Source organism: Cynocephalus volans, chromosome 5 (assembly GCF_027409185.1).
Source record: "Cynocephalus volans isolate mCynVol1 chromosome 5, mCynVol1.pri, whole genome shotgun sequence".
In the NCBI taxonomy this organism is placed as follows: domain Eukaryota; kingdom Metazoa; phylum Chordata; class Mammalia; order Dermoptera; family Cynocephalidae; genus Cynocephalus; species Cynocephalus volans.
The window spans coordinates 148,387,886-148,532,064 of NC_084464.1; the positions used below are offsets into that span (position 1 = coordinate 148,387,886).

The window sequence follows — 144,179 nt, forward strand, 5'->3', positions numbered from 1 at the left end:
GGAAAGGGAGGATTCTGACTCAGTTACTCAAAAGTATTAGATGTATCTTGGCAAAAATGAACCTATGGGCAAATTGAAATTGCTGTATCAGACACTACACCATTCAGGGCTTGGGGAGTTTTGCTATGGGACAACCCAGGTACAGTGTGGACAATGACAAGAAGCCATCTTTTTCTCACCCTTGGAATCCACAGAGGTCCACCCTAGGGTTGGCTGGAGCCACATCTCTGTAGGGGCTCTTGGCATAGTGGTCAACAACCACAGAATTTCACCAGTGGCAAATTAGCGGGTAATTCTATGTTTAGACTCATTTGTGATTTTTATCCTCTTTCAGTTTATTTTCCAGTTTTTCCAAAATGGCCATGTATTATTTGTGAAATAGTAATATTTATTAAAATACTATATATTTCTATCTTAGTCCATTCCTGCTGCTATAGCCCTGTGATTTAATCAGCTCCCAAAAGGCCCCAGCTCTTAACACCACCATAACAGGGATTAAATTTCAACATGAATTTTGGAGGTATACAGACATTTAAATTGCAGTAATATATTTCATGGCTTGGAAAGATGTTCCGTGGCTATTTGGTAGCACACCTTCAGCTACAAGGAGTATAACTACTGAGGGCCTCAGCTACTGTTCTCTGAAACTTCATCCGTGTTTGTGCCAAGGCCACACTCCCTATGGGAGCTCCCAGCCAGTGATCGAGCCTGTGGACAGGGTAACTAATGCAGTCTCCTTGCTGGGAGATGCAGACTCCTCTGATGGCCAATTTTTACCAGAAGACTCTCCCAGGGCCTTGCTGAATTTTCCCCAGACTACATGGCAGTCTAGGATGCTACTACCCAACCTCCTATCCCTCTCTGTTTCACCTGGGGTCAGACATTTATCACCATCTGATGCCTCTCCCAGCCTCTCCCATTTTCTGTCACAGGCATTTTCCTAATGAAATTCATATACACTTAATCTTGTCTTTCTGTCTACTTCTACAAGAACTGAAATAACACAGACTACAAAGCAGTATAGCATATTATTATATTTTGGTTGGAAAAAAATATGTGTTTACATTATATATATGTATGTTTACAAATGGATGAAAACACAGAAGAGTGGCTCTCTCTGAACAGAGTGACTGTAGGTAACTTTTGGCTTGTCTATATTTTCTTAAATTTCCACAATAAATATGTATGATTCTGTAATAAGAAAAAAGGTAAATTTTTACATGTTACTAATTTAGTTCAATCTGTGCCAGGTTTAAAGAATATACTCATTCATTCATTTCTTCACGGAAACATTTGCCATGCCTATTACGGTCAAGACCCTCTGCTGGGGACCACGGTGATGCAAAGAAAGGTAAAGAGCAGTCAGTGAAGCTCAGGAAGCAGGGATTTAAATGCAGATGGGCAGACTGTGTAAGTGCCTTGAGAGAGGCATCAAGCAGGAGCTGTGAAGGCCCAAAAGATGGAAAAAAACATCCGTCTGGAGAACTGGAGAAAGTGGGTGCAGAGGTAGCATTTCAGCTGGACACTGAAGGAACTGGTAACTTGTTTTTTTTTAAACTTTAGAATTTTGTTTAAACAACCTCAGCAGTTTGGATCACAGTTTGAAAATGCTTGAGAGATAGAGACAGAGTTTGTTGATACTCTCACATAAGTCTGAGCTCAGGTGACATTGCTCAGAGCCTTTTCCACCCCCTTTTCCCATCCACCAACTCTCTCTTCATGGTGGTCCCCTTGCCATCCCAGCCCTGATCCTCAATCAGGGAATCAATATCTAAGGTCACCAGGTTCCTGGTTTCATGGCCACCTAGTGTGGTCTCCTCAAATTCTCCTCTCGGTTAAAAGGAGATCTCATTATCCTTAAAAATGCTTTGGGCTTTTGTAGTGATCACATCTCCATTTTTACTGGTGGTCACAGTGGGTTTTGCCAGACAGCCCAGCTTCCTGTTGGCTCTTCCTATTCCTTCGGTAACAAAACTCCGGGAATTCAATCTGAAAGTATCTGTTTTAGTCAGATCAACCCTTTTTCTGCAGCTTCAGAAGTGGGGCATATTCAGACTCACCAGAGGAAGACATATTATGGAGCAGGTCACATTCTGATAGGTAAAAACAGAAGAAATGGCAGGCACAACAGCAAAAAGCTGGGTCCTGATACTCTGCTTTCAGTTCACAAAGCAGTTGGCTTTACAGATATGTAACACTCACTTGATTTGCCTATGGAAATCAGCTCAGGTGTATGTAACCAGGATCCCCTAGAATCTCCCATCATTTTACCTAAAGGACTAGACACATTTGATTAAAAGTAGCTTAGTACTCTCAAATTTGGAAACATCACTTCAAAAATGTTGAAAATTATTTTGACATGAATAGAATGCCTTTCATCTTGTTCAAATATCTTTCTGAAAAGTTGATTGATTATTAGTGTAAGGGGGATAGAGGTGGGTCGAGAGTGTGCATTATTAATGTAATCTGATGTCAAGTTCTGCTACATGAGCCCATAATGTTACCTAGCTCACCACAGCTTAAAATTCAAATATTGCAATAGCTAGTCACTTGAATGTATTTCCTTTTTCTAAGGGCCCTATTCAACTCTCAAAAGACTGTTCAGACTCAGGAACCATTAAACATATAAGAGCACCTCCTAATCATTTCCTTATCTCAAACGCCCCGCCTGTTCTCTGCTGTTAATGGATGAGTTGTAAGAAACTAAAAATTCTGACATTATCATGTAGAAAGAATAGTTCAAAGAAAAAAAAACAATAGAACACAAAGTTCTTCAGTGAAATGCTGACTTTGAGTTTAACATAGACAAAGCAGTTATTCATAAACTTGAGGTAACACTCTTTTTAAACTTTATTTAAAGAAATGCTATAGTAGCTGAAACTGGAGTCTGCAAGTGTTTCCTTAACATGTCATTTTTTCCTCCAGTTCAGATACATAGACTTATTATTATAAAATTCTTCAGAATTCATAAGGTTTTCCATTTTACAATAGCAAGCATTTCAACATTTATTTTGGAAAAAAAGTTTCAAGAATTTTGTGAATTTTTATAGTAAGAAACCCAATAATTAGGTCTAGGGACATGAAGATTATCCAATGCCTCTCCTTATCCCCACTTCCAAGCACCCAATGATCAAAGTATGTTTTCATTTTTTTTTTAATTCATATGGGAGTTTTGTTCTAAGAGAAGTAGGAGGAAAGGAAAGGAAAGAAATATGTGGGGGCGGAGGGCTGTTCTACAGGTCTATAACGTTTGGACTGAACAGTCTTATTGAAAACGTACTGTGTGCTGGGCATCGTGCTCCTGCAGGGTTCTCCAGGGCAAGAAAGTGAGAGTGGAGATGGGAAGAGGAAATAGTGTACACAGAGCTATGAAGGCAGGAAAGACCATCCGAAGTTTATTATCTTAGTTTTCTAGTTAGTAAGCTTTTGGACATGAAGAACTCCTTTTTAACCTAAGTGTTTTAAAATGTGGGTCCATACACAACTGTAATTGTACTTTTGCCTATTTTGTTTTCAGGTCCCTTGCTTGGGACCTATATGAAATCATGGATTCCTTACAATCACTCCTTAGTCCCCAAAGCCTGCTTCCTCCTCCAGCTCCAAGATACGAGGCTGAGCCCTGGTTGTTTTCTGTTCATGGAAGGGTAACACTGTGAGTCACAGAGCAATTTTGTTGCATATGTAATAAGGATTAGGCCCCTGAGTCCCACAGAAGATTGGGTTGAAGTAGGGGATTTTCAGCCATGGTTTCAGAGCCAAGAGGACTTAGTGTCCAGATACAGGGCAAATAAGATAAGATTCAACAAGGATGTAAGAAGAGTGACAGGAACAAAGGGGTAGCTCTCTTGCACCCTAAAGCCTAATATATGTGGAAATTTACAACATATTGGGAACAGTAAGGCCAATGGCAAACCAAGGAAGTGGCAAGCTCCTAATTTCTTGTCCCTTCTACCATATCCCAACTCCTGCCAAAGAACCTACTTCAAAGAGGCCAACACTGCTCAGATTTCTTGTTTGCTGCCCTGTTAAGGTTGCTTTTTCTTCAGTTCTTTTAACTGTCGTGGAAATGAGGTCAGTACTCTGTGATTGTCATTTTGTTCCAAATTCTTGAAATATTTTATATTATTTACAAAGGTTTCCCTACTGACTTAGGACAGGAAAAAATATGAATGTGCAAATCCTGACAGTCCTAACAATAAAAATTTCAGTTATGGATTTGGTTAAACAAAGGTTATTCCCACAGATTTGGGGGAAAAATACTTAAACAACTTTTGAATAGTTCTATTTTGTTTATTGATATTTAAGTAATATATTCATTACTTAAAAATTAGAAAATACTATACAAAAAAAGAATGAAACAAAGATCAACCCAATGTCACTACCCTAAGACAATCTGTTATGTTTTGGAATCTATCTTTCCAGCCTTTTTTCTATACATACCCACATTCAGACATATACCCACATTTTCATATGGAATCATAGCATTTTTTTGCAATCTGTCATGAAATTTACCTAGCTTCTTCACTTAATATCATATCATGACATCTTTTCATATCGATGTATATAGATCCACATTATCCCTTTTAATCACTGCATCATACTCTATTATATCAATGCCCATAATTTAACTCATTGCCTACTGAGATATATTAGGGTTGTTTTCTATTTTCTTACTATTATAAGAAATGTTGAGAGATAAAAACCCTTAGACATACATCTTCAAATATATGTTCAATTATTTCTTCCTAGGAGTGGATTTTCTAGGTCAAACAGTCTGCATATTTAAAACTCCAATACATGTTGTCAGACAGCTTTGCAGGAAGCTTATACCAATTATAATCCCACTCCCAGGAGATAAGATGCCTCTGTCTCCACCATGCCAACATTGCAGTTTGTCTTTTTTTTTAATTTTTACCATTAATAAACAAACAAATAAATCTGATTGGTTTCGTCTGAGTGAAATTGATTACTAAGATTAAATCTGGTTTTTTATATTTATTGATCATTAACAGTACTTTTCTTTCTAATCCTCTCTTTTGCCCATCTCCTGTTGGCCTGGGGGGGGGGTTCTTATGATTTTTAATAATCCTTTGTATATGAGGGATATTAACTCTTAATCTCTGTAGTCTGTAAATTCCATGAGGGCCAGCACCACCTTCTTATCACAATAGAGCCAGCTTCTAGTGTAATGCCTGACCCAGAGCAGAGGCTCAAAAAATGTACATGGAATGACTAACCTTGCCCATTTTATATGTTCTAAGTATACAGTATTTTTCCAGTTTGTTATGTATCTTTTCATCTTATTTTTTTATTTTTTACTATCCAAAAGATTTTTAACTTTATGTAGTAAAATCTATTAATATATTCCTGCATGATAGATGACATTTGAGTCGTGTGGTTTTCATATCAAGATTATAAAAATAATAACAATTACTTATGTAACACTTCATCTGCCAAACACTTTACAAAGACTTCATGTTGCAAACATTTTACATGTATTCATTCATTTAATCCTTGTCACAAGCCTCTTGCTTGGTAGTGTAAGTCACGCCAATCTCACTCCACCCCCACCACCAATTATTCCTCCTTTAAAAAAAATGTTCTAGCTCTTCCTCTCAATTGATTTCATTAGTGTAATATATACTGTGTTCACATTTTCAAGATCAGAAAGAGGACAGGGGATAAAATGAGATGTCTTTCTCTCTCCCCTTTGTTACACTTCTTACTGTGTAATGGAGATGCAAAAAAGATTACTCAAAGCAACATAAACGCAATGAGAAGCCCAAAGGGACTGCACCTCAGCAATTCCTCTGTTAGAAGGAGAAACTGGGTACAGCCCCAATTCAAAGTTAGCTTCTGTTTTTATTGTAAAGACAAGGAAGTTTCACGAGAAAAATCAGTTGATGAGCTTTTGATTGTGATTGATTTAAATGGATAAACTTGGGGGCAATTTTTATCTTTAAAATGTGAAATCTTCCCACTTAAGCATATGCTATTTCCCTCTATTTTTTTTCTAGCTTTCTTTGTGTCCTTCAGTAGAGTTTTTAGTTTTCTTCTAATAAATTCTATATATTTCTAAAGTTTACTTCTGAATGGTTTGTCTTTTCAATCTTTATGTGATAGGCTGGAAAATAGTATCTCACTTTACTTTTCTTTTCTTAACATGAGTTTGCATTATTACCAATGTGATTGAAGTCTTTTTATACATTTATTGAACATTTGTATTCTCTGTAATTTCAGCCTCTCATCCTTATACATCTGAATGACAGAGAAGGCTGGAGAAGGTCCCCAGGACAGCTAAGACATTTTTCAACATATATCATTCCCATCAAAAACAATTTCTCTATCTTACTTCACTGTCTCTGTTAATAGGATAACAATTCTCTGTTATTCAAGCTCAGAATCAAATAGTCCTCTGTGATACTTTTTCTCACTCACCCCCTACTTTCTTTCATTTGCCTAAAGTGATTAAAAAAGAAAAATCTACCGTGGAAATTTCTCTTCTCTTTTCATTGCCGCAGGTTTGTTCAGATTCTCTATACCTTAATCAACTTTATGGTCTCCCATCTCCTCTCTCTCCCTTCTCTACCTGAACAGAGAATAGATTAAGTGTATATAGATTACATTCCATTGTTCATAAAATTTGAATGGTACACCACCACCTACCAAATTTAATTCATATTGCTGTGTTTTTCTGTCTTGTCTCCCACCACTACCCTACATTTTTCCTACAGTTCAGCGAAACCAAACTACTTAATGCTCTCAAAATATGCCCTGTGCTTTCTGACTCTATGCTTTTTCTCCTGCTATCACATACACCTGGAATGTCCTCCCACTCTTTCTCTTTTGAAATCCCAACCCTTTCCAAGGCTCATCTGGAATCCAATCTCCAAGAAAACTTTCCTGTGATCTCCCCCACTTCTAAACTTCCAGAATAACTTAATTTCTCTTAAACTGCCCACCCATTTTATTATCACCATTAATAGTAGTTTGTAGATTGTTTAAGCACAGAGCATATGTCTTACATGATGGTATAGTGAAAAGGACCTAACATATGTGATCAGAAAATCTGTTCAAAGCCCCACCATTTACTTACTAGTTGGGTAAGTCACATAAGTTCTTGAACCTCAGGATCTTTGGTTGTAAATTGGTAATAGTAGTAATTGGTTTACAATCAGTAAATTTTCTATGCCATAAGTTCCTATCACATTTGTGCATCACACCAATGTATCAGTATGCCATATTCTACACCAGAGAGTAGATATATTTTCTAAGACCTTGCATTTTAATCTAGTCTCAAAATGGATACCATCATTATGAGTCAGTCGAGAAGATAATTTTTTTAAACAACTGTTTTATAGTTATTTAAAGGTGAAGAAGAGCTTTAAATGTATTGGGCACCTAAGTTCAGCTTTAAAGATACATGACATTGTTATAGATTGTAAATGATTGCTAATTATGCTGACAGAAACCATTCTAAATGAAACTTATTTTTATTAAAGAGGCTAAGATATAGGGTGAAAGGAGGGACAAAGATGAGAAGATTAGCCATTCTAATTCCTTCTGTTTTCAAGTCTAGTCCTGAGGCAAATGGTAACTGGGTAGGAGAAGAGGACTGTTGATTTCTCATGGACCTCACTGTTGTTATTCTCTGAAATAAGTTTTTAAGTCATTTTTAGCTTCCAGTGCTTCTCCTCACAGTGTCACCACACTACACATACCATATTTTGTACACATCAGAGCACGTGCACAGAAATCACCTTACCTACCCTAGAGAGAAATAAGACAAGAATGAATGACTCTCTTCCTTCACATCACTGTCTTCCTTCCATACACTTATAATCTCCTTCCTAAGACTCTGACTCCGATCAAAAGACCTTGCTTTCCATACATCTGAAATGATGGGTGCCACCTCTACTGTCCCTCTTTTTCTAAGGCTGAATTTCTTTATATTGTCATCCATTCTTTCTCCTTCCTTTTTTTCCCTACATTTTTATTAAAGTACAAAATATATTCAGGAAAGTGCCTAAATCACACTTGATTTTAGTGTGTAACTCAATATATTTTGCATTTGTATAAATCCAAATAACCACCACCCAGATCAAGACATAGAACATTCCTGGTATCCCAGTTGTCGCCCTGATAATCCCTCACAATCAAAACTCTTCATCTAATGCCCCCAACAGAGGAAACCACTATTCTGACTTGTTGACGATATGCAATTATATAATGTGTAATCTTTTCTATCTGGCTTTTTCTCTTCTCAGAATGTCTAAAAAAAAGATTTATGTATTTTGTTAAGCATGTTACTAATTCATTTTTTAAAAATAATTAACAGCTTAAGATGTAATTTACATACCATAAAATTTACCCTTTTACAGTATGAAATTCAGTGGTTTTTAGTATATTCACAGACTTGTGAAACAATCACCAGTATATAATTTTAGAACATTTCGTCACCCCAAAAAGAAACCTCATACCAATTAGCAGTCACTCCATATTCCCCGCCTCCCTCCTGCCCCTGGCCACTGCTAATCTACTTTCTGTCTCAATGAATTTGCCTATTCTGGATAGCTCATATAAATGGAATCATAGAGTATATGGTCTTTTGTGACTAGCTTCTTTTAGTTAGCATAATGTGTTCAAAGTTCATCTATGTTGTAGCATGTGTCAGTACCTTATTTCTTCTTATTGCCGCATAATGTTCCATTGATGGATATAATAAATTTTTTAATCCATTCATCAGCTGATAGATATATGGGTTGTTTCTACTTTTGGGCTATGATGAATAATGTTGCTATAAACATTTGTGTTCAAGTTTTCATATGCCTAAGTTTTTAATTTTGATAAAATCCAATTTACCTTTTTTTTTTTTAGCTTATGCTTTTAATGTCATATCTAAGAAACCATTGCCTCACCTAGGTAGTGAAGATTTACTTTTCTTCAAAGAATTTTATGTTTTTAGATCTTACATTTAGGTCTATGGTCCATTTTTAGTTAACTTTTGTATATGGTGTGAGGCAGGGTTTCAACTTTATTCTTTTGTGTATCCAATTGTTCCAGCCACTTGTTGAAACAACTATTGTCCCCCACTCCCTTGAATTGTCTTGGCAATCTTGCTGAAAATCAATTGACCATAAATAGAAAGCTTAGTTCATTCTTTTTATTGCTAAGCAATATTCCATTATATGAGTACACCACAATTTATTCATTCTTCTCTTGACAGACATTTGGGTTGTTCACAGTTCGGAGCTATTAAGAATAAGGCTGCTATGAACATCGCTTTTGGCTATGATGAATAAATATGCTGTGAATATTTATGTACATTTGTTTGATGGACACATACACTTATTTCTCCTGGGTAGTATATACCCAGGAGTATTAAAATTCTCCAGAGAAACAGAACCATTAGGAGATATACATAATATGACATATACATATTAATATATAATATATATATGACTTACTATAAGAATTGACTCAAATAATTATGGAGACTGGTAAGTCCAAAATCTGCACAGCAGACTGGCAACTGGGAGACCAAGGGAAAGCTGATGCTGCAGTTTCGGTCTGAAAGTTATTAGGCTGAAGAACCAGGTAGAACGGATGTTCCAGTTCAAGTCCAAAAGCCACATACTGGAGAATTTCTTCTGCTCAGGGGAGGGATGATCGTTTTGCTCTATTTAGGTCTTCAACTGATTGGGTAAGACCCACCCACATTATGGAGGGCAATCTATTCAAATTCCACCAATCTAAATGTTAATGTCATCTAGAAACATGCTCACAGAACATTCAGAACAATGTTTGACTAACTACTAGGCACTGTGGCCCAACCAGGTTAATACAAAAAATTAACCATCACAGTTGGGTCATGGAGAAGGCATATGTTTAGCTTTAGCAAATACTACCAAAAAGCATTCTGATGTGGTAGAACTATTTACACTCCCATCTGCAGTATATGAGAATTCAGGTTACTCTATATTTTTCTTTACCAACACTTGGCACTGTCAGTCTTTTTAACTTGAGCCGTTCAGCTGGGTAAGTAGCAATGTCATTTTGATTGTAATTTTCCTTTCCCTGTTAAGGAATTATGTTGAACATTTTTCCATGCACTTATTGGCCATTTGGAAATCATCTTCGTGTAGTACTTGTTCGAGAGTTTTTCCCACTTTAAAAATTGGGTTGTTTGGTTTTCCTTATTGATTTATAGATTTTTTAAAATAGTCTGGATATGAATCTGTTACCTGATACATGTATCAAAACATATTCTCTCTTCCCTACCTACTCTCCTGATAGTGTCTTTTGATTAAGAGAAGCTTTTAAAAAAATTTTCCCATTTAGGTCTAGGATCCTTCTTAAATCAACTATTGTAGATGGAGTGAGGTAGAAATCAAGTATCTTTTTTTTTCCGTGAGTAGCCAATTGCTCCAGCACCATTTGTTCAAGATATTATCCGTTCCTCACTGAACTGCAGCAGTGACTTTGTGGTAAATCAAATTCTTTTTCTGGATTCTCTATTATGCTCCTTTGGTGTATGCATCTGCCCTTGCACCAATATCACACTGTCCTAATTACTGAGCCTTATAATAAGTTTTGAAATTTGGTAGGGTCTTTCAACTTTGTTCTTCAAAACTGTCTTGGTTATTCTAGTGCCTTACATTTCCATATAAATCTTAGAACCAGCTTTCATTTTGCACACACACATGCACACACACACACATTTTGAGATTTTCTCCCTATCTCTTTTAATTTTGTCTCAGAAAATGTCCCTTCTCCTAAAAAGTTAAACTCTCCTCTAGTGCCTTCAATGTTACCATGTATGCTTTTCTTAGATCATCATATTTTTTCTCCTCCTAATTTATTTTTTAATTGACAAATAAAATTGTATATATTTATCCTGTACAACATGATATTTTGAAATATGTGTACATTGTAGAATGGCTAAACTAAGCTTAACACATCCATCTTCCCATATACTTTTTTGTGTGTGTGGTGAGAACACTTAATATCTACTTACAGCAATTTTCAAGAACAGAATACATTCTTAACTATAGCCCTCATATTGTGCATTCAATCTCTCCTCGCATCTGAAATTTTGTATCCATCATCTCATTCTTACACCTTCAATCTTTCATTCTATTTAAAATTTTCCCCACAGCCTATAAACATGGCCAAGTGTCCCTTAATCCCTGCCTAAGCAAAACAATTAAACAAAACACGTTTTTCAACCCTACAGTTCCTTCAGATTACCATCTCCATCTTTGCCAACTAATATTTTTAAATATATGCATATGCATTTCAATTATAAAATTTCTGTAATATTATACAAAATTGGAAAATAGCAGAAAAACAACCTATTTCCAACCCCTCAAAGACAATTATGTTTTTCCTTATAGCATGTTTATATGAACATGCATATACTTTTTGGTGTTGTAATCCATGAGTTTTGGGGGTTTTAAAGGTTTCTATTTTCTTCATTCACTTAATATTATACAGTAACATCTTTCTATATCTCTACATAACCTTCATAATTATTTTTAATGGCTGCATCACATACAGTTAAGTACATATACAATAAATTTTTAAAACAATAATATATTCAGAAATGTCAGTTGCTCCCAGTTTTTGTCTTATAAATGCTGCTATAAATATCCTCATCTATATAGCTTTCCCTTTCATAACTCCCAAACTTTTTGAAAGAATAGTCTCTATTTTATGCTTCTACCTACCCATCTACTCACACCTTAACTCCTGAAATGTACCTGTTCCTACCCTGCTAATACAACTCTCTTAAAGGCCACAATGACCTTCTAGTTGCCAACCCAGTGTTTCTAAGACAGCATGATTCTGAATCTCTCCATAACACTTAACACTCACTGGCAGCATTCTTAAAATTGCGTCCCATTGCCCTTAATTTCTGTATAAGACGAGGTCCAGGTTTGCCTCCCTATCTGACCATACATTTCCTGTTTCCACCTCTTCTTCCAAGGTTGTGTCACGGACCCACCCCATCCCTCCTCTCCTTTGGCAATCTCACGGCCTTACCTATTATCTTTCTGCTACTGACTTCCAATGCATATCCCCAGCTGTGATCTTCATTCTGAGCTCTAGCCTCATATTTCACCTGCTGGTCATCTCCAGCTGGATGTCACTTTGACATCTCAAACTCAGAAGGACTATTACAAAAATCATCATCTTTCCTCCTATAACTTCTCCTCTTATGTTCCTTACTCATTTGGCTCAAACCTTCAGAATCATCTTTTACTCTTATTTTTCCATCTTTGATTCCTCAGCACTTGTTTCACCATCTAGATCAGGAAATGGTTCAGGAATGGGCATGTGATTCAACTATGGCCTAGAAGATGGGTAGAGAAGTCTGTTGGGGGATGGGGAGAGTGGTTCTGGGAAACATTTTTCCTCTCTTAAGACCATCTCTCTTCTTTCTCTGGACATTATGGTTTGGGATGCCTGGAACTACCACTACCATCTTGCTGTTAGCCAGAGAATGATGCAACACCCAAGATAGCAGAGCAGAAATGGAAAGAATCCGACCATTGATGATATTATGCAGCTTCTGAATCTTTCGGTCTTGAAGTCTGTTCTACTTTGGAATTTCCAAATACGAGAGATATAAATTTCTTTATTACTTAAGCCATTTTAAATTGGGATTTGTTACATGCCATTGAAAATATTCTTATCAATAGACCACACTTTATCAACTCCTCATTATCTCTCATTTGGGCTACTGCAATGCTATCTGGTCTTGATGCCTTCAAACCTAATCCATATTCCTGCTGCTAGATTATTCTTCTTAAAGAACTATTTAATCATGTCTTTAGTCTCGTCCAAAGACCTTTAGTGACTTCCTGTTGCTTAGAGAATAGTTCAGGCTCAGCAGCTCAGCACTAGTTTATACAACCCTACCCTCCTTCGCATACTTCGTGTTACAGAAACACATCACTAAATGCTATCCCTCCTGTATACCTCTCCCTTTTCTGCTTTGTTCATGTTTTTTCTGCCTAGAATACTCGTGCTCCACTTCCACCCTTATGCAATATTCTTGAAACTTTCCCTGATGCTTCTCCCACTCCCACCCCATGCAAAGTAATCTCCCCTCCCTAAGCTTCTATGGTGTTTATCATTGTCCACCCTGTATCAATGTTCAATAGAACTGTCTGTGAAGACAGAACACACGCTTTATTGAGCACTTGAAATGTGGCTAGTGCAATTGAGGGCCTGAATTATAATTTTGTTTAATTCAAATTTAAATAGCTACAGGTAGCTAGTGGCTACAGTATCAGATAGCACAGTACTACAGCAAAGTAAAAGGCTCTTGAATGTAGTACAGGGATTATATCTTTTTTTTTCTTTCTGTAACCACTACAGAGAGCACCTGAAAGGCAGTCTGTTTTATTCCTTCTTATTTCCTTCACAAACTCTTGAAGATAATAGACACAATATTTACAGAATCAATAAATACAGAAATCACACTTACCAAATAATGTAAGTAAGGATTCCTATTTTTGTACCATATCCAAGTAGATTAAAGAAGAAAAAGAAAAAGCTGAATGACCAAAATTCCAGTGGTACTGAGGAACAGATGGCTGGTTCCACTGTGAAAGGATCTATCATCTATTTATCTCTCATCTCCTAACATTACTCCCCTTAGTGAGATAAAGGAACTCTCTGCAGTCTGAAGCTCTTTGTTTTTTAAAACTATTTATTTTGCAATAATTTCAAACTCACCAAAAAATTGCAATAGTAAGAAATGTTCAGATTCACCTAATTTTTTCTAAATTTCAAAATAACCCAGATTCACCAAGTTTAAAATTTTATCATTCTCTTTCTCTTTCTGTATATGTGTGTGACAGTTGTGACAGATGTGAATGTGTGTGTATATAAAATTTATTTTTACTGAACCATTTTGGAGAAAATCACATACATCATATCCTTTTACCCCTTAATATTTCACTGTGTTTTCTTATGAGCAAGGATATGCACATTCATACATATTCATGAAATTTAACATTGATGCAATACTTTAATCTGCAGTCCATATTTCTATTTCATCAATATCCCAATAGTATACTTTATAACACTTTCCCCCTCCAGTAAAGAATCCAGTTCAGGTTCACACATTGCGTTTAGTTGCAATGTCTCTTCAGTTTCCTTTAATCAGCAGTCTTTTATTGTCTTTTATGACATTGACAGTGTTTTAAGAATACCTGCTGGTTATTTTATAGAATTTTCCTCTCCTTGGGTCTGTCTGATGATTCCTCATGATTAGATGTAGGTTAAAGCTCCTCAGTATTGGGGCAAGGATGTATTCTTGCATATACCTTCTCTGCCCCCCCACTGGTTCTTAGACTTGATCTACTCACACCTATATATTCACAAATTTATAATGAATTATTTTTCTATTAAAATACGTAAATGCAAATTTCATAAATTTATAAAATATTTTTCCATAAATTACATATTCTATCATTTCAAAAGAAATTGTTGGTTCTGTGCTTTATAGCGATTTTAGAGACAAACGAAATTTACTTCATAATGGATTCAATTTATCTGAAATCATTTCATTAATTATCTTACCACTGAGTAGGGAAATAATTTCTCAGAGAGAACTGATGCAAAGTGTCAAGGTTCAAAGATCTCTTATTCCCAGTGAATAAATTAAAACTATAGAATCTTTCCACTTTTATATCCTAATTTTCTCTTCCTTCTCTTCATGATATCGATAGCCAAACGAGAGGAAGTACTTAAATTCTGGTATTGTAAATAAATCATAAGCACTTTTGGCTTTTTAAAGAAGTGGTAAATGTTTTGAATTGGTGCTACATTCCAAGGTTTCAGGTATTTTTAAATCATGAGTGAGGCAAAAACAAGTGGGGAAAGAACATTAACTCTAGGAAAAGCTATACTTCTTAAAAGATGCTTTAAAATAATAATAATAACAACAAACTCACTGTAGCTAGAGCGCTCATACTGGAAATAAAGAATAAAAACGGTCTTTCAGGATTTTTCTAGGGAGTAAGAGTTGTTTCAAGTAAGAAACTGGCAGGGATACCGACATCTTGGACAGGGACAGAAAAATGCCGTAGTGTTTTGGACATTGTGAAAGCGCTAGAATTTTTAAATAAATACTTTACATTGTAAGAAATGTCTGCGTGTTAAACACGTTTTCCAGAGCGAAATTAAATAAATATTTCTTAAAGAAGATAGAAACTTGCAGTCTCCCCATCTCCCCTCAAAGCTAAAGTGTCTTTGGCTCTGCTTCTAGGACTTCTAGGAACGTGCAATTAAAATAAAATCGAAACAACAAAGCTCTTGCAGCATGTAGATTTTTTCCCCCCGCTACTGCTCAAGAAAAGTCACAGCCCGGCACGACACTCGAAGCTGCGAGTTCTGAGGCTTCCAGGACAGCCTGGGGACGACTCTGGTCTCCTGCGCGGGTCACTCCAGTGAGCCGGCGGCCTCCGGGCGGCCGGGCTCCAAGGGGGTGTGTCGCCGCCCGCCGCGCCCGGACACCCGCCTCTGCTGCGGGCCCACCTGCTGCCCTCAGCGGCCGCAGCGCCGCGGGGTCCGGCCCGACCCCCGGTCCCCACTCGAGCGCGCCGCCCGCAGCCCGGCAGGTCCCGCCACCCGCTTCCGGACCCGGCGAGCGCCTCCGCGACGTGCGGCTGACACGGGAGCTTGAGTTCCTTTCTCCCTTTAGCCCCAACGGCTATCGGCCCCCGTGGAGGGGAAAAGCCTGCACCTCCCTCCCCGCCCCCAGTAGGGGCGGCCCGGCTAAAAAAGTGGGGTCCTGGGTCCTCTCCAGCCGCAGGCCAGCGTTCTGCCGCGGGCCTCAGCACGACTGGCGTGGCGACCGCGAGAGTCCGGGGAGGGGTGCGGGGCGGAGAAAGAGCATCCCCGCGCCGCTCCCCCGCCGCCCGGCTGGGGGAGGCCTCGTCACAGCCGCCGCCTCAGCAGGGCCGCAGATCTCGCGGTGTTTGCCGGCCGCCGCGCCGCCATATTGTGTGACAGTATTTTGATTTGGACTGGGCTGGCCGAGCCGCGGCGAGAGCGAGCGAGAGCTGGGGGGGTGGGGGGAGGGCAGGCGAGCGCGAGGGGGGTGGGGGCAGAGGGAGGTAGGGAGGCCGAGCGAGCCGCAGCCGGGAACCGGGGAGCCGGGACGCCGCCCAGCCGTCGTTTTTGATCTGCAGCAGCCGCCGGCGGGGCGACCCAGCCCGACCCCCTCCCCTCCCCCTCAGCCACAAGCGGCGGCGGCGGCGGCCGGAGGGAGTTGGCGGCGGCGGCCGATCGGAGGGGGCTGAGCGGGGAGGGAGGGAGGGCTGAGGTGTCCCCCCTGCCGGGTGGAATCGGAGGCGGCGGCGGCGCTGGCGGCGGCCGTGGTGGCGGAGGCGGCAGCGGCGACGGTGGAGACGGCTGCCCTAGTGGGAGAGGCGGCGGCGGCGGCCGAGGAGGAGGAGGGGGAAGCGGCGGCGACGAAGGGTAAGCGGACAGCGCTGCCGGGCCTCGGCGGGATCCCCAGCCCGGCTCTCCCCTCCACTCCCCGCACCCCCCTTCGTCTGGAAGCGGCTCTGCCTCCTCGCGAGGCCCTTGCGGGGTGTCCGCTTATTCCACGCGCTGTTCCTCCCCCCGCCTCTCCCCTTCCCCTAGTGGCGAGGCAGAGAGGGAGGCCCCCCAAGTTCTCCAGCCGGGTGGGGGTGGGGAGCATCGGGCCGGGCCTGGGCTCCGGGAGGTCCGGGGGGGTGGGGGAGGGGGAGGTTCATTGGAGTCGAGCGCCTGGGAGAGCCCCGGGTGGGGTGGGGAGGGCCCCTGCCTGCACCGGTGCCCCCCTACCCGCCCCTAGGCATGTGTGAGGTGGGGGTGCGGGAGGGAAAACACCTTTGGGGGAGCAGAGGTCTGGATAAAGATGGCTCAGGGGCGGAGGTGCTGGGGGACAAACAAGGGAGTAATGTGGGGGTCGGTCCGGGGGAGAACATCGTTCCCTCTCCGATCTTGGTTCTGCAGTCTTCTTTGAAGTGGGGAGCAAGCCCCACGATGAATATGTGGCCCCTTAGAGTTCACAGGATAATTCTAGTTTTCTCTCCGATCAGTCTCAAACCCTAAGGTCGTGGTTGAGGTAGGGAGGTTGCAAGGGTCTCTTGGCATGGCTGAATAGGTGACAGGTGGATCTTTCTGTTGCTGATGCTGTGGGATGTTCAGTCAGAGTTGTGTATCAGTGTCAGAGACCGTGTGAGTTTGTATTTATGTTTTTGGCCCTGTTTCATTCCATATATAGTATATTTGAGATGTTAGGTTTCCATTCTTCAAGTCAGCTTAATTGTTGTGGAGAAATTCTTCAAATGTTTCTGATAAGAGGGGTTTCCAGGAGAGTGGAGGGAATTTGCAGCTTCACAGGGCATTTCTCCGTAGTTCGTGAAATTCAGGTTCCCAATGCGAAAGGCTGTTCCGTGCCTTTATTCATTGGAAAGTTCTTGAACACTAAGGTCGTTTTCAAGGCAACAGTGGGGCAGTGTTTTTTGCAACCATTTTGTGTGTTTTAGGTAAGTTTGTAAAGTATCAGATTTTAGGGTCAGGTTGATTCATATTTTATAAAAGGAATTCGTTTTTGCTTTAGCATACTCAAAAGAATATGCTGCTTATCATGCAGTTTCACATTTGGCCGGGAATTTTGGTGGTCATGGAATAGAATTTTTGCTTTCAGTTTTTACACTACTACTGCTTACCACACTCTTCGTACAGTAGCAGACTATTGACACTTTCTCAAAAAAAATACCTTTAAATTCTTTGTAACAGTGAAATCGCGAGTGATTTTAAATCTTGACAATCTGGAACTTTAAATTTTGCTTTTGATTTTATTGTACACTTTGAGCACTCTAATTAGACGCATTGGGGAGAATTGTCAGATAAATGAGCTGTACACTAAACTAGGGCCCAGTCAGCTTAAGAAGGATCCTATAGCTTTTAAAAAACGTGAATGGAACGAATATGTTGATTGATGGTACTATCTATCAGTGTGTTAACAGGAAATAGAACAAAAATTCCAGTGATTCAGAACTTCTGTTTGGGTTTTCCCCCCTTAAGTCTAATCAGTTTCTAATAGAAGGTGCTTAACGTTTTAAATCTTTAAAGAATCAAACTGAAAGTTAAGTATGTTAATTAATAAGTAAATTAGCCACTGAATATACTCGATTATTTCTGTTTTCTCTTGACTGAATGGAATAACTTTTTCCGAGTTTAAAAGTATTCTGCAAAGGACGCTGACGAAATGCCGCCATTGGAACCCTCTTTAGTGAACTGTCTCATAGTAAAACCTGTAAGACATTAAGAAGTGGGTAAAATGATCAGAGTCTCATCTGATCAGCGGTTCCTGAAAAATAAATTTTAACTTAAACCAATACCATTTGATTAAAATAGCTCCTCACTTGGTCCTCTCTCTAGTGGAAAGAAGCACTTGCCTTCATCTAAGGATATTGTAAGAAGTGCGTACAGTTATCACATCTAATGAAATAAGGAGGTTTTTAAACTGAGTAGTTAAATAGGCACTACCCAGATCCCTGATTATGTCAGTATTGCTTCTTTAATATTAGTAACACATTACACTTGGGTAAGTGTCTTAACATCATTGGTCTTGTGTCTTGACAGAAATAAAAGTTTATTCTACTTCCATAATTATTCCTGTAAGGAAAATTCTCTTCATAAAGTACTGTTTAGAATGAAATGTATATATGTTGAACCTAGTGCATTGTGAAAAATAGGCATAATGTTGGCTCTTTTACTCTGAGTACTCTTAAGAGTTGCCAGGTACTGTACTTTTTACATTGTTTAGTTAATCACTAAACTTGAATGTGATCTCGATAACTAAAGAGTCATCAAGATAAGATTCAGGGGGGAAAGGCTGTCTTTTTTTGTCTGATTTCCAAGTGTCTCATCCCTTAGAAGAGCCTGTTTATTAGTAAGTGATGCTTTACCTACTTTTGGCCTTCTAGTAAAAAAAAAAAAAAAAAGGAAGTGCCAGAATAATGGTCACAAAGCTCCTGCAATTGAAGCTATACATTTCACTTAGATGTTCACTCAGATTTTTATTCAGTCATTTTATAGAAAATGTTTACTTTCTACTTTCCTAATCCTTAGGAAAGGAGTGAGCACAGTGAGAAGTGTCAGTTGACAAATTGATATTTCACAAGGAGATCCAAGTCAGAGTTGCTGCAAAGTAAAATTGTGGATGTTAATATCAATAAAAGATCTCTATGAAAATTGATTGAAGTTTTGACTCTTAAAAGTACATTTGTTCAAAATTTAATTTACATAGACCCCCTTCTTTCCTGATGATGGTTGATACATGAAGTTTTGCTGAATGTGGTTTTTTTATTTCACTCATTCATTTTTAATGTAAAACTTTAATAAGGAATTCTATTATATTTCTAATCATGGATTCCAGTTCAGAATTTGGCATCAAGGAAACGGTATCCTGCATAGTAAAGAGAAAGGAACTAATATTGAATGCCTACTGCATGCCAGGCTTTCATTCGTTTCACAAATATTTATTGAGCACTTACTATGTGCTAGTGACTCTTCCAGATGCTGGAGGTGCAGTAGTGAATAATAGACAAAAATTCATTTTAGTGGTAGAGGACATAACAAATGAATAAAATATAATGTGTCTTGGAGAAAAAAAATACTGTAGAGAAAAATGAAACAGAAAAGGGGGATAGGGAATAAATATTGCTTATTTGATCTTTTAAAAACTACATAATGGATATTATCCTTAATTTTAAAAAGCAAAAACTATGCCATACATTAATTTTTTTACTTGATTAAGAATACTTTATAACTTCAGAACACAATTACATTTATACTTCAAAGTTACAGAGTTTGAATTAGTAGCGATTTCCTATTGTTAGTATTTCAGAAAGCTTTGTGGCTCTGTAGAAAATTTTGGAATTTACTCTCCTGGTTTGAATCCTGGTTTTGCTGCTTACTAGCTTTGCTGCTAGATTTGGAGCCAGTTACAATTTCTTACTTTCTCTTAGCTTGTTTTCTTTTCCATAAAATGAATATAATATCTATAAGGTTGTTGTGATGATTAAATTATATTTTTCATGTAAATTATCTTATATATAGTAGGGGCTCAATAAATTGCAACTTTTTAGTTTACTGCACATCTGGAGTTGTATAAAACAGACTTGGCTGAAGTTGGTGACCCTCCAAGAAGCTCTCATAGCATTGTGTGGGCATTGTTTAATATATATTTCATTTGAAAAACTAACAGTCTTGTCTAATAGCATAAGGTTAATTAAAACACAAATGTAACTTACGGTCACTAGTACTTTCTGGAGAATTTTTGCATGTTATCCAGTCAATGTAATATCAGGAGTAAACCTACGATCTTCCTTTTTCTGGTGAAGGAACACTGTGCTGTATCTTGTCATATAGGTTGATGAGCTGGATCTCAGCATTTTGACAAGCAGACAACAAATATTGTATATCACTTCAATTCATGTAAATACTTGTAAAACATTTAGTACAGTGCCTGGCACATTGTAAGTATTCAGTAAATGTTTGCTTTTGTCATTATTTTACTTCTTTACTGTTTGAAGAGGGATGATTCAAAGAATTTACAAAGTATTAAGGAAAATTTTTACAAAAATAAAAGAAAATAATGCAAATTGTGAATGAGTTTTTTGAGGGAAGAGTGCAATAGCCATTCAAATTGCAATGCTTTTCATTTTTAGACTGGGAGATCCCTAAACTCAGTTTCACAAGGACAGTATTCAGTATTTACTTCACAGTATCTTCAGTGGTTGGCCTGTAGTGAGGAGCTCAAGAAATACTGTGCATTAAATGTGGAATAGTTGTTAGTGATAGTTTTTCTGTATATCACAACTCTTTTTGGTAGAAAACTCCTGAGTGTGAAAGGTGGCTGCACGGGACTTAAGTCTTTGAAACTCTGGTTTTGAGTAGAGACTAAGATGTTATACTAAGTCTTCTAAATTGTGTTTTTTGAATCTAGCCAAAAATTTGAAAAATATCCTTGAAATTGAAAGGAAGAAATCAATTATTTGCAGCTAGTTTAGTGTTCATTAACCCATTCCTATGGTGTTGTTGACATCAGAGTGAAAAAATGATATACCAATTTTTAAAAGCAGAGTAGAAAAGTAATTCATGCATAATTATATGCTCTTAATTAACTGTTAAAGGACAAGTTTATCTTGTCTTTTGAAGGCAATTTCAATGAAACTGTAGATTTGTACTGGCTTTATGAATTAATAGCACAGTCATTTACTTACATTCCTATGTAAGAAATATTGGTGTTTTCACAAAAAAGGGAAACATCCCACTACACTCCACCCCTCACTTTAACAGTAACCATTCATCAGATGTTTACGTCTTAGCACCAGTTGGCTTTTTCCTGTTCCATTGCAAGTTATCCTCTACCTAGAGAATAATAAATTGAACTTTACTAAAATTTAAGACTTCTGTCAAGTTCTAAGACTTTTAGTCAATTTATACAAAATGTTTTTTGGATTTAAAAAAACTCTCCACAAAGCATATATAGGATGCTTTATTTTCAAATTTGGTATGCCACAATACTATTTTGAAATGAGATACGTATAATTCAGTATCTTGATACTCTTGTGGTTTTTTGTTTGTTTGCATGTTTTTAACAATAACAATATACCACTGGAAAGAAATACTGCTGCAAGGTGTCAGTTTGAGTGGCTTCAGAAAGGAAGTCAGATTTACCCACAAATGAGTACAATAGACGAGGACAGTATAAGAATTTGTTGTGTATTTTAACTGCCTTTTTAAAGAAAATGGTGTTCTTGTTTCATTTCAGAAGAAAAACAAAAATGGGCCTAGTACCAGAGCTCCTAGTGCAAGTCACAAAAGCCGAATAATAAAGTAGAGGTTGGAAAGGTCCTGCAGAGAAAGAGAGAGAAACAACAGAAAGAGTAAGGAAATGTGGGTTTTAAAGAAATGTGGAAATATGTGAATACTGATTGTTATTAATAGAATTGTTCAGAAGAATTAATCCATTAAAGAAAGTGTTGTGTGAAACAGTAGTTTTTGATTAATAAATTCCTATTCCCTGGCTTATTAACTATACTTTCAGCTGAGTCATTAAATAATATATTATTTTGAGTTTCAGCTTAAAGTTTTACTCTGACATTTGTTTATGTTGAGGAGAGTTTCTTTCTTTTTTTTTTTTTTGGCAGCTGACCCATATAAGGATCTCAACCCTTGACCCTGGTGTTATCAACACCATGCTCTAACCAACTGAGCTAACTGGACAGCCCCAAGGAAAGTTTCTTTTGACCTTTAATATCTTAATGTTAATCTTTTTAGTGTTAGCAAAATTGAGCACATCACAACTTTGCTTCCTGTCAGTTTGCCAGACAGCCTAGCCAAAGATATTGCTTGTTTCATCAGTATAGAGCAATTCAGTGGAATAATTTTCCATTTTTCATTAGTGAGAGAAAAATACTTGCTAATACAAATGAAAACTTGAACTCGGCAACTTGACCTTGCAGAACATTGTTCTCACCCCAGGCAAGTTCAGAGAAATCAACAAAAGTAATAATTCTGATATGAACTAAGAAGAGAAGGGTAGAAGGGAGTTTACCTGGTTTCAACTCTCTAAGGAACTGAGGAAAATATTACTTTTGATTTTGAGTTGATCTCTTTGTTGTCAGCTTGTCAACCTCCCCCCTTTAACTAAATATCTTAATTTATCGTGTTGGGAGTCAGCAAAGTGTATAAAAGACCTGGGCTTTTAAGTCATATTAGCCCAAGTTCTATTGCTAACTATAGCTATGTGGTCTTAGGCGTCACTGAAACTCTTTAAACCAAGGACTTTTCAATAGAAAAGTGCATGTGGTAATACCTACCTTGCCATGGTAGTTTTAACTACACATTTTCTGTACTTCTTATGTTATCTAGTACCTACCTGCAACCTAGTAGGTGTCAATCAGTAGCATTCAAAATGTAAACTATATCCTATGATAACCCTGTGCTTCTTCAAGCAGCTTTTCTCCCCTGCAACTTTCTCATATTAGCTTTACTTTGATCACCTTCTATTTAGCAAAGTTTAATTATAGAAAGTATTAATCTTTCAAATAGAACAAGGTGAATTCTTATTCTAGTTACATGAGCTATGTAGCTTAAATAATGGGAAGTAAATTTACACTGGAATTTTGCTATGTTAGCTTCAGGGCATCTATTCACTTCATTTTTCCTCAACAGATAGAATGAAAAAAATAATTTGAAGGATGAAATAAACATCACCTTTATTTTCTTTATTCACAGAATAAACATGCAGATTATTAAGTCTTTGCAGTTTTCTTGCCTGCTCCTGTGTAAAAACCTTGCATTTTCAATTTGAAATTAGTCCACAAATCCATAATTTAGTTCTTTTGTAGGAAAAGCATTAGAAAATTGACATGGATCAGATTTTGAAAACACCTCAAATACGAGGTTAAATATAATACTATAAAAATTGTGCCACTTTATCTGTATAAAATGATCCTTGTACTTTTTCTGTTTTCAATTGCTAGGTAAGTTTTTCAGTTATTTCAGTAATACTCTTTTCTGTGTCTGTATTTCACATTCAAAAGAGAAATAATGCTGTCTTTCCCTATGTTTATTACTTGATTAACTGATTGTTTTTTGCTTTGATTTTTTTCTAAAACATTTTTGTCTTAATCCATTGAGTGAACTGGTGTGATTGTTGTAGAATATTTTGCTGTACTAGGTAGTATTAAATGCTGTTTTTATAAATAATATTTTAACATATTAATAATATCATTTGTCTGTTGATTATTTACTGAACTTCAGAACTCTTCCTGGTCCTATAGTAATGCAAATAACTTATTACTGAAATGTAAATTTAGTTGCTGTAGTTGCTAATGAAACAGTTAAAAAAACTGACTGCCTTTTATTACGTGTTTAGAACATTCTGTAGTGTATGTCTATGAAACCTCTTATCCTAGAGGTAGTAAATATTTTTTAGTCTTACACATGTGCAGTTTTTGTGCAATCTGTAATATAAAGCCAAAAGCACAAATAGTGATGGGGATCCAGCCATTAATCATCGGATGAATGACATATTATTGCAGAAGGAACTATGAGGCACATATTGGTCTTTTCAGTCCTGTTTTTATAGCTGAATAATTTTGCTGTTACCAATAGTCAACATATAGTGTGAAGGATTATTTGTATGTATATGCACAAAATTTACATTTTTGTTTTGATTAAATACCATCATTTTGAAAACCTATGTATTTTAAAATCCTTTAAGATGGGTTACTTAATACCAGTAACAATTAGGTCAGCAAACTAATTTTGCTTTTTTGCCGTTTGCAACAGAGTTTAACTTATATGCAGCAAAGCTACTAATAGATTGCATAAAAATTTAAATTGAAGAAACCCCTCTTTAAAAATTAATAATATTCAAATCTATGGTATAAAGCTTATTATATAGATACTTGCTTTCCTATTTTTGACATTCTGTGGATTATTTTGTTTTTTATGCTTTTCTTTTATACTAAAATTTTCTGATTATAGGTTTTTATTGATGCTAAGTCATCACTAGAAAATAATTATAGAGAAGATAGCAATATAGACAAGAAAATTGTTGCTTTTTTAAAAGAATTCAGAACAGGTTGTATGTTTTATATTAATCCATTGAGCATAAATAATGGTATAGACACTTGGTAAATTATTAAAAGGTAATTAGTGAACTGATAAACATGGGCTTCTACTATTCAGAATTTAAGCATATGTACATAGGTACTATAGTTAAGAAGTTATTAGAATTGAAAAAATTCTATCTAAGGGATCCATGTCAAATAAAAGTTGCTGGAAATAAGGTACTGTATATTTGCAATGAGGGTAACTGTTGCTGTTTACCGTGTGACTAGCGTGTACCTGAATTGCATTGGAGTAAAGTACTGTTTGCCACTTTTATAATGATTTTCTAGGAAATGGAAATGGGGATTTCAAAAGAAAATTCCCACGTATGGTGATTCTACTTTTTTATATATAAAAGTGCATTGGCACATATTGGTTGGGCTTGCGTGCTCTTTGAGATTTTTCTAGCTGAGGTGATTGGTTGGCCTGAGTGAGACATCCTCATTCTCTTCATGAGATTTTCCTCTCATGAACAAAGGCATACATTTACAGGATGACTGTCCAGAGCCATTGCTATAGTTCTGCAAGTAGAACAAGAAGTACTCTTTTGGGGAAGGTAACTGTCTCATAGGAAAATTGAACTGGCGATCTTAGCCAAACCAAGCTACTGATCAGTACTTCAACATTTAGGATATCACATGATCAAAAGAATACAAAGTAGCTCTATAGTGTCTATTTTATATGCCTTCCATGACATACTTGTGCAGAGTATTGGGCTAACCCAGGAAATCTTGCCTTGCTCATTCTTCAGTTTTGTCTCATCGCTACATTCTTTATTCAAACTAACTCACTTATCCAGTAGTTTTGAGTTCCTGCTGTGTGTCAGGTACTTTGCTAGGTGAAAGGGATGGACAGATAAGTAAGGTATGGTTCTTGTCCTTAAGAGACATGTATACAGACATGTATGATGTACCGTGACAAATGCTGTGACAGGGTTAAACATAAAATACTTCAGGAATCTACAGGAGGGAGCATCTAATTCAGTAAGGGATGAAAGAATATGACAGGGAAATCTTCTTAGGAAAGGTGCCCATCTAAGTCTGTGTCAGATAGGCAAGGAAGAGAGATACACATTGGGTGGTAGAGAGGTCCTTTCAGACATGCAGAAACAGCATGCATAAAGGATGTAGGTAGGTAAGTCCAGATGTGTTCAGAAACTGTGAGTAGTTCCGCTGTGCATTAGGCACTAAAGGTAGGTTAATAAGAGGTGAAGTGGAAAATTAGAAGACAGAACGTGAAGATACTTGTGTTCTCTGTAAAGGAGATTTGACTTTATGCTGTAAATGATGGAAGGCAAGTTCTTAAATTAATGTTCTAGAGAGACTCTCTGGCTGCCTTGTAAAGAATACTTTAGAAAAGAGCCAGGCTTAGGGAGAGGCAGGTTTTATATCATCTATTTGAGTGTTAATAAGGACCTGAATTAAGGCTGTGGTTCCTGGGGTAATTAGTAAGAGTAGGTGATGGATTTGAGAAGGGAATACTGAGTGTGATAAAGCAAGGTAAGGATCACATATACCCTGGAATCCGTTCCTGGGTGCATAGTGGTGACATTCACCAATACAGAACAGAGCGGGGAATAACAGGAAGATGTTTGAGTTCTGTTTGTTGGTTTTAATGTTCCTATAGAAGGAGAAAGAGAAAAAAGACATCATTTTACATAGGGAGAGGAGACAGGGAAGTTCTCCCTGATTAGATGATCTTTGAGCAGGTATTTGAATGAAGTGATAAAGGGAAGGAGCTTTCCAAATAGAGGCAGTAGCAAATGCAGAGGCCTTTAGGTAGAAGCATGCTTACTGTCTTGGAACAACAGGAAGGCCAGTATACTTGGAGCTGAGTGCATGAGGAGAAGGGAAGATGAGATCCAAGTGGGTTTGTGCTTTTCTTGTTGGGTCTTTAAATTGCAGTGAAGGCTTTATTTTATTTTATTCAGGATGAGATGGGAAGCCCACTGAAGAGTTTTAAGATAGAATCCAATTAGCCCTTTTTCTCTTCACTTTTTTGAACATGATTAATTTATTGTTTGTGTGTGTATATTCTATAACATTTATCATGTGTATATATTTATGTAACCATCACAGTCGGGATATGCTTCATTATAACAAAGAGACTCCTTTTTTCTTTTATCCCTTTATAATCTTACCTTTATCTCTAACCTTAACCCCTGGCAACCACCAGTTTGTTCCCTATCACTATAATTTTGTCACTTCAAGAATGTTGTGTAAATGAGATCATACATAATACCACCTTTTGAGTACGGCTTTTTTCCACTCAGCATAATGCCCTTGAGATCGATCAGTGTTAGTGCATGTACTGATAGTTCATTCCTTTTTAGTGCTGAGAAATGTGCCATCATATGGATGTACCAATTTGTTTAACCATTCACTAATTTGAAAGACTTTGGGGTTTTCAGTTTTAGGCTATATTAGATCTAATTTCTCCACATTCTTGCTAGCACTTGGTATTGCTAGTATTTATTTCAGCCAGTCTAATAGGTGTGTAGTGACATCTCATCATAGCATTAATTTGCATTTCCATACTGGCTAGTGATTTTGAACATATTTTTATGTGCTGCTTTGCTCTCTGTATATCCTGTGTGATGAAGTGTCCGTGGAAGTCTTTTGCCCTTATTCTAATGGGATTGTTTGTGTTCTTGTTGAGTTTAGAGAGTTCTTCACACATTCTGGATCCACATGCTTTGTTGAGTATGTGATTTACAAATATTTTTTCCTGATATGTGGCTTATATCCTCTTAACAGGGTCTTTTGCAGAGCAAAAAAACTTAATTTTGATAAAGTCCAGTTTTTGCATTATTTTTTGACTGTGCCTTTCTTGTTAAGTCTCAGGATTCTTTGGCCAACTTTAGGTCCCAGAGATTTTCTCCTGTTCTAAAAGTATCCTAAAAGCTTTACGTCCTACATATATAGATGTATGGTCCATTTTGATTTAATTTTTATGTAAGGTGTGAAGTTTAGGTTGAGGTTCATTTTTTTTGCATGTGGATGACCAGTTTTCCAAAATCATTTGTTGAAAAGACTATCCTTTCTCCATTGAATTGCTTTTGCACCTTTGTCAAAAATCAGATGGCCATAATTATAATCTATTTCTGGATTTTCTGTTCTATTTCATTGATCTTTGTGTCTGTCCTCCACCAGTACCATACTGTTTCATTAACGTAGCTATATAGTAAGTCCTAAAATCAGGGAGTGAAATTCCACCAAGTTTATTCTCCTTTTTCAGAATTGTTTGAGCTGTTTTAGTTTATTTCCATGTAAAATTTACAGTCTACACAAATGTCCTGCTGGGATTTTGGTAAGAATTGCATTAAACGTGTAGATCAGTTTTGGGAAAATCAACATTTTTATTTTATTGAGTCTTGAAGTCCATGAACATGGTATGTCTCTCCATTTGTTTAGGTCTCTGATTTCTTTCATCAGCATTTCATAGTTTCCAACATACAAATCCTGACCATGTTTGATTAGACTTATAACTAGATATGTACTTTTTGGAGTGATTGTTTGTGGTATTATGTTTTTATTTGATTTCCAGTTGTTCATTGTTAGTATATGACAATATGGTTGATTTCTGTAGGTGGACATTGTATCCTGAGACCTAACTAAATTAACTTATCAGTTCTAAGAGTTCTTTTGTACGTTCAGTGGGTTTTCTAATGTGTCTGTGAATAGAGACAGTTTTATTTCTTTTTTTATTCGTTTGGCAGTTGGCTGGTATGGGGATCTGAAGCCTTGACCTTGGTGTTATCAACACTGCACTCTAACCAAGTGAGCTAACCTGCCAGCCTAAGATAGTTTTACTTCTTCCTTTCCAATCTGTATACCTTTTATTTCCTTTTCTTGCCTTACTGCTCTGGCTAGCACTTTCAGTACTATGTTTAATAGGAGTGGTGAGTGCAGACAAACTGTTCTTTATAGGGGGAGAGCATTCAGTCTTTCACCATTAAGTATATGTTAGCTGTAGGTTTTTTTGTAGGTGCTATTTATCAGATTGTGAAAGTTTCCTTTCTATTCCTAGCTTGTTAAGAGTTTTTGTCATGACTGTGTCTTGAATTTTGTCAAATGCTTTTTCTGTATCAATTGATATGATCCTATTGCTTTTCTTCTGGTAACTTGCCTTTTTAAAGATTCACTCTGACTGCTCTGTGTGGAGTGGACTATGGGGATGGAGCAGAAATGTAAACAGGGAGACTGTATTGGAAATTATTGCAGTAAATTATTGCAGTAATCCAGATGAGAGATAATGGTGGTTGGGACCAGAGTGGTAATAAGAAAGGGTGAGAAGAGGTCAGATTTTGGATATGTTTCAGACTCTATATGGGAAGTAATTGCTGATGAATTAGATTTGAGGAAAAGAGAATTCAAGGATGACTCCAAAATGTTTGGCCCAAGCAATTGGAAGTATGGAGTTGCTGTTGACTGAGTTGGGGAAGAGGTGAAGAAGCAAGGTTAGACTGGGCTAGGCAATGAGGAGCTTGTTTTTGGACATGTTAACTTTGAAATGCCTTTTAGACATATAACTGGTGATATCACTTACGTGATTCATTCTATATATGGATGGAATTCAGGCAAGAGATTCATGCTAGAAATGTAAATTTGGAGAGTCATCAGTTGAGTTGATATATAAGAAATTATAGTGGTATTTGTTAAAAACTATACCTGTACCTGCTCTCTGTTTACTGTACTGTTATTTATGGTTTGTTAACAAAAAGCCAGATTCTCTTAGCATGTGAAGAAGAACTTTGTGAAAATTTGAATTGGTTCTGTTTACCAACAGACTTGTATGTCAGACATTAAGCATACCAGAAATTATGTGATTGAGAGACAGTTTGGGGGATGGATATTTAGTATGTATTTAATTATACTTATTTGATTGGTAGATTGCTATAATAGTAGTCATCTAATAGTCTTACCAATTTTCAAAGCTTTGTCCTAAATCTTTATAAAATGAAATAGCTCTATGAGTATTGTGAAAAGGGTTTGACACTATTATTAAGTGCCTGAATGGCTTTCTGTTACATTTCTCTTATAGATAAAAACTGCCAGAGAGCTAGATCAAAAACAAAAATTAAAAACAGGAATGCAAAATACCTAGCAAAGAGAGACTTAAATTCAGAAATAAATCAGTGAAGAGAGAGAGCGAGCCTCGGTCATAGAGAATTGGTAAAAAGACGTGTCTTCTAAGTCCCACTCAGATATATTTACTTTGTATTGAAGTATTCAGGAAAATATTTTTAAAACGATTTTTTTCTGTTGTAACTGATTATTAGCTATAATGGTATTTTCTTATAGATAATTTATATATTTTTAGCACTTTATTTACCCCCATTGCAGTATTTATCATATTGTGTTATAATGGTCTGTTTACTTTTCAGTTTCTCCCACTAAAATGTTTTTTACAGCATTAGTGCAATGCCTTGGCACTTGAGCACCCAATAAATATTTGCAAATGAATGAAGGAGTGAATGAACTACCCAAATTTAAAGCTAGTAGACTTGCTTGTTTTTGAAAGTTAATGAGTTTTTGAGATTCCAGAGTACAGGTTATGGTTGAATGTCCTTTCTGAGTAGTACCTTTGAGTAGTACCTCTAAGTAGTTGAGGAATGCTTTCAAATAAGCATTCCACTTCTAGAGAATGTACCCATCCACTGCAGCATCACTAACTCAGGGTCACAGAGGCACATATTCTTCTGCCTTTTGCTGTTTGTTCTTTTTACCCTAGTGGTAATGGATTTCTGTAAATTCATCTAAACTTTGGCCCAGACTTCTTGTGTTGAATGGAGTTACGCATTGCAAATGGTAGGCTGGGCTTAGAGTTGAATCCATAGTAGCATGTCTCATAGCAAATTTATTGTGCACTTTTTAAAAGAAAGGGTGTTCATCTGTCTACCTTCTTTCTAGTCTTTCTCCACATCTCCAGGTGCATGGTAGAGGTATAGCACAAGTTTCTTGTCAGTAATAATTATACTTACAAAAGCATTTTCATATACCTTTTCACTCTTGAGCTTTATAAAATAAAAATACCCTGAACCTTTACTATTCCAATGTAGGTTTAAATACCAGGAGAATGGGTATTTTTTAAAGCCATATTATTTTATTTCCAGATCCATAATGTGTGTGTGTATTTATATGTGTGTACACATCTGTATATACATATGTACAGATATATATCGTGTTAGTCCATGACAAATTAATAAAGTTTATGGGAAGAATGGCTTTCTCTGGTATTGTTGACACCAATGTAGTAAGAATGTTGAGTGCTCTGTTATAAGCATCATGGGGAATAAGGAAAGGCAGCTGTATAAAATAATCCTTTTTCTAGTGGAAGAGAACAGTGTGTAATCAACTGAGTCTGATATTCAGGTACCTACCTCACAAGATTATTGAGAGCATTAAATGAGTGAATGCATTATAAATCATTGGGTCCAAGGCCTAGCACTTAATAAATGTAAGCTATTAATAGAAATTTTATTGTTATAATATTATTATAAAAATAACAAACTTAAAATTTTATGTAATCATTTTTGTTAAAACTATTTGGCTTTCTTGATAACTGTTCTTTCCTACATTTTATCTAATTAACTTTTCTGAATCTTTTATTGTAAGTTGTAGGTAAGGTACTCAAGTCTCTTCTCTTCTTGCCTCTTATCCATTATTCCCTAGGTCAGCGTCAGCACCTTCTACTGAAATTCAGTACAGTATAACTTTACAAAATCTCTTGCCTCTCTTGGGGAGAAAAGGGACATGATCCAACCTGGATTTTAGGAAGCTAGTAAATTTGTTACCGCTGTGAAATACAGCTTAGAAAGGTTTCGGAGTAGAATAAGCTATGGGATAAAAGGTTATTTTGTTACTGTGATTGTCCAGGTAACAGATACCTGAACAAGGACATTGTGGTGGGAATAGAGAAGGGGATGAATGCAAGATGTTTTTGTGGGAATACTCAGTGAAATTTTGCCATTGATTGTATGTGGAGAGGAGAAGAATTAAAGACATGAATGACTCTGAGGTCTCTAGCTTCAGAATCATGCTATTTATAATTAACAGAGAAATACATTATTGGGTGGGAGGCAGTGAGTTGAATTTTGGACAAGATGACTTTAGGTTGTTAGCATGGTATTGTGAGGCTGTTAATTTACTTGTTCCATTCCCACCCCTCCCTTCCCCCTCATTCACTCACTCACTCTCTGAATTCCATTACTATTAGCCTAAGAACTTCCCTTTAGGAAAAGCAACTTTTTTTTAGTCATGATCAACAGTAGAACTTGAAATGTGTGGAGAGCAAGTCCTAGTTTCCTACCCACACTCGTATTATCCTCTTTTGGCCCCTTCTTCCCAATCAAAAGATTACTTGGAGCACTATTTACCACCATCATCACTACCACCCCACCCCACCTCCAAGATACTGGTAGATACATTTTATTTTATACAAAATAAATGAGGCAACTTGGTAGAGCTCTCTGAAGAAAAACAAAACTTAATAGTGTTTGTGATTAAAATATTAATCAATGAGTACAGTAAAACTGCATCCATCTCATATTATTAGTTAATAAATACTCTACATTAGATCGTTGAAACTTACCCTAAAATCTATTTTTTATAGATTTTATATAGATATTTTAAAATATATGTATATAGATATAAGTATATAGATATTTATAGCACCAAATCTTTTTCTTTATTTTATATTCTTTGCTGCCTTCTGAAATAGGGATACCTCACCTCCCCACTCCCGCTGTATACCCCCTCTATCAGCCCCCCATTCCACATACTAAGCCTTTTATGGAAGATAGAAACAGTCTGTTGTTTCAGAGCTTCATAATGAATAGGAAGCCTGGGTTCTAGTCCATGGCCTGGCACAAAGTTGCTGTATGAGAATTGATCCATGGACTCTGGAACAGTGCCTGGCATATAGTACATGTTTAGCAGAATTTTTTTGAATGAATCATCGTTTTCTGCTTATTTTAGCACTAGTTCCCTTATTTATTACTTGGGATTCTTTGCTGCCTAGTAAATAAGCATCTGGGTTTTTGACATAATAGGAGTGTCCAGTTTCCAGCAGATGTGAACTATATAGCTTAATCTCTTTTAGCTGCTTATTGGAAATTGTGGCCTTTTCTTGATATGTTTTCTGGTACTTGAAGTTGCCAAACAAATGATCTTCTAATACTTGATGTATTGAGAGCACTTTATTTACTGAGTGCATTTTATGTGCCTATGTTATATATAGACAGTGTCCTATATTTAAGCACATAGCCTATATCCCCAGGGATCTTATAACTTTGATGATGAGACACAGAAGTAGAACTGTAAGAGAATAATTAAATGTTGAATCATGAAGCATTGGCCCACAGGTACATAAGTAGTTCTAGGAATAGAAATCCATGTGGGCTGAAGGAGGAGAAAAAGGATTCAAGAAGAAGGTAAACTGGAATCAGTTTTGAAGAGGTAATTAGGATTTTGATAAGCATCAAGGTGGAGAAATGGCATTCTAAGCAAGGGCAGTATCTAGTAAGGAAAGAAAGGGGGGTTAAACATGCTAAGACAAGTCTGACTGGATTCCTAAGGGTGTATGGACTGATGGGAAATAAGGTAGATTCAGTAGAGGGGTTTTAATTTAGAGTACATGACCCTGAAGGGAGGGGCCTGAGGATAGAATTTAGAGGAGTTCATGCATTTGGGTAAGAAAAAAAATGGCATCTTTATACTTTTATTAACTTCTTACTGAAGTTTAGCGTTTCCTTCTATTACAACTTTAAGCAGCAGACCACAGTCATATTAGCATTACCTGTGTCTTTATTACTAATGGAAAAGCACAGATATTTTCATGTTACTGTGCAATTGTGGGTATCTCTAGGTATAATTTATGCATATGACTACTTCACAATTGTGGTTGTTAACTGTAAATAAACTAAAGTTTAATAGGTAACAAAAAGCATCTATAATTCCACAATCTCTATCCTTACCCTCTTATTATGTATCTGTTTCAGTTTATTAAGTTCTTGTGTGAGAAGTTTAAGTGAAGTATTTAAAGTAGTTATATAGGAACATTTTTTAATATGTTATACTGTACTTATAGGTCAGGTAGGAATACCTTGGTGGCGGGGAGGTAAGCTATAAGTCTGGTCCTTTAGATGTTGGATGATAGGGATAGTGTGGTACAGCAGGGGTACAGTAGAATTCCAGGAGATATTTGGAAAGAAAAAATTATAGACTTTGGTGGTATGGGGGCTGAAATGCATGGGTATACAGTAGAGTATCAGGAAGAAAGTTAAGAATAGGGTACCTAAATTGGGATTCTTGGAATAATATTGTATAGGTTCACAATACCTTATGAAACCCTGGGACCAACTGTTTCAGAATTTAAAATTTTTTGTATTTTGGAAAGGTAACGTGTATATTGTATATTCTATAACTCCCCCAACAAGTTCTGAAGCATCACCCTGTAATTAAACACTAATCTTTCTGCAGTGAAATGTGGAAATATTCACAATAAGTGGGCTAAATCAAACCTATAAATAGCCTTACATCAGTTCAAATCAGATTTTTGCCACCACTAAGTCAGGTCCCATATGAAATTTCATGAAAAAATCTTTCACGAACTTTTTGGATTTTAGAACTATGGAAGTGATAGTGGACTGTACTGAATGTCTAGAGAAGAGAGTCTCAGGAATTGTGTTTTGAGGAATGTTAATTATAAGATGGATGAGATTTGAAGGAGTTGGGTAAAGGTAAAGAAAGACAAGAGAAGACAAGGTAACTTCAGTTTTCGGGCTGAAAAGAAAATTGCTGCTTCTGACAAATATGGGAAGTAGAGGAGAGAGGCTAGTTTGGGAAGAGTTTGTTTAAAACCTAAGCACAATTAAGAAGAAAAAACATGTTTTTGGTTCACATGAGATTCCTTTTTATTTTTCAGGTATTCTGTATTATGGGTAAATCAGCTTAAAAGATTGGAAGTATTGGAGTGTAAAATTTCCTTTTAAAATGAGCTCTTAATTTTCAGCAACCTACAAGGAGCCTAACACTCTCTCTCATGTTGAGATCTTACAGTGTTTCTGGGTGGGGAGTGGTTGGAAAGATGTTCCTAGATAAGTGGGGGGTGTGACCCTACTCACTGGAACAAAACCTGGAAAATAGACTAAAAGGAGTGGAGTGAAGTATTTGTCTCCTAACAGGATTTTTTTCTGTATGGTTGAATTATTCCTATGGCCATATTTATAATTAATATGAGTATATTTAGAAGTAGTCACTGTTCAGCAGCAGTTGTAGCTGACATGTGCCAGGCACTGTTCTAAGTTCTGTAACAAGCAGTCTATGTATGTTGTCTGTTTCTGCCTTGTAGACTGAGTCATGCTATCAAACTCAGGTGGAAAGCATTGGCATAGGTTGTGGTATGATTTTGTTCAAAACTCTGGAATATAGATAATTAATGGGTGAATATATAGGGTTGAGTAGGTTTTAACTTTATGGCCATTGGATAATTTTTTAAAAATCCACTTTGATAAATGGATTCATACATTGATATTGTCATATAAGTAAAAATCTCTTAGAAATAGGGACAAGTCTTTCTTTAACGAAAATGAAGCAAGGCCCAATAATTACTCTTAAAATTTGTTTACTTTATTTAAATTTACTGTATATAAATATGCATTTATTTTATGATTCATAAGTAATAAGGCAGATTTAATCTTTATTAACTAAACTTTTATTCAGATTCTGCTGACATATATAATTTGAACTTTGTTTTTCTTCTAAAAATTCCTTTCAGCATTGTATTCTTTGATTCCAAGTGTTTGTTTCAAGTAGAATAGAAAGCTTAAACTACAATGTAAAGTAAATTCTCCTTAGATGATGCTGTGAGATGGTGTGAGATGGTGTGCCAGAGAAACAAGTGAGGGAATGAATATCATAACTTTATGCCTACATCCTTTTGGCAAACATTAAAAAGAGGCATAGAATAGGATACTAAAGAATGCATAATATTAACCAGAAAAGGAGTTCTCAGGAAGAAATTAGAAGTAATGTCAAGTTAGTACAATAAAGAGCAAGGAACCCTGGACCTGGAATTAGAAAGCCATGAATATGTTTGTGGCCTTACCTCTGCTACTTATTGGAGTTTTCATAATCAGTAAAAAAATACTTAATATAGTTATAATTATTGAAAGGGAGGAGGCAAATTCATTATTACTTGTAGATGACATTGTATACCTGGAAAAGTCAAGAGAATCAATTGAAATATTACTATGAGATTTCAGTATGGTGGCTAGGTATAAAAATACAAAAAGTAATTATTTATCTAAAGTGGTTTTTTTCCTTGATGGCCTTTAGACTGAAAGCTTATCCATATGGGTTAGCGAATGGGAATCCTTATACTCAAATGCTCTTTGTTCCTGTTTTTGTTTTTGCTTTTTTGCTTTCTGAGAAATACACTAATTTAATCTTATCATCTCTGAGTAAGTAGTGATCCATTTTGAGTAAGACACTTCCATGTTAACTTTTAAAAAATATTTTGAAATAAAGTTGTAGTGAATGCGTTTAGAGTGACTATAAGGAAATCTTTTTTTTTTTTTTTTTTTTTTTAAATTTCTTGTGGCTTGTTATACTTGCTGTATTACTCGGTAACATTAGAGAAGTTGTAACCTGATCTTTCAGCCATATTTGGTAAATAATAGTTTTGTGTGGAACCCACTGTTCTATCAGTAAGAAGAAAATTATTGCCCTTATACAAGGCTTTTCTTTGCCCCTAAAGCATTTCCTTATATATACACGTTATATTATGTATTGGTTGCTTTTATGTTTTTTAAAAAGCACTGTATTCCAAATCGATAGCCTTTTAACAGGAGGTATGTTGACAGAAGTATTTTCTGCTTTATTTGGATGGAGAATTACATGTCTTTTATAATTCTCTTTATATCTTAAATATAAACTGTTGTATTTTTTTTATCACCAGTGCTCAGAATTGAGCTTTCTCACATATTCACTTGGTAGCTGTTCTGAAGTCAACGTTGATAAATTGGTTATATCTCTTAGAATGGAATTCAGTTGAATTATTTAAACCTAAAGCTTGTTACATAGCTGTTGCTTTAGCATTTATGGAAATGAAAACTTAAGTCTCCCCACGTTTAGAACAACAACAACAAAATGTTTCATTCTTTAGTAATGCAGAAAAATGTATTGAATATCTAATACGTGCCAGGCCTTTAGGTGCTTTATATACTTTAGCTAAATCTCATGACAATCCAGTGAGGTGTGGGTAGTGGTATCCTATTTAATAGAAGGGAAACTTCCTAAGAGAGTTTTAATTCAAGGCCCTACTGAAATCATATTTGACTAGTTTTCTCTCCTCCAGAATTCTTTTCCTTACAATATTGCCTTCACGAAAGATGGAAAATTTACTTTTTCACAAAAACTACTTTTATTCTATTATTTTGTTGTGTTGCTAGCTACTAGAACTATGCAGGGAATTAAGTTCTTTGAATCCTTGTTTTCCCTATTTTTTTTGTACTCATAATTCTCACAATATCTGCCATCATTTGACAGCATCAGAATTAAATTTATTTTGACTGCTGTGGGTTTAATTTCTTAGAGAAATTCGTATGAGTACCAGCCTACCAAGCATAAGGACATCATTTCCAGGCTCTAGTCATCTAATTAAATACAACATTCTACTATTTTTAATATCTTATCATTTCCGTAACCTTTGTAGTTGCAAGTTTGTTTTTGGTGTTTTTGTTTTGTTTTGTTTTGTTTAATATGGGCCTAAGAAATTTTTTTTAAAAATCACTGAATCTATTTAAATGGAAAAAAGAATTTGCAGTGTGGTTAAGAACCACATGACCTGTGTTTTGTCTCCCTCTTTAAGAATTACCAAGTATTTTTAAAAATTGGAATTTGAAATCCAGTTTATTGCTTGGATGTATCTAAAGCATTTCTTAAGAAACCCCTGAAAATTGATTTAGGAAATTAGGGGAGCAGTTAGAAGATGATTGGAAATATGATAGTGAAAGGGAAGAGCAAAATGACTTAAAAATGAGGACTTTTACAATTCCAATTTACCAATGAATATGAATTTTGTTGTTTTTCTCTCTCTGTTAACAATTACTCTGTGGTCCCCTGTTGGACAATCTGTTGCTAAAAGCCGTTAGAGATTTCATAAAAGTTACTCTTCCAATTTCTAGAATTGGAAGTCTAGAATAGAGTTGGGTAGGTAAGAGAATGACATAATGAAAGTAAATAGCATCCTCTGGTAACTTGTAACTTAAGATACCTTATTTCCCCTTCAGAGTATCTTATATGAAAGACTTTTGGGGACTACCTCATAATAACTATTAGATCTCATAATATTGTCTGGTCACGTTTCTTGTTCTGCCTACCTCTAGTTTACTCTATTTTGTCTTCTGCTTTCAAGGATCCAGACCCAGTTCCTGGACCTGCCCTGGAAAAGAAGTATCCAGTAGAGATGAGCTCACTGCAGTTACTTAATTAAAATTTGTAAGCTGCAAAAATGGCAATGGGCCAACCAAGAACAGCTACAATTTGAATTTTTCTATTTCCAGGTATGCTAAAGTCCATGGCACCAGTCAAGCTTAGCCTGTGTAACTGCCTTACTCTGAAATCTATAATAACCAAACCTTTACTTTCAAAACTTGTAAGTCATCTTGCTTTGAAATGTAGTAACATCCCTAACATCAAGGTAACACTGGCTAGTATTGACTTTAACATAACTTTTGCCTATTTCTAATTTAACTTATTTGTTAGTAAAAAACAGTACAAAAAAAGTTAAAGAAAAATAAATTTGAAATTCTGTTGAGTTAAGCCCTGTAAATGAACAAAAAGTACTCTGGTCTTCATTGAAAAGTAAACATTAACAACAAAACTGTCTTCCTTTAAGAAGTTCACATATAGTACGAGTAGTATAGGTTGACCATCCATTATCCAAAATACTTGAGACCAGAAGTGTTTCAGATTTCAGATTTTTTCAGATTTTGGAATATTTGCAGAGTACATACTGATTGAGCATCTGTAATCCAGAAATCCAAAATGCTCCAGTGCACATTTCCTTTGAGCATCATGTTGGCGATCAAAAATTTTCTGATTTTGAAGAATTGGGGATTTTTGATTTTTGGATTAGGGATGCTCAATGTGTATAGGGTATTAGATGAATGAAACTAGTTTTCTTTCCTGAGATCCTCAACTATTCTGCACTACTATTGCCTTTATTAACAAAGAGTTAATATATTCTTCAGTAATTGGAAATCGTAAGTAATATTTCTGGATAGAACCAAATAATATAGTACTTTTGCTTGAAGAATTTAATTGTATTTTAAATGTAAGTATATAACAAGTATTTGCTAATTTTTTTACTTGATTTCTCAAAATAAGCCCGGTAAGAAAGTCATAAATAGTTCAGATTGTCCTGGAATGTAACAACAAAACTAAAAACTGAGGTTTCCTAATGCCTTAGATTTTAACTGAGAGAAAACTACTCATGTAGCTAGAGGTTAGAGGGCTGAAGTCAGTTCACTTTGTTGTTTTTTGGTTGGGTTATTTGGTGACTGGCCAGTATAGGCATCTGAACCCTTGACCTTGGTGTTAGCATCACGCTTTACTCAGTTCAGTTTGAAGGACATTTATTGTTTTTACCAATTTGTATGGATTTTAGAAACAATTTATCCATAAAAGGTGACTTTATTTACTAAATGGGTAAATAACTATACATATCTTTTGATTTTTAAAGTTCAGTTCATCTAGCTTAAAGTTTACCCAAAAATTGTATGGAAGAATTTTGTATCCCAGTTGTGAATTTAAAAGATGATCCTAATATTCTAGCATGTTTCTACCTCCCTTCTTATTTTCCTCCTTAAGTGTTAGTAAACAAGGAATTCAATGTCAGCTATCTAGTCAGCATTAGGTCACCGATTATGTGCCACATTATTTGTTTGGTTTTGAAAGAATTATGTCTCACTGAGGGATGAGTTAGGACTGGAAAAGGAGCTACTAGCAGAGTTATTATAGGATTATTATCAGTTATCACTGTTAAGTGAATTAAGGGGAAATTGAAGAGGAAATTACATGTGAATATCAAGTCTTAATAGTTATTTTAGTGGTACAATTAGTAATGGTGAAATTTTTCTACATTATTGGATGTAAATTATGTGTAAAACACTGCTAGGCACAGTGGGGATATAGAAATGAACAAGCCTTGCTTTCAGTGAGCTTACAGACAGGTAATACAAAAGGAACCGTAATAGAGATGCACACAATATATTTGAGAGCAGTAGAGAGAATCAACTTTGTGGAGAAGGTAATATTTCTACTGAGCCTTGAAGAATAGGTAGATTTATTTAGAGAGAATGGCAAGAGTATTTCTAAGCTATGGAAGTGAAAGTATATAATATGTTCTAGAAATTGTGAGCAGTCCAGTGTGTTTAGAGAATAGTGAGGTGCTGAAGGATATAATGGGAGATGAAGCTGTGTCATACATGTTTTTGAATGTCAGGTGAAAAAGTTTGGACTTAATTTAGTAGGCAATGGGAATCAGTTCAACATTTCTTAGCACTGGTGCTTTTTTTTTTTTTTTTTTTTTTTTTGAATGAGAATGTTTTAAAAATAAACATGGGAGTTGGGGAGGTCTTCCTCAGAAAGACAAGAAACCAGGAAACCATAAATGAAAAAAAAAGGTCAAATCTACATAAAAATTAAATCTCTGTACAACCAAAGGGGGAAAAAAGTAGAAACAACAAACTGGGAGACCAAAACATACGATACATACCTCAGAGCTAACATAATTTACAAAGAGCTCCTCCAAATTAATGAGAAAAGGACAATCCAGTGGAAAAAAACGAGCAATAGATATATACAAGCCAATTCACAAAAGAAATAAAGGTGGCCAATAAACAAAAGATGCTATAATTAACAATAATAAAATCACTAACAATGGGGGATATGCAAATTAAAAAGACGACATGTCGTCTACCTGCTTTAAACCCTTCAGTGGCTTCTCCTACATCTCTAAGGATAAAGACCACTCAGGCCAGCCCATATGTATTTTGCACCCTCTCACTCTCTCTACTTCAGGCACAGTGACCTTTCTTCAGTTCTCTTTCTCATCCTGCTTCCTCCAGGAAAGGGACTCCTGCTTCTCCATCAGATCTCAGCTCCTTTACCACTTCCTCAGAAACCTTTCCTGCCTTCCCTAAGTGGGTTATACACCTCAATTATAGGCATTCATAGCATTGAGTACCTCTCACATTTGCTCAGGCCAAAAACCTTTGAATAATCCTTGACTCCTCTCTTTGTCTTGCATCCTATAGCCAATCCATCAGCACATCCTGTTGGCCATACCTTCAAAATATAACCTCCACTGATACAGCCTGGTCCAAGCCCTATCATCTTTTTCCTGGATTTGTGCTTTTCTTGCCTCCTTATTACTCTGTTGCCAATCCAGCGGTGATTTTTTTAAAACATAAGTCAGATCACATCACTCCACTGCTCAAACCTTTTCATTGGTTCCCCACAGTGAAAGCCAATCCTTACTATGCCTCTAGGGCCCTACAAGATCTGCCTCCCCACCCCATTACCTCTCTGACCTCATAACCTACTACTCTCCTCCCCCTGACCCCATGACATCATTCCAGTCATACTAACCTTCATGCCATCCCTCAAGCAAACCAGACATGCCCCCTTGAGACATTTGCAAAAATTAATCCCTCTATCTGGAACACTTTTCCTCCAGATATCCTCATGGCTTACCCCATCTCCTTTGAGTCTTTGTACAAATGTCATCTTCTCAATAATGCTGCCCTGACCACCCTATTTAAAATCAGCCCCACCCCTTCCTTTTCCTTTGCTCCACTTTTTCTTTTTGCCACAACATCTATCACCTAACAATCCATACCATTTGCTTATGTTTGTTGTTTAGTATCTGTTTCTCCCACACCAGGGCAGGGTTATTTATTATGTGTTGCCCACTGATGTATTCCAAATGCCTAGAATTAGCACTAGTGCATATATTATCAAGTCTTTTGAAAAGCTGACTGCTGTAGGGTGAGGGTTGAATTGATGAAGTTAGATACTAGGAAGACTACTACCTAATAGTGGACAACATTTATTATTCTATTTGTCAGGCATTGTGTGAAGAGTTGTAGCTGCGGTTTCGCATTTAATCTTCACTACAGGAATATCATGAGAAGTACCAAATAATACATGTTAAGCAAACAATACATGTTAGCACAGGACCTGGTCCATAGTAAGTGGTGAATCAGAGCGACTATACTATAAGCACAAAGAAAACTGTGTCTTGTCCACCTTTGGATATGATAACTTTCCATAAGGGTATTGTGTTTATTGGGGGACTCGTAAGCTTAATAGTAACAATAAACCTACTTCTTTTTCTACTGCTTCCTACGTCTTTCTTTTAATCAATTAAACCATCTCATTGGTGCATGAGTACTACTTACCCAGTTTGAGGGCTTGAGTAATAATTCACTTTAAATTAGCCTTTGGGTGAAAAAAAGTGACTTGGCTTTTTTTTACTTTACTGTGGGTTTTAAATTAGGAGACTATGCTTAGAGATGGTTAGTCATGGACCTAAACATATAAACCTATATGTAACATTTAAATTAAAATGTAACTGCACATATCTTTCAAGCATCCTGATAATTGTTCATTATTGCAGCTGTTAACTGTACATCAGTAACAGTTATTTGAAAGTATCAGTGATTAGCTAAATATAGGTACTTTCAAATAACTCATTCTAGGGTTGGCCAGTTAGCTCAGTTGGTTAGAGTGCTGTGTTATAACACCAAGGTCAAGGATTGGGATTCTGTACTGGCCAACCGCCAGAAAACAAAACAAACCAAAAAAACCCAAATAACTCATTCTATTCTTCTCTTACTCTCCTATCCACATATGAGAATACAAGTAATGTTAGGGCAAAATATATAGGGAATAATTTTATCAGAAAAATATTTATTATCTTCTAATTATCTCAGTGTTTATAGTTAATGTTATAAGTAATATAGGAATATATATTCTTGTAAAAATTTGAAACATAATAGAGATGATTAAATCTTCTTGGACTACCTTCCATCCATGTGTCTCTTCACCCAACGCGCTCTCCAAATAATTAGTATCTTTTCAGAATCTTCCCTATGCATTCATATAAAAATATCTGTTTATGTCTTTTTGTGTGTCTTTTTTTTTTTTTTACACAAAGAGTATCATACATGGATTTTTATATTATTTATATTTATATAAATTATAATTATATTGTCATTAGTTACTAATATTATATAATTATTTTTTAGATTATATCATATACTTTCTTTTTCAATCAATAATATCTTATAGGTCTTTCCATATAATTATTGAGATATCTTACCCCACTTAAAAAAAAATGAAACAGCCGCAATGTGTTCCATAATATGGCTGTGCTATAATTTATTTATTTATTTCTCCTTGATGGACATAGAGGTTGTTTTTAGTAATAGACACTGGGGTATGACCATCCTTGTATGTCTTTTTCTCTAGATTAGATGCTTTTTTTATATATAGATATAATAGATGGAACTCTGGTACTTTAGTATTACTAACAAATTTTCTTTGACTCACCTCACAGCAGTGTGTGTGATGCTACAGTTGAGCCCTGATGGCTTAGAATGGTGATCTGCTACTGACTTATTTAGAACTGTGGATGTATCTCTTAATATGTCTCTTCATGGATTCTCTTCAGTTAAAAAATGATATAACATTTGTCCTCCCTGCTTCACACATGGAGAGCATAGAATGAGATCATAGATGTGTGCTATAGGAAGTCCAACCTGAATTCTGCTAGATTAGAATCTTCTCCGAAGCAGGGACTATAGTTTATTCATCTTTGCATGATTAGAACACAAATGTCTGGCACATAGTAGGCAATGTCTGTGGAATAGATCCAAAAAGTGAAGGCAAACCAAAAAGTGGATCGTATCTCTGAGAAAGTTCCAGGCCAGTAGAATTTTCTTAGATATACCTTTTACATCATCCAGAATCTGTATATTTTACCCTGAAAATTTTTCCTTTTCATCCTTATGTTCTGTCACGTCCCTGCTGCGCTGCAGCCATAATTCTTTAAATTTATTGCCTTTCCCCCAATTCAAACACTTGTCAGTGATATCCTGTAAGACTTATTCTTCTTCTCTAATGGCTAAGCTGAAGCACTACATCCTTTGTGCTGTTTCTTCTGCCTTTCCTGACTTCCTGTGTTTTAGGCACTTCTTGACCTCCACTGTCACATACACACCTCTAAATGGCACAGAGTGAATGTTGCTGAATGAATGCATGCCTACCTCTAGGACTTGGTAGAATGTCACAGCACCATTTTCTGCAGTTCTGTTTTGTTTATACAATACAAATCGCTGGATTTCTCAACAGAGAGATATTATTTCTGTTCTAAATAATTTAATCATGCTCTGGGATTATGGCCCAGGTATTTTGGTTTGTGTCTTTGTTTTGTTTAAGACTGAGTTTTCACATTCCTCCTAATATCAAAGGAACTGCCAACATCTTCAATTGCTCATGTGGGTTTCTAGAATCTTATTTTACTTTTTGTCTAATTTCCTTCTCTCATTTGATAGGTCTTAGTTTTTTTTAAGATTTATTTATTTATTTATTTTGTTTATTTTTTTGGCAGCTGGCCAGTGCAGGGAATCAAATGCTGGACTTTGGTGGTATTAGCATAGTTTTTCTAAGATTTAATTGCCTCTTCCTTGTCTTAGCTTATTGCCGTAAGTCACACAGCTATGTGTAAAGTACTCACAGGAAGCTGAAGGAGTTTTCAAACTTGAATCACGCACTGATTTTCCTCAAAGTAATCTAGATATGACAATATATAAAAAGACTTGAAAAAAATTAAGTTGCAAGTTCCTTCACAGGCTCCGCTAATAACCAGTCTAGCCAGCATTTCCATTCTCCTCTCTTTTAAAATGTTTTTAGTTTTCTTATTGCTGCAAAATTAGGAAAATAAAAGCTCTCATTTATTAGAGGCTTCAGATGACACAGGACTACAGATAATGTTAAATTATATTAGCAAACATTCTTTAATTGTTACTACACAAGTTAGCTGTAACTAGTATAGAAATCATGGTAAGGCTCTTCTTTCTTACTTCAGACCTAATAGTTTATTTTAAACCGCCAAATATCAACCAAAAATAATTTTAAAATACCCGACACACTGTTGCCTGGCAGGGCCCAGAACTTCAGAGATAAATGACTTGAATAAATAAAGGGGCATGATGTTTTTGCTGACTTGTGGGATGCAACTTGTATGGTGCAGAGGAGGGCAATCAGGATCTTTTATGATGTGCCCCTGCCTACCCCCATTCCTTAGCCTCATCTTTCGTTACACTTTCTCCGTGTCGGTCTTACTCCCTGCCCTTCAACATTAGCTAGCTACTTGTGGTTTCCCAAACTTGCCATGATGTTTTATTCCTTAAGTCTTTCTCGAGGCATCCACTTCCATCTGAAATATTTCTTTCCTCTCATCTGTCTGCCTAGTGAACACATTCTCATCTTCTTAGACCCAGCTTAAGTGTCACTTTATTTTTTAATGAATCCTTTCCTTAAATCCTTCCCTTCCCACAGAATTGACTGGTCTCCACTTTGTTTCCCCTCTGTACTACACATTATATCTGTAACAATTCAGTTGCATTTATTTGTTGATATGTTAATTATTTTAATATTTTCAGCACCCATTATAGTATAGAGTAAGTAGTAGGTACTCAGCAAGTATTTATTGAGTAAGCAAAAACAAAACAAAAAATATAGTAAATATAAGAATATATATTATATATTAAGATATACCATTAGAATATATGTCCTTTCTTAAATCAAAATGTTAAATAGTTGATCACTTTCATCTATTTTTTACAGTTTAGATTTTATAAGGAAAGTCTTTCTGGATTTAGGGATAAGTCCTTAGGATGAGATTTCTGGTTGTTTATTCAATTGTATTATACAATTCTTTGATAATTTTGTTTAAAATGTTATTAAATTGAATATTCTCTTAAGAATGTCTGTAATCATTTGGAGAACTCTTAAATAAGTTTATATATAACCTGCTGAGGCAGAAGGTTCTGTACAGTTCTAAGATTATTCTTTTTTAAAAATTTTTAATTGTACATGTTTATGGAGTACAATGTGTTGTTTCAAGACATGCATATATTGTATAGTGATCCCCTGCAGGTAGTTAGCATATCCATCACCTAAACACTTAGTTCTAAGATTATTCTTGACCTTCCAATATAATATTTATTTACCGTAACTATAATAAGATTAATAACAAACTATACAGTGGTTTCACAGTGATAGATTTGAAAGACTGGCACATACTTAACAAAATTATTGTGTTTTAGGGATTTAATTTAATAGTGAGTTCTACCAGTTTTAACTTTGCTCATTTTAAATTCTTTATAATTTCTTTTTAAGACTCTGAAGACTACTATAGTAATGAAATGTTTGGTTTAAATGTTTTTCTTGTACATAGTTTTTTAGTTTTTTATATTTTTTCTTCTTTAGCAGGCTTAGCAGTCTCATTATTCACCGCAGTTGTCAAATTACCAATCAAATGTATTTGTATAATTTTTAAATTGCCAATTTCATCGATTATTAGTTATTAAAGATTTTAAGAGAACAATAACAAATAATATCCACTTATGCTATGTGTAATGAACTTAATCATCACATCCCAGTGCTGTAACACACACACGTCTGTAGTATCTATAACCCACCTCTCTAGTATCTGGCCAGCAGTTCACTCTGGGAAAAAGTCAGAAGGCCATGACATTAGAAATAAGATGGACAGAGTTATATAATATGAACAGAAAAAAAATGGAGCCAAGTAAGGGATTGAAACTACATGGGGGATCAGTTGGTAAAACTTTTCATAACTTTCTCTGAATCTTCATTTTAAGGTGCCATTTAAAATTACTGTTTAACCAAATTATTATAATTTCCCATATCATTGAGTTAATTCGTTCATTGTAAGTATTTATGGTTGGTGTAAGATGAAAACTGGTTCTTTCAAGCACTTTCATTTTCTTTTTTCCTTTTCCTTTCCCTTTTACTCATAAATAGGAACTTATTATACTAAGCTCCTCTTTTCTTTTAAAGATGACATTTATGTGCAGGATGGATTATCCAAAATTTACAGTGAAAAAGGAAGGGCATTGAAAGATAACTTTGTTTTCATCTTAAAGCTGTAATGTATTAGAAAATAACAGTGAAATATGAATTGGGAAATACACACAAGGTAGTCAGTTATATAACATGTTTTGATGAAGTATAACCATTCTGTCTCAGATTTATTGCACTTTCTCGATCGTTAGAAAATGGTAGCACCCACCACAAAACCACAATACGTAATTGCCAAGTGTGGCTGATTTGCACATTCCTTTTAGAAGAAACTTATAACTAGTAAGCTTTTTAAACATAAGAAATGGTCAGCATTCATGGCCTTGAGGCAATGCATTAAATGAGAAAATTGGGAAATTTTCTCTTTAAGAGGAGGTAGTGTGGATCATTATATTACTTCAGCATGTTACTTTAGCTATTAATGTTTTTCCATAGAAAGTAAATTATTGTAGGCTTATAAAGTTAAGAAAAATGATTTTTGGTAATATAATTCTTTGCTCTGTTCAAGCTTTTAAATAACATTAGATCTGAACAAAATGGCTAACTTAAAGTAAGTAGCTTTCAAAAAAATAAATAAATAAATAAGTAGCTTTCAGATCACTAATTTTGGTATATTTCTGTTATTTTATTTTTGCATATAACATTATCTATGGAAAATGATTCAATATTGTAACTTTTATGGTAAAGTTTATCCTAAAGATTGATTATAATTATCTTATTTTTATCTTAAATGGCAATGGTATTTGAATTTTAGATTTTTAATTGCATAGCAGTATTTTTTTAACTTACACATTGTAATTGTACATACTTATGAGATACAATCTGGTATTTTGAAATATATATGTTGTATAATAACTGAGTCAGGGTAGTTAATGTATCAATCACTTCTTATATTTATCATTTCTTTGTGGCAAAAATATTCAAAAGCCTCTCCTCTAGCTATTATGTAATATACAAAACTTAACTGTTAATCATAGTCACCCTACTGTAAATTGCATAACTATAATTCATGCATTTTATCTCTTAGAAAAATCTTTTAGAAAAATAACTTGGCATTACAGATTTTTTTTGAAAGTTTGCTTTGCCCTGATAGAATTGTATCTTTATGCTCCAAGAAATATAATTCCAATAATTTTCCATTTAAAATAATATTGAAATTTGTTTAAGTTAAATTAATCCATTTGTACATTGAAAGTTAAGTCAAATGTAAGCACACCAAGTCACATCTAACTGATGTATGATGTGATACTCACATAATATATGAATAATTGAAAAGGTATTTAAAATAATATATATACTTATACAGGTAATGATTCTTATTTTAGGTTTAATTTTGAAATCTTTGTGGTCAACAGTTTTTGAAACTTGCTTTAATTTTAAAAATTATAGCATCATTCACTTATCTTGACTACATTTCAGTGCTCCTTTCTATGGTGAACATACTATTTAAGAATAACAGTGCAGTCTGATAATGTCAGTCAGTCCACAGAAGAGACAAAGATTGTAATTAGTATTAAGAAACTGATGGGCTGGCCTGTTAGCTCACCTGGAAGAGGGTAGTGCTAATAATGCCAAGGTGAGGAGTTCAAATTCTCACCAAAAAAAAGAAAGAAAAGAAAAAGAAGCTGTTAGCATTATATTGACAGCCAAATAGGTAAGTTGAAACATTCTGCCTTCCCATTGGGCATCCTGTAGAAGTTAATGTTAACAGATATTGAGGTCAGAGGAGTTTTACATATAGGCAGTTCTGTTAAAATTTGACATATGTGTTCCTAAAAAATCACCATCCTGTGCAAAATCACACAAAAAATAAAACATGGCTTATAGGAAAAAAATGAGATTAGGGGTACAACTCTCAAAAACTTTATCAGTGAACTTTTTTTTAAAAAAGACATGAACCTTAAAAAAAAAGGTAGCATGGTTTTACTCGTATGAAATGGTTAAGACATATGTAAATATTACAGTAAATACTGTAGTTAACCTTGAACAAGACCTGAAGTTTGCTTATGGAAGTGAGCATAGGAAGGGTTGCAGCTTGTCAGTTATTGACAACGGCTGAAAAAGGGTTTTCTGAAATCAGAAGGAAAGTTGTGACACAAGATGTGGCCGAGTATGATTCATAGCATGCAGATGCTGATGAGGTAGCTGGTAGATGTTTGAGGTGTGTTCACATTTTCTTTTTGTGTATTCATATACAGCTTGTTTCAGCTAGGTATGGTTTTCTGTGTTCACCTAGCGTTTCTCTTAAATAAAATTGGAACAAATTCACTTAATGCTCAAGTTGTTCCCTAATATATCAATTGCATTGGAACCAATTTACAGTTTCTAAACAAATATTATAGCAGCACTGACTTACAGCTGAGGATAAGGGAAATGCTTGAGTTTGGGGGGATAGATATCACTTTTTATAGTAGTATTTTAGAACTAGGTGCATTTTGATTTTTTTTTTTAAGAGATTTATTGCAACAAATATTTCCTGAAGTTCTACTTGCCATACATTTCCTAAGACTTAGGATACAGCAGTGAACAAAATAGTCTGTCCACTTCAGAACTAATATTACTTATATACTAACATTACTTATGTAAAGAATTTTGTGATCAGGGGTTGGTTTTAAGAGAAAATTGGATAGATGGTTGGATAAGAACATCCAGAAAGGAGTCTACTGGGCAAAAAAATGGGTTTTTTTTCCTAATCTCTTAAATGTATGCTTTTATAAGATAACTTCCTTGGATCCTTTTCAACTCAGGAGTTCATGTTTACAGAAAAAAAAAGAAAAAGTCACCTCTAGTAGTTACAGTGGAAGCCAGAATTTAATTTTAGAATATGTTAAAATGGAAAATTGTCTCCTCCTTGTCCATAGCTGTGGGAAAATCCTAATGCAGTTGGGAAGTGAATTTTACATATTTCTTCCTATTATTTTTTGGTATTCAACATGAACTGTATTTTTCTATATTAAAATAATTAAATTTGTTTCAGTAAAACAATCATGGAAGAATGGGACAAAGATAAAATGATATGCATATAGATTTACATAATAATAAGAAAGCTTTGGTGTTGGTGTATCTCAAGGCCTTCTGTAATAAAAACCTCTATACACTTGAAGGCTTCATTGGCCTTTCTTCTTCTGTAACTACTCCCTACCCCAAATGCCTTCTTCATAATCCACTTCTTTTTTTTTTTTTTTTTTTTTTAAATGACCGGTAAGGGGATCTTAACCCTTGACTTGGTGTTGTCAGCACCACGCTCAGCCAGTGAGCGAACCGGCCATCCGTATATGGGATCCGAACCCGGGGCCGAGTGAGCCACGGGCCGGCCCATAATCCACTTCTTTTGTTTTGTGTCTCCTTTCTTATTCTAGCCAGACAGATGACCCGCTATTTCCAGAATCTGCCTACTATTTCATTGCCTTGCTTCATACTTTAACCTTCTCTTTTAAGTACCTGTGCTTCAAGACTCTCCCACACCCTCCCTCAGCCCAAAGAGATCCTTTTAAATACCTGTAGCTCAACTTACGCCATTTATCAAGCATTTATGCACAACCAGGTATTATTGGGTTTTTCAGATAGTTTTGTCAGAGTTCCCCAATTAAGCAAGTTATTTGTCCCATATAAACTGAAAAGGAAGGCCTCAAAGGGTCAATCAATTCCTTCAGTATTCTGCAGTCAGGATAGCATGCAGCCCTGTTTGCTAAGGTTTTGTTTCTAAATTTTTCTTATACATGATGCTGTAATAAACACGTTTTCATATACATCTTTGCATAATTGTCTGTTTCCTCAAGTAGATTCCTAGAAGTGGAATTGCTGGGTCAGTGTGTCTGTACATTAAATTAGATCCACAGTTACAGTCCCTCAAAATGTATACATATTGTTTTATTATCTTTTGGCATGTACTGTGGCTAATTATAAGTTCATCAACTTAGTCATTATTTCTTTGTAGGTAATGGGTCTTTTCTCTCTGGTTGTTTTAAAGATGGAATCTTTGTCTTTGGTATTTGTTTCACTACAGTGTATCTAAGTACAGATTTGATTGTATTTTTTCTCTTTAGAATTTAGCAGGTTCCCCCCGCCCCCGCAATATGAAGACAAATGCCTTCAATGCTAGATCATTCTCAACCATTATCTCTTTGAATTTTGCCTTTTCCCCATTCCTTCAAATCTTTCCTTCTGGGTATCCTCTGTTAAAGATACATATTTTCATTCTGTCTAGCATGTTTCTTAATTTCTCTTTCATGTATTTCATTGTAAGCTTTCTGCTTTCTGGTTGCTATTCTGATATCTTCTAGTTTACTTGTCTCTGTTTTTAAGTATCTTTTGCACTTTAACCTGTTCATTGATTTTTGCATTTCAGTATGATTTTATACTTTATGGAAGCTCTTGTATTCTTCAAATTGTATTCTTCAAATATGCTTTTTTGCTTTGTATCTTATCCTTATGGTTTCTTTTTCTTCGTTTATCTCTACAATCATTTTATATATTTATTATTTATTTATCTATTTATTTACGGCCATAAAACAAATCTTATTACATTTAAAAAGGATAAGATCATAGAAAATATGTTCTCTGAGCACAAAAACAGGAGGAAATTTAGAAAATTCACAAATGTGTGGAAATTAAATAACACTCTCCCAAATAAACAATGGGTAAAGAGGAAAATCACAGGAAATTAGACAGTACTTTGAAATAAAAATCAAAGCACAACATTTCAAAATTTATAGGATGCAGAGCTCATCCATTACTTAGAGGAAAATTTATACTTAAACACCTGTATTAAAAATAAGAAAAATCTCACATCAGTAATGTAAACTTCTACCTTAAGAAAATAGAAAAAGAGCAGACTAAACCAAAAGCAAATAAAAATAGGAAATAACAAAGATTACAACAGAAATATATGAAATAGAGAAGGAAAAAACAGTAGAGAAAATCAACAAAGCCAGAAGTCGATTCTTTAAAACGATCAACAAAATTTGCAAACCTTTATCTAGATTGACCAAGAACAAAAGAGAGAAGACCCAAATTACTAAAATCAGAAATAAAGCAGGGTTATTACATTGTCGTTATGGTTTTTTGTGATGGTAAGATTTAGTTTCTCTTTCTCATTTGCATTTTTGTTCTACCAGTGGTTTTGTTCTTTTGTATTTGTGGTAGTGATTATTGTTTTTCAGACTCCAGATGCAGGACTTTCTTGAGGATTTCTTGTAGGGCTAGTCATGTAGGTGGTGAAGTCCTACAGTTTTTGTTTGTCTGGAAAATACATTATTTTTCCCTCATTTCTGAAGGTTAGCCTTGCTGGGTACAGTATGCTTGGCTGGCAGTTTTTTTCTTCTAGTATTTTGAATGTTTCATCCCATTTTCTTCTGGCCTATAGAGTTTCTGTTGAGAAGTCTGCTGTTAGTCTGATAGGGGTCCCTTATAGGTGACTTGATGCTTTTCTCTTGCTTCTTTTAAGATTCTCTTTGTCTTTGAGTTTTGCCTGTTTGGCTATAATACATCTTGGAGAGGATCTCTTTGGGTTGAATCTGTTTGGAGATCTTTGAACCTCTTGGATCTGAAGGTCTGTGTCTCTCCCTATACCTGGGAAATTTTCTGTTATTTCATTGAATAGGTTTTCCATGCCTTTTCCTTTCTCTTCCCCTTCTGAAACACCCATGATTCAAAAACTTGTGTGCTTAAGGTTGTCTGCTAGCTCTCTTTGGTTTTCTTCATTTAAAAAAAATTTTTTTTTACTTTTTTTTTTTTTGTCCACCTGGATTATTTTTAAAAGACTATCTTCAAGATCAGAAATTATTTTTTCTGTTTTTTCTAGCCTGCTGCTTAAGCTCTCAGTTGTGTTTTTTATTTCATTGAATGAATCCTTCAGTTACATGAGTTCTGCTCCATTCTTTTAACATATTAATCTCTTTGTAAATTTCCTCCTTCATATCTTGGATTTTTTTTTTTTTCTCATTTCATTATGTTATCTACTGAGTCTTCTTGTATGTCAGTGAGTTTCCTTTAAATTGTTGCTCAGAATTCCTTTTCAGTCATTTCTAGGGTTTCCTGCTCTGTAGGATCTCATATTTGAGAATTACTGTACTGTTTGGGTGGTGTCATATTTTCTTGGGTTTTCTTATTTCTAGTATCTCTGTGTTGATGTCTGGTCATCTGGTAGAGCAGTTGCTTCTTGTATTACTCAAGTGGGCTTTGAGGAGAGAGATATCTTCTTTTTCTGGTCTCCGCTGGTGACTCTCCTTGTGTCAGTGCAGTTGAATGTCTGGTGAGCCACCTGCACAGCAGCTGTGGCTTCTGCTGTGATGTCAAGTTGCATTTGCAGCAGCCGTGGCTGTGGCAGTGGCTATGGTGGGCCACCTGTGCAGAATTGGTGTTTTAGGTGTGCTCCTTGCCTGCTTCTGGGGATGCTGCCCTCAGCTCCTGTCTAGGACACCAGGCATGCTCTGCTTCTTGCCTGCTTCCAGGCTCTGCAGTCACTTTAAATATTTTTATAGCTTCTTTGAGGTTATTCTATTCTCTTACATTCTTAGATTCTAAGCATCTAATTTGGTGCTTCTGATTCTCACTCATGGTAGGTTATTTCTTTGTGTTTTTATTTCTTATTTACCATGAGCTCATCTTCAACATGAATTTTTTATTTTAACTCTGGGAGTCTTTTGCTGTCTGGGTTAAAGGATTAGTCTTCCATAGTGGTGTTGCATTTGTTTCTGCCAAAACCCCATGTTATCACCAGCCCAAGATGAACTTTTAACATCCGTTTCTTTTTGGAGTTTTTTTTGCACCTGCAGTGTAAATTTGGATTCCACACCTGTCATGGTGCAGGCTTGCAACTTTAATTTTTTATGGGATATGTTCCCTTCCCACCAAATGGCTTTAGTGAATTTCACCTGCCCTTGTGATTTCTCTGTGGCAATGGGTACAGGTTTAGTTGTTTTTTCACTGGTAAGGGAAGACCTAGAATCTGGGCTTCATACAAGTACCTCACTTAAGTAAAGATGTCTTCCTCATATAGACCTATAATTTGTCTCCTTTCCACATAAAATTAAAATCCTAGTTCTCGTACGTCCAATTGTGGTAACTACTATCCCTCTCCTTCCCAACTCTCCCCCAAACTTCCCACCCATATCACCAGATTTTAACTTGTGCTCTTACTATACTGGCTTTTGATTTTGTCTTTGTTTTTAGGGAATTTTTCTTGCAAGCTCTGCTATGCATTGAAAGAAATTTGTTTTTTCAGTAGTTCTGATCATAACAGAAGAGGTTCTGAATTAGCTCAGTACACCATCATGATAGAACTGAAGTGGAGTTTTTTCCTCCCCAAGGCAAGCATGAATTTTCCTAAATATGCTTCAGACCCATATATTCCAGCTCCCTGTATATATCTCTATTTGGATGTTTTAAAGGTATCCTAGAGTCAACATGTTCAAGACCAAACCTATAATCTTCCCTTTTTTTTGTACTCTTAGGCCATTTCCATTGTTTCCTAGTTCAGAGATGGGATCACTATCCAGTTGGGCAAATCAGATATCAACGTTGACACCTCCTTCTCCTTCACCCCAGTGTCTAGTCCATCACCAAATTCTATGAAGTTTTACTTTGTAAATATCCCTTAAGGTTTTCCACTTCTCTCTATCCATTCTCCATTGCTGTCTCTACAATATAAGCTATTACCATTTCCTGGCTAGACTACAGCAGTAGTTTTCAACTGGTCTTATATATTCTTTTGCCCTTTTCTCCATTCTATAGACTTTCTTCATACATACGATTTCTTGATTATGTCACCTTCCTTACTTCTTGGCTTTAAACCCTTCAGTGGCTTCCCATTACTCTTAAGATAATACCCGCCAACTTTAATAGCCTATAAGGCACTTTATGATTTGGGCCCTCCTATTTTTCTTGCTGTCTGTTCTTTACAATTTTTTCTAATGTACCATGCTCCCTTCAATCTCTGTTTTTGAATTATGCAAAAGAGATGAGAACAATGTCTATGATAACAACAAGAGAAACGGCAGGCAGTAAATTCAATAGCAGGAGGAGGTGGACAGAAGATAAAATGGCTAGTTAAAATAGTTATCTAAATTATAAACTTATAGTTTATTTATGTGCCTTTAGTCTAGGAATGTCTGTAACCTGCAGGGCAGGGACACTGACTCTAATACTTGTATCTCCAGCATAGTATCTGCTGCATACTAGGTACTCCTTAAATGCATAGGTGGTAGATAAATAGATGGTTATAGTCCCAGTTTGAAATGTTCTTATCTAGTTGCCTCATAAATGCCCGAATTTTGATCAGACCTATAAGTCCAATTGCTTTTCTTTGTTTTTTAATCTGAAGATTATGGTCTCTTCTTGTGTTAAACAGTTACTTTTGTATACTGTTACAGTCCTGGAAACATTCACAGTGATAAACCATGCTGAATATGGAGCATAGCTTACAGTCTGAGTGAGTCTTTAACTGATAGTACTCTTCACTGCCATAATAATTACTGAGAAGTCAAAAGCAAACTGTTTACATGCTCTTTAAAAAAGGAAAGGATATGGCCGTTTTATAAGTCTTTCCAGTATATCTGCTTGTACATTCTATAGTACCGTACATTTTCTGCTACTGTTTCGAATCCTTAAGGAATTAGTGCTACTAGCTCATTTTCGCTGGCAGAAGATTAGGTGTCAAAACTTTGTACCTAATGCTGGAAACGTTTTATATAGTATGATTTCTTTCTTCTTTTTCTCAGAAGGGCAGTCTTCTTGCATCTTTCCATAGAAAATAATGTCTCTGTTGTGAGAAATAATATTCCAGAATAAGTTTATAAGGTATTTCTTAGTTTTTATTTTGAAATTAAGTAAATACCAGTTTGTTTCAGTAATACATTTGGGTTGTCCTTACAAAGTATTCAGTGCTCCACAAAGGATACATTTTAAAATTAAGAACTTTTTAATAGTTATCTTGCCGTCATCCTTAAAGTTTACTTTTGCTGAATAATAGAATGTGGCTTGACAGTTTGGGGTTTTTTTCTCTTTCAGCACTTAAATTATGTCATTTCACGGTTTTGTAGCCTCCATTGTTTCTGAAGAGAAGTCAGTATTCATTTGAATTGTTATCCCCTGTACATAACATGTCATTTCTTTGGCTGTTTTCAAGATTTTCTTTTTCTTTGTTTTTCAGCAGTTTGACTATGTCGTGCCTATGTGTGGTTTTCTTTGGCTTTTCCTGTTTGGGATTTGCTGATCTTCTTACATCTGTAAATCTATATCTTTTACTAACTTGGGGGAAATTTTTAACCACTGTTTTTTCAAATTTTTTTTCTACCCCATTCTCTCTCTCTTTTTTTTTTTTTTTTTTCTGTGTCTCCAATTACAGGTGTTTAGAGCTTTGAACTTTGACAGAGATCCCTGAGATTCTGTTCCCTCTCCCCACCCCCACTCCATTTTCCTCTTCATCCTTCAGGTTGGATAATTTCTATTGCTTTGTCTTCAGGTTCACTGGCTCTTTTGTTTCCAATCCGTGGTTAAATTCATCCACTGAGTTTTTCATTTTAGGTATTTTATTTTTCAATGCTTGAATTTCCATTTGGTTCTTTTAAAAATAGTTTCTATTTCTTTGCTGAGAGATCCAGATATATTTGCCCTTACATCCTTGAACATAGTTAAAATAGCTACTTTGAAATTCTTTTATGCTAATTCTAGCAGCTGGGTCATCCGGGCTTGGTCTCCATTGATTGCCTTTTCCCTTAAGAATGGATCGGTTTTTCCTGTTTCTTATGTGTAATAATTTTGGTTATACCCAGGACATTATGAATGACATGAAGAGACTCTGGGTTCTTTTATGTTCCTCCATTGAGTATTGATGTTTCATTTGTTTGTTTGAGTGGGCAGTAACTTGGATGAACTCAAACTACAAACTGAAATCTCAATTCAGTTGTTCTAACCTTAGCCTGGCTGCTTGGAATCTTTCTCACATGTGTGTAGTTCAGAGATTAGAGATGTAAGAATTTATACACAGAATGCGGGGCTTCCTCTCTGTGTTCTCTCCTTTCTGTGATTTACTCAGTAGGCTTTCAGCTGTTGTGGTCATGCCAAAGTCTGTCCTTTGGTTCATCAGGCAAGTAAGACTGCAAGTTTTCTATCTGGGTTTTAGCTAACCAAACCAACGGGGGCCTGCTCTCTGGTAAAAGGCATTAAAAAATGGGAAGTTACTCTTGCTATTCCCTTCTTCCAAGTGCTGATGCCCTTTTTCTCCTCCCCATTTCTGTTACTGCCTTCACGTAGTTTTTTATTCTTTTTCTAGTGTTTATAGTAGTCATTCGTAAAAGAGGTGGTCCAGTAGGAGCTATTCAGCAATTACTCAGGAAGTGGAACCCATAAAATACAATTGTACATTTGAAGAATGTTCTCATTTGTGTATTTGATAGTCTTTATTAGAAGAGCAGGTGAGTGTGGGTAGAGATTCTAGGATATGTTTTAATAATAGAAAAAGTTGAAATTTGTTTTCATGATTCATCTTTTAAGTAATAAAGGTGTCCCTCAATTAGACTGAGTATTTATTTGCTTCTCCCCCAAATTGTGTATAAATTATCTTTTTTCTCAAATCTAGATCATTTGAAATGTGTTTTGGAAACAAAGTACTATGAAGGAACCTTATAATATAATCTTCATATTACCCAGCAAATGTTGCATCTTCTGTGAGCCAAGAAGGATCTAGATCCTGAGGTTAGAGCAGTGTACTTCAAAGTCCTTGATCCTATGGAGCTAATGTTTTGGGGATAGATAGATAGATAGATAGATAGATAGATAGATAGATAGATAGATAGATAGATAGATAGATAGATAGATAGATAGATAGATAGATAATGAATAAATATATGTCAGTTATTGATAAATGCTATGAAGAAAAAGCAGTATGAGGATGTGGTGGGGGAGAGGCAGGTGTGGCATTATTTTAGGTAGAAAGATTGGTCAGGGAAGTTGTCTCTGAGGAAGTGACATTTGATCAGAGATCCTAATGAAGTAAGAGAAGGAGCCATGTAGGCATCTGAGAGAAAAATTCCAGGCAGAAGGAGCAGTAAGTCCAAAAGCCTTGAGGGAAGAATGAGATTGACTTCTTTGAGAAATTATCAGAAGACCGTTTGGAACTGAAGGAACAAGCAGAATGGTAGGAGATGAAGTTAGAGGGGTGGTAGTTAGCCAGGGGTCTTGCAACATCACATTTTGGGCAGGGGGAGTGATTGCTCTGATTTGCCCTTCACAAAGATCACTCTTCTCCTTAAAGAGACTAGGGATATGGGGAGGGGTGGAGTGGTGGAACAACAAATGAACGTGGGGAAGACACCAGTTAGTAGGCCTTTGCAGTAGTAGTCTAGGTGATTTATGATGGTAGCTTGGACAAAAGCAGTAACAAGTAGGAAAAAGTAATCGGATTTAGAATACTTTTTGTAGATACAGCCAAGACTTGATGGGAGACTAAATGTGGGATGAGAAAAGGACCAACTGGATGAATTTCCTGAAATGGAAAAGGCTGAGAAAGGGTTGGTTTGGATGGGGGGAAATTAAGAGTTCAATTTTGGACATATTAAGTTTGAAATGAGTTTTAGATATCCAGAAGGAGATGTCCGACAGGCAGTTGGGTATGTTAGTTTGGAGTTCAAGGAAGAGATTGGGGTTGGAGATAATAATTTGCCAAGCCTCGGTATATGGATGCTATTTAAAACAGTTCATTTGAATGAAATTATCTTGTAGAGGAATGGAGATATAGTTGAAAAGAAACCCTAGATCTGAACTCCACTAGCCCACCAACATTTAGATGTCCAAGAAAGGAGGAGGATCCAGTGAAGAAAAATGAAAAGAAGCTGCCAGTAGGTAGAAGGAAAACCAGAAGAGTAGAAATCTGAAAAGCCAAGTGAAGAAAGTGTTCAGAGAACAAGGGAATGGTTGACTAGGTCAGAAGCTGCAGAGAGGTCTAGTAAGATGAGGACTGGGAACTCACCATTGGGTTTCACAACCTGCAGGTCTATGGCAGCTTTGATTAGTGGAGGGAACTGATGAAAGCCTGATTGGGGTAGATTTAAAAGAGATTAGAAGGGAGGAAATAAAGATACTTAAACATAAACAACCCTTTCAAGGAGTTTTAGCCCCAAATGGGGGAGGGGCAGAGAAATGGGCTGATAGATGGAGAGGAGGTTTTCTTAAGATGAGCTGTCCTATAGCATGTTTATCACCCCTTAAATTATTTTAAAATATTATTTACTAATTTCCAGTACTTCTCCTCTTTTCTCCCGCAGCCCATTTATAGAAAGACTACTTCGAGTACCAAAATTATGCATGTGTATTTTACATAGAAATACTGTTCAGAAATCTGTAATGCACATAACTTGGTTTGGCAGTGATTTTATTTATGAGATGTAACTAAGCTGAAGTCACACAGACAAAACAATTTAATCAAGTGATGATAAGCTGAAATGATTACTATGCATGATATCTAAATGAGCTTTTACTCTGTCGAGGACTCAGGAGTTCTATCATAACTAAACCTACTACAAACTATTTCAATATCTACTTTTATGCTGAAGCTTTATAAAGTGTTAGATACATAATAATGAACAAAAGATACCTAATTCCTACATTTATGGAATTTGCAGACTTGTATTTTTTTAAGCTTATGTTAATGAGATTAAATGAGAAATACTAAATATAAGAAATTAGTTTTAAAGAGATTGTTGTCTTGTTAATTTTATACTAAAATAAAATATATTTTAATTATAACTCAAATAACATGATTTTAAATATTTTAGTATTTTATTTAGGTTTAATGTACTTATGTCCTATTCATATCCCAAAGAGGGTTTCAAGATTAAACGTGGCTTCCATTAGGAATATTAGGAATAAAAATAAGGTAGGTAGTTATCAGCTTTGGCCACACACTAGAATCACCTGGGAAACTTAAAAATCTGTATGCCTGGGCCACTCCCCAACCAATTAAAACAGAACCTCTTGGGTTGGGGTTTAAGTATCAGTATTTTTTAAATACTGATTTAATAGAAGCAGAGGGAATAATATGCTACTAAGCTCCTGAGAATGAATTGATTATGCATATATGGATTAAGTATATCTGAAAGATAAAGCAAAATGTTAAATGCATCGGGTTGTAGATCATTAAGTTTTAGACAAAGCATGTAAAGTCATTTATAGAACCAAATTTTTTCAGTATCCGAACTTTAAGAATTTTAAGCAGAGTAAATAAGAATACTTACTTCAGGCTGAAATCTAATCATTAAAAAGAAAAAAGATCAGTTATTCATTGTCCCTTTTTAAAAAGAATGAGGGAAAACAACCTTTTCAATAATCGCTTATTTGAATGCCTTTTGGCTCAGCCATTATAGAGCATACAAGTACATAGGAATTATAAGTTTGCCATCAGGGGTTATACTGAGAAGACAGTATAACTATATGGAAAGAATTATAGGCCTAAATAATATTTTTATGGTTTATATTAATTATTAAGTGCTAAAGCACATACCCTTTTGCACTGAAATTTTAAATCCACAGCAGTATTCATTCTGTCAGTTCTCATTAAAATTTTTTTTCTTTCTTTCACAGAAAATGCTTGGACAGAAGAGATGAGTACTATTTCCACTAAGGCCTAGAATTGCCTTCTGTACAAATAGTCCTGATCAGGCAATATACGAATGGCCCAAGGAAGCCACCAAATTGATTTTCAGGTTTTACATGACCTGCGACAAAAATTTCCTGAAGTACCTGAAGTTGTTGTATCCAGGTGCATGTTACAGGTCAGTGTTCGATGATTTCTGAATTGATTAATACAAACCTGGTATTTTTCTAAACACTGGAAGAAAACTCTTTTAAGTTATCTTCTTGTTGGCATTAGTGTGCTATGACAAAAAGAGATGAGCTTTGTTGCATGATAGTCATATGGCCTTTGGCAAGGTAGGGCTATCTGTACCCCATCTGTAATATGGATAATACCTACCTCATAGAATAGGTGTGGGGATTAAATGAGACCTGACTGTAAAGCATTGATATGTGGTCCATACTTACTGGCTGTGACCTTGCTTCACTTTTCCTCCTCCTGTTTTGCCAGGAGAACTTTTTAAATTCCAAATTTAGATTCCAGATCTTCAGATGAAAAGTGAGGAAAAATCATTAAATTAAGAATTCAGGAAACTTGGGTTCTAATCCTAACTGGGCATCCCGAGCATACTTGGCAAGCAATATGCCCTCTTTGTACTTAGTTTTCTTATCTGTATAATGAAGGAGCTTGATCAAACAATTCCTAAGGTCCCAATTCTAAAGAAAAAAAGTCTGTTTTTCTATTTTTAATTTAATTTATAAGTTTTCCAATTAATATCACTAAACCCCTAATAAATTTTTACATTCTTCTTGATTTTAGAAAATTTTAGAAATCCATAATTCTAAATATAGTGATAATTGTACCTTCCTATTTGATTAAAATGGAAATCTTTCCATCAAAAAGTGTTTTGGGCTTAGACAGACATACTTACCCTTGACAAATGATTTTTAAGTTTGAAATAGTCAAATCTATACTTGTTATTAAGTAACTACATTTTGTTCACATCCTCACCTTTTCATCTGTGCTCTTAATTGATCTGCCTACCTTTCGCCTAACCCAGTTTTGGTCTTTCCAGTCCATCCTCATCTACCAAAGTACAGATTTTATGATATATTTATATGCTTAAAACCTCTTGATTTTTCCCCATACCATTCAAAATGAAGTTCATGTATCTTGACTAGGGCCTAGTAGTCTGTGATCTAGAACCCTGGCTTCTACATCCTGATCTCTTGTCCAGTCCTTCCTCCTCACCCCCAATGCTATAGTCATCCTGAGCTGCATGGAATTGTCCAAACATGCTTGGCTCTTTCTGTAGTATTATATTTAAGAGCATATGTTTTGGTGATAAATAGACTTGAGTTCAAGTTTTGACAGTTGTTAATAGTAACTCTCTGACTCTCATTTTCTGACCTTCATTTCATAAACTGTATAGTGGGAGTAAAAAATTTCACAGAAAATTAAATATGATCATGCAGGTAAAGCAACTAATAGGATACCTGATTCATGAGTATTCAATAAATGGTAGCAGCCAATTCTAATGGTAAATGAATCTGCAGTTTACATTTATCAATATAGAATGTGAAAGAAAAGAATGAACAAGGAAAAACTAATGAGAAAAAAAAGTAATAAGGATGGAGTCAGAAGTTAAAGTTTGGGGAAGGAGCAGAGACAGTGGGGAAAAGATAGTCGCCCCCTAGAACCCAAGTACCTCTTCCTAACTTTTCAAATAAAATAGAAAGAATTTTGTTGTGAAATAAAACTATACTGTGAGTGTTCTGTGAGTTACTAAAAAGCTAATAGTAAAATACTAGAGATTCTTCAATAAAATTTTATAGACTTCATCGTGAAGGAACTGTTCAGAACACTTCCCTATAGCACATCTAGAGATTTTTAAATACCCCAACTGGTATTTTACTGGGAATAAAACATAGAGCCTTTTGTAGAATTACTTAAAATATTTTCACAAAAATAAAGAAGTGGTCTAATGTATTCTTGACAGTATGAACTTCAGGATGTATTAAAAAAACAAGATGCAAAGCAGGGTATATGAATGGAGGCAGGACAAATAAATATATACACATATGTCTATTTGCCCCTGTTTGCATAAAGAGATCTTGGAAGGATTGAAAACAAAATTAATAAAAGATGATTACCCATAGTAGGCAAGAGGGAAAAGGCCAGATGGGGGCAAAGTTAGGACTGAGACTTCTCAACATACATATTTTGTTAATTGTTTTGATTTGTTTAAATGATTACCTATTTTAAAATAAAATAAAATAATTGAGCACGTTTTTCATCTTTGCCAAAAAATAGAAAATAGATGATTTTGGATTTCCTTTAGACACTATGTTAATCTGCTTTTACAAAGACAAACTCCTCTTCTCAACATGCTTCCCAACGCCTAGTGCTGACTAAAATGAAATCTGTTTGGCTTGCAAATTACCCACGAGACAGACCATACTTTTTAAAAGTGAGTTGATAATCATTCTGGGCATCCAGGTAATTTACTTTTTAGCTGATATAGCAAGAAATAGAACAAGAGAGGAACGGGGAGGGCATCTCTGGGGCTACAGCTAGGATACAAGTCTTCCCAAAGTGGGGGAAATAGTTTTGAACTGTAAAGGCAAATTAAGCTACCCCTAAATGTAGTATAAACATCTCTTATTTGTGACAGCTTCTCTTTTGGGGGCTGCTCTCCCTTTCTCACTTGGGTGGGCTTCTGTCCTTTCTTTTGGGAGATCCTCCCTATACACTGGCTCAGAACTGTTTAAGAAATTAGTAGTTAAAGGATCATGCCATGCTGCTGCTCTGTGTACATGTTCTTAAACATTTTGCTATTTAGAAGGAGAACAGAAGAATCTATCCTCTTCTTGACTTTATTTATTGCTCATATCCCTCTTTTTTGAACTATTTGCATCATTTCCTTGTGCTGTGGATTCTCAAAGATAGCTATATTACCAGTAGATGTAATTTGTATCTTTAAAATATATTTTTATATTTGGTAATTAAATCTTAAAACTAGAAGAGTATGAAATACTGCATAGTTGATACTGATTTTTTTCTTTTTCTTTTTTTTTTTTTTTTTGTGACCGGTAAGGGGATCATAACCCTTGGCTTGGTGTCGCCCAGTGAGTGCACCAGCCATCCCTATATAGGATCCGAACCCGCGGCCTGAGCGCTCCCAGCGCCACACTCTTCTGAGTGAGCCACGGGGTCGGCCCGATACTGATTTTTTTCTAACAGAATTTTTTGCTATTTTTTTATTGTCTTAATATGATGATTGAATCTTTAAGTTTAAAATTGCTCTTGGTATTTAAGTGCCATCTTCTTAGTTGAAGCCCTCTCAGATGATTTCTACCCGTAGTACTTATCCATATTTCTATTATAATACCTACCATTCTGCATTATATTTATTTGTGTATACATTAATCTCTTCCAGTAGACTTCAAAATCAGCAAGTATATTTCTTTCTACTTGCCCAATGGATACTCAGCAAATGTTGGTTAAAAGAGTAAATGAATAAGAGTTTGATACTATAAAAAAAAAAAAATACAGCATAACAACTATTTACGTAGCATTTACATTGTATTGGTATTGTAAGTAATCTAGACATGATTTAAAGTGTATGGGAGGATGTGTGTCAGTTATATGCAAATACTATGCCATTTTATATAAGGGACTTGAGTATTTATGGATTTTGATATCTGAGGATGTTCTGGAACCAGTCCCTTGCAGATACCAAGGGACTGCTATATAGTTTATAGTGAAATACAGGGGATATTGACATCACAGTGTACAATCCAGAATGTGGAAAATTCTACTGTACATTAAGTTTCTTCAACAAATGGCTAGAAAATTTTTAAGAAGATGGAAGTTAATTTTTAGAAGAAATCTAAGAGATATAGCGACCAAATTAAATATGTAGATCTTAAACTAACTGTAAAAAGACATTTTGAGAGAGTCAGGGAAATTTAACACTGTTTGGATATTAGGTGATATTAAGAATTATTGATCATTTTAAGGTGTGATAATGACGTGTGGTTATATTGTTGTTGTTGTTGTTGTTTAAGTACCAATTTCTTAGAGATACGTATTGAAGTATTTACAGATGAAAGCAAGATGATGTCTGAGACTTGATCTGGTATGGTGGGGGGAGTAGCTGAGGCATACACATCAAATAAAAAAAGATTTGCAATATATTGATATTGTTAAAGATGGGAGATTAATATGTGGGAGTTTATCATATTTACTCTCTACTTTTGTCTGTTTAAAATTTTCTAAAATAAGAAGTCTAATAAAAAATACATTTTCTTTTGTCCTTTTGTAACCTTATAAAATCCCTGTAAGTTCTTTTATGTTTTGCTGATAAGAAAGTGATGTCTATATAGGGTAGATAACACAAGGGTACATGAGTTATGGCATAGCTGGGACTAGACTATTGCTGTTTAATATGAACATATTAAATAATCAAAGATTATAAAGGACTAAAGGGGATTTTTGAGAACTCAAGAAAATTAAAGAGGAAGACTTTGTAAATAATGAACATCAAGGTTTTACAAAGGAATTGTGCAGTTGGATTTGGTAGGGGATATACATTTTAATTTGAGAATGATGGCAGAGGAGGTGGGGGGGGACATGAGCTCTCTGAGCTTTGGCTTAAAAGGGAGAAGAATTTACTAGGAACAGCAAAAAAGTTAGCTTAAAGCAAAAAGCGCCAGTTAGGTTTGGGAAAACGTATGTCTATAATGAATAATCAGTCGATAAAGATTGTGATCAATTTTTCTATTTTATTTCAAAAACTACTGTGTATCAATTCAGAGTTATGAGTAGGATAAAGAGATTTTTATAGCATTAGAGATTTAAATTGTTGGTTGGGGGAAGGGAGACTAACATTTCTTTTGTATTACCTGTTCAAACAGTGTGGACTATCATTTCTTAACAAGACTTCAAAATGCATTTTTAATTCAGTTCTTTGTAATATGATTTTATCTCATACCAGACTGCCTGCAGACATTCTAACTTGGCCATTCATCTTTTTTTAAGTCTAAAACTGTCCCCTTTCTGTCAAGCTAATCTTCCAGGCCTCTTTGAATTCTTTCTCTCTTGTGGCCAAATTGCGTTGACCATTTATAGTCTTTTATAATTCATTTCCATCTCCGAACACTCATTATTTCATGTCTTACTGGTTGTCTTGTCAAGGTTTTATATTTCCTGCTCATCTTAAGTACCAACAGACTTGGCTTCCCAAAATATTCTTTGTGTCTTCTCTGTTCATCAACATTCAGTAGCTCTTCCCATTGCTTATTATAAAGTCTAAACTCTGGTGTGACTCATTTCTCAGAAATCCTTCATTCTTTAATCCTAGTCTGCTTTTGCAACAATTTGTTTCACAAAATTTCGAATATGAACCTTTAACTCCAGCTAAATCTATTCCAGTCACCTTGTTTTTGGAGCATGCTTTTACTTACTCTCACGTTTATATCCTTCTTTACTCATGCCATTCCCCTCACCAAGAATTCTTTTATTTCCTATCCAAGTACTCTGTATCCTATAAAAACCGTCGGGCTATACCTTCTTCATTAACCCAGTTCTTCCTACTGTATCCTGCAATATTAACTCTCTGTTGAACTTCAATACTACTTATTATTTGGCACATACTTGGCACATACTCGTGTTACCTTTTCAAAAATCCATGGTTTGTTTCCCTAATTGAGTTGCAAGCTCTTCTAGGTAAGTTTGATTTTATATTGTCATCGAGTCTCCACAGACTCAAACACAATGCTATGCATGTGGTAGGTTTTTGGTAAATATTTTAATGGGTGATTATGACTAGTGGTTAGTTTCTTTTGAGAAATCTTTTAAAACAGCTTGTTTTTTTTCATTTCTCTGGAGTAGAATTTTGGTTTTTATTTATTTGCTTTTCTGGAGTAGATTTTTATGGTGCTGTCTAAAGACAGAAATATGAACTCAGTTGCACTGGAGACAGCCTTGAGCTTATATTTTATATATAGATACATATTTTGCACAAGTTAGGAAGCATATGAGGAATTGAGATGACTTTGGTATGAATTTTGGAACTTTTTAAATTTAAATACTACTACAAATGTAACTTTTGAAAAGGTTATTAGTTTAAAAGAATTTCTATAGCACTTGAATGTGCAAGCATTGATAATGTTCTAAATATTTTGAGAACTTTTAAATTGTATCATTTATCTTTTAAAAAATGTTTGCTATACACTATTTATACTACTTAAGTTGAACGATTATAATTTGTTCAACATTAAACTTGCGTCTTTAATTAGGTTATAATTTTACTGTATTTTCCGTGAATACATTTTACTAAATATCTCCCAAAAGAGAATAATGATTTGATTCACTTTGAGGTATTGCTAGCTCTAAAGCTATTCCATTACATTAGTTGTGAGGATTTTTAATTCAATCATTTGTATGGAACCAGAATTTCTCTGTGTGATGCAATAATTGTATTATTACTCAGGCAGGAGCACTCTGATGACCCAAAGAATGCATATCTGAAAAGAAAAAACAGCCATTGACAACCATCCTGTTACCTCCAGTCATTTACAAGCCATTATTGTCTATCAGAAATCATTTTCATTTTGTAAGCTAGATGTTGTCCTTGAAGCTTTCTGGGACCTCTTTTTAAGTCTTTATTCTTTTCATAAATAGTATTTCTCCAAACTCTAGGGGGAAGCAGTTGTTGTGGGTGTTTACCTTTTTAGAGAGCCAACTGAAACATAGCTATACCAGACCAAAAAAATATAGATATATCATATATAAGAAATAATTATATACATGTGTTATTATGTTAACATGAAATCTAAAAAGTGAATGTTCGCTTGAAATTACATATTATTCTGTATCATTTACTTTTTTGTTGGATAGATGGTATTATTTAAACAATAAAACTAGTTAATGGCAATTAGTGGTTATTAATAATAGGTCTAATTATATAAATAATATGTGAGAAAATATAACAATGTTTGTAATGTTTCTGTCTTCTGATGCAGTGATTAACTTTTAAAAAAATTCTTTATTGGATATTTAAGTCTCATAGGCTACATTATTTAACTCTTAAGGTACATTAATGTAAAAAAAAACCATAAATACAAAGACAAATGTAAAAGAAGACTGTAAATACAATAAAACTACTTAAGCAGAAAAAATTCAACCATTTGCATAAAAAATAGTTCTCAAATAAGAAGGTTCAGATATATCTGTTATAATTTTATTAACCAGTCACTTGTTAATCACATAATATTTTTTTAGTGATGAGAATATAAGCATTAGCTTCTGATTGCTAATATCAAGCTGTTTTTATTTTCTTTCATAGAATAATAATAACCTGGATGCCTGCTGTGCGGTTCTCTCTCAGGAGAGTACAAGGTATCTTTATGGTGAAGGAGACTTGAATTTTTCGGATGATTCTGGAATTTCTGGTCTACGCAATCACATGACTTCTCTCAACTTGGACTTGCAGTCACAGAACATTTACCACCATGGAAGAGAAGGAAATAGAATGAATGGAAGTAGAGCTCTAATGCACAGCATTAGTGATGGACAACTTCAAGGTGGTCAGTCTAATAATGAACTATTTCAGCAAGAGCCACAGACAGCACCAGCTCAAGTTCCTCAAGGCTTTAATGTTTTTGGAATGTCCAGTACATCTGGTGCTTCAAATTCCACACCACATCTTGGATTTCACTTAGGCAGCAAAGGAACATCTAATCTTTCTCAACAAACTCCCAGATTTAATCCCATTATGGTAACTTTAGCCCCAAATATCCAGACTGGTCGTAATACTCCTACATCTTTGCACATACATGGTGTACCTCCACCTGTACTTAACAGTCCACAGGGAAATTCTATCTATATTAGACCTTACATTACAACTCCTAGTGGTACAGCTCGACAGACACAACAGCATTCTGGCTGGGTATCTCAGTTTAATCCCATGAACCCTCAACAAGTCTATCAACCTTCACAGACTGGTCCCTGGACTACTTATCCTGCATCTAATCCTCTGTCACATACCTCAACCCAGCAGCCAAATCAGCAAGGCCACCAGACCTCTCATGTCTACATGCCCATCAGTTCACCTACTACTCCACAACCACCAACAGTTCATTCATCTGGTAGCTCACAGTCTTCTGCGCATAGCCAATATAACATTCAGAATATTTCAACAGGACCTCGAAAAAACCAGATTGAAATCAAACTTGAACCCCCACAAAGAAACAGTTCTTCAAAATTGCGTTCTTCTGGACCTCGAACCTCCAGCAGTTCCTCTTCAGTCAACAGCCAGACCTTAAATAGAAGTCAGCCCACTGTTTACATAGCTGCCAGTCCCCCAAATACTGATGAGGTGATGTCCCGTAGTCAACCCAAGGTCTATATTTCAGCTAATGCCACCGCAGGAGATGAACAGGGCATGCGGAATCAGCCCACACTCTTCATATCCACAAACTCGGGAGCATCTGCTGCCTCCAGAAATATGTCTGGGCAAGTGAGCATGGGTCCTGCCTTTATTCATCACCACCCTCCCAAAAGTCGAGCAATGGGCAATAACTCTGCAACTTCTCCTCGAGTGGTGGTCACTCAACCCAATACAAAATATACTTTCAAAATTACAGTTTCTCCCAATAAACCCCCTGCGGTTTCACCAGGGGTAGTGTCCCCTACCTTTGAACTTACAAATCTTCTAAACCATCCTGATCATTATGTAGAAACAGAGAATATTCAGCACCTCACGGACCCTACTTTAGCACATGTGGATAGAATAAGTGAAGCACGGAAATTGAGTATGGGATCTGATGATGCTGCCTACACACAAGGTAATATTAATACTAAAGGTGGGGTAATTTCCCATGCTGGGCTATTGGTGTACATTTGATTTCACAGTAGAAATGGGCATCAACATTATTATTTCATCTTTTAAATGTTGCCCCAAATAATGTTATTTTAACATTTGAGAGTGTTCATATAAATTTTAATTTTATTATCATATAACTTGAAGTTTAAGTGGTAGAGTCATCAGCTCTTCAGAGTAATCAACTTTGGTTGGTTGGTTGGTTTATGTTTATAACTCTTTTCAGTTATCTTGTACTTGTGGTGATGCTGACTTTCCCTTTAAAATTTCTGCAAATAAAAATCCATAAAATCACATTTTATATAATAAGCTACCAGTTGACTCTTAACTAATATGGTGAGTCTCCCTTCTTTGACCAGATATTTGAAGAATAGAAAATTCCCTTCTTCATTTTTCTAACATTTGACAGTTAGTCTTATTTTATATCAAAATCTAGATTGCTGCATGAGTTGTAGAATAATTTAACTCAAAAAGAAATTTGAATCTCGCTTCTGATGCTTGTCTTTCAACCTCTCTTAAATGTCAGTAGTTAATGCAACATTTCTTTTTTTTTGAAATTGTAACACCATTAGTTTTAAATCTATCTAATAATATTGTTTATCCTTTTCTGAAAAAAACTAGTTGCTATGAGCATAACACTAAATTATATCTGTATTAATTCAAGTAGAGACAAGTTCTGTCGTATATTTTATCTGACACCTTAATTTACTTAATTTTCAGTAGGAAACTATTCATTCAGATAGGAAGGCAGAAGTTAACTGTTTTCCTGAATGTTGATTCCAATTTGTAGATTAACTATGAGTTCTTTTAGAGTAAGGACATATTTTAGTCATCTTTGTATCAACAATTAATTGTTCCATGTATTAACTAACTATAGGTTGGAAAATACTATAACATCACACTCATGCAGCATGCAGCCCCCTACTACTGCTGGTACCACTTATTCCTTTCATTGTCTAAAGTAATTGTCTAATACAATTACTTTACTGCTGAGTTTCTTAGAGCGGCCCAATTGTTTTGGCTTATTTTATGTTTTAAATAGTTACACACTAGTGATTCTCAATCTAAGCTATGCTGTGGTGCTTTCAAATTCTGTAATCACCTATGGAGCTTTCAAAAAACAAAGTGCCCAGGGCTCTGCCAAACTTGCTCAGTAGTAATGAAGCCTAGGTGCACCTGTACATGTGTGCGTTTTAGAGGTGTGTGGGTGGTTCCAATTGCACTAGAAATTGTGTTAAAACTTTTATTTTCCATGTATCTCTGACTAACTGGAACCATTTTTGTTTAGTTTCAACAGTGCATGAATTTTAATATGCTATTATTTTTTCCATTGCTATTTAATTCCTCTTCTTCCCCCAAAGTCTTCTTTCTTCTTTTCCTCTCCTTCTGTCAAAATAGCAGTTTCCTGTGTTTGAATAGTTGATGATTCTTAAGTGGAGAGCAAATTTTTTATGAAGATAATTTGATAAGGGAAATGTTTAAGTAGACATTCACATTTAACTGAATATTATAAATTATATTAACAAAGATATTTCTGTTTAACTGGAGTTCAAAAATAAAATGTTGCTTGGACTTGGTATCTCCAATTTCTCTCCTCCTCTTCTCTCTTGAATCTACTTCAGTCAGGATTTTTCCCACTACAGTCAACCAGAACTGCTCTTATTAAGGTCATCCATGACAGGATTGTCACTACATCCTATGAACATCTTTCAGCCCTTATCTTCCTTGGTGTATAGATCAGCAGCATTTGACACAATGGATCACCCTCTTCTCTGTGAATCACTTTGTTCATTTGCCTTCTAGGATACTGCACTAGGAGTCTCACTTCTTTTATTTCTTGTTTGTTCTCCCTCATCTCTGACCTTTCACCTCTTTGTTCTTCCACCTCTTTGTTCCCAGTGAGACCAAAGTTTCACAGCTCCGTTTTTGAACCTCTTCTCTTTTCTGTCTATACTTATTCCTTAGATGGTTTTATTCAGCCTCTTGACTTTAAATGACATTATATGCTAATGACCGTGACTCCAGAATTTATAACTCTAACCTGGACTTCCCTAAATTTTAAATCAATTTCTTTGACTACCTACTTAACGTCTCCATGGAATGTTTAATAGGCATCTCAAATTTACTGAGTCTAAAACAGCTCCTGATGTCCCCCCAACTTATTCTTCCTGTGGTTAGTCTTCTCATCTCAGTTACTGGCAGTTTAACTTTTGTAGGGTTCAAACCAGAAACCTTGGGACATCCTTGACTCCTTTCTTTCAACATTTCATGTCTAATTTGACTACAAACCCTGTCAACTCTTAATATTCAAAGTATGTGAAAATTCTGCCATTTCTTACCACCCCCATTTTCACTACTCTGTTCTGAGCCACTCAAATGGATTATTGCAGAAGCCTACCTGCTCTCACCCTTGCCTCATTGTAGTCTTCTTTCAACTCACCAGCCAGAGAGATACTGTTAAAAACATGGTCAGATCATATCACTCCTCTGTACATAATGGCTGTCTATTTCATTCAGAGTAAAAGCTACGAAGCCTTACATGATCTGCTGCCCCTCACCACCTTGCTCCCTCTGTTCTAGCACTACTGGCCTTCTTACTGTTCCTTAAACATAGGGCCTTGGCCTTTATACTCGCTATGCCCATCGTATGAATTCTCTTCTCCCAAAAGTCCACAGTTAGCTCCCTCACATGCTTCTCTTCTTTACCAGATCACCTTTCAATGAGGGCATCCCAGGTCTCCTTGTCTAAATCCACCCTCCATCTCTCAGTATTTCCTCTCTCTCCATCCCTGCTTCTATTTGTCTGAAGGGGAAAAGTGACTAATCTAATAATAAGATACGTAATAACTAATATATGCTGAAAGCTCACTATGTGTTAGGCACTGTTCTGAATGCTCATTTATTTCCCGCACCCAACTATAGTGTAGGCACTAATATCATTCCTGTTTTCAGATTAAAACACTTAGGAATACAGGTTAAGTAACTTATCAAAGGACAAGTGGCAGAGACAAAATTCTAACTAGGAAGTTGACAACAGAACCCACACTCTTAACCATTACACTATAATGTCTTTCTTCCCAGATTTTCAAGGTAAACTTTCCAGGAAGACGCTTAAGGTGTATCTTGTAGCTTCATGTACCTCAATTTGAGAAGCATGGCGCTAAAAGATCATTCAATAAAAAACAAAAACAGGACTTAATGTCTCCATTGGCAACTGTAGGAAAGGACATCACAATAAAAAGATACAGTTATAGATAATTTGAAACAATAAAATAATACTCTGGATAGGTATAGAGAGCATCTTTGGAAAGCACCTGAAAGTAAAAAAAAAAAAAATTCCTGAGTGAAGGCTCTCTTTTGAGAGCTCAAAGCCTACCAAAAAAGCAGATTTCCCCAGAATCTTCTACTCAAGTTGTTTCTCTTCACTAACAGCCTTCAGACAGCTATAACAACCTTCATCACTTTCTTTAAACGTACCTACATACATAATTTCATAACATTTGTATGACTGTATCCTTCCGTTATCAGTGTGTTTGCACACTGTATTGGGGTGGATGCTGTTCTGCAACCTGTCATCTTTTGTCTATTTACTACGGTACAGTTACTGACCCAGTTTACGTATCATCCAGTGATAGAATCATCGACTTAGTTTCAAGACAGATCAAAGGATTGTTCTTTTCTGAAAAAATGCACCTTGTATGCTTTTACCCTACACATATGTGATGCTTTATAGTTTACATAGCACTCTCTACCAAGTGGGGCAACCTGAGTAATACTGACCTTTAAACAAGAATCTTTTCTGAACTCAAATTAATTTGAGTAGTGTGGTTAAGAAAGAGAGGAGGAATATTTCTGCCTCCTGCAGTGAAACTGATCTTTCTAAAGCTGGAACATACTGTTTCAGAGTAGAAAACTAAGTTTAAACAGGTACTGAAATCATAGGAAAATATTTTTCCCAAATTGAGAAGGTAACATTCATTCATTTGGTAACCAAAACGTGCTATTTCTTTTAGTCTATAAAAGAATACTATAATAAAAACACTATAATAAAAATGTTCAAAAGTGAAAATTTGTGTTTATAAAAGATGTATTGTATGATATGCCCTCTGCAGTAGAGTCATCAGAAGAAAAAGAAGTAAATTAATGAAACTTCTACCAAGACCCTGCTCATATCTGCACTAAGTCGAACACCTCCACCCCCACCACAACTACCACCCTTAAAAGAAAATAAACTTGAGTCAAAGTACTACAGGAATTTAGAGACAATAATGAGTGCCAAATAGAAAAAACAAAGGTTGGAGAAAACTTTCAGTTTAAAGTTTACAGATAAGAAAATTCTTACCTGTTAAGAAGAACAAATATAGAAATGAAAATTTCTTATCAGTAGTAATGTCGCTGGTCAGATAGCTCCATTTTTCCCCCTTGCATGATACCACCTGACTCTACCTAACTTCTGAAAAGTATCAAAAAGTACTTTTATCACTCACTGTATAGAGGTATGCCTTTTGTAACACTGACAACCTTTATAGGTATGGAGAACAAAATGCTGTACTCATTCAAATCAGTTTTCGTGGTGTGTGGGGGAGGGGGAGGCCTGCTTTCTACATTTTGTTGCAGTAGCCAGGGACTCATACACTGCTACCAAAAATGATTTCTCATTCTCTCTTATTTCTGCAGAAATCCGTCTATGATATTTACTTAGCTAATAAAGTATTTGCATTGTTTAAAAAAATAAATTACATATATAAAATCTTAAATATTCTTGAAGATACTTTTAATACCTTTTTCCTCCCAGTTATATTTATGGTCCTGTTTACTATTAACCAGTAGCCTTGACTTTGAACCTAAAATAGAAGTACAGGTAAAAAAAATTGAGTTGAAAATTAGCTTCTTGGACTTTGTTTCTCATTCTTTGTCGTTTTTCACCAGTACTTCTCTCCAAATCACAGCACTTTTCTACTTAACGAGATTTAATGAAAATGCTAATAGTGATACGTGTTCAATGGGCTAGGTATTGTTTTCAAAGGAAATATAATTTAAATTAGTTCAGATTCTTAAATTTGCACTCTAACTTTATGTATCTGTTGATTGGAAATGCCTTCCAGAACATTGTTCTATGTTGGCATTGAAATCAGATTATTAACTAATTAACTCAATAATTAAAATTAATTAACATCATACCACTTACAGAATTTTTTTTTCTTGAATCAGTCCCACCTCTGTAGGTTCTTTACAGTCTTCAAACTAACTACCTTTTTAATTTAAGGTAGCTCACCTAGTTGGAAGAAACTTTAAAAGTCATCCAGAATTCTACATCAAAGATTACCTAGTCCACTTACCCATCTAGCAGTCAGTCCTACAGGACTGAATACCGATGAGAAACAAGCTGCCTCCTAAGGTAGCCCATTTCATTCTTGAGGAGCCCTACCTACTAGCAAGTTATTTCTTATATTACACTGATATCTTTAAAAGGTATAATGAAAGTAACATATGCACATGGTAAAAGACATCTTTACGAAAAAAAGAAGATACAATAAAAATGTGTCTTCTTTCAACCCTTGTCCCTTCCCACCAGCCCTTCCACCATTTAACTATCAGAGGTAATCTCCAATAGCAGTTCTTTTTTTTTTTTTTTTTTTTTAAAGATGACCGGTAAGGGGATCTCAACCCTTGGCTTGGTGTTGTCAGCACCATGCTCAGCCAGTGAGCAAACCGGCCATCCCTATATAGGATCCGAACCCGTGGCCTTGGTGTTATCAGCACCGCACTCTACCGAGTGAGCCACGGGCCGGCCTCAATAGCAGTTCTTTATACTCCTTCCCTTTATAGTCACACACACACACAACTTTTTTTGTGGAAACATGCATACGGATATATGTAAGGACATATTCAAGGGATCTTCAAAAAGTTTGTGAAAACATGCATATTCTTTTAATTCTATTTTTCCACAAACTTTTTGAAGTACTTTCATGTGGGATTGTATAATATATGCATACTCTACAATATGTCTGATGTAGACATATACTAAATATGGAACTATACAATACATGTTTTTTGCCTAATATATCTTATGATCTTTACATTTCAACATCTACAAATCTATTTCATTATTTTTTTAAAATGTTTAGTCGTTACTTTAACAGCTTTATTGAGATATAGTTAACATACCATACAACTCACTAATTTGCAGTGTACAAGTCAATGATTTTTAATATATTCACTGATAAGTGCAGCCGTCACCATAGCTAATAGTAGAACACTTCTATCACCTCAAAAGGAAACCTCATATACTGTGAGCTGTCACCTCCCTATCCCATTACCCCTACCCTCAGCACTAGGCAACTGCTAATCTACTTTCTATCTATAGATTTACATATTCTGAACACTTTATGTAAATGAAATTATATACTATATGGTCTTTTGTGACTGGCTCTTCTCACTTAGCACTTTTTTCACTTAAAGGTTCATCCATGTTGTAGCAAATATTAGTACTTTATTCTTTTTTATGGCTGAATGATATGCCATTGCTTGGATATATTGCATTTTGTTTATTCATTCATCAGTTGATGGACATTTTGGTTTTTTCCACCTTTTGGCTATTATGAGTAATGCTACTATAAATATTCATGTACAAGTTTTTGTGTGAGCATGTGTCTTAATTCTCTTCTGGGTATATGTAGGAGAAGAATAACTGGATCATATGGTAATTGTGCGTTTAATCATTGAGGAACTGCCAACCTGTTTTCCAGAGTGACTGCACCGTTTTGCATTCCTTCCAGCAGTGTATGAGGGTTTTGATTTTTCCACATCGTCACCAGTACTTGCTATTATATGACTTTGTGATTCTTGCCATCCTGGTGTCTGTGAAGTATTTCATTGTGGTTTTGATTTTATTTCCCTAATGGCTCATGGTGTTGAGCGTCATTTCACATGCTTATTGGCTGTTGGTATTTTTTTTTTTTTTTTTTGAAGAAATGCTTATTCATATTCTTTGCCTATTTTTTAATTGGGTTACTTGTCTTTTTATTATTGAGTTGTATGAGTTTTTTGTATATTCTAGAAAATAAGTTCTTTATGTGATCTGCAATTATTTTCTCCCATTCTGTGAGTTACCTTTTCACTTTTCTTGTTTTTTGCAGCTGGCCAGCACAGGTATTGAACCCTGGACCTTGGTGTTATCAGCACCATGCTCTAACCAACTGAGCTAACCAGCCAGCTGCTATTTTCACTTTCTTGATGGTATCCTTTAAGCACAAAAGTTTTAGATTTTGCTGACGTCCAATTTGTCTGGTTTTTTTTGTTGTTGCTGATACTTTTGGTGTCTTATCTAGGAATCAATTCCAAATACAAAAGTCATGAAGATTTATCCATATGTTCTCTCATAAGAGTTATAGCTCTTATATCTTGGTCTTTCACCCATTTTGAGTTAATTTCTGTATAATGTCATGAGGTAAGGGTCCAACTTTATTCTTTTGGGTGTAGCTAGCTAGGTGTCCCAGCACCACTTCGTGAAGACTTTTCTTTCCCCATTCAGTGATCATGGCACCTTTGCAGAAAGTCAGTTGATTGTAAACACATGGGTTTATTTCTGGGCTCTCAGTTCTTTTCCATTGATCTGTATGTTCCTTATGCCAGTACCACACTGTCTTAATTACCACTGCTTTGTAGTAAGTTTTTAACGTTAGCTGAAATTCTGATAGAGATTACATTAAAATATTTTTCTACTTTATTTTTTTTAAAAATGCAAACAGAAGATTTTTAATTCTAAGTTCCACTTACCAGGGAGAACCAATAGCTATTCTCAGTTCATTTTGTATTCCTTTAAAAATTGAGATTGTATATCAAGCATAAAATATACCTCTTTTTATGCAAATGAAACCTAGTGTTTTGCTTTTGATCTTTATTTTTTGTCTTTATCTCTTTGAGAGAATTTCATGTTAGCATTGCCAGATCTGCTTATTTTAAGAAATGGCTGCATAATATTTTGTACCATAATATCTAACTAGTCCTTCTTGATGAACCATAAGGTAGTTGCTTATCTTGCTTTTATAAGCAGTGCTACAGTAGAAATCTTTGTGTATAAATATTTGTACCTGTGTCCAAGTGTGTCGGCAGAAGAGATTATTAGGAGTAAAACTACTGTGTCCAAGGATATGTGTATTTTTAATTTTGATAGATGTATCATTTAGGCTTGGTTATGCTGCAGTAACAAACCTTGTCCTAAAAACAGCAAAGGTTTATTTCTAGCTCACACTACGTGTCCATTATACATTAGCTGGTGGGCTCTGTTCTGCATCATCCTCACCCAAGGACCCAGGTTAAGGGAAGCCCCATCTCTTTGGTTTCATGACAAAGGAAATATAGCAGATCAGCAGTGGCTCCTTAAGACTCTGCCTCAACACGTGTTACTATTTAGCTAAAACAGTCACGTCGCCACACCTAATTCAGAGGGAATGTGGAGGTGCGATCCTACCACATACCTGGGAGACAGAGTCCAAAATATCTGGTGAAGGACACTGACTGCCACAGTAAGTGTTGCCGATTTCAATTTTGAGGCTCTCTGTAAAAGAATCGTACAAGTTTATACTTCCATAATTATAAATGGGGATCAGACTGTTCTTTCCTCCTTCACTCCCACACCCATCGTGTATGTAGGTGGTTGAAAAAAAAAATACATCTTTGTCAGTCTGCTTGATAAAAATGTATTATTGTTTGGGTTATTTAAAATTTGTGTCCTTATTTTTTTTAGGAGCTTAAATAAAATTTGCGTCTTTAAATATGAGTGAGGTTGAGCAATTTTTCATGTTTTTTAAGCTGTTTGTATTTCTTATTTTGTAAACTTTCCTGTCTCTGTAGGGTGCCTAATCTGTTTTTCTAATTTATTACTTTCTACATGGCCAATAAAATTTTTTTGTTTTATGAATGTTTTATGTATTCGTACTTATCAGTGTTTTTTCCTTATGGCTTCTGCGCTTTGTTTGTGTCTTGTTTAGGAAAACTTTCCCCATTCTAAGATTTTGAAAAACGAATAGAAATCTTATGCTGTGTCTTCTCTGTATTTATAGTGATACCTCGTAAAACTCTATTTAGTTGGTCTCATATGACATCCTTTCAAAAACTTTAAAATAGCTACCGTATCCCCTTTTAAAGAATAGATATTTCTAAACTATAAACATCCCTAGTTCCTGTAATGGTTCATCCAATTGTATTTCTTTGAGGCTCTTTTGGTGTCTCTAGGCCCCAGTTTTCTTTCTCTCTAAAATGAAAGCTTTAGACAATGTCTACATCTTAATGCTGTAAGATTGCATGCAGAATCTTAATTATGGATAAATGTCAACAAATTATTGTCTAGCAGGAGGCCCCAACAATTCTGCTAAAATTACTAACACTCATCTCTTAATAATACTAATGTGTAAATAAGTTAAAATGTCTTAAAAATAACTGCAGGGATTAAGCATCATTCCTTAAGTTTTGTTGTTACATCCATTGTCCAAATTATGGGCCCGGTTACAGCACTGTTGCAAGATCTGATTCCAAACTGCCCTTGAAAATGACAAAATAGATGAAAACGAGATGTTTTATTTTAAAGATTAATTGCCATCTTTGAATCTTCTTGTGACTCAGCCACCAGTGTAATACTTTGCTGTAGTAATACAGTGGTGTATAAAACTGTTAAGATATCTGCTGTCAACCTAGAAAAATCTTGATTAATTTTAGAAGCTGACATTGTACTTTCTTAGGTACAATGACTTGGGCATGACTTAGGCATGGACCTTACTTAGGCATATAAAATCATCATGACAGGGGGCCGGCCCGTGGCTCACTCGGGAGAGTGTGGTGCTGATTAACACCAAGGCCACGGGTTTGGATCCCATATAGGGATGGCCGGTTGCTCACTGGGTGAGCGTGATGCTGACAACACCAAGTCAAGGGTTAAGATCCCCTTACCGGTCATCTTTTAAAAAATAAATAAATAAATAAATAAATAAAATCATCATGACAGACAAAAATTAAAAAGACAGTAGACATAAGTACCTATTATGTTTTTCAGTGACAAAATTTCTCTTCTTTCTTTTCTTTCAAATAAGCCTAGAATATTTGTATCCATAAATACCTGGTACATTTTCCACTGGCGTAGGGTTTTTTTAATAAGCAAATTCTCCTATTTGCATTTTTGTTTTTAAACTTCTGGGGAGAAATTAGACATTTACACTATAAAATGCCAAAAATTATTAAAGAACACCATCGGGAACTTCAAGTGTGTTTTTCTAATTTCAGATAAAATCGGGTAACTAAAAATTGTATACATTATCCATCAGAAGCTAACAGCAATTGGGGAAAGACTAAGCTTTCTGTGTAAAACATTTAGAATGCCTGTAGGAGTGGTATAAGAGCCCTGGTACTTGAATTCACCAGTACTCAGTTATTTTAATAACCACTAGAGGGAGTTGCATGCTTAAATTACCTTTATCCATTAAAATTTAATTTTGACAAAAAGGATTTAAAAGGTGCTAAATTTTTTTCTCTACCTATAATTCTTCCCCTTTTTCCATCTATTTAGGAGGACAAGATAGGTTAGTTTCGAAAACTAAAATCAATATATAATTGAGATGTTAAATATACCACTTACCCTAGTTCCTTGGTAGAACTAGCATGCGAAAAAGCCACCTATCTACAGTGTTAGCAACCTAAAAGTCTTGCCATATTTCGTAATGTATCAAATCTTGCTAAGTGAAAAACATTAAAGCTAAACATTTAAGGAGACTTTTAAAATCTCAAGTATTTGTTTTATCAGCATGTTTATTTATTGGACTTAAAACTAGCATTTTATTCTGCTATCCATTAAAAGTCAGATTGTTGACATTATTTTACATTTAGTAGATTTTTATCTAGTGCCTACAATTTTCAGTGTGTGAGACTAGATACTAAGTATACAAAACTGAATTAAGTTTTTACCCTCAAGGAGCTTTAGGTTTAACTGAGAGATGTACTTGATAATGAGAAATCTAAAATGCTGAATTTTTCCAAGTGCAAAATGAAATGAACTAGTTTAACAAAAAAAAAAGATTCTCCTTTAGTGTGATGATGACTTACAAATACAAAGTAATAATATGTAAACTCTTGAATTATTTTGTTTGCTTAACTTTGTTTCTGTCCTTCAAACTTCACTCATAAAAGTTAAGCTTCATTACTTTCAGATTATCTTGAATTCCAGAATTGTGAAAACTTAATTAATGTATTTTTGGCTGAATAACTAAAATATTGTTACAATGCACATATCACAAATGAAACTGCAGCACAGTCTTTACCCCATGCCTGATTATTATGGTTTAACTACTTGTATATAATTAGATATTTTAATTTTATCCAGGTATACACATCTCTATACATATATCTGTGTATGTTCAGTATGTAATATTGTTTCTCTAATTACATATAAAATGTATTATAAAACATTATTATACATATATATATATAAAGCTTCAGTAAAGCTTTTAAAATACATTTATACTTCGTTTTTTATTTATCAGCTTTAAACTTTTTTCCGCTAACTTCTTGCTATGATAAGTAAGGCATTCACTGATAACAAACAGACCACCAGCACCTCTTCCTTCCTCTTAACCTCTCTTCCCAACTTGTCGTCTTTATTTTTATTTACATAATATATATTTATCATAAATATCATTTATGTTTTGTTCATAATTTCTGTCTTAGTCTGTTGTAGCAGCTATAAAAAACTACCTTAGACTTGGTAATTTATAAACAACAGAAATTTATTGTTCACAGTTCTGGAGGCTGGGAAGCTCAAGATCAAGGCACCAGCAGATAAGGTGTCTGGTGAGGGCCCATCCCTCATAGATGGTATCTTCTATGTGTCTTCATATAGGGGAAGGGAAGAACAAGCTCCCTCAGGCCTCTTTAATAAGGGCACTAGTCTCATTCACTAATGACTTCCCAAAGGCCCCACCTCTTAATACCACCACAATGGTATTAAGAGATTATGTTTCAACATGTGAATTTTGGGGAAACACAAGCATTCAGATCATAGCAGTTATATATTGTGCTTCATCTATAGGTTGATTGCAAGAGCTAAAACTTAGTAAATGGCATATAGATAATAGTCAGACTTATGTCTACTACAGGGCCAAGTAGTTTATCCGTATTATAGTTCTTTTGTATAACTTTCTGTTTTTCTTGTAATTTAATTTTTTTTTTATTTCCTCTGCCTTTATCATATCCTTTAAACATCTCCAAGATACCATCTATTCTTTTCTAAGGGACCTCTCTTCCCTGTTACAATATTGACTGGTTGTTTGCTAGGTTTACTGCACAGCCATTATCTAGGGATTTCTTTGATTGCGCTTATAAATTGGAGTCACTCTTTCTTCTATCTTATATTATTTTCCTTCTTGGTTTATGCCTTCAGCTTCATTTCCTTATCTTTCTGATAAATGACTTGGGAGATGAATTCTCTAAGTCCTTAAATGTCTGAAAATGCCTTTGTATTTTTAGCTGGGTATAGAATCCTTGGTTGAAAATCATTTTTCCACAGACCGTATCACTGAGAGTCCCTTGTCACTGAGGAGATCTGATGTCAAAGTGATTCTTGTGCCTTTGTATGTGACTTATTTTTCTCTTCTGGAAATATTTAGAATCTTTCTTTTGTCTTTAGTAGTCTGAAATTTTACAATGGTGTGTCTAAGTGTAGGTCTTTTTTTTTTTTTAATCGTCCTTGTGCCACATTCAGTGGACCCTTCCAGTTCAAAGGCTAGCGTCTCCCTTCAGCCCTGGGAAGTTCTCTTCTGATCCTCACTAGTTTCTCCATCATCACTTTCTAGAACTCCTCCTGTTTAGCTGTTTAACGTCCTGGACCAATTCCTCATTGTCACGTCCTCAGTATGTTCCACCTGAGAAATAGAGCTATCTCTTTCCTACTATATTCAGAATATTTGAATTTGTTTATAATGGGCACTCATACCTAAGGGATCCTTAGTCGTCAGTCTAATATAGTCATTATAACTCTACTCTAAAATTGTACTTAAACTGAAAAAAAAAAAAGCCTCCTAAATATATTGTGGGACAGTATATTTGCAGTATTTTACCTCAGAGCTTGTCTCATCATACGAAGTACCTTGCCTTTGCTCCCAAAGGCAACCACATCTTCAGCCATTGCAAAAACTTCTTTCTTTGTGAATTTTCAAGGATGTAATATTTTATCTACTTCAAAACCATTCCGAGGAATTTACTCCTTAACTTGAAAAACATCCCACAATCATACCTTCAGCAATTCTGGGTCCTTTAACTCTACTAAGTCTTCTTCAAATCAGATTTCTGCCTGATGTTAAAGGCTACCTCTTACTAGTATTGGCCTTCTGTATAGCTCTCAACTCTGTGGTTTACTTTGCTATTTTGATAGAAACATTAAGAAATGTCAGACTGTGGATTACTGGTAGAGCTGTCTGTGACTGAGAGAATGCTTAACTCCTGTCCTAGAATGTATGCTCTATGATGCATTAGTTGGAAAAAATATTAGAACATTCTTTTATGATTTTCCATATAGAAAGAGTTGTATACTGCATTTTTTCCCTTTTATCATTAAAGAACTCCTTTATCTCATAACATATTTTGCCCTAAAGTCAATTTGTTTCTGAAATAAAAATTTCTGGAATGAATTTACTGGCTTTATTTCAGTTTTATATTTGTCTGATATATCGACATTAAAATTTCTCTGGCTGCCTTCAAGATTTTTTCTCTATTTTTGGCTGTTAGCAGTTTGATTATGATGTGTGTAGGTATTTTGTTTTGTTTTAATACTATTTTGGGATCTCTGGGTTTCTTAGATCTGTTTTCTTCCATTAATTTTGGAAAAATTTTGGCCATTATCTCCTCAAATATTTCTTCTGCCTTGTTTTTTCTTCACCAGTTACAAATATACTGTATGATACTGTCCCACAACTCTTGAATTCTTAGTTTTTTTTCCTTTGTGTTCAGTTTGGGTTAATTTCTATCTTCAGGTTCACTGATTTGCTGAGTCTAGTGCACTGATAAGCCTGTCAGAGGAATTCTTTATCTCTGATACTATATTGTTTTCATTTCTAGCATTTCACCTCTTTATAATTTCCACCTCATTTTGCAAGTTATCCATCAGTTCCTGCATATTGTCCACCTTTTAAACTAGATCCTTTAACATATTGATCATAGTTATTTTTATATTTCTGGTAGTTCCAGTGTCTGGGTCATCTTTGAGTATGGTTTTATTGGTTGCTTTATCTCTGATGATTAGTTGGGGTTTTCTCTAGCTTTTTTGTATGTCTCATAATTTTTTATTGAGTGCCAAACTTTGTGTATAAAATAGTAGAAGAGACTGAAGTAAACAGTATTTACACCCAGAAATAGGTACACCTCTTTTGCTGTCAGGTTATTATTGTGAGGGTTTGAGTCAATTTAGTCAGGAGTGGAGCCAGGTTTGGATTTTGTTGTTGCCTTCAGTGCACCACAGTCTTCATATACCACCAGCTATTGGCTGCTCTTACTTTACACCTTTTAGAGTGGTGCCTGAAGTATAAGATACTTATTTTACTTCAGTCCTTTTACTTTAAGCCTTTCTGTGCTGTGATGGGTCCCCATTTTATTCAGAGTCCTTAATATGATCAACAAGGCTCTACATGATCTGGTAAAGGGCCAGATAGTAAATCATTTAGGATTTTGCAAGCCATGTAGTTTCTGTTGCAACTATTCATCTCTGCTGGTATAACATGAAAACATTCATAGACAACAAATAAACAAATGAGCAAGGCTGTATTTCAGTAAAACTTTATTCACAAAACAGGCAGTGGGCCAGATCTGGCCCATGGGCCATAGTTTGCAGACCCCTTGTTTAGTCTTGTTCTTGCCCTCCTTCCCCACCCCAATCTTTCCTACCATTGTGATGTAAGCTTTATATGGGTAAGGATTTTTGCCTATTTTGTTCATTGATTTCCAAGTGCGTACAACAGCACCTGACACATAGTAGGCTCTCAACTTAATAAAAGAATGGATGAATGAATTGTTTTTCAGTATTTTTCATTTCCTCTTTCCCTTCCATCTAGGTTTAATCAAGTTTTCTTCATTTTTCTTGTTGTTCCATCTTGTAATTTAGAAACTGTACATTCTATTTTGCATCCTTCTGTAGTGATCCCTGAATATTAAACATACATATCTCGCTTAGCAGCACTTGAGCGTATTCTTCCTAAGCACTTTTAAGACCTTAGAAACTTCACTTCTGATCTTAGCACTTCCCATTTCTTGTTATTCTTTTCTAATATTTTAGTTTCACTTTTTTTTTTTTTTTTTTTTTTTTAGACAATCTCTGCCACTTCTCCACCCCCACCATGGTCTTTTTCCTTTGTTTTACATAATCAGAACTTCATTTTTAGATTTATTCATCTTACTCCATCCTTTTTATTTAATTTCTATCTTATCAAAAATATCTTTAGTAGTTATTGCAGTGGCTATCTATGGTTGATAAATTCCCTAAACATTGTCTGAAAATTCATATATACTCTTTGATAATTTACTTAGGTGAGCAAATTATTCCATTATCTTGTAGAATTTATTACTACTTTTATTCAATTTTAGAACATTTTCAATGTGTATCTCTAAATTTTGCCTCTTTTCCATTCTCTCTGTTGTCTCCTTTGGAATTCCTTTTTTAGATGTTTGTGAGACCTTTCAACCCCTCTTTTATGTTTTCTATCACTTTATCTCTGTGCATTCTGAGTAGTATTCTTAGTTCTATCTTACAGGTCACTCACTGTCTTTGACTATGTCTAATGTACTTGTTTAATCAACTTGACTTTTTCTTTTCAATGACTTTTTTATTTGTAGAGGTTGTTTAAGGTATTTTTTTAAATCTGTCAGTTTTCTCAAGGTAGAATCATCTCAAGCTGTGTTACAAAAGTAGATTCAGGTATCTTCACTTCCAATTCAGTATCCTAAAAGATGAGGTTCACATTGTCCAGGGATGGATTGTGAGAACATATACCAATATTTATAACTTAATAAGGTTTCCCAAGCAGTCATCATTGGTGCTACAAGAATAATTGCATATTTTGTTTCTTTAAAAGTCTTGGGAAAATATTTTCTCAATATGTAATCCAAATATAAGAAAATGTGTTTTATTTCTCTAAATAGTTATCATTTTTGCTTAGCAATTTGAACAATTTAATGTTAACATTTATATAGATTGAAATTGATCTACCTTTTTCATTTGTTGAAGACATCAAATGGATTCAACCTATTCCACATTCTCTTCTAAAATATCTGTGGAATTTTCATATTAGAATGCCTCATGCATAGAACAAACATGTCAGACTTTGGAGTAAAAGGCTTTGCCCTTTCTGAGGGTCATACATGGATTAGATAGCAGTGAGTAGGTTAATTGACTAGCTATAACCTTTAGAGAAGTAATAAGCTAAAAATGCTGTCTTCAGCCATAACATATGTTTATCCAAACCCTGAGAAAAAAATTTAAATTAAACTGAGTGACATTTGTGTAAATAATTAAAACAATTTTCAAGTTAAAATTTTTGAAATGTTAAGTGTTCAAACTCGCAATATTTTGTTTTAATGTAACTTTGGGATTCTTTCCACATTCTTGTCACAGAAATATTAGTTTGTTTTGTTTTCCCAAGTATGTATAAAAGTTAATTGATTAATGTGGGTGGGTCCTCATGTTTACTAATATGTATTGCAGCTCTGTTGGTACACCAGAAGGCCAGAATGGAACGACTTCAAAGAGAACTTGAGATTCAGAAGAAAAAGCTGGATAAACTAAAATCTGAGGTCAATGAGATGGAAAACAATCTAACTCGAAGGCGCCTGAAAAGATCAAATTCCATATCCCAAATACCTTCAGTAAGTCTTTATGTTATGATTATGACCTCTGTGCTTGAACATGAGAATAGGTCATCTGCCATAAGTGTAATGGCTTGATCTAGTTTTCCACAAATGCTTCTTAATTCATATTTGCTTTTCTGTCCTTACCTTCCTCTACCAAACTTTAGCTCTTTCTTAACTAATGACAATGAAAATTCAATGTAAATCTTTCTTTCATGGAACTATTTTTCAGCTTGAAGAAATGCAGCAGTTGAGAAGTTGTAATAGACAACTCCAGATTGACATTGACTGCTTAACCAAAGAAATTGATCTTTTTCAAGCTCGAGGTAAAGTTCAGTGCATACTCAGCTGAAATTCGTTGTATTAATCTACCAACTCTTTTCCTATGACTGAAAACAAACTTATCCATATTAATCTTACTGTCTCAGAACATTTGACTTTGGAGCCAGGTAGTGCTAAAAAACTACTGGGTTTTTATTTCTTCTTTTCCCCCCCAAAAAATAATTACATACTTAGTTGAGGAGTAACTTGATATATTTTACATCCTTCAAATCTGCATTAGTCATGTGTTAAGGAAAGACAATGATTAGTATGTCTAGCTGCATTGTCAGTGGTATTACTTTTATGTGTTACTAGAATCCGTTACAGTAATATTTTATTAAGATTAAAATATACTTATCCATATAACCTTTTACTTTTTATCTTTTGAGAATTATGCTATTAGGAACGTAGTTAGAAAGGCACCCCCATCTCAATGGCACTATCTGAATTGATAAAATAGAGAAGAAAATAAAAATATGATTTATATATTCTTAGGGCAGTGGTAGTTTTTACACTTGAGCTATTAGTAACAAGCAATAATTTTGTACTATAGTAAAAATGTTTACAATTTAATTTAGTTTTATAGATAACTGAAAGGAAATTTTTTCAGTTAAACCTAATTCTGAAGCTGGGGAAATAATAGAAATATATAAAATGGAAAAAGCAGGAAAGGGAAGTAGCCAACAAAAAAGAACTCCTTAATAACATTTTTGAGTATGTTCCAGAACCCATTAAACTGAAAGATGATTACTTTTTATTTCTTTCAGAATGTTGATTAAGCTGTTTATCTTGAAATATTCATAGAAAAGTGCCATAATTTAACTTTGGAGAGAAAAAGAAGTGCTGGTCTAGAAATTACAACCCTTGAACTTATTCCTTTTGTATAAAACTTGAACCATTATATTATTAGTGCAAGGTTTTTACACTTATTTGGGGATAAATGAGTACTTTAAATCCATGTTTGATAATTTAAAATTATATTTTAAATTGTTAAATTTTGAGTTATTTTAACTTGTCACATAGAACAGGGGTCTACTTCAAATTCCATTAATGTCCTGCCAGCATTAATTTAACTTCTTCCGCAGTTTACTACTTACCTCTGTTTTTAATATGCTTTGAAATATGTTTTGAAATCTTACACATAAATTGAGATTAGAAGTACAAAATAAATGAAAGCATTTCTTCTGTGTATACTGTGGTATTTTTAGAAAGAAATACTTGCTTTAAAAAACAAAATTAATTATTTTTAAGCTATAAACATTGATATATTTACCTTTTATATATTTCAGGACCACATTTTAATCCCAGCGCTATTCATAACTTTTATGACAATATCGGATTTGTAGGTCCTGTGCCACCAAAACCCAAAGGTTAGTGTATCCATTAAGTGTGAAAATTGTTACATTTTGAAAAGCAAGATTTTAGAAAATTATTTTTAGCAACCTTTCACTCTAAAAGTCCTTCAAATTTTGGCATTCTTGAATGGATTCATTAGGAAGGTATTTATTTTCATTTACATGTCTGGGATTGGGGAGAATACAAAGATGTCATGTATTTAGCTTTTTAAGAGTAATATGCATGACGTTAGAAATTACTTTATACTCCTAAAATAGCAAATTTTGTTTTAAAAAAAAATCAAATGCAATATTTTGTATTCTTCAAATTTTTAGGCAAATGAGAAGGAAGATAACTTAGGGAAATTTTTTTAATGAGTTTCCTGTTTTATTTAATTTATACATAATTCTAAGTAATCAATATACCCTGAATTCCAGATAAATAATTTTTCGAAAATTATTACCTGCTATCATTGTACATCATTGACATTCACAGAATATACGCACACCAAACTAAGACGTGTCAAAATGTGTCTGTGTGTTTTGATTCAAGCATTAAAATATGTAGAGAAATGGAAATAAGTACATAAATATCACTGGTGAAGGTAAATGTAGACATGTGCAGATTAATATAACACTGTAATTATGGTGCATAAGTTACTTTTAACCCTAATATGGAAGATAAAAGATAAAAATTTGTTAATGGGTACATAGTATAAAAAGAAGCAAGCTCTGACTACAAGAACACAGTGTGGTGGGGTAGTGGTGGTAAAGGTGTAGTATTCTTGTATGCAATTGAAGTTATCGACTTAAAATAGAAGGATATAACTAAAACATACTTTATCCAAGCCTAGCGCTAACTACAAAGGAAAAACCAGTAATAGATCCACAAGAAATAAAAAGAAAATAATCAAAATGAGTTACTATAAAAAAATGGTCAAATAACAAAGGAAGACAGTGAGAGAGGAAAAGAGGAGCAAAACAGCTGCCAAATAGACAGGAAGCAACAAGATACCAATAGTAATTTCTCACTTGTCAATAATTACCTAAAGTGCAAATGGATTGAACTCACCAACCAGAGGCATAGAGTAGATGAATGGATTGAACAATATGCCATCTACAAGAGACTCATTTTAGATTTAAAGACACACATACACACATAGACTGAAAGTGAAGGGACGAAAAATTATATTTCATACGAACGGTAACCAAAAGAAATCAATGGCTGTACTTATATCAGACAAAATAGATTTTTAAGTCTAAAACTGTCTCTAGAGACAAAGAAGGCTGTTGGGTAATGAAAAAAAGACCAATTAAAAATGAAGATATAACAATTATAAATGTATACGCACCCAACATCAGATCACATGAGTATATAAAGCAAATATTGACATATCTGAAGACAGACATTGACAGCAAAACAATAATAGTAAGAACCTCAGTACCCACTTACAATAATAGATAGAACATGCAAACAGGAAATCAATAAATAGCTGACTTGAGCAACACTATAGGCCAGACAGACCTAACAAACGTATATAGAACTGTCCACCCAATAGCAAAAGAATACACATTCTTCTCACATGAACATGGAACATTCTCAAGGCTAGATGATGTTAGTTCACAAAACAAGTCAACAAATTTAAGACTGAAGTTATCTCAAGTATCTTTTCCAACCACAGTGGAATGAAACTAGAAATCAGTAACAGCCAAGAAAACCAGAAGATTTGTAGAAACTGAACAATACACTCTTGAATGGCCATTAGGTCAAGAAGGAAATCAAAAGAGAATTTTAAAAGTATCACAAGAAAAAAATGAAAATACAGTACACAAAACCTATGGAATGCAGCAAAAGCAGTATTAAGAGGTGAGTTTATAGAGATAAATGCCTACGTTAAAAAGAAGAAAGATTTCAGACAACCTAACTTTACACCTCAAGGAACTATAAGAAAAACAACAAATTAATTCCAAAGTTAGCAGAAGGAAGGAAGTAATAAAGATTAGAGCAAAAATAGAGATTTTAAAACAATAGGAAAAAATCAACAAAACTTAGAGGTGGTTTTTTTGAAAAGATAAACAAAATGGACAAACCCTTAGCTAGATAAATTAAAAAAAGAAGACTCAAATAAATAAAACCAGAACTGAAAGAGGACACATTATAACAGATGCCTCAGAAATATAAGGATCATAAGAGAGGGACTGTTAGGAACAATTATATGCCAACAAACTGGATAACCTAGAAGAAATGGATATATTTCTAGAAATATGCAACCTATCAAAACTGATTGAGGAAGAAATAGAAAGCCTGAACAGACCAATAACAAATAAGGAGATTGAATCAGTAATCAAAACTCTCCAAAGAAAAACCTAGGACCAGATGGCTTAATGAGTGAATTCTACTGAACATTCAGAGAAGATTTAATACTAATCCTTCTTAAACTCTTAATCAAAAATTAGAAGAGAACACTTCCAAACTCATTCTGTATGACCAGTATCATCCTGATACCAAAACCAAAGATACTGCAAATAAAGAAAACCACAGTCCATGGTTAAACCCTGATAAACATAAATGCAAAAAATCCTTAATAAAATACAAACAAACCTAATTTAGCAACACTAAAACGATCATACACTTGACCAAGTGGGGTTTATTCCTGGAGTGCAAGGATGGTTCAGTATACACAAATCTATCAATATGATACAACACACACAGAAACAAAATGAAAAGAAAAACCACATGTTTTAGTCCGTTTTGTGTTGCTATAACAGAAACACCTGAGTGGGTAATTTATAAAGGAAAAGAGGTTTATTTGGCTTAGGATTCTGGTACAGCTTCATCTGGCATGGCCTCAGGCTGCTTCTACTCATGATGGAAAGTGGCAGGCAGCCGGCTGGTACAAGTAGATCACATGGCGAGAGGAAGCAAGAGAGAGAGAAAAGGTGCCAGGGTCTTTTTAAGCAACGAGCTCTCATGGGAACTAATAGAGTGAGAACTCACTCATTATTCCCCCTTGCCCCAGGGAGAGCATTAATCCATTCATGAGGGATCTGCCCCTATAACTCAGTCAGTTTCCAATACTGCCACATTGGGGACCAAATTTCCACATGAGTTTCGGAGGGGACAGCACATCCAAACTCCATCACCACATGATCTGAATAGGTGCATGAAAAGCACTTGCTAAAGTTCAACAGTCATTCATGATTGAAACTCTCAACTAAATAGGTATAGAAGGAACACAATAAAGGCCATATATGAAAACCCCACAGGTAACCTCATAATCAGTGGATGCAAACTGAAAGCTTTCCCTCTAAGATTTGGTACAAGGTAAGGATGTTTATTCTCATCACTTCTGTTCAAGATAGTACAGGAAGTCCTAGCAAGAGCAATTAGGCAAGAAAAAGAAATAAAAGGCACCCAAATCGGAAAGGAGGAAGTAAAATTCTCTGTTTGCAGATGACATGAGCAGATACATAGAAAATCCTAAAGACTCAACAAGAAAACACTGTTAAAACTATTGAATGAATTTAGTAAAGTTAGAGAATACAAAATCAACATGCAAAAATCAGTTATGTTTCTATACACAGTGAACTATCCAAAAAGGAAATCAAGGAGATCAAGAAAACAATCCCATTCACAGTAGCAAAAAAAAGAATAACATATTTAGGAATAAATTTAACCAAAGATGTGAAAGACTTGTATGCTGAAAATTATAAAACATTGATGAAGAAAATTAAAGACACAGATAAATGGAAAGACATCTTGTGTTCTTGAATTGAAAGAAGAGATATTGTTAAAATGTCTACACTACCCAAAATGATCTACAGATTCAATGCAATCTCTATCAAAATCCCAATGGCATTTTTTTTACAGAAATAGAAAAAAAATCTTAAAATTCATATGGAACCACAAAAGACCTCCAATAGCCAAAGCAATCTTGAGTAAGAAAACAAAGCTGGAAGCCTCACACTCCCTGATTTCAAAACTACCATAATTAAAACAGTATGATGTTGGCATAAAAACAAACATATATACCAATGAACAGAATAGAAAGTCCAGAAATAAATTCATGCATCTATGGTCAACTTATCTTTGACAAGGGTGCCAAGAACAGACAGTGGAGAAAAGATAGTCTCTTCAGTAGATGATGTTGGGAAAACTGGAAATCCCTGTACAGAAGAATGAAATTGGACCCTTATCTCAAACAATTTACAAAAATCAACTCATGAATTAAAGACTTTACTTAAACATAAGACATAAAACCATAAAACTTCTAAAAGAAAATAGAAGGAAGAAGCTTCCCGACATTGGTCTAGCTAGTGATTTTTTGGATGTTACACCAAAGCCTAGGCAACAAAAGCAAAAGTAGACAAATGAGATTGCATCAAACTAAAATAATGTCTGCGCAACAAAGGAAACAACAGAGTGAAAAGACAACCTACAGAATGAGAGAAAAAATATCTCATAAGAGGTTAATTTAAACTCAAAATGTATAAGGAACTCATGCAACTCAATAGCAAAAAAAGCAAATAAGATTTAAAAATGAGCAAAGGGCCTGAATAGACACTTCTCAAAAGAAGACATACAGATGGCCAACAGGTATATGGGAAGATGTTCAACTTCACTAATTGTCAAGGAAATAAATCAAAACCACAATGTCACTTTACAAACCTGTTAGAATGGCTGTTATCAGAAAGTGGGTACATCATTATGGAAAACAGTATGGAGGTTCTGCAAAAAATTAAAAACCTGATGGTCCAGCAATCACACTTCTGGGTATATAACCGAAGGAGGTGGAGTCAGTATCTCAAAGAGATATCAGCACTCCCTGTTCATTTCAGCACTAATTGCAATAGCCAAACTATGGAAACAACCTAAACGTCTGTCAACAGAAGAATGGATAAAGCAAATTGGAGATAGGTAGACATACACACTTATAGTGGTATATTATTCAGCCTTGAAAAAGAAGGAAATCCTGTCATTTGCAGTAAACCTGTAGGACATTATGCTAAGTGAAGTAAGCCAGATGCAAAAATACAAATACTGTATGATCTTACGCATATGTGGAATCTAAAAATAAAAATGTCAGATTCTTAGAAACAGAGGTGGTTACCAGGGTTGGGGGAGGACTGTGAGGAGATGTTGGTCACAGGGTACAAAGTTTCAGTTATGCAAGACCTACTGTATAATAATGTGACTATTGTTTTATAATTCATTGTATACTTGAAATTTAAGAGTAAAGTGTTCTCACCACAAAATATATATTTTAAGAACACTTAATCCAGGTGCTGGATATGTTAATTAGCTTGATTGTGGTAAATATTTAACAATGTATATACATCAAATCATCAAGTTGTACAACTTAAATATATACAGTTTTTAACTGTCAGCTATACCTAAAGTCAGGGGTGGAGAGGACAAACCAAAAAAAAAAGAAAAAGTAAATCAAAAGCTGTCATTCACACAAATTCTGATGTGATAAGTCAACAAACACATGTCAAATCAGGTCAGGAGTAATGGGTTACATCAGCCTCACTAATGTGCACAACAAATGCTCAAAACTTGCCGTATTCTCTGCATACATTTGTATTTTCAAATGGCTTCAGAGTTAAAAATTATTTATACAAATTTAGTATCCCTTATCATCTTAAATTCTTAAAACCAGAAGTTTTTCAATTTTTGGATTTTCATGGTTTTTGGACCATTTGCATTGTACCATTTGAGCATCCAACATTTGAAATGCTCCAGTGAACATTTCCTTTGAGCATTATGTTGGTGCTCAAAGTTTCAGATTTTGGAGCATTTTGGATTCCAGATTTTCAGATTTGGGATGCTCAACCCATATTACTTCTTTTTTCGTAAAAAACATTAAAGTTTGTAAAAATAGGAAATTATGAATTATGTATGGAAAAGTATGCATTTTTTGTGTGAGGCTGGACTTACAGAACATCCTGTAAAATCTATGGTTGCTGTCATTGAGAAACTAAGTACCTAATATAGGGGAGGAAAGAGGAGAGGTTAAGAAATAAAATATAAAAGCATTTTATGAATCAGGCAGTTTGTACTTCACATGCTTACTTACTGGTAAGATACTATGTCAAAATGGGCTTTAGAATAGGGGTCAGCAAACTATGGCCTATGATCCAAATTCCACACCATCTGTTTTTGTCAATAAAGTTTTATTGGAAGCAAAAAAGAGAAAGAAATGAGAACAGCAAAGAACAAGTTAGGTTACTGTTTCTTCAGTTTGTTACAAGAATTTTCATGTATTCGTAATACTGAATTTTCATTCAGTATTCTGCTTTCTCAACTCCTTTGTTTATGTATAATTTAAGTATAGCTGTGTCCTCATTTTTTTTTTTATTTAAGTGTTTTTAAACATAATTAGCTAGAATGTAATGAACAGTTATTACAGAGGAGCAGAAATGAGATTAGGACGTTCGTCACAGTAAACAAGTGTTTGGACAGTAGATGCTATTTGGATGTTAATTGAATAAAGGAATTTTAAAAAACAGTGGCATAAGCACTAACTCCTTAAAATAAGCAAGGTGGGTGTCTCAGACTCTGAATGAGTCTCCTTAATAGAATCTTTTTATTCTCTTTCAAAAACTAATTTTTCTTATGAAAAGATCCCTGTCTTGCGTCAATGTAATTCATTACTTATGAAGTAGAATATAGATGAACTAAGATTAGTCTTGACAATTATTGAAGCAGGATGAGTATATGAGGGTTCATTTTACTCTTTACTTTTTTGTATGTTTGAAATTTTCCATGATAAAAGGTAAGAAAAGAAGAAACAAAAATTCATTACTTAAAAGCCTTTTTATGAAAGAGAGAAGCTTGTGTGCTGGCTGTTATGAGATAAATAAGGGATCGGTCATTTTTTGCCTTAAGGCTGAAATAAGAAGATGTTAGCTTCACTTAATAGAGGTTTATTTAGTTAGTTCTTGAAATCTGTTCTGTTCACCGTGAAGAGATTTTTTTAACAGCTAAAATTAAATGTGGAAATCACATATCGTTCTGTGCAATCTAACTTCCTCTTTTTCCAGTTCTGATTAGTTAGTTTCTGAATACCTCTAATAAAAATGTTTGTAATTCTAATTACCAATGAATGAGATGGTGCAGATTTAAGAAAACTACTGGAGATATTTCTTTAAAACAAAATTTGTAGGTCCTTTACTGATTGTCTTAGATATTACTTAAATAATGAAGAAGATGTGGATATTTAATAATAGATAGAAGTTTTAGAAAATACTTCCTTATAGTCCCCATTTTTAAAATTTTAGCCTTTGAAGTTAAACAAAAGTAATAAACAGTTTTATGAAAAATGTGCCAGGTGGGAATGTTTTCTAACACCTGGATGAAACCAAAATTCTAGTAAGTAGGATGGATCCCCAGATTAAAATAACCATGATGTAATATGTTTCCCAGCTGTGGAGTGTGAAACTTTTTTGAACTGTATTTCTTTTAATGTGTTTCAGGGCATATTAAACTAGTATTGTCAGACCCTTGGTTTTTCAAATATTTTTACTTAGGATAAGACTTCATTAGATGTTTTTGTTAAAATCATTAAATTTGAGGAAAATACTATATAAATAATACTCCCATGTTATTTGTGCATGTGGCAGAAATTGTGACAATGGAAAACCAATGCCTAAAGTTAGGAACCTTGCAATAAAATTTCTATAAGACTAATCGATAAAATGCTGCTAAAGGGGTACAGAGTACCGAATATCACTTAATTATTTTAAAATTATTAAAACTTGACTTTCTATATTATCATCTACTATGTACAATAGTTTCTCTTTTAAAATAGCAGTTGCTATTTGTTACCTAAGTAGAGTAGGTGGAATTTGCATATTAGTGTACGTTGTTTTAACATAGTTCTGAATCTTCAAATTATAAACCTTGACAGTAGAAATCTAGCAGTGCATGCTCCTTTTGCTTTAAGCCTCCCAAAAATAACCTGTAAGAATATTGTTCTAAATTTATTATGGGGCCCAGATTTAAAAAAGTTAGTTTCATAAATATAATTTCATGTTAGGGACAACCTTTGAGAAATATTATTATTCCCTATATTTAAGATACCTCTATTTAAACATTCTAGAACATTGGCCTTTTAGAGCTGCAGTGCCTTTATTTTGTAAAAAAGAAAAATTAGACCTAGCAGATATGTGGTTTATCTAAGATCACAGAGTGAAGAAATCAGGAGAGCCATTCTGATTTCCATTCTCACAACTCTTAATCCTAGTGTTCTTTCTACTCTACAATAATAAATGGGATAAAAAATAAAACAAGAGAGCCGGCCAGTTAGCTCAGTGGGTTTAGAGCACAGCCTTGTGACACCAAGGTCAAAGGTTTGGTTCCCCATACCAGCCAGCCACCTGAAAATAAAAATAATAATAATAAATGTTTAAAAAAGAAATAAAACGAGAAATGAAGTATAGTAAAATTTTGCACTAATTTACTTCTCCAGGGTCTGTTGTTGATAAATAGTTAAGCAAGACTGTAGGAGTTAGTTCATCTTTATATGTTATTTGTGTTATTAAGGGCTTACATTTTCAGCAGAGAATATGTAACAGAAACTTCCATTCCTTGTAGAAAAGGGAAACATAAACAGCAGGAAATGAAACTCCAACTTCAGCAAGACTTAAATACACTCTCAGTATCACTTTGTGGTAGGACACCTTTTTACAATCTTAAGTGATATTGTGGGAATCTATGCTATTAGATACCCTTTCTCCTGCTGTAATTGGAGAAAATGATGCTGTTTTCTCCTTTAAGGAGATACGGAATTGATTACATTATGTCCATGTTGCTATTCCCCAAAGAAGTATCAGCTTTGATAGAGGCTGGTGATGGTCAAGCATGTGTGAGTTTCAGCTAGATGCTTCATTTGGTTAACAAGCTGCTTCATGCTGTGCGGAACAGATGATGTTTAAAGTTGCCAGTAATATTTCAGACTTTGCGATTTTTACTTCTAAAGTCTTTTTTGCTTCATTACAGATCAGAGGTCCGCCATTAAAGCACCAAAGACTCAAGACACAGAAGATGATGAGGGGGCTCAGTGGAATTGTACTGCCTGTACTTTTTTGAACCATCCAGCCTTAATCCGCTGTGAACAGTGTGAGATGCCAAGGCATTTCTGAGCCAGAAGGCCCTATATCTTCTCTAAAACCACATCTGAAGGTCAAGAAACTAGTCTGTCGTCGGGGAAAAGTTTCACTGCTACATAGGATTTTGTCAAATTGAAGGTGTGACAAGATGGTATTGTGCTAATGTTAAATGTCAGCCCACAGATCTAATAATACCTCAGTATAATGTCATGGGCAGTTGAAATTCATCACATGAGAGGTAATCTGCTGCAAGACTTGGTTGCCCGCTGCCTAACCATGTACAGTGTTACTAGTATCCCATTATGGATAATTCTCAATATGTTAATACCTAAGTGTTCCCAATACCTTTTCCCCTCATGTCACTACTGAATTTTGACAGGAGGAAGGAATAAAATGATAGCTTTTTTATTTGTAAAGCTTTCAGTGAAACACTACATACACGAAGAAGATGAAAAAGGTTTAACTATTTAAAAACTGTTTGCTGCTGCATAGCGCCAATGGATAGGGGAAGAACTTCACAAATCTGTGGTACTCTTGGCCTTGTCTTTGTCTTCCCTGAAAACGTCTCCACTCTGTGAAGCCAGCATCTAGGGGGCTAAAGATGCAAAGGAAAGCAGCATGCATTGTCTGTACAAACATGCAGTGAAATCCCCAAAGCTTTTCCTACTGTACAGATCTCTCAAGTCTGCTTTAAGTGATTTCTTTTCTTCTTTATTATTTTCTTATATTTCTATATGTATAGTGTAATAGCCTTTTGTTAACTAATTTTCTTTTTTCCTTTTAGTGATTAAGCCCAATCATGTCCCTTTTTAAGCCTTACCTGAGAGAAGCAATACCTTAAAATAAAAAAGCATTAATGAGATGAAACTATGCACAGAATAACTTTCCTCTACTTATTCTGTACTTTGCCCTCATGAGTGCCGGTGTTCTGTGAAGACATACAGATGCTACACAGTGAACTGCAGAAAATATTACAAGAATTATGTCTGTAGGTCCACACCATATACTGACTTTAGCAGTGGGTGACACAACAGTGTTTTGTCTTCCAAAGGGAAGCTTAAAACAAAAGATATTTTAACCCACTGACAGAGCAACAAGGTTAAACTTGCTTCATCTGCTTGGTGTCCCACAGAACTTTCACAAGAGATATTATTATGGGAAAGTACAGTTCAAAACCAGCAACAACAACAGCAGTACCTACAGCCCTTTTTCCTGGAGTGAAATTTAAATGCTTTACTGTTGGGGAAATCCATTTCTAAACTTGACCTGGTGGCAGTATCGTGTGTATTTATAAAACAAGGCTAGTCGTATTTAGGACAACTGAAGAAAGCTGGAAAAAAAATGAAAAACAAGCAAACTTGAACACTGAAGCAACCTCAAGCATCTCTTTATTTTGATGATATATTTTTGTAAGGAAAATAAATATTCAGATGATCAGGAATGTATATAACTAAATGGAATCAAGAAAAAAAATAACAGTATGCATTTAAAAAGACAGAATTATGAAATTATATATCAGTGCTTAGAACGGGGCTAAGGCAAGTGCTGAAATATAGCAAAAGATAGGAGATAATGTAGACTGTCACCCTCTGTAAATGTTTGCAAGTGGCTGTGTTTTAAATAAACAGGATTATTACAGGTGATCTCTATAAATGTCAAAGCCTTGGCTTTTAGGCTTTGCATTTTGTATATGGGAAGAAATATGACAATCCTAGTTATTTAGACAATAAACCCAAAGCCCTTACATTTGATGCATTTTTTTAAAAAATAGGCCTTGTTTTTCAGCTTCATCTTGCAGTTCTATGTGAAGATTGATAAATCAGTTTTTACTTGTTTTATTAATAAAACGTAATTTGGATATCTTGAGTTGATGGTTTTGTGATTTAGCTGGGTAAACTATCTTTGTAACAGATAAGTTATTTATAAAAATTAAAAAACTTATATTCTAATGTGGATTTTGTGACTTGTTTTTAAAGTTTGTGGGACAGGAGATAATTTATACCCCAGCAGCACATTTAATCGTTAATTGAAATCAGAGAAAACTCATTCCCTAGAGTCTTCTCTTGACATCATGGCATTCAAAGTGCATTTCTTGGATTATTTTTATCAATTTTGTCTGGCTTCTTTTTTAACCTATGAGAGGAAGCAACCGTGTTTCAACTGAGCTAGAAAAAATGGTTATTACTTCTTTTTTCATAGTTTGTTATAGCTTGTCCTTTCATTTCTTTTTGATTTTTGAAAATGTACTCCATTATCAAAAACAAATGTGATTTCCTGGGCCATTTAGCCTAAGTAGTCACTTAATATTTGCTCTGTCTCATGATATGTAACGGAGGTGCTGATGATGGTGGCGCTTCTCTTGAAGAGAACTTCTGTATTCACCGTTTTCAAAAAATTATGACTCAGTTTTTCTGAGCTTGAAAAGAGCAAAGTAGCATTTGCTGATCTCTCTAAGAGATGACTGCAGAAAGGCCTGCCTTGAACAGTCTTTTAAACCTAGTGGGAAGGAAGTATATTTTGCCAGGGAATATGAGGCTTGGACATGTTGGTGGTCTGAATTATTGTGCTAAAATAGAACTACAGGTCTAAGAACCTCCAGTAGAAAGATGGACCTCTAAGGGCATCTTGTCACTAATTGTCTATGGGTGCTAAATTTTCAGTATTTAAAGTGGAGGGGAGGGTTGGCAGTTTATATAAATGGACTTCTCAGGAAAACTTTAATATTAACAAAATGTCAGCCAATATCTACTATAATAACTAATACATTATACAAAGATGCATGTTGCATTGCAAATTTTTATGAAAATTTATTTTTATTTTAAAATCTCCACTGACTTTTAAATGACCAACCTGAACAGTCTAATATTAATAAACTTTATATTGGAGAATTGAAATTGTATAGAAAATCATATCCACAGATGGTTGAAACTGTGTTAGCTATTGACTTTTAACTTAAAGCATTTATAAGTAGCAAAATTAACTGACATTTTATCAGTTTCCTCTATCCCAATTTAATGTTGATGGGAAATTCTAGTGAGCAATGATAAGTTTAAGAGGTAAGCAGTATATTGTATAATATTTAGTCCATGAGTAATTGAAGTTGGCTGTATTGCCCTAGAAAATAATATTAAATCGAGTGGCACCGAAAGCCATTCCAGATTTAATATCTGCGTGCTGGATATTAGCATAGTTTCTCATATAGTATTAAAAAATACTTCTATTCCTCTATGATAAGTGAACATATTTTTGACTCCAGTTTTTCAAAGCTACAATTTTATATCCATTTTACTTGAAGATGAAATGGCTTAGGGCTTCATTTTAATTTTTATTGCTTCCATCTGAAAATATAATTAGGAAACTGAGAGAAAAGAAAAAGACCTCTTCTAAAGAAAACACAGTTCATAACTCTATTTGTTAACTTAGGTTTATTTCTTCTACAATGTTTAGACTGGTTTGGTTTTTGGTTTAGGGGGGTTTCTTTAGTGTAGTAATCATATAAAAGTGCTTGGTAATACATTGTATTTGCAATTAAATATAAACTTCTTCCCTATAGGTACAAAAATAGAATTGCCATGTTACATTATAATAGTTAATTGACTTACCTATTTGGGAAGGTTATAAAAGCAATCCCATTTTAACAGTACTCTTTTAGAAATACACTCACTTACCTACAGCATCTTTAACACTGTGGCACCTTGTTCCTCACATAGACCACTCAGCCCTTAAAGAGTCAGGAAAGTTGAGATCCAATTTGGGCATCTCCACAGACTTACTCTGTAACTCTGGGATAGTCCCTGGCTTTTATTTCCCCACCTTCTTAAATGAAGACAATTAGATTAACACTCCTGTGAGGATTAATGTGAAACTATCTGAGCCAACCCCTTCTCTCTCTCACTAGGAACTATATTATCCTAAAACAGTAGGTCATATTTTTACATCAATGGATTTTGAGGCATTTTCTCTCAACAGGTAAGTTTGCTATTTATTTCTCTGAATTGGTCTAGGGCCATCTCTGTGGATCAGAATTTGATATTTCAATATCTGAGATTGAATGTTTCCCTCTTTTGATGTCACAGGTTGGTTGCTTTGCAAAATTATTAAACTACCAAAAGCTGACCTGAAGATCAAGTATGTTTATGTTTCCATTGCATGTCCAGCTATCTAAAGACCATATGTTTTATAATGGAGTTCAACAAATTATTTCTCCAGGAAAAATAAACACTTTATTCAAAGGACTTATTCCAGTGTTTGCACATCTGCATATTTCTTTTAAGCCTAAAGTTGACCAGACTTACACTTCACTCTAGTGCCTCTCTTTATGGATCTTCTTTACCTCCTTTTTCTTCCTTTTCTTTTAGGGCAGCATTCCTCTGACCCCAGCTACATAATACAGAACCTTTACAACTTACTGATCTTCGTTCCAAAATGCTTGTTTATCCTCATAGCACAGTGAACACGGTAGTATCTTCACCATGGAAATGCTTTCTAGAGATTTTAAAAAGAAAAAACTTTCACTCCTACCTTTGAGTCCACACGTGGGTTGTTAGTAGGCTTAGTGCCTTTTCACACTGTGATGTAATTGATTCTTCTGCCTCCAGGTTCTTACTCTTTCCTTTCACACCACATCTAGATTATAATATATTACAGAGATAACACCATGTCCACACTCCCCTCTTCAGAAATCTATTGTTTCTCCATTGTTCACTGAGCTTACTTGTAAGACTATTTTCTGCTCCTTGCCTGGCTCTTAGGATCATTGGTTACTTTCCAACAGGATCCTCTTACAACACAATTGGCCTTATCACTTCCTTTAAGAGGCCTTGTTCATCCCCATGAATGTACTTTCATTTATCCCATTTGCCGTCTCTCTGCTTTCAAGGATCAGATCAAGGGTCAAGGTCATGAGGTCTTTTCAAACCACCTTCTCTCATAGCACTTGATATATTTTCTGCCCACTTGGCAGTCATTACTACTTTGACCTCTATTTTTATATGCCCTATATTTTATATATTTAATATTAAATATTATGACATTTATTTGTGTCCCCACATACCCTTACGTGTTATAAGAAGTCAGTAATTGTTGGTGGTGATAATGACTCAGCTGGCCAAGTTAATTTCTAACATTCAAGTTAACTAGTGGGTACAGCCATTTTGAACTTAGTATGTACAAGGGTACTTCAAAAAGTTCATGGAAAGATTTGTATTGTCTTTCAATTCAATTTTTCCACAAACTTTTTGAAGTACCTTCATGTTTTCCCATAGGACCAATATTACAAGTGATAAATTCCCAGTTCAGACTATTAATTAGCTGGAATGCTTTGCATTTGAAATACTGAAATAAGGCACAGTATTGTTAGGAAAAATAAATGTGATAATGAAGTTAACTAAGAAACAACATTTCAGTTTTCTTCATGGGGTGCTGGAGGAGGATGGAGAAGTAGTGATCTTTGTGAATATTCTGGAAAATTCAGAAATTGGCATTTGAAGTTGAGGCCTCCAATTCTATAACATCTGATTTCACTTAAAAGCTTTTTAAAATTTGTCTTTTCTTGAATACAGGTGTTTGAGTGGCTTATTGTTCTTAGACATAATGAGAGTTGATTTTTTTCCTTGGAACTCACAATTGAAGCAGAGAGGGACATGCGAGAATATTTTTCCTGAGAAAACCAGTCAAGAGTAGAAAAAAAAGAAAATTGAATGCAAAGTGTGTAATAACCCTCTTTCTCAAGAAAAGTGGAAAGACAGGCTTCTGATTAAAGGATTAATAGTGGAGATCAGGGGACTTCTGGTCAAGATGGCAGAATAGATGGTCCCCAGAGTCACTCACTCCCACAAATCAACTAATTTTCAACTATAAAAAAGCAACGACAGCCAAGCTGGGGCCACTAGAACTCAGGGGAAGAGGAGGAGAGACCTACAGAGAACATGACGGCAGGAGAAGCCACGATGAGAGAAAGAGAAAACAGCTCCGACCGTTTCAAATCCCAGCCATTTCCAGGCTGGAGCTACTGAGCACATGGAGCAGGAGCTGGCAAAAGCTGCAGCTGTGCCCTTCAGATGAAGTTGCTTGGAGGCAGCATGAGAGAAGAGGGCCTTGGTGGCCCCCAGGCCAGAAAAACCACTAATAGAGTTCCCATGGACCCACATAGGACCGAGGAGCCACAAGTGAAAAGAGGAGCCACTCAGAGGCCAGTGAGTCATCACAAGGGAGCACAGACCATCCCAGGGGAAGTGTTTGGAGCAAAGGCAGTGGGGGAGACAGGCCCACCAGGAAAACACTGGGGACAGCAAGGACAGCTGGTCTGCCTCCCAATCAGCATGGGACCACTCAGAAGAGACTGGTAAGGAATATAGAACTGCATAGGGTGCATTTTGATGAAAAGACTCAGGCCCAGACCAGTGCTTGTACACAACCCAGGTGCAGCAGATTTCACTAAACCCGGAGGTACCTATAAAGTCAACCATTAAAACCTGAGCTGCACAAAAAGCCTTCCCCAGGGAATCAGCAGCAAAGCAGCAATTTAGCTCAACCACACAGCTCAAGAACTGGTCCCCACAGTAAGTTCCTCCATTTTAGAAGTAAGCAAAGGACAACAAATTAGTTCCAGTGCAGAGTTTTAGAGGTAGGAACAGCAAGTAATCCAACACAGTACAGAAAGAAAAAACAGAATACCCATTGGGGCCCGCCCAGGGTCCTGGGGTATGGAGGCGAGGACCAGACCCTCCACCCACAACCAGGCACACTGCCAGTGTGACAGGGCCCTCCTGGGGTCCTGAGGCATGGGACCAGGGACCGGACCTACTCCCACAGCCAGACACACTGCTAATGCCAAGGGGCCCACCCAAGATCCTCAGGTATGGAGCCGGGAGCCACCAGCAACTAGGTAAGGAGCATGCCAAAAACATCACCTCCTTGTGGGTGGCCCACCACAGCCACCACAATAACCACGGCTGCTGCGAAAGCAGCTAGATGCCACAACCACCATGCAGATGGTCTGCCAGCCGCTGGAGTGCATTGACACAAGGAGAGTCACCAGCAGAGACCAAAACAAAGAAGAGTGTGTCTCTCTCCACAGAGCCCACTCCAGAGAGACAGAAGAAGCATCTGCTCTATGAAAATATTGGGGGACCTGAACACACCTCTCAGCACTGGACAGATCATCTAGGCAGCAAATCAACAGAGTAACCATTACTCTTTCAGAAGGAAAGAAGAAATCTAGGGTTATCAGAGGTGGGAGGGAGAGGGGTTTAGGGAGAGATTGGACAAGGGGCATAAAAAATAAGTGTGATTTGTAACAATATATATGCAATTAATATTGATTTGATCAACGTATGTCAATGTTGAACCCCAAAAATATGTATAATCAATTATGATTTAATAAAAAAAATTTTTAGGAGATCAGGGGCTATTTGTATATTTGTAATCTGGGTTTGTATAACCAAGACACTGTCTTTATAATGAGCGATGTTAAGCCTACATTTTATTACATGAATTGGCTTGAAGTCTTAAATGCTACCTTTTTGGTTTTTAATAGAAGTCTTTCACATGCCCTTTTTCTGAAGTGCCAGATTCTTTTTGTAATAGAACAGCATATGCACCTTAGAACACTGCTTTTCTCATCCAGACAACCAAGCTCTGCTAATCTAACAAATAAGCAACAGCAATATATGCAATCTTTCCACTGAATAATAGGTGATTTTTGTTACAATTGTGAAGTATCCCAAAACAATTATGTTTAATATCGCAAGGTAAAAACATACAGCAAAGTCTTTTAAACTTGCCACCTGTAGTGTCCTCTTTATTAACCACAGTCTTTTTCTTTTCTCCTCTTCACTATCATTAGTATGCTACAGGTAAATGTACTGGCTTCACATTACACAAAGCAAATGGCTTCCCAAAATCTAAAGTGAAATAAAAAATAAGCTGTACTCACTGAAAACCTTAGACCAACTGTCATTTTTTCCCCCTAAGCATATGTGCATGTTCTAGCATCTAGGCTACATTTGTTACAATGCAGAAGTCTTAAAAACTCTCCTAGAGTTGTATAAGACTTTCGTTTTCATGGCATTTCTCCGTCCATGAGTAAAAGTAATGACTCTCATTAACTCTAATTTCTCAGTTTTCTATAGGCATGATACTGAGAATCCAGGGGGAAATTCTTTTTCATTCTCAAAGAATGCAGTTTAGTAACATCTTAGCTTTCTCTTCTCTAGACAGAATGACTACCTCCAGTCTTTCCTCATACAACCTGTTTTCCATTCCTTTACTTAGGCCCCAGCTTCCTCTACCACATTTTATAAGTTGCAATTGAACATAGCACCCTTAGCATCCTGATTTGTTCAGAAAGTGGGCTAACGCTTGTTCCCTGGTGCTTGCATGTCATGTGCTTTCGATTCCGTGTTAGGGGCATATTGGAGTTTTCCTGCCGTGGCGTTCATCACTTGGCATTCTGCCTGTGGATTTCATGGGTCGCAGCTGACATTTCAAGTTGTACCATACCACCACTCCCTCTGATTTTTGCTTTTCTTTTGTATTCTTTTTACTACGTCAGTGCTTTACTTCATGGCTGTTGACTTTATGCTATTTTTGTAGAAGGGTTCTAAGCTTCAGATTATTTAAATTTTAATTTCTCTTTCAGTGCTAGCAATCCACCCTGAGTTAATTTTTGTCTACATATCTGAGGATTTTCCCCCTAGATTCTGTGTCATTCACCAAGAGACTGAGTAGAGTGGTGACGGTGATTCTCGGCCTCAGAACCAACGGTGAGTCAGTCCCACAGGGTCAGAACGGCTCTACCTGTGAGCATATCCTTGTACTAGGTGATCCACTGAGTGGGCAAGACCACATTTTCCTGCTTGATGATGAGAATGCCAAGTACAAGTAATGAGCTCATTTTCCACTTATTTCTCTCTCAAAGACAATCATACTGCTCTGATAAGACTTACTGCAGCGTATAAATTGGGTACTGTGTAGGGCTTTTTAAATATGATTTGTCTGACACATGCTTACTCCATTAGGTGCTGTTCAAAACACTTTACAAATATTAACTCATGTAGTCCTCAAAACAACCCAAAGAGGTAGATGATATACTCCATTCCCATTTTACAGAGGAGGAACTGAGGCAAGGGGAGAAGTCAAAAAGGGTCAGAGCCACAGTTCAAAACCAGGCAGTCTGGCTCCAGTCATGCTTTAACCACTGCAGTGTGCTGCCTTCAGGTTCTCAGAGGTGACCCAAATTTACTCTTATTCCTATTTATTCCAAGGTAGCAATAATAAGTTATCAGTTCTCAATCTCCAGAATCTTCTGTACATTTCAGGAAAAATTATACACTTTGGCTTTTGCCACTTCTTCCTTCTGCTTCTCTTCCTGATCTTATTCCTGTGTGAACAGGTCTCTTATTTTGTTCACTACTGTATGCCCGGCTCCCATCTTGGGCCTGGCACATAGTAAGCCGGCAACAAATTTTACATTACTTTATAAATTTGGTGACAGGGTCTAACTTTATTTTTCTGTGATTTTCCCCCAAATGCTTTTCAATATCATATTCCCCCCATAGTCCAGGCAATGTGTTTGATAACATGGGAGATAAAGTCACCACCTTAGAGCTTACAGATCCTCCCTGTGCACGTACAGTTAGTCGTCATTATTCGTGTGTTTCATACAATTGTGAATTTGCCCACTGGATAGAGGTGCTCATGGCACTTTCATAGTCATTCAAGGGCATACACAGAGCAGTGACAAATTTAAGTTGCCCAGTGCTCATGTTCCCAGCTGAGGTCAAAGAAAGCAATGCTCGGCTTCTTGTGTCAGCTCTTGTACTGTAAACAAGTGTCCTTTTTGAGGTCTACTTAGGGACACTTTTTTTGCATTTTTGTTTTGGTGATTTTGCTATTTGAAATGGCCCCCATGCATAGTGCTGAAGTGCTGTCTAGTGTTCCTAAGCCCAGGAAGGCTGTGATGTACTTTAGGTAGAAAATGCATGTGTTAAAGAAGCTCCCTTCAGGCGTGAATTATCATTCTGTTGGCTCTGAGTTCAATGTTCACGAATCAACAATATATATTAAATAATGTGTCTTTAAGCAGACACATATAAAACAAAGTAATATATTGATGGGCTGTTGAAAATGTGACCAGAGGCATGTGGAAACCTAACCCTGCATTTCCCCTAGGAGCAAGTCAGTGTTCAGTATTCACTAATTCAGCATTTGCAGAGATTTTATAGAATGCAACTGCCATTTATAAATAGCAAGAATCAACTGTAACTATAACACAAGGCAAGTGCTGTACAAAGAGGTACAAAGTTCAGTGAAGGGAAAGATGTCTTCTCAGGGTTGAATCAGGAACAGCTAACAAATGGAGGCATTCAAGGTGGGATCTGACAGGTGGGAAGTGTTGCAGATGGAGAAAACGGTGGGAGCCATGTGGAACTGCGTGGAGATCTGCAGGTAACCTCTCTTGGCTGAAAGGTGGGGAAGGTAAGAGGGGAAAGGTAATTTGAACCATTGTCCTGCGGAGGACAATTAAGAGTGTACTTAATTTACTAGGCAAAAATGAGCCATGAAAAGTTTGGGAGTAATTTACCCAACAGAAATGAAAATGAAAGTCCATATAAAGACTTGAATGTTGATAGTACCTTTATTCACAGTAGCCAAAAACTGGAAACAACCGAATGTCCATCAACACGTGGATGAATGAGCAGATTATGGTATATCTATACACTAGAGTATTACTCAGCATTACAAAAGAACAAATGCTGATACAACAGTAAGAAGAATCTCAAGTGAGTGAAAGAAGCCAGATGCAAAGAAGTATATACTATGTGACTTCATTTGAATGAAATACAGAGAAGGCAAACCCAGTAGAAAGTGACAGAAAGCAAAGAGCAGCGGGCTAGGATTCAATGAGGAGGAACGCAAGGGAACTTTTGGGGGTGATGGTAATATTTACATCTTGATCATAACAAGGTCACATGGGTATATCCATTTGTCAAAACTCATTTTAAAATGGGTACATTGTAGGGCCGGCCCATGGCTCACTTGGGAAAGCTTGGTGCTAATAACACCAAGGCCATGGGTTCAGATCCCTATATAGGGATGGCCGGTTAGCTCACTCAGGAGAGTGTGGTGCTGACAACACCAAGTCAAGGGTTAAGATCCCCTTACTGGTCATTTAAAAATAAAATAAAATAAAATAAAATGGGTACATTTTATTGTACATAAACTATACAATTGATATGAATATTTTATTATATATTGTCTTAGTCCTTTCGGGCTGCTATAACAAAACACCATAAACTGGGTGGCTTATAAATAACAGAAACTTATTTCTCACAGGTCTAAAGGCTGGGAAATCCAAGGCACCAGCAGATTCGGTGTCTGGCGAGGGCCCATTTCCAGGTTCACAGATGGTGCCTTCTTGCTGTGTCCTCATGTAGTGGAAGGAGCAAGGCAGCTCTCGGGGGCCTTTTCTGTAAAGACACTATTCCCATTCATGAGCTCTACCCTCAACCTAATCACCTCCCAAAGGCCCCACCTCCTAATACCACCACCTTGGTGATTAGGTTTCAAAATAAGAACTTTGTCAGGGACACAAACATTCAGAGTATAGAATATAAATTAAAATAATAAGTAGCTTTAAAAGAAGCTTTAGGGGAAGAAATATTTAATACGTTTCAGTACTTTGCCCCCATCCTGTTGAATAAACACCCATAAAAAAGGCAAATAAGGGGAAAACAAAGCAAAAAACAAGATGCTCTCTTTAGAAATGATCAGATATAAACTAAAATCTTGGGCTGGCCACTTGCCTCACTTGAAAAAAAAACCTTGTCATTTCTAAAGCTTTTAACAGACATCCTGTTTGAGAATTTCCATTATCTATACTGCTGCTAACTTGTGTTTTATTTAGAAGTTATTTCATATTAGTAGTATGTATACCAATTCCTCTATAATATATTACCACATGTCTGCATGATTTTTTCTCAAACCGTATGAATTAATGCTAAGAAAGAGAACTACTTGAGGTCACCCTGTGTTAAGAGCATTGCATTGTCATCTTTTTCTTCTAGGCAGCTCGGTGTGACACTTTGAAAGTATCCGAATGAATGCTGCCATGTATATACCAAGATCCGTGCTATCCTAGTACTTTGGGTTTCTGTACTTTCAAAGGATCGCTCTTTCTGAGAGAGGAAAGGGCTGCTCTGTCCTGGTAGTGCTCACACTCCCACACAGCCACCAGCTGATGTTCCACAAAAGGACACCAGTGTCAGGAATGGACATCCTGTGTGCACGACCTCTGGCCCTCTTGCAGCTTGGACTGTGCAGTATGAACAGATGTTCTCCAGGGGGCTGCCCATCTTTAGTGCTTCTATTTATTAACATATGTCTAGTAATTCTCTTGTATATGAAATAACTCTGGTTACACTCACTATGTAGCATCTTATGCTGCCTGAAAAATCCCAAACTATCAGATGTTTCTGCTTTTTAGAGTTAAACCTTGATTTAGAAATTTCATTTCTCACTTGTTCATTCAAAGAGTTCATTCTGAGCTCTGAGGATGTGACAGTGAACAAGACACAGTTGCCCCATGCTCTCCTGTCCTCTGGGTTCTGCATGGCCCCTGCTGGCTGTCATGCCATCTGCCTGGCTGTGCCCCTTCTCTGTGTGTTGCCAAGTGTCTTGTTAGATTCTCTCTTTAGTAGCACATGCTCAAGCTCAGAAGAATAAATAAAATTCTAAATGTGAGCAAACATTACCTTTACTTGAAAACTGTAAGCTTAAGATTTTAATGTTTCTCTGGCTTCCATTTTTAATGTTGTAATAGAAAACCTCATTAGTTAAGGGATGTTGCTAAATGCTCAAAATATTAGCTTGTCATCACTTGAGCACTTGTTTTACTTGTGAAGCTGCTGCTGTGTTGTTGAGGTGGGATGAGAAGGGAAATGGGCAAGTAAACAGCTTTGGTGTCACAGCTCCAGGTTGGTCATTTTTGCTCTGGGTACTGCATGAGTCGTGTCTTACAATTGCGGTGTGCCTAGCAGCATCTGATTTTCTTTTTTTTTTTTTTAAGTTGGATAGATTCCTGAATGTGACCTCACTTTTTGTTTCTCTCCTTTTCTTCTCTCTGTCTCTCTGAATGCCATCTTCAAAGAGAAGGGAGAGTGGAAGGCATCTCAAAAAGAGTATTCCTTTGCACATTAAATGCTGTGTCAGGGAGGGAAACAACATACGGGGTTTCTTTATTTGGGCTCCGCTTTCTTGCTTTCTAAGCACATCACGTCTTTCAGTCAGCTGATCACTATGTGGCATGGCCCTTAACTGCTGAATAAACAGAAAAGAAGTCAAGCAAAAGAAAAGCACAAATACAGGCCAAGGCATAATTATAAGGGAACATTTTAAGTTGAGAACATTGCTCACCCAGAAAAACTTTACAGAAAAGTTTGAGCTGTTTTCACTTTCCCTTCAGAAATATTTTCTTCTGGGGTTGATAGTTGCATAGTTCAAAAGAAACTGTTAGAGCAGAGGATTAAGGTTTTGATTAATTCCAAAAGACAGCACAAACACGCGGCCGCCGACTTCAGAGCTCCTGACTGTTGATCACAGGAGTGAGCACGGAGAGGAGGAGGCAGCAGCTCCCCTGGGGGGTCAGGGCCCCGAGGCAGTGGCAGCACCCAGCCCCCCACACTGCCGTCTCTCAGCTCCATCTCAGACGTGACTGCCTGGAATCAGACTGAGGCCATCGCCTATACTGCATGAGGGTGACGTCCTTCCTACAGAGGCCCTTATCCACCGCCCGCGTGAGCTGTGTTAGGGCATTTAAACTTGAGGAAGACCCATCCCTGCCCATCATCACAAAGCACTAATGGAAGAATACGCAGCAACTACCACAGTGTAAGTACAGGCTTACGATGAAGGGTGTCGCGGGGAGCAGCAACCTTGCTGGGCACCAGGAGAGCCCAGGAGGCTGGGGTTACACCTGTGGTTCTCAGATGCCAGGCTTCACACTATTCCCGAGCCATGGCTGATTTTTCTTTCCAGTGATCCATAGTAAAATACGACAAATGAGAACAATATACTGGATTCTCATAAAGCTAAACTGATTTTGCTTTAAAGGGCGCCTTTTATTCCAACATTATTAAATTTTCTTATATACCCTCACCCCCTTGAGAAATGGCCCAACAGTAGATTTTTTTTTTTTTTTTTTTTTTGGCAACTGGCCGGTAAGGGGATGCAACAGTAGATCTTTTACATACAAAGAGCATCTCTGTTAGTTCACAGCCAGGAGGCCTGGTTAGAGAGGCAAGAGAGATAACAGGGAGGGGTGGGAGAAGGCAGAGGGCCAGCAGAGCACCAGGCAGGTCTGACGAGTGTCTGAGGCCTGGGAAGGAAGAATGGGACAGTCACACCCCCAGCTTGTAGTGCGGCACCAGGAAAATTTCAGCCAGCACAAAGGAGTCCTTGAGCTGCAGTCGCCTGGCAGAGGGGTGCAGTGTCCTCGTGGAATGGGCCTGAGTTGGACCACTGTGCTTGGTCCGTCGCTGGAACAGCCTGCAGGAGCCAGGGCTTCAGGCAATGCTCTCCTCCAGCAGGACAGCTGAGCAGTGCATGGTCATGGCTGTCACGGTCCAGCCTGTGTCCCCTAGGGCAGCATTATCTCTTCACACATGTCCGGGAGCAACTCCTCCACAATTGCAATAGGGCTCTCTTCCTGAACAGGGAGGCTGGTGGGGCAGTTGGTCCCAAGGCCACCCCTGGGACTCATCTTGTCTCTCCTCCATTATCTGAGTTCTCCTTACCCTCAACTGCCAGCTCAGCAGGGCTTAGGGGTGTACCGGGGGATGGGATTCAAACCTCCTTTCCTGGGGGTCCTGAGTCCTTGGCATTCAGCTTCACATACTGGTTGCAAAGGTCTACAGACACTCTTCGTCTTACAGTGAGGTTACAGCTGATAAACCCATTGTTAAGTGGAAAATATCCGAAGCAGGACGGGCATTAATACACCGAGCCTACCAGACATCGCGGCCTAGCCCAGCCCACCTGCAGTGTGCTCAGAACATCACATCAGTGAGGCGTCACATCAGTGAGGCGTCACATCAGTGAGGCGTCACATCAGTGAGGCGTCACATCAGTGAGGCGTCACATCAGTGAGGCGTCACATCAGTGAGGCGTCACATCAGTGAGGCGTCACATCAGCGAGGCCAGCCAGGAGCCGCAGCTGCTGCCTCTGCCCAGCACCGCAAGAGGGCATCGTGCCACATATTGCTAGGCCGGGAGAAGATCGAAATTCAGGTTTCCAAGTACAGTTTTCTGCTGAATGAATATCGCTTTTGTACCATCATACACTAGAAAAATCATGTCAGGCACTACTTATATTTGCAGTTACAGTGAAGCAGGAGAGTACCAGGAGGTGGCCAAGTGCATCGCCTGGGTTCCACATATATTCCTCCTTGACCCCATTTTTATTTTTTTTTTTTATTTTTTTTTTTATTTTTTATTTTTTTTTCCCAGTGACCGGCGCTCAGCCAGGGAGTGCACCGATCATCCTTATATAGGATCTGAACCCGCGGCGGCGGGAGCGTCGCCGCGCTGCTAGCGCAGCACGCTACCGAGTGCGCCACGGGCTCAGCCCTTGACCCCATTTTTAAAAGCAGCCCTGTCTCCTCTCACTGATGATGATGTGACCCCTCACCTGCTGGTCACTAGAGACAAGGCATCAAAGTGCCCTGCCACACAGTGCCTTGGACCTCCAGGGGGCCCTTGCTGTGTACTCTGGCCAGAGTGCACCCTCTTTCTAGGCCAGGACCTGCAGCCCCACAGAGCCTAAAGCTGAGGGGAGAGAAGCACATGATCCCCTGGTGGGTCCTTGGTGGTCAGGGTAAGTGGAGCCACTTCTGTGCCACCCTTGTCTCTTGGACCTATGGATTCTTGCTGGAGACAGCACCATGGAGATTTCTGACTTCACACCTGAACTGCATCCACAAGGGTGGCAGCCCATCACAGGAGGCTGCTGGTGCCTGGCAGGTGCTTCAGCTGTGCCTTCTGAAGGCCACTGGGGACCTAGGAAGCCAGCTGCTTCTGGATGGTGCAGGGCAGCTGTGACTCACGGATCTCAGGATCCAGGGGCTAACTCCTCCTGTACCTCTCACTGTGAAGAGGATCTTGTCCAGTGCTGTACTGTGTGGGATTCTGTGCCTATGGACCAGTCCCTCAGGAAGCCCCCAGATACTGGTGCTAAATGAAGCTCTGTTGCTTTGCTTCCCACAGATTTGTCACCTCTCTTCCCCTGGGTGATGGAACCACAAAAGGATTACTCAAAGCCCATCTCTTCTGAGCAGTGAGAAGCCCCAAAGGGGTTAATCTCCTGGAACCCTCAAGAGAGAGGCATCCCTTCTTTTTGGAAAATTAACCATGAATTAGTGTTCTCTCCCCACATTTATTTTTTAGACCAGGAAGTTACAGAAAAAGAACATAGGTGGAGAAATAGTTTAACAATAGAAGCTGGTAACAAGCAAAGTGACATTGCAAAAGGTTAAGTCGATCCGCCAACAAAAGCTTGATCTTAGCAAACATTCTCTTTCCCCACAGCAGCTTCCCAGTATTTTTTTTTTTTTTTTTGTCTTTTTCGTGACCGGTAAGGGGATCGCAACCCTTGGCTTGGTGTCACCCACACCGTGCTCAGCCAGTGAGCGCACCAGCCATTCCTATATAGGATCCGAACCCGCGGCGGGAGCATCACTGTGCTCCCAGCGCCGCACTCTTCCGAGTGCGCCACGGGGTCGGCCCAGCTTCCCAGTATTTTTACATATCAATCAACTTGTCTGTCCTCGAGCCAGCAACCTTGCTGTGTTACAATTCTTTATCTTACAACAGAAACTTTTAGCCTGGGGAAAGTTTCCTGTCTTTTGCAAGGTTAACATTTTATATGTACTTTTAAGAAGTTAGGCTAAACCTGAAACTACAGGGAACTAGACTCTGTGAAATATATTTGCTTTATAAATGTAAGCATAATCCACAAAGCTCTGTGAGCAAGATAGGCAAACCCATACCAAGAATAAATATATCCTCATGAGGAAGGACCACTGGCCCTTCCAGGGCAGATGGGGCCAAATGTAGTCCACTTGCTACCAAGGGCTCAGTTGTCCTTGAGGAAGAGTGCCTGATCAGGGGCCTGGTGGTGGCCAGGTTGGAAAGCCAGAGGCAATGGTAGCTACACTGGCCTTAGGAAGTGACTGTCCATGCTATGCATAGATGGAGCCTCCATCACTGCCACCATAGCCACCTTCCACTCATGTGCCATCATGCCAGGGTGGCAGTAACACAGCCCGAATAATGTCAACCAGCCAAGTTATTTTGTCTATGTGGCTGTCCAGTGCCTCTGCCACACTGGATGCTTTCTGGTCAGCATAGTATGTGATACAAAAATCTTGCTATGTCCTGCCCACCCCCATATGTCCATCACATGCCTCTCCCCACACCTCCTTGCTCCCATCTCCCAGTCCTTTTCTTTTCATGCCCTGACCAGACAGCCAGGCCATTTGCCACTGCCCTGGGACCCGTTTACAGTCTCACCTCGAGCCACTTGTCTTTCGATTCAAAGTGGATGGCCAGGGGCACTGCTCTCAGTTCTACCCCTTGGGGAAATTTTCCCTCTCCACTGTCTTTAAAGGTCATCCTTAAGTGTCACTGTAGTGTGACCACCACACATTTTCAACTCGCACTCACATATGGAGCTAAGCCCATCCATAAACCAAGTTTGGGCTTTTCCCTCCTCCTTTGCTAGTCACATAGGACCCCCCTTAAGGCCATAAGAGTGAGCTGGGGAAGGGGGACTGGTGGTGACATGAGTTCCTGCTCATGACATACCTGCTCCTGCAGGCTTGTACTGTCTGGTCCTACTGGAGCTTGATCCTGCCTGCACCATTTCACCTTAAAATGGACTGATGGTGGGTCCATCATGACTCAGTGAATCTGGCAGAACCCAGCTTATGACAGACAGTTCTGGAGGCATGATAACTTGGTGCCCCATGATCAAGGTCCAGTAACATGTCAGGAGCTATTTTTCAGAAGGAGTGTAATCCTCAGCTGTGTATCCACATACATGGCCTTCTCCAAAGTCCAGAGGTCTGTGTGTGACTCTGCCTCTGGAGCTCACCATCAGCTCTGCCCTGCATCTCTGTCCACCACTGTCACCTTCAACACCATAGGGTCTGATGGATCCTATGGTCCACACAGTGAGGTTTCTTACACCGCAGCCTGGGCCTGCTCTGGAGCCTCCTCCTGCTCCCAACCCCACTCACAGCTGACAGCCTTCCACGTCACCTGGTATGTAGGCTAAGGAGTCTTCATATTCCAACTCATATGGGATGTGTTACCTCCAGAACCCAAGGAGGCCTGTCAGGCACTATGATTTCTATTTTGTGATAGATGATGCAAGACACAGCAATTTGTCTTTTATTTTGACGGATATCTGGGCATAGCCCTGACCTCTGCACCTCTGAAAACATCACTGTGTTAGGTCCTCGAATCTTTGTGAGGTTTATCTCCCACCTGCTGTCTCAGCAAGGCTTTGCTCGCTCACCCCCTTTTGCTCTTCCCACCTGACTGGCTTGGTTTCATCAATGTGCTGGATCATGGGATGTTCTATGGGAGGCCCAGCCAGTTCAGATCTCTTTGGGCTAGACCATGACAGAAGGCAGAGAGTTAACACAGACCTGAGGCAAAACTGTCAGTGAATATTGCTGATCATCCTACGTGAGTGCAAACTGTTCGTTCTCTCTTCCAATTAGAACAGGAAAGAATTTACCGACTCAGTGGCTGCATACCGTGGACTTGAGGCCTTCGTATTTTGCTCTAACAACAATACCGTATCTGACACAACAGTTGAAATCAGGGCTGTGACTTGGCTGAGCCTGCTGTAGTCCAACCATTCTCCAGGATCCGTCTAGTTTCCACAGGGGCCAGACTGGTAAATTAAATGGAGATATGGTGGGGACCACCAGCTCTGTGCATTTTAAGTCTTGAACGAGGTTACTAATCTGCACCATTTCCCCCAGGATGCAATATTGTCTTTGTGTCTTTGATTTACTCTTTTGGCAGGGAATGGAGGGGGCGGGGGTAGTACTACAGGCCAAGGACTTAATGTACTGGTGATGCCAACTACCGAATAATCGATTCCAGTGATACACTCAGGGACTAGGGGAATAATCACTGGTGGTCCGTGGGCCCAGTGGGCTACCGTGAGCCAAACTTTAGCCAGGACTTCATTTGTCATCTGACCCCTCTCTAATGAAAGGGTCACAGTGACACTTGGGGTCATCTGTACAATGTCAGTTAAGACCCTGTGTCCACTAGTCCTCCAAATGTCTGAGTATTGTCCTTTCCCAAGGTCCAGTCGCCTGAGTAAATGGTCATAGGTCACTTAGGGAAGGACTGAGGGAATCATCACAGTATATATCTGACATGAGTTACAGGATCCTTCTTCCTAGGGACATGGTCACGTCCTCAGTCAACGGGTTCCAGATCTGAAACAGACTCTGGTCCATGACCTGAGGAAAGGACTACGGCTTGATGTGGGCAATTTTGCTTCACTCTCTGCTCTTCTGTCCTTGCCTTTCCTGGCTGTAGAGGTCAAGCAGCACTCCACTGGCCACCCGTCTGTGTGGCCTCGAGGGTCTCCATGCTCTGCTGACCATCTCCACGATTCCCATGCTGCTGCTCACTGTGGTAACTGCGGCCTCCGGCTTTGGTGGGTAAGGCTGCCACTGGCTCTGTCCCTTCATGGAGGTGGGGCATGACTGTTTCCAAGCATGGATCTGTGACCTTTTACTGTCAACCTCAAGCTGCGTAGAAAAGCCACCGCTGAACTTCTTTGTGATGCTGGTGTGCCTCTCCCCTGGACATTCCTGGTGCCCTTGGTGTATCCCAGGGCCCTCCCTGGAACATATCATTTGTGGGAAGGGTCTTCTAGCTGCACATGAGATGTGCTTTCCAGCATGGCTGCTCCCCTCAGGTTCCTTATCCCTTCCCTTCCATCAGTTAGAGCAGCTGAGGCATTCCCAACCCCTCAGGGTGGCTACCACGCTGCTGGGCTTCCAACAGCCACCTTCACGGGAGTTTTCCCCATTCCATTCTCTGGAGCTCTTGCCATATTGTTAAATCTTGTGTTCCAATAAAACACCCCAAAATCAATGCATTCTTGCTTACCCAGTCTTGTATTCTAGCCCCTTCGATCAAGTCCCCTCAAAACCCAATCCCAGAGGCACTCCCCTGGCTCCTGCTGCTCATGTTGGCTAATCCTTGCAGCTGCTTTGGCGAATGATCACTTTCCTCCCTGATCAGGTGCTGTCTGTGCTGGGATTGAAGTCTATTGTCAGTGAGGAGGCTGGGAAAGAGGTGAGTGCAGCTCTTGAGGAGGCACCCATTGCGTTGCAGAGCAGAGGTCTCTGCGGTGCCTTGAACTAGGAACAGAACCTTGAACTAGGGCAAAGTGGGTCGCCTTTGAAGTTCCAAGGGCTCAGGGGGATCTGCAGAGCCAACAGCCTCAGAGGCCTCCATCCAGATGTCCCCATCCCACGCTGTGGGCCATGTTTTCTCAACCAGTGCAATGGCCTTAGCACAACAGACCTGCCTTGACTGAGTATTTAAATATCCCTAAAATTCTGTGACTATCAGATCCTCAATCCACTGTTCAGCATGGTCAGCTTTTCCACTACAGGAGATAAAGGTCTTTTGTAGGCTACCAAAGAGGGCCTCTGGCTCTCACGCCTGGCCTTTAATTGCTCCTTAGTTTCTATTATCCATCCCTCTGCCTAGCAGTGCAGCAGCTCAACTCTCCCTGCAGGTATCATGCTCTCGTAGCTTTTAAATGCCTCAAATCATGCCCTCTGAAGGGTGTTCACCACCTCACAGTGAAATCTTCTTAAGCAACTGGGCTGGTGCCAGGGACTGTCCTTGCCCCCTTCAGGCTCTGGGCAGCGAGTCCTCCAGCCCTTTACCCCGTCCGTTTCCATGGACCGCTCCTGGCACCACTTGTGCTGGTTCAGGGAAGTAGACACTGAGATGAGTCACATGTTTGGAGAGATACCAGGAGGAATGCTGTGAAGATTAGAGAAGGAAGATGCAGGAGAAAAGAAGAGAGATTCAGCTGCAGTGTAGACCTTGCACATGTGACAGAGAGAGGGCAGGGAGGGGGCTGAGGAGAAGGAGTCTCAGACCTAAGATCCTCCCCATCCTAGGGGAGTCTCAGCCAGGCCGTGGGGAGTCCTTGAACGGAGGCTGTCTAACAGAGGAGCGGGTGTGATGGGGACGCCTCCTTGCTCGGGAAGAATGGCCCTGGCTCAAAGGCGGTGGTGGATCCAGAAGGCCAGCAGCGGGGCTGTCGGTCACCCCTGCTTCCTGCAGCAAGAGCTCTGAGCACTCTGACGGCTGTCATAACAAAATCCCCCTCCCGCCCCCGCCACTAGCTCCAAAGAAGGTTTCATCTCAAAGGCCAGCAGATGTCAACAGCTCACACAGGATGGTGCCTCTCAGCAGGCCCCGCTGATGCCTCCCGGCTGGCCTGGCAGGTGAGAGGCGACTCATCCGGGCAGGCCAGCAAAGCCACACATTCTCAGTGTAAACAACGCAGCTGAGACCTGGTTTCTACTGCTGGGAAGTCACAGCATGGATAGGAGATGTCATTACTTTCTGAGAAAGGATTTTGTTAGCCATAAAGGAGTGCAGAAATGTGCAAAAATATACCAGTAATATGGGACCTCAGACAGCTTTGGTGCGAGCGTTCTTCATTATATGTACATTTAAATCTCATGACAGCTGACAGCCTTGTAATATTTTGAAGCTTGATGTCTTTTCCTTCCAACTCTTACCCATTTTTATCTGGCAAGGGCCCAAGGACACAGGGCAAATGTGGCAGGAGGTTAATGAGCAGAGTGGGAGTCAAGAGATCCAGCCCTTGGGGCCGGCCTGTGGCTCACTCGGGAGAGTGCGGTGCTGATAACACCAAGGCCCCGGGTTCGGATCCCATATATGGATGGCCGGTTCGCTCACTGGCTGAGCGTGGTGCTGACAACACCAAGTCAAGGGTTGAGATCCCCTTACCGGTCATCTTATAAAAGATAAAAAAAAAAAAAAAAAAAAAAAAAAAGAGATCCAGCCCTTGGGGTCCTGTGCATCCAGGTGACCTTGGAGAGATCTCCACATCAGGAGTCAGGAAGAGGATATGGGGTGCTCTCAGGACACAGGGACATGGAAAAAAGGACAACCACTGATGAAAAGCCTCACACATGAACTCCCTGCTTTTGCCAGGGATCAGCGCTGTACTTTAGTCTAAGTGGTCTTGTCATGGTTTCCACTGCAACCAGGTCTCCATAGTCTGATTGATGCCTAAATTATATTCTGCCTGGGCAATAGGACGGATGGGCTTCGTAAGAGGCACCATCTGGATGACTATTCGTGGGAATGTTCTAGGTCCAGAGACAGCTGTGGAATTAGCTGTGGTGTCTGAAATGGGAGATTTTGAGCAAGTCATTTATCCCCTCTCTGCCTTAGTTTCCTAATGTTAAAACCCACTTCATGAAAGGCTACAAGGCTGAGATGGTAACATCTGAGCAGCGCCCAGCACGATGGCTGAGATGTTGGGGGTGCTCCAGCAGCAGCACAAGCGGGGGTTAGCTGTGGCCTCCTCCCCCAGCCTCCCTCCTGCAACCAGCCCGTAGTGATGTTGACCATAGAATATGTTGGCTAAGATACTCTCTTCCTGATTTCCATCATCCTCATTCTTCTGGTTGTCAGATAAAATATGTCCCACACCATATTTACCCCCGTCTGTCTGGGCTCTACTTGGGAGGAAGTGGCAGTCCCAAGGCAGAGGAGTCTTCCAGAATCTCTCTGAGCTCAGCTTCCCTGCGTGATGGACACAGCCACCCCCCACTCCAGGTCTACCAGACTTTGGCTGAGTCCAAACCCACGCTGAGAAGACCCTGCCCCTCAGTAAATTGCATCACTGGCTGGAAATTTGCAGTGAACAGGATGGGAATTGATGGCCAACTCTGGCCCAAGGCAGTGGTTTTCAAAAAATTTTTAGGAGATTAACTCTTTTTTTCCAAGCAAAATCTTACTGCTGTGGGTGAAATGTGTTCACGTGTTGGAAGCTTAATCTCCACGATGTGTTAAGAGGGTGGGGGATCTTATTACAGTAATTGAAAGGTGGGGCCTTCAAGAGGTGATTAGATTGTGAGGACAGTGCCCTGGTGAATGGTTTAGTGGGGGTCATGGGCACGGTGATGATGACTTCAAAAGGAGAGCTAGTGAGCGGGCTTGCTCTCTCTTGCTCAGCCATTTGCCATGTGACACCCTGCATCGCTGTAGAGCCACCACCAAGGAGAAGGGCTTCACCAGATGCGCCCCCTGGACTGTGAACTTCTCAGACTCCAAACTGTAAGAAATAAATTTCATTTCTTATAAATTACTCAGTTTCAGGTATTCTGTTATAGACAACAGAAATAGACTAGTACACTTACCAAACCTCCAATATATAAAACATAAAAGACGGAATTACCTTTTACCATGTGAGTGTGGGTGTGGGGAGACTGGGACTTTGTCTGCTTAGCCTCCCCCTGTCCCCTACAAGACAGCCCCTGCATGACAGGCTGAGGGCCCTGTCCTAGAGCCTGGTCCTTTGTTCGGTCCTAAAAGTTGTCATGTAGCATGAGGCCGTCAGTGGCTTTAGATAGGTCACTTCTACTCTCAAGCCTGAGTTGACAGCAGACACCGAGAGTGCCAGCACAGCTGGCATGTCATAGCAGGCATGCAGCCGTGAGCAAGATCAATGGGGTCTGGGGCCAGAGGGGAGCTGGGAGGGCTCTGGGAAGCAGAGGCTGCTGGGAGCACACTGGCCAGGCTGGCTGACCTCCATAGAAAAGGGACCCCGAGGTTCCATACTATTAACTGAGCTTTGAAAATTACAGGAGGTGGGGAAGGGAAGTGGGCATGAGGAGAGAAGCTGTGACTAAAAGGCCCTAGGGCAGGAAAGAGCCTGGCACATTTGAAGAACTAACAAAAGTCCAGACAGCCTAGAGTCCAGAGAGATGAAGGGAATACAGCCCCAGGAGAGGCACAGCCCGCTCGCACAGGTCTGAGGCTCCCCTGTGAGCTGGAATCTTCCAGAGGTGGTGAAGGGATTGGCGGTGCCTGATCAGAGCTGCCTTCTCTAGCTCTGGCAGCAAGCCAGAGAATGGATGGGGGGGGCGGGCAAGAGGCTGGTGTGGGGGCAAAGGAGGTGAACAGGCAATTTGCAGACCAGCAAAACACAGCAGCCAATGCACAAAGGAAAAGAGGCCCAGCTTCCCTTGCAAACAGAACATGCAAATCAAAACCACAGTGAAATACATTCACACCCATCAAGTTAGCAACAGTGGAAAAGCTGTCAATACCTTTTTTGTGAGAACGTGGAAAAATAAGTTCTCAAACTGTGAAAGAGAACAATTTAGCAGAATCTAATGAAGCTGAGGATGTCTCCTCAGAAATTCTACTTCTAGGGAGGACCCCAGGGGAACTCATACACGCACCAAAGGAAATGCATGTAAACGTATGTACTAAAGCTTGGTTTGTAATGCAAAAAAAAAAAAAAAAAGGAACTAACCTAAATGTCCACCAGTAGGGGTAGATGTGTGAATTGGGGAAAGTTCAAACCATAGAATCTGTACGCAACTAAAATAAACTGGAGCCACCTGTACTAACAGAGCAAGCTAAATCTCAATATATAGTGTTAAGTGAAAAAAGCAAGTTGCAGGCTTTGGGAGTCACTTAATGCAAAATACTGCGTATCTTCAGACATATGTATGAGGATACTTCAAAAAGTTCATAGAAAAATAGAATTAAAAGATAATACAAATCTTTCCATGAACTTTTTGAAGACCCCTCATCTGTAGCAAAAACAAAAAAAATAGATGGGAGGACACATACCAGCTTTACAGCCATGTGCACCCCTAGAGAGAGAGGATGGGTCTCAGGATTCAGAAAGTCATAAAGAGTGTTACAGCAACACCTACAATATTCTCACTCTTTTAAAAAGTTGATGCATTTAATGGCTAATATTAGCATATATAAAATTTGAGCAGTAAATGCATAGGTATATTTTATAAGATTTTCTACCCTTTTATATGTTTAACATTTATTATTAAGAAAGTTTGGGGGACAAAATGGTAATTCAAGTAATCCAGGAGACCATTCCACAGGAATGATCAGAGTAGGGATGAAGAACGGGGCAGGTGGGGAGCAGAGGGACAGGATATTGTATATGATAAAGCAGAGATGGGAGAGTCAAGGAAGTCACTGGTGGGGACAGCCAGAAGGTGGTGGTGTCGAGGTGCCAGAGTCACCAAGTAGAGAGAGCTGTTGGGGCAGTTGATCCCAAGATGTGTTCTAGGGGGAGAGGCAGCTACCTGTCCATGACGATTCAGGCCTGGAGTAAGATCACCAAAGGAAAGGGAGTGGAAGGAGAAAAGGGCCGCCTGAGAAGCACTCACGGCCAGGCAGAGCAGGGGAACGCAGCAGGACGTGGAGAACTGGGACTACCGGTACATCAAAACAGCCAAATCTTAAGAAGCAAACAGAGGAAAATGTTCACCATGAATTAAACAGACAGAAGATTACTATTTTTAACAGGTATAGTGTTCTTACAGTGAATAAATAAGAAACACTAAGATTTTTATTACCAAGTAGGTAAACTACTTGAACAGACAATTCACGAAAGAGGAATTAAACGTGTTAACAAGCACATGGAAAAAATTTTAATCAAAGAAATGAAGCTTAAACTTCTCACCTATTAAATTGCTGGTGCGGTGGTTTTGAATTTTGTTTTTAGCGACTTGTTGCTGGTAGGGGATGATAAAGTGCATTACTGGTGACAATATAAATTTGCACACTCTTGGAAAGCAGTTTGGCAATAGGCATCAGAGGCCTAAAAACATCAGTTACTTTGCTTGCATCTAATAATTCCACTTTGAGTAAATTCTGGAAGGGTGAAAAAGCTTTATGCCAAAGATATTAATATTCACAATACCAAAAAGAAAGAAATAACTGATGTGCAATAAATTAAATAAATTATAGTCTCTCCAAAAGGAAAAATATAGTTATAACAGAGCATGCTTACTAAGTTTATAATAAGATGAGGAAATGCTCACTTTATAATATTATAAGGAATAAAACAGGATTTTTAATTATATCTGCTACACACTTAACAACTACACAAAACTTATATATTGAAAACATATTAGAAGGGAAAACACCAAAATGTTAAGTGGTTGAATTTTTTTCTTGTCACTTTGCTTTATATCCTATGGTTTCTATACAGAGTATGTATTTCTTTAATTCATGGATGCACATGCACATTTTTTATCTGAAGAAAAATTGGTATTAGGGCTTTTCACTCAGAATGGGGATTTGTGCATTGTTTGGTTATAGTGAAGTATCCAGCGAGGTAGGGTCCGATTCCCCTGCTTATGAAAAGGAGCATGAAGACCTGGAATCGTGGATGCCCTGATGTCATTGACAAAACATGACAAAAAGTCATGTGACTTCTTCACTGCATCAAGTTCGGGTTCAGCTTCAGGTTTTTTTATATTTCCCTAGGGAAGGCAATGGACTTGCATTCTTTACCACATTTCCTGAGAAGAGACAGAAATGATGAATGAGACAGTGGCTCAATACACCACCAGCAAGGAACCCATCAGGTGAAGGGAACGTAGGGGATAAACCCCCAGCAAGATTACAAATAGTCCAGCCCCAGGCACAGAGCTGGGCTTTGCAGGGTGCTGCCTGTCCAGCATGGCAGTCAACATGCCACATGTGGCTATTTAAAATTACGTTAAATTAAACTAATTAAAATTATTTTAATTTTAAATTATTTAAATTTATTTAAGTTTAAAGTATTTAAATTAAATAAAATTTAAAGTTTAGTTCCTTGCTCACACTAACCACAGCCTCAGAACAGACATTTCCATCACTGCAGAACTTCTGTTGGTCAGTGCTAATGGAGAAAATTAAATGGCTTATCCCACATGCAAAGATGGCTCAACATTATAAAATTAAAAAGAGATGCACGTTAACAGACGAAAGGGAAAAATGAAATCCTCTCAATAGATGTAGACAAAGCATGTAGTGAATTCAAGATTTACTCTTTAAAAATAAACACGCCCATAATAGACAATGGAAAAGTGTGAAGAAAAAAGAACCCAGTCATAATAACAATAACAATCAAAATCAAAAAGTATCCAGGAATAATTTCACTAAAATATGCACCCATACCTTTGTAGAGAACATTACACATCATTATTAAAGGAAATAAAACACTGAAGCAAAACATGGCAAAATGTTAAAATTCAATTTAGGCGTCTGTTATATTCTCTGTAGTTTCCTGTATATTTGAAATGGCTTATTATAAATTTTAAAATACAACATAAAACTATATTTAATTTGCCTTTCCAGTCACTTGTGATACACAACTCTTAACATCTTCTATCCCAAAGAGCTGTAACTGCCAGAGAGCAAGTGTAGGTGCTTTACCTGTATTTAATAGTCATCATCACTTGTTTACTGTTACTGTCCCCAGGCTCCACACTACTAGACTTTGGGAGCAACAGTACCATGATGCCCAAAGCCAGCGGTGGTTGAACTTGCAGTGTGGTCCCAATTGCCTGCAGCCCAGGTCAATGCGTGTTGTGCTACCACAGTGACACCTAATGGTCAGTGTAGGTACTCACATGCGCTCTTGGGTCTGAAGGGCTGGGGACCAGTTGTGCGAAGTGGCCTGTTCCTCCTAGTGGCAACACGTCCAGAGTGCTGAGGCAGCCCTTTCTCCTTCCATGGCCATTTATAAATTCTCTAAATCTGCACGATAACAGACCACTAAAGAAACTTACCTCTTACTTGCTTAGACATTGAAATCATTGACAGCCTGAACGTTTTGTCCTTTAAAACTATTGAAAACCAGCATCTTCGTGGAGCACTAGTTATGTGCAAAGCATGGTTACAGAAGCCACAGAGTGTCTACTGGTTATTGCCTTCGATTAGTTTTATCATTTACCTGGATAACAATAGAAATCGCCAACATTTTGTGCAGTAACACTGACACACTGCACTTGGGGCTCCATTTACAGTATCTCAGTCTTCTCAATGACCCAATAAGTCGGATGCTCTTTGGGCCCATTTTACTGATAAGAAAACTGAGTGAGATTCAGAGAAGCTAAGGTACTCTCCTAAGGACATACAGCAGGTGGTGAGATTTGCACCTGCCTGAGGACAAGGCCAGTTTGCTTAGCCACAAAGCAAGCAGGTGGCAAAGAAGCCCATCTAATCACTGCTCACAGGTACAGGGGAAAGAGCCCTGGATCGGTCCACGGCCTTCAGCGCTAGAACCCAGTACTTACCAGCTGAGCGACCTTGGGGAGGGTACCTGGGTGAGCCTCACTTTATTTCATCTATAAAACGGGGCTCATAACCGACTCACAGCATCATGAATTAATATGAAAACTACATAATGTAGACATGGGAACTTTTTTGGATATATGCCAACACGCCACACAGATGGAAGGGTCTGTATTGCAATATTTTCCTCCCCAGTTTTTGTTAACCATGTTTAGAAGATTCTTAGAGATGATGATCTTTACTCAGAAAAACTTCTGAAATTTTGCTTACATATGGTCTTGAGATGTTTGTGCACTTTGTGTGATCATCTAAAACGTCAATCATTCCTGACTCATTTTTATCAACTATGATTATTGAAAAAATATTTGTTCTGGCTCTTATTTTATGAGCCATTTCGAATGTCATGGAGCTGGGTTAGGGTGGAGTGGGATTCATGAAGAAGGTTTGGGTGTTTATTTCATATTTTTTCGATTAGTATTCAATAGACTTTTCCATAAACCTCTTTTTAAAAAAATGAAATAGGCCCACTGAATAAATCGATGATGCTGGTACACTAGGATATGTCTGGCCATGGAAAATGTGGTGTGATTAAAATGATATTTGTCATAGCAGATGAAATAAGGTACATGTATATAATTTTTATAATCAAAATGGTGTAAAATAAAAGCAAGACATTCTTGTCATTATTGTGATTGTGGCTGCTGATGGGAAAGTATGGGTTTTCTGTTTGGACCTGGGAGAAGGTTCTCGAGTTGCACAGAATAGGAGGCCCATGAGTCACCCTGACCTCAGCTCCTGTGAATTGTCACAGAGGGGATCAGAACCTACATCTCTCTACAGGTCATGGTTCCAGGACTCAGAAAGTCTTCTTGCCCTAAGTCATCCTCCTGCCTCCAGTCTTCCTTGAGAGCAGGTTTTGACAAGGACATGAAGGAGGATGGTGGAGAGAGAATGGGGTCAGCTAAGGGCCCAAGTGCATTGTTCCAATGTCACTCTCTTACCCAGGACTGGTGGTGACCCAGCCCTTGGCAATTTACTTTATGATGCGTTTGACGATCGTGAGGCAAAAGGCAATAAACCCCAAGAATGGGCCAAGACAGCCAAAGCCTGCGACTCACAACCACACCCAGATTATTGCCACCAAAGTGCCCTCTTCTGGGCAAGATGGGGCTGTGCCCTCTTAAGCCCCCAGGCCAGCTGGCTGGCACCGGCTCACCCAGGAAACCACAGGAGCAGCTGTTTCCCTCCTGGTGCCAACACACTGGCTCCCGTTCAACTCTCGCTCAGGGAGAAGCTTTAGCAAGATTCCTTTGATGTCAGAGCCTGAAGGGACCATGGAACACAAGTCACCAAGGATTTCCAAAGTGTGGTCTTCACACCACTGAGAGAGGCAGGATGATTTGGGATATTATACATGCCAGCTCGCTTGCTTTTCTTTCTTTCTTTCCTTTTTATAACAGCTTTATTGGGATATAATTCACATACCATCCAATTCATCCATTTAAAGTATACAAGTCAATAGTTTTTAGTATATTCACAGAGTTGTGCAACCAACTCCACGATCAATTTTAGGACATTTTCATCACCCCAAAAAGAAACCCCTGTACCCTTTAGCTATCATCCTCTTACCTCTCCCCAACACCCCCCAGCTTTAGGCAATCACTAATCTACTTTCTGTCTCTAGAGAAATAGCTTTAGTTATGTATTATTTTTCAGGTATATTGGGAAAAAATGTAGCTAACATATGAAACCAGGACATCACAGACTCTACAGCTTAGGAAAGTGCAAGATAAAACTAGGTATGTGTAAAATCAATTAGGAGAGCTACCAAGACTTCCGCCAGCAGTGATTGAGAGTTCCAGTTGCTCTGTGTCCTTGCTAACACTTGATATAGTCTTTTTAATTTTAGCCTTTCTGACACATGTGTAGTAGTATCTCCTTGTGTTTTGGTTTGCATTTCCCTACTGACTAATAATGTTGAACATCTTCTCATGTGCTTACTGGCCATCCACACCTTCTTTGGTGCAGTGGCTTATCCAACATTTTAATTGATTTGTTTGTTTTCCCAATTACTGAGTTTTAGAAGTTCTTCGTGTATTCTGCACATGCATCCTTTAGCAGATACATGCTTTCTCAATATTTTCTCCCCTTCTGAAACTTGCCTTTTCATTCTCTAAATAGTGTCTTTCAAAAAGCACTCCAATTTATCAATTTGTTCTTTTATGGATCATGCTTTTGGTGTTGTATCTAAGAGATCTTTGTCTAACTCAAGGTTACAAAGATTTTCCCTGTGTTCTTCTAGAACTTTTATAGTTTTAGGTTTCACTTTTAGGTCTATGATCCACTTCAAATTAACTTTTATATATGACAAAAATTTTTTAAATGATTCAAGTTGTTTTGTTTTGCATGTGGTGCAATTGCTCTGGCATCATTTGTTAAAAAAGACTGTCCTTTCTCTGTTGAATTATCTTTCCACCTTTGTCCACAATCAGTTGTCCTATACAGGGTTTTCTTTGGTTTTTCACTCTGTTCTCTGGAGCTGGTGGGAATCTTCCCCACAGATGAGAGGCGGCAGCCCTTGTTGCAGGGGCAGGTGGGCGGCTTGCTTAAGTGTGGAAGTGGTCTTTGCCCTTGTCTGGGTCTCAGCCCACCGCACCTCACATCATCCATTTAGGGAGAATGTCATTCGTTTTCTGCACTGTAGTCCCTGCCCTTCTGATAGAGGCAGTTGCTGGCTTAAGTACTTTGCAGCAGCCAGCCCTGTAGGGCTGCCCTAAGCCAGCTCCCTCCAGCCCTGCAGCAGCTGCAGCCCTCTCCTCGAGGCATCCCAGCTCCCCAGAGGTCCCAGATGACAACCTTGCTTTCCACTTCATGAAGAAAGTGATCCTCAGAAAGAAATCCTTACACTTCTTGCCTCACTGGCCACTACTTGTTGAAACCCATGTCAGTGCCCACACTTCCCCCACCCCCGAGAAAGAGCTGGCCCTCTCTAGTACCTCCTGTCACATGCGGACACCACCCCCTACGCCCCCCGGCCTCCCCTGCAGGACACAGAGGGCTTGCTCCATCCTGTTTGAGGGTTGCAACTTCCCCCTTTCTGCTGACAGTGAAACAAGCTTTTCCCTCAGGAAATAAGTTTAAAAGTGGAAAAACATTCGCCCCTGTACTTGGCTTCCTATAGCCCATATCTTGCCTTTTTTCAACTTCAACTCTGTCTCACCCAAGAAGCATTTTAAGAAGTTTCTGCCAGTGCCACAGACAGACCAATGAGCAGAAAGATGAAGGAAACACATCTAGCACCTGGCCTCAGCGCTTTGTCTGAACTATGGCTTTTGTTTGCAAATAAAAGAAACTCTGGACTTAGTTTAAACAGAAAAAAGAACTTTATTGTCCAGCCTGACCGAGCCACCTGCTCCTGGATGTGGCAACCAGACCTCAGGCAGAACTTGAACCCAGGCCTGACCCTCTCTCCTACACACAGTCACGTGGCTCAGGGAAGCTGACCACATCCCCACTGCCTAAGACAGGCTGTGTTTGGCCTAGGCCAAACTTGTCCCCTGCCCCTTGCCGGTGACAGTTCAGAAACTGTCTTACCTTTGATTTCTAACTGAAATTTAGCATTTTCTTCAATTATGAATATAGGCAACGAACCGTAGTGATATTTATTAGCAGTACCTGTGGCTTTGTTGCTAAATCACAAATATTTTCATATCACGTTATAGTTGGTACAGACATCTCAAAATATCATTTATGTTCATCACTACTTTGAAATTACATTAGTAATTCATTAGAAATTACATTAGTCGTTAGTCATGACGAGGTCATACACAGCCATTAGAGCTTGTTATTTAAGGCCCTTAACACCAAAGCCAATATAGTACCATAACCAAAATTTGTCATTCAAATGTTTCAATAACAGTATTTCTATTTAATTAGGGTCTTTTGTATTCTTAGAATGGTCTCACCAGATGCCAAAAAAAAAAAAAATTTTTTTTTAAAGGTTAAGAACCCATTCACTACAGAAGGGAAAAAAGGAGTGAAGAGAAATGGAACCCCCAGCATCGCCACAGTGCTGTGTTTGTCCCCATGTTTGCCCCCTCCCCTGGACTACGAGCTCCCTAAGGGGCTGGGGAGGGGCAATCAGAACAGCAAATAAAACACAAACCAGAGCAGACAAGCAATCAATGTGATTTTGATTCTCTCTTGCACTTTCCCAGCGTTTCCTCTCTCTCCCCACGCCGACTCATTCCCTGTAATAACTTACCAGAAGCAGCTTCAGAGCTGCAGGTGGAATCACGTGTCCACCACACCTACCTTCTGGGGACACTGCAGTAACTGCCCATCTGCTTTCACAAGTCACTAGGGTGGGTGGTGGCAGCCTTATGTAAGTTGCACTGGGGATGGGGATTTGAGAAGGAAGCAAAGATGGGATTGGGGGTTTTCTTGTTGTTTTGCTGAGGGGTGGGGAGGGCTGGCAGAGGCAGAAGCTGAGAATGGGCCTGGGAGCCTGGGTCCCCAGCCCCTGTCCCCTGCCCACCCAGCCCCAGTTCAGTTTCTCAGCAAAGGACAGGGAGCAAAGAATTACAGGTGGACCCTTACAGACTTGTATGGACTAAGCACATATTTTGAACAGCTCTCTTTTCAAACAATTATTTCTAACATCCTTAATGCTCATTAACAAGGTTCTAGCATCTATAACAATCATTAAGTGCCCTAAGTTTGGCCTCTGGAGAGAAAATTCCCAATTAGGGGTCTTCAAATGCTACCTGACCAACCTTTGGGTGTAGATGAGAGTTGCTTATATACATGTAACACTACTATTAATGCAGAATTATTTTTAAAGTAGGTTACCATAAAGACAATACAAAATTGACCTTGGGCCAGTTGCTTCTCTGCACCTCAGTTTCTTCTTCTGTCAGACAGAAATCACAATGGTCCCCATCCCAAAGGTGGCTGTGTGCGTTGAAGGGGGTGATACACAACAGCACATCCAAGCAGAACGTGGGTGTGCAATGAACATGAGCTTTGTTTTGAACTAGAAGGTGAGCTCTGGGAGGGCAGGGTTTTCCCCAGTGCCAGAGACAATGCCGGCCACACAGCAGAGGCCTGCCAAAATGTGCTGGATAAAGGCATGAACGAACCAGGGTGGCTTTTCAAAAACTCCTAAGCTCACAAAATGGCCCTGGGGCCTCAGCCGTCCCCTGGCCTTGAGCAAATGAATTGGCCTCCGTGGATGGGAGTCCCCTCAGGACCTCAGGGTTTCTTCCATACTCTACCATGACATGAATGCCTCAAGTCACACACTAAGTACACAGCCCTGAAAAGCGGGCTCAGACACGGGGACTCTAAGTTACTGGGGCTCTCCCTGCCTGCCCCCCAGCCCTTCTTCCTCACAAACAGGCCCAGCTGACCCTGGAGGGCACCACGGCCCTGGCTGTGCTCACAGTCTCTGTAACAAGGCTAATCATCAGAATAAGTAGTACGAACTTATTCTGCTCTTTCTCAGCCCCCCGGCAATGGAGGGGCAGGAGCCTGGAAGGTGGGAGAAGCCAGGCTGCAGGGCTAGAGCGCAGCGAGACAAGCCACTCGGGATATCCCCAGGGACTGCTAAAAGGGTTTACAGGCCAAAGAATATGAGAGCCCCGGTCCAGGGCGTCCAGAGGATAACTGTCATCGTGTATAAAATATGAGGCTGAGCCCCAGCCAGGGTGTAAACCCTGCAGCAGGGTCCACGCGGTCAGGTCTCAGGGCAGAAGAAATAGCAGACCCGCTTGGTACCGCGGCTCCTAAATCACGCTGGGTAAACAAGCAGAGGAAAACCTCCCCAGGGCCCCAGGCAGTGCGCTGCCAACGAGCCAAAGGTCAGCAAAGCCATCAATCAACTGCCTTTGCACCAAACAGATCACCAAGAGTTATTTTGAAAATGACTTGGCAAAAAAAGGTTCCCCGGGGCTGAATCAACTCAAAGAGCAAAAACAGAATAGAAAGTCCTTCTGCCTCGTCCTCTCCCTAGAGGGAAGCCATGAGGCCCAGGGCCAAGCACCCGCAGCGAGGGCTGCCGCCTTGCACTTGTGACACTATAATCCCAAGTGTTCATCATTATTAGGGTCCGTTGGCCCGTCACTCAGTGTTAGCCAGTGTCAGTCATTGTCAGTGTCAGCCAGTGCCAGCCAGTGTCAGTTAGTGTTTATCATTGTCAGTCAGTGCCAGTGTCAGTGTTGGTCAGCCAGAGTCAGTGTCAGTCAGCATCAGTGTCTGACAGCCTGTATCAGTTAGTGTCAGTCAGTGTCCGTTAATGTCTGTCATCAGACAGTCAGTGTCAGTGAATCACAGGTGTGTGACCACGCAGTCGCACAGGCCCTGCACTCAGAAGGACTCCACATTTGGTTTCATGCTCTGTTGTCACCATCTAGAAATCCTTAATCATTTCTGAACATTCTTGAACATTTTTTAATATCTTGTGTCTCTGTCATTCCTTAATGCTTCTTCCCCTCCCTCCCCACCTGGTCTTCTCCCCACCCCACCCATAGGTGGACTCTTCTCCCAGAGGCCGCAGCCTCTGTGGCCTGGTCTGAGCTGTCCCCACGCCAGCCGGCAGCTGGCTCCTCGCTGCTCATCTGAACTCTATGTAAAATCAAAGCCGGGATTCATTTCATTTGGAACAATGCCGACGTGAGTGGCTTCTCTTGCTTCTACCCATCAACCCCCGACATCCTGCAGTGCTGCTTCAAACAGACAGAGGCTGCTGGGAAAGCTGCGCTGGGCAAACCCAGGACAGCACTGGGCTCCTCCAGACTGAGCAATTAAGAACTCTGCCGCAGTATTCTGTTTGCTAGTATTTTAGTGAGGATTTTTGCATCTATATTCATCAAGGATATCGGCCTGTAGTTTTCTTTTTTGGTTATATCTTTACCTGGTTTTGGTATCAGGATGATGTTTGCTTCATAGAATGAGTTTGGGAGATTTGCGTCCGTTTCAATCTTTTGGAATAGTTTGTAAAGAATGGGTGTCAATTCCTCTTTGAATGAGCATCCGGGAAATGCAAATAAAAACCACATTGAGATACCATCTAACCCCAGTTAGGATGGCTAAAATCCAAAAGACTATGAACGATAAATGCTGGCGAGGCTGCGGAGAAAAAGGAACTCTCATACATTGTTGGTGGGACTGCAAAATGGTGCAGCCTCTATGGAAAATGGTATGGAGGTTCCTTAAACAATTGCAAATAGATCTACCATACGACCCAGCCATCCCACTGTTGGGAATATACCCAGAGGAATGGAAATCATCAAGTCGAAGGTATACCTGTTCCCCAATGTTCATCGCAGCACTCTTTACAATAGCCAAGAGTTGGAACCAGCCCAAATGCCCATCCTCAGATGAGTGGATACGGAAAATGTGGTACATGTACACAATGGAATACTACTCAGCTATAAAAACGAATGAAATACTGCCATTTGCAACAACATGGATGGACCTTGAGAGAATTATATTAAGTGAAACAAGTCAGGCACAGAAAGAGAAATACCACATGTTCTCACTTATTGGAGGGAGCTAAAAATTAATATATAAATTCACACACACACATACACACACACACACACAAACCGGGGGGGGGGGGGAAGAAGATATAACAACAACAATTATTTGAAGTTGATACAACAAGCAAACAGAAAGGACATTGTTGGGGGGGAGGGGGGGAGGGAGAAGGGAGGGAGGTTTTGGTGATGGGGAGCAATAATCAGCCACAATGTATATCGACATAATAAAATTTAAAAAAATAAAATAAAAGAAAAGAAAAGAAAAGAAAAAAAAAATAAATAAATAAATTCACACACACACACATACACACACACACACACAAACCGGGGGGGGGGGGGAAGAAGATATAACAACAACAATTATTTGAAGTTGATACAACAAGCAAACAGAAAGGACATTGTTGGGGGGGAGGGGGGAGGGAGAAGGGAGGGAGGTTTTGGTGATGGGGAGCATTAATCAGCTACAATGTATATCGACAAAATAAAATTTAAAAAAATAAAAAAAAATAAAAAAAAAATAAATAAAAATAAAAATTTAAAAAAAAAAAATAAAAAAAAAATAAAAAGAACTCTGCCGCAGGTGTAAACAAGGGGAGTGGCTTCATAAGACCGCTTCGTAGCTCCGCAATGAGAATTTGCAAAGTCTAGGAAGCAGGCAAGCAGCCTGTGTCCTTGGGAACACCCTGCTGAACATTCAGCAAAGATATGAGGGGACCTCAAAAATTTTGTAGAAAAATGAAATTAAAAGATAATACAAATCCCTCCATGAACTTTTTGAATCACCCTCGTATGTCCTTGCTGTGGGCCTCAGAGCATCTCCTGGAAGAGATGGATTCTAGCTCCTCACATGCCGCCTCCCCGACTCAGTGATGGAATAACACTGAAAAGAAGCTGCTGAAAGTGCCCACGACCTCAGGCTGCACGCCCGCAATATTTAACATGAAAACCCAGCCTGGGGGGAGAAGCCAATAGGAGAAACTGATGTACAATTTGACAATAAAGAGTCCGGATGGGGTAAAAGTGATTTATTTTTGGAGCACGGTAACAGTTATGAAACTAGAAACTTTTCATTTACCCGTCCCATCCATGTTTTTGTGTCACAAAGACATACTAAGACTTTGGAAAAATTCCAAAGGGGATTACACTTGAAATGTGCTATTTCTTCACTTTTTTTGAACTTGTGTTAATCAAATAAAACAGCTTTACAGCTTACTAAAACTCAAACTTGACCTCAAAGGAAGCAGTTTAAACATTTCCAACTGTAAATCAGCAACACAGTGTTTCCACATCAGAAGACAGAACCAGAGAGACAAAAAGTGGCTCTAACAGACAGCTCGTCTTGCAAAAGGAAAACACAGACATACACACACATACACATCATGAAGATCCAATTTATGTAGAAAGAGTGGGCCCTCTTCAGAACTAGGGCCTGGAAATGACAAGGCTAAGTTGTGGGTGTAGGGTCTTCTTTGGAAAAAGGAGGTGAGGAACACATCTGGCTCAAGCCATACTAAGATGCTGCTTCAAAAAGAGGAGAGGAGTCACGGGAAGACCCAACATCACTGCATCTCCAAGACACACCGTTTACTGTAATGAGAGGGCTGGGACCCCGTTCTCCCTGGGATGCACCCTGAGCTGTGCCAACCACATATGCAGCCTCGTAATAAACTGAAGAGTGTCTCTCTGCGCTGGCCATACGGCAGGGGGCTGGGGATTGGTTTTCCACTGGGTAGGACCTGACACTCTTCCTGAATGGTTTCCTAAGGAACAAAAGAGCCACAACCCATTGGGCTGGCATCCTAACCCAGAACGGGTAGATGCCACCCGGAGATGCCAGGACCTCCTGAGGATGTGGGGGTCCACGCTCTGGCAGCACTGTCTCATTTCTCACCCATGGCAAATGGGTGGGCCCTTTCTCCCCAAAACACAGGGCAGTAGCTGGCTGGAAGGAGCAGCACTGGGAAGGTGGCAACCAACCCCCATGAGCCAGGCTCATCCTAGTTCTCCACTGACCCACCTGGAGGCCTCTGAGCAAAAGTCCTGACTCACAGGCCCCAGGCTCCACCAGAGAGGGCCTGTTCCGGAAACTGTCACAATGGAGCAAAGTGGTGTGTATGTGTAGTGTGTGTGTGTGATTGTGTACGTGTGTGTGAGAGAGGGTGTGAGTGTGATATTTGTGTGTGGGGGTGGGGAGGGTGCCCAAAGGGGTGGAAGACCTGGAAGCAGGGCTGCAGGACAAAGTACCCCTGCCACCCCTACTCAGCCCAGTCCAGCCACACAACTTCAGAGTGACAAGTGGAGCCCACACATCAAGCCTGGGCTCCCCTTCCAGGTGAGGTTAGCAATAGCTGGGGTGAAAACTTCCAGATTCCAAAATCTCCTCTATCCACCTGACTATATATTTGAAGTGGTGAAATTCAAGACCATTTACCAGTCTTTTTCAAACTTTCAACCATGACCACACTAAGTTTACATGGGCTACCGAGGATGTGTGGACACACACGTCTACATAACAAGAGTTTCACTCACAGCCTGATTTCATGGAGCATGCTCTGATATTTCCTATTCTGTTGTATCTGTGGTGGTGACCCACTAAATTGATTTTGTGACCTTCTTGTGGATTCCACTTGCAGCTTGACACAAAGAGCCATGGACTGTTTGGGACAAACCCTTGGAGCTGTAGTGGGTCTTCCGGCACATCAGAAATCATTCCCTCCATGGAAGCGGGTGGACCTCCATGCAGCAGGCCCTGCTGTCTGTGAGGGTCACCAAGTGCCACCATGGGGTACCCCCTGCTAAGGATGAGGAGTCAGGCTTCCCTGACAATCTTTAAGGAAAAGGGGTCCCACGGCGGGCTGACTTAGGTCCAGGCTGGCAACCACCGGCCCACCTGTCCGACTTGCAAGTCTAGACTAGGCCATTCCTTGCAGCAACGTGAACTAGTCCCCTAGGGCTTTCCCAGCCTTGCACCAGCCCTTTGGGATCTCTGCACGAGGACGATGAGCCTGGCGAGGTCGGAAAGCTCGGGGAACGAGGCCATCACGCGGTCCACCAGGTCGGGCGGGAAGATGCTGCAGAGCGCGGTGCGCGCCCGGGCGCGCGCGTCGCCCTCGTCGCCAGCGGCCGCGAACCCCCAAGGGCCTCCAAAGGCACCGTCGCCCCAGACCGGATCCACCCAGGCCGAGCAGCCGGGGAAACGGTCGGAGCTGGGCGGGCGGGCCCACGGGTCTTCGGGCGGCCGGCGCTGGGGAAGCGGGTCACCGTGCAGGTCCCCGGGGCAGCGTCCGCCCCGCGGCGGGAGCGGGAAGTCGCCGGGGGCGAACGGGCTCTGCGGGCTCGGGAGGCCGGGCGGCCCGGGGGTGGCAGCGCTGTCGGCCCGCGGGGACGGCGCGACCCCGGGCTCCGGGCCGCCCCAGGGCACCCAGCCGGGACCGCGGAGCCCCGGGTGGTCGCTGACGGCCAGCCGCGAGAAGCCCCCGCGCAGGGCGGCCAGGTCGGGGGGCCCGCTCGGGAGGCTGCGCGCGCCGGGCTCCCGGGGGCCCGGCCGGGCTCGTGCGGCGCCGCCCCGGGCGCTCGGCGGCCGCTGCTCCTCGGGACTCCCGGCCGCGCCGGGCCGCGTCTTGGCGCGGAGCTCGTCGGCCACCGCCAGCTGCGCGTGGTGCGGCCTCTCCGGGTGGTAGAACTTGCACTTGATGCCGTAGGTGCATTTCTTGCCTGGAAGGGGCCGAGAGGCGCGGGGTGAGGCCTCCGGGAAGGGCCGCCGCCGACTCCGCGGCCTCGGCGCCCCGGAAAGGCCTCAGGATCTGGACTCGGGACCGAGCGGGGGACACGGTGCCCGGGGACACGGGCAGGGGGGCGGCTTTGCTGGACTCACTAACCCCGAGGCTGCTGTGTCCTGGAACTGCCCGACCATCTCTGGGTAGGATGACCTTCAGCCTTCGCTTCCCCAGGGACCCCGTGGACAGGGCCAGCCTTGGGGATGGGGGCGTAGGGAGTGGGTGTTCATGGCATAGGGTTGTGCCGGCAGCGCTGCCTCAGTTTCCACCGTTGTCCACATCCCTTGGGCTAACCATTGCCCTTTCCTAGTCTCTGTTCTAACAGAGGTGATCAAGTAAGTCCAAACCCCAGCACTTCTGAAAGTGAAAGAGGGCAGGGTGGGCCTGAATGTACCCATGGTCACCTTAGTTCTAACAAGAAATGGCTTTGGATGTCACTCAAGGTTTATGCACTTCTGTAAGAACAAAAACCAAGACCTCGGGACATTGAATAACTTGACAAAGGTACGTAAAGAGCTGGCTAGAAGGCCGGCACCCCCGGGGGGGTTCTGGAATAAAATCCTTAACTCCGCATGGACAGCACCGATCAGTCCATAACGGTAGGGAGGTGGGGGGATGGTGAGGCAGGGGCGGGTGAAGGGACTGCTGACTGGGAGCTGGGGGTGTGCACGGCCTCTCTGCTGCTCAGACACGGCTTTGCTCTAGTGTCACCCCTGCATCTGGCCCTCACAAATGCTCCCGTGCAACAGCCGTCCAGGATGTCAGTTCATCCTTACGATAACCCTGTCAGGACACTGCCCTCAGACAGGTTGCTACCTCTCCAGGGTCACAGCTAGCTAAGGGTAGAACAGGAGCTAGAACCCAGACTGTTAGGCCAGCGCTTTTGACTGTGACCCTGTGTCATCCCCACCCAAAGCCCTGAACAGGGCCCACAAGGTACTGGGTGCTACCCACCGTAGGGGCATTGCTGCCAGGACGGCTCAGGGGGCTTCGGCTTCCTGCTCAGGAAGTTGCTCAGGGTGGGTCCTCGGCGGCCCAGGGGGTCATCAGGAGGCATGAATCTGGAAAATAAGCACAGAGAGGTGACTGCAAGACCAATTGAGATGTGCCCCTGGCACCTGTATTGGGGGGTGGGAGGAGAAGAAAGGCCCAAGCCACCCAGCAAGCAGCAGGCATGACCTCAGTGGCCTGGGCTCACCATCCACCCAGGGGGGTTGTCTTAGCATCTTTTTTTTTTTTTTTTTTTTTTTTTTTTTTAAAGATGACCGGTAAGGGGATCTTAACCCTTGACTTGGTGTTGTCAGCACCACGCTCAGCCAGTGAGCGAACCGGCCATCCGTATATGGGATCCGAACCCGGGGCCTTGGCGCTATCAGCACCGCACTCTACCGAGTGAGCCACGGGCCGGCCCCTGTCTTAGCATCTTAAAGGAGCAAAAGTCTGCCCTCATGCTGACCCCCATGCAGAGCACAGCACAGCTGTGTTTCTCCTGCTGTGGTTCAAGCTGGCAGAATCAGAATCACCTAGACACTTGTTATCAGGGTTTTACACCAGACCTGCTTAATCCAAATCTGAGCTTGTTCAGGAATCTGCATTGTAACAACTTCCCAGGTGATTTTTATCCAGGAAAATTGAAGCCTAATTGCTCTAGGGCTCCCCTAGATGGTTTCAGAGTTGTATGAGCTCCTTGAAGCAGGCTTAGGTCTATCTCCAAACACAGCCTTTACATATACAGGTAAAGGATCAATATTTACAGAGAGTTTGAGATACCAGCCTATGAATCAGTAAAGAGAGCCTCTTCACAGACTCGAACCCCTCTCCTGCAAACCCTGGGGCTCCAGGTTTGGTTTCAGCTCCTGGGGCTGCACTGACCTGGACATTCTGTGACACTACCCTGTCCCCTGCCTGCCCTCCCTGCTCTCTGGCATTGAGCCCTAAAAGGAAGGGAACACATGCTTGGGATATTCAGGGCTCAAAGTGGAAACAAAATTCCTGAGAAGGAAAACTTCCTTCATTTAGTGAGACCCACTTTTTATATGAATACTTTTGTTCCCAGGAGACACTTCCAGGTCATACAAAGGTTCTGCTGGAAGGATTGTGGATGTTTTAATGGGTGGATGTCCCCCTGAGAATCCAAGAGTCATGCTGAGGTCTCACTCTGCAAAGAGCTGGGCCATTCCTGGTCCGGTGCAGCCTCCATGGCTCAGCTCCCAGCTACACAGCCAGCCTTGCAGCAGAGTTGGGCCCTGACCAAGAATCTGGGGAGCCGCCCACTGCGGTTATTAAAGGTCCCCCAAGACTTCACCTCCTGCTCTCTCTGGAGCAAGAGCTTTGCCAAGAGGGCCCTGTGAACGTGCCCAGGGTGCCGGGGCAGTTGCCCTCCTTTACAGGCGGGCGGGCAGGCCCTGCCTCTGGCAGCCGATGGGGGGACTTTCTGGCAGCCCTTTAGTAGGGCCCAGCACAACAAAAGGCTTTGGCCTGGGCCCCAGGCTGTCACCAGGCCAGAGGCAGCCATGATCCATCAAACCTCAGTGAGGACTTCTGGAACCCATGGTTACCAGACTTGCCAGATTTCTCCAGGCCGCTGGCCTTTTGTACCTAGAAACGACATTGGGGGCTACTGCAGGGTGGCTGGAGCATCTGCCTTGGGGCTCAGGAGGCTGCCTCCACCTCCAGAGCTGCAGGGGCAGGTGGCAGTGGGGACAACAGTGCTCCTTCAAGGGCCCCATGTCCTAGTCTGGCCTGGGAATAACTGCTACCACTTCTGGGATACAATTCCCTCTAGTCCTTACAACAATGATCTCGAGGTAATATTATTAATCCCTTTTCAAGGTGAAGAACACTTCAGCTCAGTGAGGGTGAGCAATTTCCCCACCACACATGGCCAGTGAGTGGCAGGGCCTGGGCTGGAAACCTCATCTGCTTGGTCCAAAGCCCCAGCTCTTTCCCACACCCCTCTGCATCCCTGGCTTCGGGGTCAGGAGCTGGGCTGCCTCCTTCTCTCTCCCCACCCACCCTTCCCCAGGGCCCCAGCTGTTTGTGCATTCATTTATGCACTCAGTCACTCATACAGCCAGCGACTGCATGCCTATTCTGTGCCAGGCATGCTGGGGACATGGCACATAAGGCAGATACAGTCCCTGCCCTCGCAGAGTTGGGGAGCTGATCTCAAACCACATTCCAAAAAGCCAGCTGGAGAGCCCAGAACAAGAGCCAAGCTACCATTGCATGGAAGAGAAATTGAAATGGGAGTGGTGGTCCAGCTTGCTGAGCCCTCCCCACCTGTCCCACACTACCCTAGTCCCCAGGCCCACATCCACCTGCCAGGCACCCAGAGCTTGCTCTCGGCATGCCTGGCACACTTGCTATGGACAAGCCATCGTTTCCTGTCCCCTTAGCTTAAGCTAAAGCCTTCACCCAGTACCTGCTGTCCATTTTGTGCCTTGTGACCCTGATGTCCCTCCCTTCCCCCAGTGTGGCTGGTTGGTCCAGGGTGGGCTTGACCCAGGGGGACCAACCAGTTCTCTTGAACATTTCAACCAGGGGTCTGGAGACAGTTCCAAGCAGGTTAAGTGATGGAGTTTGGCTGTGTTGTCCCCTCCAAAACTCATGTGGAAATTTGATCCCCAATGTGGCAGTGTTGGAAACTGATTGAGTCATGGGGGCGGATCCCTCATGAATGGATTAATGCTCTCCCTGGGGGAGGGGGGATTAATGAGTGGGTTCTTGCTCTATTAGTTCCTATGAGAGCTTGTTGTTCACAGCACCCTGGCACCTCCTCTCTCTCTCTCTCTCTCTCTCTCTCTCTTGCTTCCTGTCACTATGTGATCTGCTTGTACCCACCACCTGCCTGCCACTTTCCGCCATGAGTAGAAGCAGCCTGAGGCCCATGCCAGATGCAGCTGTCCCAGAATCATAAGCCAAATAAACCTCTCTTCTTTATAAATTACCCAGTCTTAGGTAATTCTGTTATAGCAACACAAAATGGATAAAACTGGATTTTACAATCCAAAAGAAAAGATTCCATTGCCCACTCCTATATGGAATTCAAACTTTTTTTGAAAAAAGAAAGAAACATAAAATAAGTGAAAGGAAATGCAACAAAGTTTAGATTTTTCCCATGATGGTTATTTCAGTGCTCTTACTTGAAGGATTAAATTCTCTAAATTGAAAAAAAACAAACAAAAGTTAATGGTGCCCTAAGCATCTGCTTGGCCCACCTGTTGGGCAACTTTGTGGTGAGTCAGTCAGATGTGGCCCTAGGAATAGCAAAGTCAGGGGACGGTTGGGACAAAACAGCCCTGCTGGGGCAAGTGTCCACAGGCCAAGCTGACCAGGAAGGAGGGGAGACCCAGAGGGATAGAGATGACCAGGCAGCCTGGGGGAGGGGACGGGGTGGTCATAGTGCAGCTCTCTCTGCAGGACTGGATGAGACACTGCTTTGGCTACAAGTGGGAGAGCTTCCCACCAGCGCCCCCGCCCTCCCCGCCGGGCGCCCCGCCCTCCCCGCCGGGCGCCCCGCCCTCCCCGCCGGGTCCCCCCCCGCCCTCCCCGCCGTGCGCCCCGCCCTCCCCGCCGGGTCCCCCCCGCCCTCCCCGCGGGGCCCCCCGCCCTCCCCGCCGTACCGATCGTTGACGAAGGAGAACATGAGCAGCCTCTGCTCGATGAACCACCTCCACTCGGGATTCTCGCTCTGCAGGTCCCGGTAGTTGTCGTTGGAGACGATGATGCCGTCCTGCTCGTAGGCCACCTTCACGATGTAGCGGTCGTCATAGCAGACCACCCGCTTGCCGTTCACCTTGCGGGACGGGGTGTACACGAGCACCGCCTGCCTCTCCAGCTCCTCCAGCACGTGCTGCTCTGGGCCGCGGGCGACAGGCACCATGTGTAAGGGCATTCGGAAAGTCTCCCCCCACGATGAACCACCCTACAACAGGGCCCAGGGGTCCTCTCTGGGCCATCCCTACCTCCCCCCTCTGCTCCCCAGCCAGTCAGATGAGGGGCAGGGAGGCTGCTTGGTTTCTGTCCCACCAGTGGCCTGGCAGGAGTAAGAGGATGGTGCCCAGCAAGGGAGTCACTTCAGGAGATGTCAGCTGTAACCCTTGTCCCTTTGAGGGTTACATGCCACAACGCCCCTGCTACAGTAGATAGATATAGGGGCCTTCCGGAGAAAGACATTCCTATTCTAGCTGTATTAGCCCCAGTAATGCCTCAGCAATGACTCCTCCAACTTCCCCCACCACACAGGAATCTGCCTGGGACTCCTTTGGGGTGGGCTTTGGGCTGGGGCATCCCATACCTCACAGTTCTGAGATACTCAAGAATATAATAGGAAAAGTCCAGGATTAACAATTTACAGCCTGGATTCTGGGCTGACCTTCAGTTCTTGGGTACTTTACCCCTGGTTTAATGTCAAGTTTTACACTTCTAAGATGAAGATAATAACACGTCCTTTACCTATCTCAGAATGTTTGTGAGTAGACTGAACAAGCCAGGTGTGTGAGAGTTCTTGCAGAAACTAGTAGGGAGGCGAACACGTATCGGGTGGTATAACTATTACAAGGTCTTTCTTATCAGGAGCTAAAATCCACATCCCGGGAAGGTCTACTGTTTAATCTGAGTTTTGCCTTTGGAAACATGCAAAAGAAAATCCCTTCTTCACGTAATAGTTAACTCAGAACTTCGAAAAATATTAGTGTACTCTTCATAAATTGTTTTTTCCCTCAAGCTTAAGTCCTTTTCTATACGACATGGCTTCCAAACTTTTAAAAGATGCATAATGCAGCTATGGTACAAAGTATAGTAAAAAATGCTACATGAACACACCCCCTTGAGAAACAGAAGGTGGCCCCTGCTTTGGAAGTCCCCTCTGCACTTTCTACTTTGCAATCCTCTCCACTCCCCTTAAGATAACTCAAGTTTTAGAATGCATTTATAATTGCCTTGCTTTTATTTTTAAAATCACATATGTGTCAGGACCATTTTCAGTATGGTTATGGTTCCACATTGGACTTTACACAAATGGAATTGTACTATACATAGACTTGATGCAACTTGCTTTTTTAAAATTTACCATCATGTTTGCAAGGTTTGGCCATGTCGATATGTTCACTGCTGTTAGTTTTGCACGTAAGTCCTTGGCACAGAAGCCCAAGGGCCTCTCTCGGGTGTATTTCTAAGAGTGGATGTTGCTGAATTGCAGTGAAAGGCACTTTACAAGATAATGCCAAATTGTTTTCCAAAGTAGTGATACCAAGTTTCATACCCAACACAGCATATAAGACAACCTTGCCATAGTCAACTTTTTCAGGCTTTTGAATTTTTGCCAATCTGATGGGTACAAAATAGCCTCTATGGTTTTACTTTGCATTTCTATAGTTACTAATGAGATGCAGCATTTTTCATATGTTTATTGGCCATTTATGTTTTCTCTGAAAGGCCTATTCAAGTTTTAGCTCATCTTTCTATTGGTTCATTGTCTTTGTCTCATTCATTTGAGGGAGTTTTCTATAATCAGACAATAATTCTTCATCAGTAATAGCCTCCCCCAGTTTGAGGCTTGTTTTTTTCTTTTTTTGTTTTGTTTTGTGGTATCTGTTCATGAACAGAAGCTTTTATTTTAATGTAGCCTAATTTATTCATCCTTCCCCCATAGGTTTATACTTGTGGCTTGTTTAAAAATACCTTCCCTACCCCAGAATAATTTCCCTACCCTTCACTCATATTGTATTTAAATATTACACAACGGTTAAAACCACCATTCTCCATGTTCAGACCATAAAGAATTATCTGGGGTAACCAGTTCATGATGGAGAACTGCACACATACATTTATCTTCCCTCCTCATAAATCCTATTGAAATGACAGTAGAGTACAAAAGGGGGATCTATAATCACATTAAAAGTGGATGTGGGGACAGCAACAAACCCAAGATTTTGTCAAATTTTTGGAAGACAGAAAGCAGACAGGATCACATTGCTCTTACAGCGTGGAGGGAGCCGCAGCCCCAAATGTGTACAAAAAGCTGGGGCAGAGGTGGAAGCCATTTCCCTGCAAAGTCACAGAGCACTCGGGGCAGCGGAGAGAGAGCGGAAGGTGGGCGGAGCCAGCACGGCTGATGGGAGCCTACTCATGGGCCAGCTGCTTCCAAGGGTCTGGACCGCCACCCGTTTCCTGTCCCGATGACTATAAAGAAAGTAAAGACACAACTAGGAAGGCGGGAGCCTCTGATTGTGGCTGTTGATCTCCTCGAATAAAACCATCATCATTTTGACCTTGGAATATGTGGCAGGAAGAGGTGCCCCCACCTGCCATGCAGGGTATGGCAAAGTGAAAACTGCCAGTCAGCACAAATGGCTGTCCCTGCCACCCAGGGGAAGTCGCGTGCTAGGAGAGAAAACCCATGGCAATTGCACCAATCTATTTCTTTATTCACGGTCAAAACTGACAG

At 38.6% G+C, this 144,179-nt stretch overlaps 2 protein-coding genes across 4 annotated transcripts in view; one reads left to right on the forward strand and one right to left on the reverse strand.

Moving 5' to 3' along the window:
- Positions 1-16,139: 16,139 nt before the first annotated feature.
- TAB2 (TGF-beta activated kinase 1 (MAP3K7) binding protein 2) lies at positions 16,140-98,891 on the forward strand. 3 transcript variants are annotated; one of them, XM_063097639.1, is made up of 8 exons: positions 16,140-16,497; positions 38,125-38,272; positions 60,465-60,655; positions 67,808-69,308; positions 86,079-86,239; positions 86,454-86,547; positions 87,832-87,912; positions 96,881-98,891. In XM_063097639.1, exons 3-8 carry the CDS (start codon positions 60,554-60,556, stop codon positions 97,021-97,023), a joined length of 2,082 nt encoding a protein of 693 aa, XP_062953709.1. In that variant the 5' UTR covers positions 16,140-16,497; positions 38,125-38,272; positions 60,465-60,553; the 3' UTR covers positions 97,024-98,891. The 3 variants fall into 3 exon arrangements, with proteins under 3 accessions (XP_062953709.1, XP_062953710.1, XP_062953711.1); XM_063097640.1 differs by lacking the exon at positions 38,125-38,272; XM_063097641.1 differs by lacking the exons at positions 38,125-38,272; positions 60,465-60,655.
- A 37,009-nt stretch (positions 98,892-135,900) lies between these two features.
- Positions 135,901-144,179, reverse strand: part of ZC3H12D (zinc finger CCCH-type containing 12D) — a 20,254-nt gene continuing 11,975 nt past the window's right edge. The window contains exons 3-5 of the mRNA XM_063096089.1: positions 141,355-141,589; positions 137,684-137,790; positions 135,901-136,667 (exon numbers count right to left, since the gene is read on the reverse strand). Coding sequence (XP_062952159.1) covers positions 135,901-136,667; positions 137,684-137,790; positions 141,355-141,589 — 1,109 coding nt within the window. The remainder of the gene's footprint in view (positions 136,668-137,683; positions 137,791-141,354; positions 141,590-144,179) is intronic.

What these genes read in the sequence shown, in the direction of transcription:
- TAB2 (XM_063097639.1), top strand. Translation starts at nt 60,554, where the DNA reads ATGGCCCAAGGAAGCCACCAAATTGATTTTCAGGTTTTACATGACCTG. An exon ending in TATCCAGGTGCATGTTACAG is followed by an intron (nt 60,656 to 67,807) that starts GTCAGTGTTCGA and finishes TTTCTTTCATAG; the next exon opens with AATAATAATAACCTGGATGC. An exon ending in TGATCTTTTTCAAGCTCGAG is followed by an intron (nt 86,548 to 87,831) that starts GTAAAGTTCAGT and finishes TATATATTTCAG; the next exon opens with GACCACATTTTAATCCCAGC.